We start from the raw sequence: 107,859 nt of genomic DNA on the forward strand, positions 1-107,859 counted from the left end.
TGGAGACAAGCGGTTTCTGCCCGACAGCAACGGAATGTATTGCCTTCGACCACTGCTGTCAACAGCAGCGGTCTATGCCAAGGTATGACTCGGTATTCCCCAAAGTCTGAATGTTCTATCTAGCCTCAGTCTGCGGCCTCATAGGCAACAGTGGCAGGAGAAATACTCTGATTCTGTATTCAAAATATTAATTGAGTAAAAGTCGTAAAAGCCGTCAAAATAATTGTAGTGGAGTGAAAAGTACAATATTTGCCTGTGAGATGTAGTGGCCCAGCAGAAGTACAAAAAGTAACAAGAAAATGGAAATATAGTAAAGAAAAAGTACTTGAACATTTTTGACTAAAGTACATTACTTGAGTAAATGTACTTAGTTATACTTTCCACCACTGACAGACGACAGTCAACACATCGTCCAGTAAAAAAATAAACAAAAGAAAAAACCCAGCCATAACTGGAATCCCACAGCAATCCAGAGGGATTATTCACCATAATCTCCATCCATATTTACAGTAAACTCCATTGCAAAGGGCTGCGGTAGCACCCACAACAACAACAAGCATTCCACTATGATATCATCTCAGGATTAATCAGCCAGCCCTGATCTAGTTGCCGTTCCTCGTCCTAGAGTACAGGTTACAACCATCAGCCATCAAACCATGCACCGCTGGCGTAAGCAGCTTTGGCTGCTAAGCATCCCCAGTACACGCAGTACGTAGCTTTGTTCACGTACTGTACATGAGTGGTTTCCAACCTATTTCACATCAAGGTCCATTATTCATTCGGCATTTGAGCCATGGACCATGATGAGATTTAGCCTCTCAGACCCAGCATTCTGGGTTACACACCCCAGCATTTTGAAGCACGCTATTCCGACGCACCGCCATTCTGGCATTGTGGCATCACTAGCCCTAAACCTAAACTTAACCGCACAAACTCTTCAGAACTTCAGAACTCTGTCCCCAGCATTTTCTTATCATTGGATAAGATTTTGTCCACAATTCCATGCTGTATTGATGTGGTATAGGAGAGATACTGTATAAACGATCAACAAAAACTATTCTTCTTCATTCTCTAATTGTGGCGACGTCTTGTAAATTAGATTATGTTTAACAATAATTTAACGCCAAGTAATTGATTTAATTGATTATTAAAACAAATAATCGTCAATTTAACAAAACAATCGATTAATAATAAATCCCTATTTTGGGTGTATCCAAATAATCAATAGTGGCAGCCCTAGATCATGGGTGACTTTAGCACGAAAATCTACTTTGTTAAAATTGTGAAATGCCAGTGATGGACACAGCCAGGGTTAATCTCCCCTGCAAACTACTAACTTAAGCAGACTTGAGCAAGAAGCACATGACTCTCTTTAAGGGCTGACTGACGCTTCGGGACCTTTAAAAGGGGGAACTGTCACTTTGGGACCTTTAAGAGGGGATGTGACCTTTAAAATTAATTCCCAATTAAATGTGAATCCCATCATGTCAGAGCTGAGTGTGTTGTTGTCAGTGTGTTGACATTGAGAAGCAGTGGCTCTCAATTTCAGTTTGCCAGAAGGTGGAAGAAGTATTCACATTTTAGTAAAAGTATCAATCGTTTGAAGTAAAAGTCTGGTAATCAAAATGTACTTGAGTTAAAGTATTGGCCTCAAAATAAATAATATGCTCACAGAGCTTGTAGATCGTCTATAGCCATATAATTGACTAATGCATGTTTTTGTAATAATAGTGACTAGTAATACTTTTTTTTTTTTAATTTTATCCCTCGATTTTGTAACCCATTTTTTCTACCGCTGTGCCAATTATCTAATGTGATCCTGGGCTCTCTACACACCCTCCGCCAACCTAGTCCCCATATATGGGGGACATGGGGAGAGCAACGGACTTGAACTCATGCTTCCTTCCTGCCTGAGTGTCCAGGTTGCTCCTTTACACGTGACAGGGGGGAGTTTCCCTGGTTGGACGTAGCGCGTGGAAGGAACACGTTATTCCAACCAGTTCCTTTCCCCTCCATCAGGCTCCCCGGCTGGCCAGGGGGAGGCCGTTTGTTTAGAGACCAGGATTACTGCATGTTTTTGTGAGGGTACCTACCCTAGGGGACACGGGGAGAACATGCAAACTACGCACAGAAAGGCCCTTTCGCCAACCCCGCTTCGGGTATGGGCACTGATGACGCAGAGGAGGAAGCACGCCGCCAGCACCCACAGCACCCTGAGCGGGAATCGAACCCAGGACCTTCTAGCTGTGAGGCGACAGCACTACCAACTGTGCCACCGTGCCCCCGTGACTAGTAATACTAATAATTGTAGTGGCATAAATGTATCATATTTGACTCTGAGATGTAGTGGAGTAAAAGTTAAAATATAAAGCTTTGGAAATACTAATAAGTAAGTAAAAGTACCTCAAAAGTGTACTTAAGTACAGTATATGTACAGTACTTAGTTACTTAAATTTCCACCACTGGCCAGAAGAAACAGAGACAAAGCAAACAGCGGTGAAGGAAGGAGGGCAACGTAGCAGCAAAGTCAAACTATTTTCCAAGAATGTCAGTGAATGAATGCCCTGATTAGCTTAGTCAAGTCATCCGGGATTTTATCTCAGTTTATCCCCCACTGTAGCCCAAGCTGCTGAGTGCGACATTGAGGCACTCCTTCAGCCCTACAGTATACTCTATGCAGTGGTTTTCAACCTTTAGGCCATGAACGCGCAAAATAAACATATTTAGAACTGCATGGGGACCTCTGATGAGCACTTTGAATTGAGTTTTCACTCGGTTCCATAGATACATATTGTGAAAATAGCAGATGTACAACGCCTCGCGTGAGCTACCGGTGCAATAACTTAATTCTAGACAACACAGATGGATTGTTCTAATTAGGCTTATACGCGATTACGCGGTATGTATATGCGGTTAGTCGGCTTAATATTTCGACAGGGTGGAGGTGGGGGAGCGTGGGCTTGCTCAGACTCTCGCTTTGGACAACGTGGCTTTGAAGGGAATACAGCTTTCTAGGAAAGCAGCCTTATACAAGATGGTCCATGGTGGAGGTGGGTTGGGGTGGGTGGAGGTGGCTGGGTGGAGGTGGGTTGGGGTGGGTGGAGGTGGCTGGGTGAAGCACATTGACATTGTCACCTTTTTCACCATGGGGCTGTTTGCATGCCTGTAGGATAGGCTCAGCGAGTTAAAATGCTTATTTGTCTTCTTTCTTTAAGTTCAGTCTTCTATGTTTCTATGGCTTATTGTGCATATTGCATATATTCTTTCCTGCTATTTAACTACTACTAATATCTATAAGGCTTAAATGGTTCATTCATAATGTTTTATGCAAGTCCATTGTTGGTAGCTATTGTACTAGACCACTTATTTGGAACTAAAGTCTAGGGCAAATTTGTAAAAAGAAAACAGATTGTATAGGCTCCTTTCATTTGAGGTCTAAATTTGGGCTAATTTGTATAGTCACACATACATCTCACAGAGAGAGAGAGAGAGAGAGAGAGAGAGGGAGAGAGAGATACAATACACTAATATCCATATAATTGATTCTCCACACTAAATGATCCATGTCGAGAAGTGACAATAAGGGGAGGGTAAAATGCACAGAAGTGTCTTCAAAGGCTACAAAGCCACAATTAGTGTGGGGTAGACAGAGCCATTCCACCCACAGTCAATCTGATCTCAAAGCAGTTGACACACGTCACGTGCATGACATGACACACTCTATAGCAGTGGTCTTCATCAGGGGGTCCAGGGCCCCTAAGGGGGTCCACTAAGGGGAGAGGCCTGCTAAATCTTTGATCACTGATGACAGTGCTGCCAAACAAGTCTATGAAGCAGTCTATCAAGGGTCCCCATGTCATCTCTCTCTCTCAGCTAAGGGGTCCTTGGCAAGAAAAACATTGAAGACCCCTGCTCTATAGCATGGGTCTTCATCAGTGATCTTCACAGAGTTACCAAAGAGGAGGCCTGCCAAATCTTTGAGTGATAGGAACCTTTATTTTCACCACTTGAACCCTAGTTCAAGTTCACGGCAGGGTAGCATCTGAGTGTCACAGACACACGCATGACACACACACGTGTGCACACACTAACATCTCGCTCTCCATCTGTCTTTCTCCAAACTAATACTACCTACTAATTCAATATTCGTCATTATGGGCCTTGCAAACAGGGAGTGAGGAACGCACACGTTGCCTGGATCAACAACAGATCTGCTACAGATCTGTTCAAGAGGGGCTCGACAACGCAAGCGTAAAAAAAAGCTAAACCGAACCCAGGTCTGGTGAGTCGCGGGTGTAGCCGAGTGGCTCAGAGCCTCTGCCTGATGGCTTCAAAAGTCTAATATCTCCCCTGGTCCAGAGGGATATCCCTTTGGTCTAGTGGTTAAGATGTTGGATTTTGGCCTGGGCCGTGGCTCAGTGGTCCAGGCACCTTGGCTGGTAATCCAGTCTGGCAGTGTTCCGCGGGTTCGACTCCCGATCCCGACGGCCTTTACTGCATGTCTTCCCCCCATCTCTCTCCCCATTTCCTGTCAGCCTACTGTCTGTCCCTCCATAAAAAATATAAAATAAAGGTGAAAGCCGCAAAAAAATAAACATATAAAAAATAAAAATAAAAGATGTTGGATTTTCACACGGGAGGCCCGAGTCCGAATCCTGGGCGTTACACGGGCATGTGCACGAAACGAGCACACGCGCAACAAATTCATGGGACCGCGCTCACGTAAATACGCTTGCGTTGTCGCACCGCGACTTCTCTGAGCAAAAACGCAGGTCTCATTGAAAATGAATTATCATCATCTGCATCGCAGTCTCGGAAGACCATGGATATCTTGTGCCTGGGAGTTAGGTCTTCACCCAGCTTCTGCTGTCGCTGAGAAGACAAGCACGTGTGAGGAAGACTCGGCAGCAGATGACATACATGTGGGCCGGTCCCGGAGTTGTTGATGGTGTGGCGGTGTCCAGTTGTTTTTGCTCGAGTCTCAAGTCTGAAGTCACCTTCAGGCGGCACACCTCCGACACGAAACCGAGCGCACGTTTTTCAATCTCACAGTTATTTATCTCACACTTTTTCACTTGTACTGTGACATAAATATGCACACAAACTTTACTTAAAAATATATTTTGTTATGCAATTGCAATCTATTCCTCTTTTAAGTAATAGTGTCTCTTGGTGCAATCAACCGCAATCAACCGCAATCAACCGCAATCAACCACACACACACACACACACACACACACACACACACACACACACACACACACACACACACACACACACACACACACACACACACACACACACACACACACACACACACACACACACACACACACACACACACACACACACACACAGTAATTTAATGCAGCTGTAGCCAACCATCACACAGTGCTCCCAATATGTGGGGGGAGATGCCTCTCTACTGCCAGCCTGACAATCAGTGTTTACAATGTTTACATACAACAGATGACTGTGTGCTTGGCCAACAGAGGCAGCCCAGGGGCTCCAGTGCGTCGTCTGTCTCTGTGGAACGCCGTCCTTCCTTCCCCTTAATGTACTCGGCCCTCGCAGCTCGTTAATTACTTAGGGAGCAGTCCAGGAAGTAGGCTAATGCACTTAGACAACATGGGCCTCTATCAGCATGGGATTCTATATCTGACCTTGAGCGCCAACTGTATCAATAATATATTCTGACGGGTCAAGGCGAGCCATCGAATGCTTACTGTACATATCGTTGGGGTCGGGCAGAAAACCTCTTATGTCTATATATTTTTTCCTTTGTATGTTCCCCCCCCCCTGTACATTTACGCCCTATACTTTACTTTTACAGTGTCACACGAAAGTAGCAAAAATCTGCCATATACATTCTACATTGCAGATTGCCCTTTTTGAATTTGAAACATGAAAAGTAACTATTTTTGGACATAGACGTTTCCACCTGACAGCAATGATATGCTATTGAATGTAAATGGAACTCGTCCTGGCTATTAACCACTTTCACCCGGGTGTTCCTATTTTGGGCAAATTAAAATACATCACACATATTGCAAATAGCCCATCAACACGATGTATGGGGCTATAAATGGTTTATAGGTTCTTCTAAAGGAAATGGAACATTAAAGTTGTTTTTTGTACATACAGGGTACATACAGAGCTCAATAGATCGAGATGTTTAGATGTTTGCGAGGTCATCTACAATTCTACAGTCTACTGTATCTATATACGGAACAGGCAAACATAAAGCTTTCCACTCAGGGTTCTTGCTATGTGTATAACACATGTACTTCTTCCCATAACAACACACGCAAACACTTCAAAAAGACATGCATTTTCAGCCCCCCTCCTCCTAAACACACTCATATCACCTGGATCCTGTCAGTCTCACCCCCAAACAGCCATTTTGAAAAGCCACTGCCTTAAACAAACATTGCTCTCCCTCCATTTCATAAATTCTTTAAACTCCGGGGGGTTTTCTCTCAATAATTCATGCTGCCGAGAGCATCCGGCGGACGCATTGCAGCATATTCTCTCTTAAAAAGATCGCAGCCTTAAAAATAACGGCGTCTTCGCTCCGATAGCAGGGAGAAGGAGACCGTTCTGCATCTGTCGTCCACTGCCGTACAACTGTTCTTTTTCGATCCCCCACCCCCCCCAAACAACACACACAGAACGCACCATGCAGTCTTTTATTTTATGGTGGCATTTCTTTCAACTCTACGAATGAAAGAAAAAAGGTCACACACTGGCCTTGATGAAATATTGAGGAGGGGGCCCTTCTCTGGGAATCAAATACATCTGAATGAGGAGGGCCTAGACCACTGTTAGCAGATTTTGTGAGAGAAAACAAATCCAAAATAAGTGACTATAGGCTACATGAGTGCTTTAAACCTACAGTAGGCCTATTATACATTAATCGACAAGTTCATGCAACCCGTTGTGAGCTTGGGGATCTGCTAATTTCCAAAAGAGAAAAAGCGAAATGTTTGGAATATATTTGAAAAACTATTTTCAGATGGGGTTTGCGAAGAAATACATTAATGTGGGTATACACTTTTAAAACAAGCCCACTATTTACGAGCAACTCTTACACAAAAACAAGCCCAAAGTCGCTTAAAATAAGCAGACAAGTCCAAGCAGACAAGTCCTGTCTATAACTCCTTTCCACTGGCTGACGCAATGTGGCATGAAGGAAGGGCGTCAGGGAAAACCCGTCCCGCACCCAAAGACAGTGATGAGTTGGACATTCTCATAATGGCTGGAGAGACCGCAGCAGTAGCAACTAAGGCCTTTATACCCACTTGATTCACGGGCATCCATCCCTACTCTGGGGGAAAGCCATGGACAGAATTAGCAGATCTACAATCTCACCATGTGTCGTTTTGTTGTGTGTATATATATATCTTTTTTTTTTAACGTTCTGTTTATAAATGTTTTAGTTTTTTACAAATGCAGAAATAAATCGAGAAATACAAACAGAGTAATATATAATCTATATCTATCTATCTATCTATAAATGCAAGTCTCTGTACGTACATACGTACGTGTGTAATCCACGTAACTCGGGAACCGTTCGCCCCACAGACTTCGACACACAGATTCGACACACGTTCAACACCACGACAGGGAGTGCAGTGCCCGGTGTCGAGTCGGTCGGACCCACTGTTGTCCAGAACCACCCCAAAAGGCCTCTGCCTGGGCTCTGGACAGAGCCCCTGCCCAGGGTCCATATATGGAGCTGGCCTGTTCTGACATCACAGGGTATGCAGTGCCCGGTGTCGAGTCGGTCGGACCCACGGTTGTCCAGAACCGCCAAAAAAGGCCTCTGCCCGGGCTCTGGACAGGGCCCCTGCCCAGCTGGCTTGTTCTGACATCACAACACTCCATATTACAGAACTCCATAATATATAGGAATAAAGGGACACAGAGAGTCAGATACAGAAATCTTCATATAGAGTATGGGCATAAAAGGGACACAGACAAACAGGTACTCTGACACGGGTACATCTATCTTATCTATAATGCACCAAGTCTCTGTGTGTACGTACGTCAGTAATCCACGTAACTCGAGAACCGTTCGCCCCACCAACTTCAAATTCGACACACGTGTTCCACACCACCGCAGGGTGTGCAGTGCCCGGTGTCGGGTCCGTCGGGTCCGTCGGATACGCCGTTGTCCAGAACCAGCACAAAAGCCTCTGCCCGGGCTCTGGACAGGGCCTAAATTACAGTATATCCATATATGGAGCTGGCCTGTTCTGACATCACAATGATGATCTGACATCTGCATAGACTCCATATTTGGGCATGCCTGACAATAATAATTAGGTGAGGCATGCATTTCCAACTTGCATCGTTCCAAGTAAGCCACGGGCACTGCTCTAGTATCTATAAATGCACCATGTCTCTGTACGTCTGTACGTACGTGTGTACGGTTGAAATCCACGTAATTTGAGAACCGTTCGCCCCACCAAATTCAAATTCGACACACGCGTTCCACACCCCCCCAGGCCCCTGCCCAGGGTCCATATATGGAGCTGGCCTGTTCTGACATCACAACACTCCATATTTGGGCATGCCTGACACAGAAATCCATATACCTGTATAAGAATAAAGGGACACAGAGAGACAGATACAGAAATCTCCATATATGGGCATAAAGGGGACACAGACAGATGGGTGGAGCGGCTCTGACACGGGTACAACGGGTATTGCATGGTCATGGATCTCCAACTTCCATTGTTACCGACTTGGTGCATAAAACATCCTTGAATGAATGAGACAACAACTCAATCTCAAGTGAACCAGGTTTGTCAAAACACAGCAAATTACCCATCCACTGTACGATGGAAATGCAAGAACATGTTCTAAGGCTATGTGACATTTGATCAAAATCAAATGCACCACCAACAGCAGCGTGCTCATCCAGTGCTGTTGTACATAAGTCATGCAGTATAAGCGCTCACTTCACGTTCACTGGAGCAGCGGAGGCTCCAACTGTGTTTACAATGATGACCAGAACGTGTCAGTTAGCATCAACTCAGTCAGCATCAACTCAGGACACCATTCATTATACTCTATTCCAGCGGTTCCTAGAGTGGGGTCCAGGGACCCACAGGGGTCCTTGAGGGGGTTAATGAATAATTAATTCAATAATTGGTCTCCACTCCTTGGGGTGTTTTTGAGGGGCAATTAATTGAGAATTTACGGCATATGTGTCTGAGCAAAACGGCCTTCGGTATGTCTGTCGGTACGTCAGTGGAAACCCTTGGCCAATAAGGGACCACCTTCATTATAATCATCATCATCATAACCTTTATTTCAATTCAGTTGTTGAGTTTCAGTGCAGTTGAGGGGCAGGCCCTCATTTTCAATGTAGCCCAGAATAGTTGCACGTACATGAACTTTGTCCTCTGCATTTACCCATCCTACAGTCTCGCGTAGCCAGACAACTATTCCACAATCTCCGAATGCTATATACAGTCTGGAACTACTACTCCCGAAAGCAGAGAAGGGAAGCTATCATCTGTTCGCCATTTCTGTTCACCAAAATATATTTTAAAACATATTACTATTTATTTTAGAATTCCCATTTCTGATAATCATAAGCAGCAAGCTATTTGCGCGACTGTATAAAGACGAAGCAGAAGCGCCACATCCACTTTATCGATTAATCATTTTCAGAGCCTCCGTTGCTCCAGACTGTATGACGGAAGCGTTCAGAAAATGTGGGAGGCAACAGTCTGGCTGGCCATTAGTATGACACTCGGGAGCAGTTAGGGGATAAGTGTCTTGCTCAGGGACACTTCCGACACATGGCTGGGGCCTGCTAGAATCGACCTAGGGACAGTTAGGAACCAAATGGACCATTCCAGGTGTGTCGTGTACTAATATGTGCACTCTGAGAGTTATGGGATGGCCAGATAAATTATTAGATAATCACTGCTCCGTACCAAAGCTGTTCTTTGCCCACACAAACCATCATATAACATTGTGAATCATTTTCAGGTCCCAGCAAACTGAACAGCGAACACAAGAATGGAATTTTTAATACCAGTGAAGAAGTTCTTGGCTCGCAGGTAGCTGACACTAAGGCGGAGGATGGACAGTTTATCCAGGCTGGAGGTCACCTCTTCAGGGAAGGGCAACAGACTGGCCAGTCTCTCCAGCTCTCCGTTTAGCCGGTCCCGGTGTCGCTTGGACGGGTTGGACTTGGTCACCTCGGCCGGTGGCTGCTTCACCCTGGGACAGGTTTGGGGGACAAAGGGTTCACTTTTCAAATATTTAGGAATGTATGAATGTGATGACCCCTTCACTACATTTTTGGAATACCAAATGCTAAATGGTGCATTTATATAGCACCTTTATCCAAGGCGCTTTACATAGATTGTGCATTACATTCACCCATTCACACACACACATTCATACACCGATGGCGGCAGAAACCATGCAAGGCACCAACCAGCACATCAGGAGCAATTAGGGGTTCAGTGTCTTGCTCAAAGACACTTCGACACTAACTCTGGGGGAGCCTGGGATCGAACTGGCAACCTTGCGGTTACCATCCAGTCACTCTACCCCTGAGCCACCACCGCCCCGACCAAACAACTCGCCCCTTTACCAACTTGCCTCGGGAGTATCCGGCGGAACTGCGCGGCCTAACCCTAAACGTATTTCTAACCTTATTCTCAGTAAAACAAAATAAAGAATACAAGAACCGCCGCAGCGAGCGGTCGGCATGAGGTCGGCGGAAAAAAGCGTGGGCGAGATGGAATAGGGGCGACCTGTTTTTTTTGTGGCTTTTCTGACTGACAGGAAAGAGGGAGAGAGAGAAGGGGAGAGACATGCAGCAAAGGTCGTCATGAACGGGACTCGAACACGTGACTCGCTGTCAGGCCAAAGCCTATATGTGGCATACGCCTGGACCACTTGGCCAGCAGGCGCCCCATGTAACCCATTTTTGTGGTCATCTGTTTGTTCCTTTTGGTTTGTATTTGGTCCTAATGATTTCTTCTTTTCTGCCCTGTGTGCAAGGAGAGGGCCAGCCTGCCAGGGCTGTGTGTGTCTATGGTATTGGTTCTCAAAGTGGGATCCGGGGACCCCTAGGGGTCCTTGACGTATAGTACCAGGGAGTCCCCAGCTAAATGATAGTTTAGGAACCAAATGGACCCTATTGTACAAATGTAACCCCCATTTTTGGTTCCCCATGCAGTTCCCCATTCAAAATTTAAATGGGTTCCCCGTTTAAATGCCATTAAATGGTGGTCCGTAGCCTAAATTCATGTCAAACTGGGGGTCCTTGAAATTAAAATGGTTGAGAATCACTGCTCATATATTTTTCAAATGGGGGTCTGGAGGCAAATAAATGTCGATTTGGGGGACCTTGACATGAAAAGGTTAGTTCGTTTTTTCCAAAAATGATGTTTTAGCAAATTCAACATAAAGAAGGCGGAACCAGGGCGGAACAAGGAAGAAAGAGCCTGCTGGTTAGTCCATCAGGGACCAATCAGAAGGCTGTGAATGATGTGGCTGGAAAGGCCGGTTTCTAAACTGCACACAGCCCTCCTCTGAGTCTGAGACACAGAGTGGTGCCATTCCATAATGAACATTACAGTCTTTGCAAATAGAGGGTATGGGCATGCATAAAGTAAGTGGCAAATCAAGTGACAAGGTGAGTTTAACGTTGTGTAATGCAATCAGATAGGACTTTTCTGTTTCGATGTATGGGCTGCAAGGCAAGAAAGTAGAGTATGAGTTTTGCCACTCAGTAGGCGTTCCCGCATAACTTCCAGGCATGATGATAATGTCACACGCATTAAGCTAGAAGGAAGCAATCCTATATATAGGCAAAAGTGTTTCACTGAGTTGGATATGCCACTGTATACTGTCCAATCAGATGAGGGCAGAGCACACAAAAGCCTTGGGAAGAGTTTCAATTTGCTGGCCAATCAGAGGGGAGAATAGAGAGTTATTGCACGATTTAAATGTTTTTAAATTATTTGCAGTGCAATAACAATAGTCTGCTTGCCTATAGGCAATCACACTAAAAAAGGAGAAAACATTTAAACAACTCCACACTGCACACACGACACTGTCTCATTTGTATAGGTTCATTCAAGCTGGTGGTTTCTAGTGGTTGGCACATTATTAGCTCTGGTCCATAGCCCTAATGCTTAATTCTGCCTTGCAAGGCAGAATCAAGCATTAGGGTTAGGCTATAGCACATTATTATGAAGTCTTCATATTGGCACAAAATATCAGGAAATGCCTTTTACAGTATACAGTATCTATCTGTGCAACGAACCATGTACAACCCAGATTCGGCACAAACAAGGGACTAAATTATTTTCGCTCCTATGCCACCAAAATGTGGAACGCCCTACCAACAGTCATTAAGACATGCAAATCCCTTGACTCCTTCAAAACCGCCCTCAAAGGGCACCTACGGACGGCTGCAATTCGAAACTGGCCCCCGTAAAAATCTGAATCCCCCCCACCCCCCCTTTTTTCCCCTCACTGTATATGTCTCTTTTCCCTTTTTACATCTATGATGAATTCCTGTTCTGTTCTTTGACTATATAGAAGTGTCTATTTGTACGTCTCTAAATGTTTTGATGAATTGAACATGGTGGACCCTCTTGTAAACAAGTGTAATGCTTAATTGGGTCGTCCACTCACAGTTAACAGTCTTTGTATTGAGTTTGTGCTTGAAATGTACTGTAATTCTGCAAACTGTTAATAAATATTTCAATCAATCAATCAATCAATCTAATACAGAAAATGCATTTCAAAATCGGATACCGACATGATGAACGAAAGATTGTAAATCCCTACAGAATAATTGAATGAGAGAGAGAGAGAGAGAGTGAGAGAGAGAGAGAGAGAGAGAGAGAGAGAGAGAGAGAAAGAGAGAGGGGGGGGGGGAGTAGGCTATTCAATTAAATGAACATGAACAACACAAAGGTATTCATTGTCTCAATTTGAGATTGAAAAAGAAAAGATAAGTATATCTGTGTGTGTGTGTGTGTGTGTGTGTGTGTGTGTGTGTGTGTGTGTGTGTGTGTGTGTGTGTGTGTGTGTGTGTGAGAGTGTGTGTGTGTGTGTGTGTGTGTGTGTGTGTGTGTGTGTGTGTGTGTGTGTGTGTATGTGTGTGTATGTGTGTGTGTAAAACATAAATAAATAAAATAAATCAATGAAGAAAATAAAGAAAACCCTGACCATAAACACGCCAATTATAAACTGCAGAATGTGTTGCAAAATACAGTCCTAATACTATAATGCAGAAAACGAATTAATGAATCAATTAATTAGTTAATTACTTAATCACCTTACTTAATCATGCATGGATTACCAAATAACATTCTCAGCATGAATTGACAAATATGACCCATTCTGCTTTTTATTGTATTCGTTTTTAGGCATTAAATTAATGACCATAAAGCAATTTTTAGGCCTGTGGATAATTATCTAATCATTGTCATTGGTTTATTGGTGGGGGTTAGGCTTACGCTTCCTAAATTATAACACATGAACACATTTATGTTATATGGAACATTGGGCACAAATGTAATGCAATGGTAAATGAATGCAAAGCTGCTATAGGCCTATGCATGCACAATGCACCTGTTCCCAGCAAACCACACGAGTTGAGGAAACAGAGCCTATACTTCGCATATTTGAAAATAGCAGATATATGCAAACTCACATGCAACAAGCATCACATGTGATGACACAACAAGCTTGTATAGATCTCCTATTTTGATTTTTTTTATCCACAAAAATTGTGGAAAATTATTTAATAAAGGCCTATAGATAAAACAAATATGATTTTACTAACCCATTAAAAATATATATTTATGCATTTGTTTATTTATATAAAACAAATTGCAGATCTATAAAAAATATGTGTGAGAACTACTCATTTAGAACGCATTAATATGTAGAATCGGCCTCAGGCTACAGCCATTTTCGAATGTTTAAATAATCTAGAAATATTGTGGAAAAGAAGAATTGTGCCAGCTATAGGGGTCCCTTTTTCAAATGCATTGTTCATGGTCAAATAGGTATATAGTATAGGCCTATAGGCTATATTAATAGCCTAAATGTGTGGGTCCTTTGAGGATGAGGACCCTGAATGGCTGCAGCAAAAAAAACAGCAGTCAGATGAGGTGAGATGATGAGATGAGGAAAGTGCCCGGCCGCTTGGAGCAAAAGCATCAAAGCTAAAGGGCGTGTTGACAGAAAATGGCGCACCGATGCAGCGATTTAAGGTCAAGCCCAACGAAAAGTTCCACAGTAATGTTCCATCAATTTAATTTGGATAAATTATTGAATCTATAAAAACGCATAGGATATAGCCTTTATATAGGCCTATAGCCTATAGTGGACAATAAATAATGTATAGCCTTATAGTTGTGATTTTGTATTCAAATTGAAATGCAAGCCTGATGCTGCAGAAGTGCAGGCCTATATAAACTAAAGATTTGACTATGCAGTTGGAGCAAAGTATAGGCCTAAAAATGCGTTCTATATATGTGTAATAAACTTAAGTTATATATTTATGGAGATAAAAAAAGTTTTGAACCAATTCAGAGGGGGGGAATGGCTATACAGGATGACGGTGCAATGTATCTGCGTCACTTTATACATGCTGCAGGCCCTTAAGTCCCATGCAGAATTAACTGATAGGCCTAATAGCCTTTACCCACCCACAATAATTGGACTTCAGTTCAATGCATGAATAAATACTGAGATAACAGGCCGGGCCTGCATCAAATGTGACCATTCTGGTGGAGGCCATTTGTCACGGGACAGAAAGACAAGTGATCAGAGTAAAATGATAAACATATATTCGCTGAATCTATAAAATGTACACTTACGCCCGCTGGACTGGTTTTCTCCTTTTCCGTCCTGCATACATGACTGCAATTCTCTCTTATATAAGACTCCAATGAATCCTTCAGCCAACGGTATTCTTGTAGGCTCAGCGGTCTCGTTCTCCGTTGCATAAAAAAAGCCCACACGAAAATGTTCTTATACTTAATCCTCTCTAGAGGAAGAACACAACTATAAGCAAGAGCAGAATAAATAAATAAAATAGCCTATATTAAAACATAAAACGGCTACAACTTGCTTTTTTTAGCTATAATAATACGCTTGTGCGTAAAAAATAGCCTATTGAATGTCTTCTTCCCAAGTGAAGGTGCAGGGTCACCGCTGCAATAAAGTCCCGAGACTTCAAATCAGTGCGGTGCCAGCCAGGCATCTAGGAGGGGAGAAATGAGACGATTTGCCGATTTCTGTCTTTAATCACAACAAAACAAAAACGACCACCAACTTCATAGTTGATGGTGAAATTAGAAGCCGCGGTTGTTATTAACTCCATCCAGCAGATCTTCGCATGCAGTGCGGGTGCACCGTCTCTGTGCGTCGGAGAAGCTGCAGCTTTTTGCACGGAAAAAACACGCACTCATCGCACGTTGAATTACTCCTGCATGGCTTTTTTTTAACGAATTCCGACGCTGATAACAGACGAAGCTATATATGCACTGACTTATGGGTTTTCGCCATATTTAAAACGGGATATTATTTCCAATTAATGCATCATCATCATCATCGTCATCATCATCATCAGGTCGTCCGGGGTAGTCGGCGAGAGCGCGCATGCCATTAGCGGGCACGCGCCAGCCAGGGTCCGGCGACCGACACAGATTTGGAAACGGGCGCGCGCAAAAGGCAAAAGAGGGCACGAGTCTGAATCCCATGGTCCGGAGGGACGGGCGTGTGCTGGGATTGGTTTAGCTGCGGTTTATAGCGCATGTGAGCTTGTAGATCTGCTATCATAAAAGTATTATTTTCCTAAAAAAGTGTGTGCATGTGTGCAAAAAGGTGTGTGCATGTGTGTGTGTGTGTGTGTGTCTGTCTGTGTGTTTTACAATTTACAATTTATATTTACCTACATGCAGATACAGAGTAGGCCTTATGTATTTTGTAACACTTTGAAGAATCTTTAGAAAATGTTTTGAATATAATAATTAAAAACAAAATGTAGAAAACCAAAAAAATGAAGGGGTATTGATCTACTCACGACCCATAAAAATTGGTCCGAGACCCACATATGGGTCCCCGACCCACTGTTTGGGAAACAGCGTATACTACGCCGTCAGCCTATCACTCGTCCAAGAGAGCGACGGGGTGTGCTTGCCCGACAAACACGACTAGCCAATCACAACGCGCCGGGGCAAACCCCATGTCAGTCTCCATGCAACGGAGCAGGCTGTGTGTGTGTGTGTGTGTGTGGGTGGGTGGGTGGGGGGGTGCTGGGAGGACGTGCGGGGGCATGTGAGAAAATGTCCTGGAAACACGGGCAGAGCGCGCCCACGCCCGCGCGCCCCCGCCGCCCTCCTTCTGACCAATCAGCGTCCAGATGAGGGGGGGAGCGATGGAGCGGTTTATGTTGAGCCTAAGTGGCCTTGCTCTCTATGTAGGTCAGAGGTTAGACTTTTAAATTATGGAACCTGTCCTGCTCAATTCATTTAGCACAGCGTCACGGGGGTGGGGGGGGGGTGGCTGGCATCTAAAGGACTCTAGATTTATTTGTAATTTTTTTTAGATCACATCCGATCGTTTCAAGCAGTTCCTGTAGTTGTCTTGCTGCACAATGACAGCACATTCAAAAGAGAGCACAGTACAAAACATTGGATTGAACACTGATGGCCTACTGTTCAATACCAGGCCTCTCGTCTGACTCATTCACCCACTCGTTTTCATACGAATAGTATAGGCCCTGTTGATAGAGAGAAAGAGAGAGAGAGACAGAGACAGAGACAGAGACAGACAGACAGACAGACAGACAGACAGACAGACAGACAGACGACACGTACCCAGTCGTCCTAGACTTTGAAAAGCGTGAGCGGTGATCAGTCAGCCTGTCGATGTGGACAAAGTACAAATGAGTGGCAGAACTCCCATGAATACAATGTGATGCGTCTGTCAGCTTGTAGATTGGCTACTTACAGCGAGCGACACTGGAGAGCATCTAAGGATAAATGGCCTTGGAGACTTGGACTATATCCATCTATACAATTGAGAAGTTGTACACGTTGCTCACGGCCTCACGCACAACTTTACAACCGCACACAGCTTTAGTTTCCCACAGCGGGGCCAGCTTTTGCAGTTTCCCTTTCCGTGATGTGATGGAGCGACTGCAGTGAGCACGGAAAAAACACGTGGCCGAACAGATAATTAGAAAAGACGAATAAAAGGGCACGGTACAACACATTTGTTGTTGTTTTTCTTCTTTCTAATTATTTGTTCGGCCAAAAAAAGTGTTTATTGTCATGATTTTCCAACTCGGCTGTTGGCTTTGTCCAAGCCTTTAAAGGTCTTTAAATAAATACTTTTTGAAACGTCTACGAAAATGAATGGGATTTTTTTCCCTGGTGCTCTATAGTAATGTGTGTGTGTGTGTGTGTGTGTGTGTGTGTGTGTGTGTGTGTGTGTGTGTGTGTGTGTGTGTGTGTGTGTGTGTGTTGTGTGTGTGACTGTGTGTGTGTGACTGTGTGTGTGTGTGTGTGTGTGTGTGTGTGTGTACGTGCACCAGGGTGTGTGTACGTGCACCAGGGTGTGTGGGGTATAAGAGAGGTTCTGTGTTTGTGTAGACACAGCGGGTCCCGGTGGGGATGGAGGCCATCGCAGCTGTGAATGTGTTTTTCATGCTCTCTGCTCCGCCAGGACAAAAAAGGAAGCAAAGCTGTGCTCTTTGCTGTCAAGGTTGTGAGTGACAGACTGTCCTACTGGGCCTGGGATGAATGGATGGGAGGAGAAACCAGTGCACTACCACTCAGTGATGGAAAAAACTAAGTACATTTACTCAAGTACAATTTAGATTTTTTTTAAAAAATATAACTTTACTGAGGTACTTCCAATTTTCTATATTCTTACTTCCACTCCATTACATATCAAAGACAAACACTTTTACTTCACTATCATTATTTGGAAACTTTATTTATTGACTATTGCGACCGCAAGTCTATAAAAAAAGTGCATTTCTCGTTGGTCCGTCACACCGCCATGCCTCGTGACATCACGTGTCATCATCAGGGATCTCCATATATGGGCATATTATGTAGTCGCCACGTAGACGACATCGCCATGGGGCCCTTCCCCATATATGGGAAAGTCAATATATTGCCATATAACGCCTCCATATATGGTCACGCCTTGTAACATCATGGCTCCATATATGGTGACACCACGTGTCGTTACATCATGGAGATCCTTAGATCTCATAGATGGTTGTCAGTCCAACACGCCTCGTGACATCACACGCTCCATATGTCATTCTGACATCATCAAACCCGAAAATTAAGGCCCGGCCCTACCTGGGCCCTCATCAAACCCTGTACACTCAAGACACTGCCCCCGCTGCCACCCTTAGATCTCCATATATGGAGCTGACCTGTTGTGACACTCCATATGTTGATCTGACCTCATCAGACCCTGTACACTCAAGACACGCTCCATATATGGCCAGTACATATTTCATTCCATATGTTGATCTGACCCCCATGCCAAAGCACTAGCGTTCGCCCAGCAGTCTGCCGTCACCCAGGCGGATGCGTGCACGCTTCTCGCCCTCAGGGCGTCTTACTGGTTATGGTTATAGGCTAACAAACCACTTAAGGCCTATTATGCTTTGGCAATTTGAAGATAGCAGATCTACAAGCTCACAGTTTGTCACTTTGCGTTGCGATGTGTGCTTGTAGATCTGCTATTTGAAAAAGACAGGGTAAGTCGGCGAGAGCATACATTTGAAAACTTGTGAAATGGGACCTGAGTACTTACTTTTGGTACTTCAAGTATATTTTGATGACAAAACGTTTTCTCACTTGAATTTGGAATAGCAAAATTGTACTTAACAGACTATTTCTACAATAGGGTTATTAGGGTATTGATTTTATTTAAGTAAAACACTCAAGTACTTCTTCCATCACTGCTACCACTCACACTGTTGTGACTGCCATATAGTGTGTGGGGAGGCAACCAGTGCACTCCCATTCACACTTGATGTCTCACCCAGTGCAGTGTCCTTCTAAAAGGGATATCCTCAACGGGACGGGTTGGGCAGTGTGGTGCTGGTGGCACTCAAATGAAAAGTTGACTTGAAATGACGGGCTACTAGCCTGCTACCACACAGTGAAAAGTGTGCAGCAGAGCTACAAGATCAAATCACTCCGCAAATGCGGCACGTTGTGAGCTTCTAAAGCTGCTATCCAACTATATCAGTGGTACTCAACTAGTGTCCAGGGACCACCAGTGTTACTTGAGGGGGTTCCAGCCTTCCAGGTGGTCCCCAGCTAAATGATAGAGGTTACAAACGGCCACACAGACAGTGCAGTAGCACGCACGCACGCACGCACGCACACACACTATATTTAACACGTGCACTCTTCAAATCCAGGTTGTGTTATTAGCACACATAGCTTAGCTCAAACAGCTTAAACATCAACTTCTCATGGTTGTTCACATGTGGGGTCTGCCGGGGACACCCAAGGGGTCCGCGAAGCATTCGCTGGAGGGCCCCGACGACCTGCCTCACAAAAAGGATATGGTTGAATGATTTATCAGTGAGAGTTTAGAGTTAGGTCATATCATGCGCTCAACATAAAGCTCCAACAGCGGCGCTCTTATCATCATACCTCACATTCCGTCATTCAGCTGAGCACATTCCGTGCTCACATACATACACACTTGTGCATACTGTAGGTGCTCAAATAGGTTGAAGTGTCAGGCTACCCAAATATGGCATATATGTCATGCTCACTGTGACGGCATGACCCATCATAGACCCAAACAAATTCGACCATGGAGTGTCTTTACACTTTGACTCAAGTAGCGGGGGCTGAGTAGACTTTGTCCACCACCGAGTGTGTTAAGTAAGAAAGGATAAGTAAAAAAAACTAAACATGGAAATCCAATCTCACAATCAGCTGTACATAATATCACGCTTACACGCAAGCTCTTTGTTTGCCAACCGTAGAGCAGCTTGTGTCTTTTCCAGTGGCTTTCTGTGAGTTGTGGTTTTGCAAGTGATCATTTAAACTGTGGCTTGGGTCCCAATTCAGTTTCAGGGAAGTAAAAAAAAAAGACTAAAGGATGTAATTTCATAACCGAGGTTGAAGAAAAATACAGTACTAATATCTTTAGCAAATGTCCCTTCTGCAGAAACAGCATTCCAAATATCTCAACTTACAAGAATATAATTATATGTATACTCCGCCGTGCATACATGTGCCTCTTAATCAAGGCTCCGAGCAGTTTTTATAATCTTCTGGCAAAGTAACATAAACTTCTTGCTGTTATGGGAAATCAGGTTAGAAAGGTTGACATGTTGCAGTCATAAATTAGCTCCAGAGAAATCAGACAAGCCAATACTATAGTTCTTACTGACACGTGGAAGTGGCATGCAGCGCACGCACAGAGAGACAGACACGCCCCGCGCGAACGCACGCACACACACACACACGAACACACGCACACACACACACACAACTCAGGAATCTATATAGGGTTGTTATATTGTTACCTGCTGAGATTTAAGACTTTGATTTGGTTATTCTCTGTGACAAATACAGTAGATAGGCTCTTCCTTGAATGATGATAACGCAATAAAGTTGAACAATATCTGGTTTCCAGGGGTGGAAGAAGGATCTAAACCTTCAAAGTAACTTGTTTTCAACTTTCAACAATATTGTATCTCTTGGGATGTAGTGGAGGAGTAGAAGTGTGTATTGAAAAATGGAAATACTCAAGTCAAGTATAAGTACCTCAAAAGTGTACTTACAGTAAGTAGCCTACAGTATTGAGTAGATGTACAGTAGGTAGTTTCCATTGTTTTCTCCTGCAGAACAGCAACAGGGGAATTAGCTGGGAAGCTAGGTGACCTAATGTAACATCTGGTTACCATGGTGACGGTGTATTAAAGATACACGGCCCCAGGTGGAGAGCAGTGCAGGCAGGTATAAGTGGGGGGCGGGGCCTCTGGAGTTGTAGATGCTTCCTTAATTTATTTTACATCACTGGTTCTCAAGGTAAACGAAACAAGAGTAGGCACCTAAACCCAGTGGTTCTAAATGATTGTGATGCTGTATTAACACATTTATCTGGAAACCACCTGGTACCTCCCTCAGGGACCCTTGGGGGTCCCCGGATCCCACTTTGAGAACCACTAACCTAAACGGCATGGCCACTTCAATGTTAAACTGCAAAGGAAAGAAAATTAAGGTTTGATGTTTTTTTTTTATATTTTTTATGGAAAGACAGACAGTAAGCTGACAGGAAATGGGGAGAGAGATGGGGGGGAAGACATGCAGTAAAGGCCGCCGGGATCGGGAGTCGAACCCGCGGCATACTGCCAGACTGGATTACCAGCCAAGGTGCCTGGACCGCTGAGCCACGGCCAAGGGCAAGCTTTGATGTATTAATTATTGTGTTAATTTTATCCTGAATTGAGCCTAAATGTCTGACGGTACCTTGTGCCGTTTACATTTCTGGCAAATAATAAAGTATTAAATCAAAAAAAGGATCTGGAAAATGGTTTGCAACGTATGTAAAGTAGGCCTATATGATTTGAACATGCTTGAACATTCCAGGCATATTATTTCTACAATTTGCTATAAGTTGATTTAAAAAAAAAGGTGTGGCTCTATAAATATAGATATGACAGTGGTTCTGAAAGTGGGGTCCTTGAGGGGGTTCCAAGGGGACCCTTTGCAGGAATATTATAGCACAATCAGTTTAACCAATTTAAACTTTTATTTTATTATTATGGGAGACACACAACATCTTATCAGATACGGGTCTGCAGCCATATACATATTTCTTTGGGCGCCCGGGGTTCTTGACATTAACATTTTTTGAGAACCACTGAATTATAAACATCCATCAATCAGTCAGTCGACACTGGCATGTTTGCCAACCTGCGCTTGCCTTGATGAGGCAAGCGCCTCATCAACCCAAAAACTCCAGGTGCCGCAACTGCAAAACGCACAGCTTTATCCTGTCATTAAACAATAACTATATCACTATATTATTCCACATGATTGAGGGATGTGTAGCTTTCAGAAGACGTTTTGACTCATGTGGATCCAAACGTGAGATTTATTGTTGGGAGGCTGCAGGCATGCGGTTGCAAAGAGATTATAAACTTCAGAACGAACCTGGCTGCAGTGCTGCCTGGAACCTGTAAAGTAACTGAATACATTTACTCAAGTACTCTTAGTACTGCATGTACTTAAATAAAAAAACATTTGAGGTGTTTTTACTTTACTGGAGTATTTCCAATTTGAGGTACATTTACTTCTACTCCACTATGTCTCAGAGGTATGCACTATGCAAGTATTTTCCTTCACTACAATTATTTAAAAACTTTAGTTAACAGTTACTTAACAGCAGATTTTGATGACAAAACATGGGCTAGTTTACCCACTTCAGCCCCATTGAAAATAGAGACAATCTACAAGCTCATAATGCATCGCATCACAACCCATTAGCCTATGATCTTATAGATCTGCTATTTCCGTTAAAAAAAAGTATATATATATCCCACGATTTTGTAACCTATTTTTCACCTCTGTGTCAATTATCTAATGTGATCCTGAGCTCTACACACCCTCTGCCAACCTGGGGAGAGCAACGGACTCGATCTCATGCTTCCTTCATGCATGAGTGTCCAAGTTGCTCCTTTACACCTGACAGGGGGGAGTTTCCCTGGTTGGACGTATCACGTGGAAGGAACACGTTATTCCAACCAGTTCCTTTCGCCTCCATCAGGCACCCCGGCTGGCCAGGGGGAGGCAGTTTAGAGACCAGGATTACTGCATGTTTTTTGTGAGGGTACCTACCTACCCTATAGGGGACACGGGGAGAACATGCAAACTCCACAAAGAAAGGCCCTTTCGCCAACCCCGCCTCGGGTATGGGCACTGATGACGCACCCACAGCATCCCCCAGCGGGAATCGAACCCAGGACCTTCTAGCTGTGAGGCACAGCACTACCAACTGTGCCACCGTGCCCCCTTGGCGCCCGATCTGCTATTTTCAAAAGATGTTTAATACATTTGAAAACTTGTGATATGGGACATTCTGCTATTGAGTAGGCCTAGGCTACTTTCTGCTTTTGGTACTTTAAATACATTTTGATATCTTTTGAGTATTTCTACATTGCAGTATTGATACTTTTACTTAAGTAAAAAATTTGTACTTTTTTCCACCACTGCCTGGAACTAAAGAAAAAAAAAGGGGAAAAAAAGAAATAGACGGCTCCGACTGTCTACTTCTACCACCACGACTTGGCATCCACCGTCGGATTCTTTTAAGTCTGAGATAAACCCTCCTATTAATTTGTCACAATAATGATGATGCTCGCTTTATATAAACATGACACATGCACTTATACGTGTTTAATCTGAATTGATGTCGGGGCTGTTACTTTACACATTCACTTCACTCCCCCCTCCCCTCCCTCCCTTCCCTTTTAGTGGTGCAGGATGTCGACTCACCACCTTCATTGGAGGATCAAACTTAAGGCTGTGTTTGCAGAACTTGCAGGAATCCACTTTGAATTGAAGTTGAACTCATGATTCATACACAGCCATGCTGCCGTCTCTGTGTCTCATAGGCCCAGGCTCTGTCTCTATGGTGGGGGGAGGGGGACATGAGCTGAGCTGTTCAACCTGTGTGCCCCCTTGTGGTCAAACATAGGCGTTTCAGAATGTTAGACTGAACTTAACATTCGGGTTTCCAGAGTGAGTGTGGACACTGGACAGTAACAAAGTAGCCTACATCTACTAGAGTATTTGTACTAGGCATACTTTACTTGAGTATATGTATTTTACATACATACATATTTTATTTGGATAGGTTATGACTTTCACTCACTACATTTCAAAGACAAATATTGTAAGACCTGTTTTTTACTTAACAGGTCTTTCTCAGAATGGAAAAATGTGCCTACTACAAACATTATGAATTAACCACTTAAGACCCATTTCAAATATAGCAAAAACAATAATTATTGATCTACTACAGCTATACGAGCTGGTAGGCTGGTTACCTTATAGCATACAGTAGATCTGCAATTTTCACTATTTTTGAGTGGTGCAAACCACTCCAACAACCAGCTTTGTCTGTATGTTTGTGTACCTGTGTACGTGTCCGTGCACCTGTGTACGTGTCCGTGCACAGGTGAGCATGGTTACCATGGTCACTGACATTACGTCAGACCACAGCTGATCAGGCTATATAAGACCTTGCACCACTCAGTTCACACGGGTGTGATTTCTTTTGTAACATATAGCATACATTTTATGATGGAAAGATCAAACTAACTTCAACTCTGAAACTATAAATGCAAATGAAATCCTTCCTCCATGTTGCCTCCCCTCAAGAGCCAAACGCCCCAGAGCCGAAGGAAGCGTCTTCCTTTTTATTGCGACCGTAGGTCACATTTACCATGAATTTCCGTGTGTCACGGTCACGCCTCCATATATGCCTTGTGACATCACACCTCCATATATGGTCACACCTCGTAACATCACGCCTCCATATATGGTCACACCTCATAACATCACGCCTCCATCTCCATATATGCAGCTGACCTGTTCCGACATTCCATATTATCCTACCACACCCGTCCTTCCTCTTCGATGTCTTTATTCAAACTCTAGACGGGCCCACCCCAAAGTTATTAGTGCAGCCGCGCACGGCAGCCGGCGAAAACTACCTCTCTAACAGGCCCGAAACTTAAGGCCCGGCCCATACGTGGGCCCTCATCAAACCCTGTACACTCAAGACACTGCCCCCGCTGCCACCCTTAGATCTCCATATATTGAGCTGACCTGTTCCGGCATTCCATATGTTGATCTGACCTCATCAAACCCTGTACACTCAAGACGCTCCATATATGGCCAGACCTCATCAAACCCTGTACACTCAAGACACTGCACCCGCTGCCCCCCTTAGATCTCCATATATAGACCTGACCTGTTCTGACATTCCTTGTGTTGATCAAACCCTGTACACTCAAGACACGCTCTATATAGGCCAGTACAGAATTCATTCCATATGTTGATCTGACCCTCCATGCCAAAGCGCCAGCACTCGCCCAGCAGTCTGCCGTCACACAGGCGGATACGTGCACGCGACCTAGGTCAGGGCGTCTTACTGGTGTCTATGTTCCACGTGCATCCAAGGTACGTCACGGAAGGGAACGTACCAATCAGAGGCTATGTAAATCTTTGTTTTCTCATGCCAATAAAGCTCCTCTGGATTGAATTAACCTCGCCTCACCAGGCTTTCCACCTCGGAGGAAAGCCTAGTCTCTGTTCCAAAAGTGCCGTGTGAACCGGTCTGGAACTATAGTCTCGCGTAGCCGGACAACTATTTCACAATCTCTGAATGCTATATAGAGTCTGGCAGTGCCGTCTCTACAGGGGGGCATTGCCCCCCCAGATTGGATTTTGTGCCCCTCCAGTCCAGATTGGCCAGTAGTATAGCCTATGCCTACGGCTACCCTACTGTAACAATATTGTAATGTTTTACAAATGTTAAATCTATATATAAATATGCATGCAGAAGACATTATAAAGCTCAACATATTTGTATTTCTTTGTTTGTTGTTGGTGCCGCTGCTGCTGCTGTATAATTGTAGCCTACTTGTAGCCTTTTCCAAGCATCACTTTATTAATAGGCGACTATTTGTTATACATAGGGGGGTTTGAAAAGATTAAGTGCCCCTTTTTGAAAAAAGTATGCCCCCCTGCCGATTTGTACCTGGAGACGGCACTGGAGTCTGGGACTATAGATCCCATGAGCTGAGTAACGGAAGCTGCCATTTCCGTTCACGAAAATACATTTTAAAATATCTTTACATTTACAGCAACAAGCTATAGCCTTAGATGATTTATATTTATATTAGAATACATTTGCGTGACTGTAAAGACGAAACGGAAGTGGAGAGGAGGTTCCACTTCCGCTTTATCGCATACTCATGAGACCTCTTCCGTTGGCCCAGACTGTATGATGAAGCGTTTGGAAATCGCGGCGGCAACAGTCTGGTAACGCGAGACTAGTCTGGAACGGATTATATCGTTACTTCATGTTGTAGTATTGTTTTGTAGTCATCAGGCAGGGACAATCAAACGGAACTTCCTATTCCCTCAAACCGGAAGAAAAACAATAAAAGCTCTCGTAGCCTGTAGCTACGAGAGCTTTGAGGGAAAAGGAAGTTCCGGAAGATTGTTGACTACAAAACAATACTACAACATGACGTAGCGATATCATCCGCTCCCGACTGGTTCATAAACCTAAAATGGAATGGTGCCCAGGCTAGGATTGAATTGAAGGAAGTCCCGGAAAATAAATTTTGAGCGATTGAAATAAGCAATTTAGCCTAAGACCCAGCTGCATGGTCGGAGCTGCACTGCACTCTGGATGTTATGTAATTTTTCACTTGTAACACTCCTTATTGGATAGACTTTTAACAGATTAAGTTAAGAGAACGGCTGATCCGGAATTCTCCTTTAATTTACAATTAAAGCAAAAGAAAATTACATGAAATGTGAGTCAAATCTAATACTAATGTAGGAATGGCTGGAAGAAAGAAAGAAAGTTGAAAGAACTACTGTTTCACAGCATTCACAGTTTACAATCTGAAACCACTTGAACCACCAACATGTATTCTTAATCATAGACTTAAACACATGCAATAAGACTATACTGAAAATATACCATGCATGAAAGCATTGCATTTTTACTAGTACCAAGATAATCTCTTCAAAGCTAAGCTTCAAAGACGTTCCCAAAAACTGTGCAACCCTCGACTCCCAGAAATTAATAAATTAAAATAACAGTGCCACTCCACTGGAGTGGAGTTTACATAGAACTGCAAGCATATTTGCCACTGGGCTACATATGTCTTTGGAGAAGGTGTATGTCTATAAAGAAACAAGCCATAGTCTTTCTTGAGTTTTGAATCCTCTTGCAAACCTTGTATTTAAATGTACTGTACTTTTCTTCTGCAAATGTTAATTATTAAAGTATTAAATCAATCAATCAGGCAAGTGTTACAAAACGAAGCGAGTCGCCACACTGCCCCTAGTGGTGGCAACACTAGGAAAGTTCCACTGTGTAGTGTCATTGAGAAAGCTTGGAATTAAACCAATGGATATAAATATGCATTGTCCATTCTTGCTCATATAGCAATATTCTTTTCACAAAAACAAATAACATCTTCAAAATCACAACAAAATAAAATACACAACATAAATGTGACCATACATTTTGTGTGCGTCACACAAGCAATGCAGTAACAGCATATTTGACAGGGATTTGTGTTTTCTGGTAAATATTAGAGAAAAGTAACATGAGCCCCCTGCTGAAGAGAACAGCCATAAGAATAGTTTTTATTGAGCAACTAAATACTGCCCTCTAGTGGCCAAGTCTTGCTTATTGCACGCTGTGAAGCAAAATGCCCCAAATGTAGGCATAAAAAATAAAAAAATAAATGAAGTGCCAGCATTTTCTTCAAATAAACAAAGAAGTGATGGGTTTTGGAGACTACAGGAAGAAATCTTGCTGTAGTCAGTCATGAACTCAGACCTGAATTATCGTCTACTTTTAACTCTGTCATATGGGCCAATAAATCTGCCATTTAACATTTAGGAAAACAGGCAAGTATGAGAAAAATTATATTATTTATTTGCTACTCAAAACAGTGACAAACCAACTGAATCCATTATCTATGCTAGGTTCATCCAAATGTTGTATTGTGTTGGTATAGAACTAAAATGTAATTTAGTTTACCAGCACAAAGCACATATAAAGTACTGTATGGTGCAAACTCATTTGCAGCTGGACTCCATTGTTTTCCCCCGAGGCCTGGCCTCATGTATGAGTAAAGTCTTCACCAACAGAGCCCCTGTTGCAGCCCCTATAGCTGTCCCCATGGCTGCCCACAGAGGGGCTCTGATGGAGCCAGCCATAGCCCCAAAGGCTGCTCCCACTACAGCCGCTCCGGTCCACATCCACGGCTCTTTCCACTCAAAAGACACTCGCTGAACACTCCTTATTCCTCGTCCAGTTTCTCTTTGTATCCCTTCGTCAACCTCTTCATGTGGCAGAAGTGCATCAGTCTGCAGCCATTCCGCTTGCTGATTTTGTGTCTCTGTGACACAGAGAAAGAAAGAGAGAGAGAGAGAGAGAGTTGGACAGATGGGGAACAAAAGAAAGCTGTTACTCGTTTTTTCTTAGTGAATCAAAGGAAGGGGTGAAACTGTCATTACCCATGGGTTTTATAAACAGATGAATGGTCTTACTGAGATCTGTGACAACCGCCTGGCCATTCAAAGGCACTCTGAGCGCCCACGTCTGCTTTCTGGCAAACTCGTCCTTCACAGAGATGACATTAAACCTCACTTCACTGTGGACGTTACCCTTGACCACATTTGTCTCGGGCTGGGTTGTTGTTCTCTCCTTTGTGTAGTCTTCTTTGCCACACTTAACTTCCTGGAGGTGCCTCTGCATTCCCTCTGCGGTGACTTTCAGCACCCTGTCTTTCTCTTCCTTTTCCCTCTCCAGTCGCTCTATTGTGTCTCCGAGTTCTTCAGTTTCTCGCTGGCGGGCCGTCTTCATGTGCTCCACTTCCTCTGCTTTCCTCTCGCATGTTTCCTTGAGGGCGTTGATTTCACATTCACGCTTGATCCTCTCCTCCTCAAGTTCTCTCTCTCTGGCCTCATGTCTCTGCTTCGTCTGATTCATCTGTTCATCTCTCTCTGCACATCTTCTATGTAGCTCTGTCACCATGATATCCTTCTCCAAATTGATGCGTTTTAGCTCGTTGATCTCCCTCTCAAACTGCAGTGATCGCGTGCCAATCTCTTGCTCATAGTCTCTGGTCCTCTCCTCCATTTGTCTCTCCACCACTGTTGCTCTCTGAATCAGAGCCTCCATTTCTGCATCTTTCTCTGCTGATGTCCTCCTCATGTCCTCCACTATCCTGTCCTTCTCTGTGAGTATTTGCATCAAGTGCTCATTCTCCATCTCAGCTTTCTGGATTCGATCTGTAATCTCTTTAGAGCTGCACACCAGCTTCTCATTGCATTCCTGGAGCTTCCAGAACACACTGAGAAAGTTTTCAGTGTCATTCCCAGCCGCTCTCTCCTCGATCTTGTCCAATAGTTCTGTAACTTGAGCGTCTCCACCGGCCGCCTTTGCGTTGTCCAAAACATGGTACCTGTTCCCACATTTATCAACCAATCCTCGAAGCGCGGGCCACGTCTCGATGTGCTGCTCGATGGCCGTGACTCCGAGCTTGTCGCCCCAGGTGAACAGCACAACGGCTCGAGTCCATGCCCAGTGTCCAAACAAACCCAAGAGTTTGTCCACTTCGAGGCTGTCGGTTTCGGTGAAGGTTTCGTCGCAGCGTACCACCACGAAGACGGCGTGTGCAAAGGGGGCACACAGAGATGCACCGTGCGCAATATGCTCTCGCACGTCCTGTGGTGTGTCGCCAGAGCAGTATCTCCCGTGCCAGCCGGGCGTGTCAACCACTGTGACATGTCTGCCGCCGACGTCGCCCTGTCTCTTTGCACACTGGGACGTGGGATGCCCGGAGCCAAAGAGCCGCTGGCCCAGGATGACGTCTCCAGCGGAGCTCTTCCCAACTTGCTTTGGTCCAACCAGCAGAATCCTCAGTGCAGAAATGCGATCTGACTTTCCTAAAAAATGAGATTGAAAAAAAAAAAACTTAACTTAACTGCATGACCCTTCTTGAATTTTCATGTCATCAAAAAGTGTAATTGTTACATGCACTTTTATGGCTGCTATTAGCTCTGCCGGGTGGAATGTGTGCATGTCCAAAACTGTGACATTTCAGGCTGTTAATTTCCAAAACAAACAAAAACACAAAAAGAAAAAATATGGAGATAATAGGTTTCTGCCCAAGAGCATCGAGATGGTTATTTGCAATAGGAGAACCATACCCATTAGAGACATCAATGTGTTCCTCGTCCGCTGCATCCTTGCCCGCCTCAACGCCGCCCTGTCGTCCACCACTGTCCTCTTCCTGACCATTGTCCTGTTCCACCCGCTGTTCGCCAGCATGTAACTGTCTCCACCTTCTTCCTCGGTGTTTCTCGCGACCATCGCATCGATTTTCCCCAACACCTCTGTAACCTGAGTGACGTCGTCTTCCCCCCAAGCACTGGTGTCCAGGACGTGGTACCTGTAACCGCACCTCTCCAAGACGGCCTTGAGAAACCCGTGTCCGGCGATGTAGCCCTCGATGGGCGACCCCCTCAGTCGCTCGTAACGGGTGAACACGACGAGGGTGTTCGTCCAGACACCGGCGGAGTCGAGCAGCTCCAGCAGACCCTCTACCTTCCACTCCCGGCCTTTGTGAGCACCCACAGGGATGACCATGAGGAAGGCGTGGGGGCCCGGTTGGCACATGGCCACACATTCTGCCATGTTGCGCTCAACCAGGCCGGGGTCTGCCACAGAGTAGCGGATCCACCTTTCAGGCGTGTTGACCACGGTGAGCCGGCGTCCTGTGTCCTGGTGGACGCCCTGTCTCCTCACGCACATGTCCACGTCCCGCTTGGTGTCGAACAGCTGTCTGCCCAGGATGGTGTTTCCTGTCAATAAACACAGGGTTAGAAAAAGAAGAAAAAGGCCGCACACTCATAGCCACGATGCTGGAAATGTATTAAAAAGAAGCCAACATTTCGACCTGTAAGGTATTTTTCCGATTGCGAGTGTGCTGCCTTTTTCTTCTTTTTCTATGTTTACCGCTTTAGGCCTTTAGCACCTCACCAATACTGGCGTGCCCCCTTCTCCTGTTTGTCTACCAGGGTTATCATCAACACAGGGTTATCATCACGACCACGACATTTTACTTGACGGTTCAATTGTCCAGACAAATGATCGCGATTAATGATTTAATCGTTTTTTGGGGGGTTTTGCCTTTGGAACATTTAAATCAAAGTTTCATTTCTGTTAGCATTTCATCATGCTTTATAAAAACAAATTGCGCAGATGTGACAAATTACTTAAATATCGTCTGTCGGGTGGAAACATTGAAACAAACAACTTTGTTTCAACGTCTATATACAGATGGTCTATATACAGACGTTTGAAAAACTGCAAATCAACGTCTAGGCTAAACTTAGACCGCTAAAAAAAACTCATTAGACCAATTATAACCCATTTTTAGACGGACAGACTATTGCTCAGTGGGTACTTTAAGATTCAAAATAGCAAAAGCAGCCGATCTACAAGCACAAAATGGGTCACTTTGCGCACGTTTCAAGCTTGTAGATCTGCTACTTTTGATGATTGTGTGACGCTGTAGTTAGTATGATCTAATAGGGCATACATTTATACAAATAAACAAAATTAAAATATGCATTGCGACGTGATGTGAGCTTGTAGATCTGCTATTTTCAAATAGCTGATGTAGGCTATATGTGGTCATGTTGCCTAGTCGTTTTCATACACCTGGTTGCTAACTTCTCACAAAATGCTGGTACCACTACACTGGTCCTACCTGTCAAACTCTTGTCCAGCCAGTCACGGCCCAGCAGAACAATCCTCTGGTCCTGAGGACCACCATGCTTGTTTCCTATGAAGGGTCAAAGTGCACCATAGTTCATGTTCTTATCAGGTCTGACGTTGTAAAAACACTTTAGTCTCTTTAGAACAGTGGTTTTTAACCTGTGTGACGGGACCCCTCAGGGTGGTCCGGGTCCCTACGTGATTTTGTGGGGGGTCCCCAGATGATTAGCGTAATGTGCAACAGTTTTCTCACTCGACAGTAAACAAACCGACATAGCCTACCCTACAGCATTAGTGTATACAGGCAGATTTGTGAGTTGAGAACATACTGTAGATTGGCTATTTTCACAATATTTATCTGAGGAACAAAGTCAAACAAAATGTAATGCTACAATGCCAAGTGCTTGTCAGGCTGGGGGGGTCCCATTTATTTATTTTAGGTTGTGGCCTGAAAAGGTTGAGAACCAAGACAAAGCTTAAATGATTAGTTTGAGAAACAAGCTCCTGAAAAATTGACAAAGCCATCTTGTGTTACAGACACCCAGGGTGGAAGGATCTTTAAGATCAACGCTAAATGATAAATGCATTCACAAACCATGTTGTTAGATAGATAGACCAAGAACATAGTGAGTGACAGACATACCTTTCATTGTATCTCCTCCTCTGCTGCACACCTGAACCTACGGTCTCCCAATGTTGTCTTCAAGTATTCATTGCAAACTGACTTTCCTTTTCCATTTAGCTCAATGATACCATACAGACTTAGTGAATCCACCTTTACACTCTCCAGTTATAACCTGTACTACTTTCTTTGTTTATCTGTATCTGCTTGTGACTGAGGGTCAAATTCCACCCCCCCCTCCGCCCCTCCCATGATGTAAAGCTTAGACTACAATGGATTACCTTAACGACCAACATTAATCATAGATTTAATCATCGATACTGTATCTTTAGCAGCTGTTCCATTGCAGCTGTTCCATTGCATTGCCAGTCTGTAAAAGAATCATGGGAGTTTGAGTTAACTGGGTTTGGTTGCCATAATGTAAAATATCATAGCGGTGTAAGAAACTATGTTGGGGGAAAATATGAGAATCATCACGGCCCACCAGTGGGCCCCAAGTGTGTTTAGTAATGGGGGTCTCTGGTCTCTGTGTCTTTCCGCCAGTTTTAAACGGAAAAGATATTTTCAGGTGGGTTGGAAATTTCATCAGCTCAGGAGAAGAGAGAACCAATTCATCAGCTTCTGTTTTATATACCGTCTGTAACTCCAATACAATACTCATTGTTTTGTTTCATCACTTTCATCACACACACACAGATTTCACCTGCATTCTATAAGAGTTCTCTCTCCAGATTGGATTAAACTGTTATCCCGACCTGAAAATGCTCCAAGGAGCTGGAGAATTGGGGAAACCCTGAACAAACACTATACAGCAATCTTTACCAGTCTATAGCGCTACTTAACACTTATTGTAACCACCCCCCACTTCCAAAAATAATTAAAATACAAATTAAATTAAATTACATAAAACACACATTTAAGGTGGTGTAGGGCCAGGGCAGTTGTTCTCAAACTGTGGGTTAATTTAAGGCATTACTGCATCAAAAGTAATCAAAAAAACAATACTATAAAAACTATATTGTCAAATAGCATGAGGCAAAAATTGTAATAGTAGATCTGCTATTTTCACAATATTTATCTGTGGAACCGAGTCAAACAACTCCTACAAGTGCTTGTCAGAGTCAAATATAGGGGGGGGGGGGGGTCACAGACTGAAAATGTTGAGCCAGGTAAAGACGAAGAAAAAAACAACTTCATTCACCTTCTTCGAAAAGCCTTTTTATTCAGATTCATATTCAGATTGAATGAAACAGCGGTTCCATTGCAAAGTCTGTAAAAGAATCATCCGAGTTTGAATTAACTCATTTTGGTGTCTGTACAACAATGCACAGCATGCAAAAAACAAGAAAAGGTCTACAGGTGTTAATTCCGTAAGAAAACCATGATCAATTACAAAGTCATTGTTGGACAAAAAAAATGCTTCATAAGCAGCACGGTTTATGACCAGAGTTCCCCCTTGCAGCAGCAGCAGCAGCGTGTTGACACGACAGCAGTTGCTGAAGATATTTACAGCTCAAATAAAGATAGTTACACAGATTCATTCTGCACCAGAAATAGCAGACCTACCAGCTCACAACGCTTGTAGGTAGGTCTGCCATCTTCAGTGTGCGACGCCGTCACGTGACGGAGCATTAACAGGCTCTGTACATAACTGCAGATCCCTTTTCCAGAAGAGCCATACCCGTTTCATATTCCACTTCATTTGATTGGCTCAGCAGCCAATTTGAAAATGCAGATTTTAAACTCCAGTTCAAATCTGCTGCCGAGTGAATCCAAGTGAAGCTACCATGGAAACCGGAAAAAAGTTTATTAGGCTTTATTGTTCCACTTTCTTTTGTAGAGAACAGTACTTTTGGAAAGCATACCAGGGTGGCCCGTTTACTTAAACTTCTGACATAGAGACTGTCACTAGAGGAACATAATGGAGTAATTTGGTACTAGCCTCAATGCATGGCCTGCCATGAGGGGGAAAATGCTATAGTAACGGAACAGCTAGGTACATTAGTGTAATTTCTAAAAGAACTTATGTGACATTTAATTTACATTATATACAATATTTTCAGTTTATACAGTCCTGCGGGGCCACTGGCACAAGAGCCAAAGGTTGTGTGTTGTGGGATCTATTGACATTAAAAGGGGCCCGGCGTTTGGGTGTAAATGGGGAATGACTTCATCTGTGCCTTTGCAGAGATGTAGATGAAGAATGATATGGGTGAAGAATGGCCGCTCCGATGGTCCTGTTCCAAGTGTGCAAGCAGCCAGAAACTAACTAGCAATCCAAATAAATTGAAATACCAAATCAGTCTGTGATCAAATCCTTTAATATTCTTAAGTTGTTTAATTGGAGAAAACAGTTACAAATAGACTTAGAAAAAAAGACAAATAAAAGCCGACTTGAGGCGATCAAATTGCAGTGTAAATTGTCTAATGTTGATTACAGTGAGACTTATATTCCTTCCATTAAAAAAAAAGAAAAGAAAAAAGGAAAAACCACCATGTAAAATGTTTTAACAAATAGTTGAATTTCTGCATGTCAAAATTTTGCTCCGGAATACACATCTTTTAACCAATGACTAGGCTAGTTGAAGGGAGCTGCACTATCCTGGGATCAAACAGCAGTACAGAAAGGTCAGAATAATCATCTAGGTAGTGTTAAGATAATCAAGCTTTTAACTTGTAGCGGACATTTGAAGTAATGTAGCTCCAAGTGTCGCCAAGTAAAGAATTATGGATTGATCAGGAGCAAAGGCTCTAAGCTCTACAACTATGAGAAGAATTTCTCATGCCTTTTAATCATTAACCACTTGAGACCTAACGGTGTTGCACAAAATAAAAATGTATTTTTTAAAAATATATATATTGAAGCCTTTTGCCTATAATGACAAGCTCAAAATAGGGATGCCAGGTTGAAAGTGGTTAAGGTCTTCAACCTTAACTGTTGAGTCAGGTAATGCCTATATCAAACGGGTTGCCAGGTTTGTTCAGTTGGAATGGTTAGGTAAATGCCATTACATGTTCCTTCCGACGTCTGAAAATGCCCAGTTCAGACAGCCTTCCAGAACTATAGTTCGGAGAGTCAGGACAACTGTGGGAGAGGTGCAAGGGTTATGAGAAAAAAAGTCAACGCCAATCAGAAGTTCTGAATGACGTCCATTTGTAGTTAGAGAACACCTCACCTTTCCCATGAACAGTACGGACGTCATAAAGGAGCATGTATTGTGCTTAAGTTTGCCGTTTGACTCCTCACAACATGGCGGGAGGGAGGGGTGCGTCTAAGCAGCACTCTGTCTATTAAGGCTTGCATGAAACTGTAGGGGTTGTGGGCAAAACTAGAGAATAAAGATGTACTAGCGACAAAATTTGCAACCAAACAGGGTGATATTGGATAGGAGGAACGATGACAATTGGTGTCACATAAACGGAAACTCAGTGGTTCACAAACATTTACATTTCAAGGACCCCAAAATGAGAGTGTACAATTGTACATGGATGATGTCCATTTGGTTCCATCTGTACACTCAAGAGTTCCAGACCTGTAAGGGTCCATTTGGAAACCCATTAAGGAACCCTGAGGGTCCCTGGACCCCACTTTGAGAACCACTGAACTACAGGATTAGTATTATGTGTGGCAGAGGAGGGGAGAGAGCATAATATGGGACAGGGCTTACGAGAGAGGGGTTTCTATGTCAACTTGTCAAGGAACCCCAACAACAGCCATAGTCTCTGGCTGCGGGTAATTTTGTATTAGCTGATCTATGCTTTGTAGATCCATTTTCCAAAAAAATTGAAAAAGCTGAGTTTTGACAATAATGACATGCCCAACACAGGTTAAACTGGCACAATGAATTTGTCATAGTGTTTTGCATTTTGGATTCAGGAAATGCTGCCACTTGGAAAAAAGTGCACTCGGGTAGCAGCTAGTGCATAAATGAGTCAATTGAAATTAACTCTAAAAACAGAAATCCACCCTCGCCAGTAAGTGCAAGTAACAGGCAAAACCTGAATTTATCATTTGTTGAACGACCAATATATTATATTACCTTTTCAAGTATTCCGCGTGTGACATAATCGGAGCAGAAATTAGGTTTAAGCATGGGTGTCAATGCACTGCTTTACAGCACTAAGCAAAGTAAGCATGAACTGAGATGGAGTGTATAGCCAGCCCTGCACGCTGGAAGCAGCTTCACTACACGAGAATGTGCGTCCACGAGGAGGCTGATATAAACAGCTTAACCACTTAAACCCTATATTTCATATCATAGACCGGGATCCATCCTTGGCCCTCTCCAGTTTTTTCTCAACAGCCGCAAGATTACATGAGAGCAGTGGGTGTAACATTTCTTCTGTAAAGGAAGCATGATTCAACAGGAGGCAGGAGAAACTTGACAACATGAAACGTGAACGTGAACTGCATTTCAACTGTAGTAAAGACAGGTGTAGTAGAGAAGGAATATAGCATGTTGGAAATCTTCCAGTGTATGGACCGATAGACACTGCCGGTCAAAATACGCTCACATTTAGGGATCAGAGATAGTTAAAGATGACTGGATGAAAACAAAAACAAGTTATGCATGTCTGTTTGCATGCCGACGGCGATGAGTGAAAGAAGTAAATAAACTGAAATTTGGTATTAATGACTTGAGGGTTGTAAGTAACTACCTGTATGGGATCGGCACTGGTAAACGTTGGTATCTACCAGTCCCTTCATTAATTCAAGTCCATTCATTAATTCAGAGCCCTTACTCGGTTTAAAACATACACCAGTCCCTCACTTTCAACCCTCTAAAAGCCATTTAGTGCTTGCCTCTGCTACTGAACACAGCTTGGTTTTCATACAAAACTTGGACATTGAGCTCTAGCGAGGTTGAGCCCTAGCCCAGTGGTTCTCAAGTTGGGGTCGTTGAGGGGGGATTCCAGGGGGTCCCACCCAGCAGAATTATTGATCGTTAGGAACCAAAATGGACCATTCTCGGTGTAACTCTGAGCGCGTACTCACATGGAACCGAATTGGACCTGGTTTCATTTGTAAACTATCCGAGTTATGGGGTGTCCACGGTCCAATGCATACCAAACTCATATATTCATATTCCCATTCGTTGTGTGCCATAACTTCATGTTCAGTTTCATACAACCTTTTCGCCGGGTATCAGAGGCTGTCGGCATGTGGCGTCGGTTTTGCTCATGGGTTGAGCAGTGTCCCCTGACTCTAAACTGTAGTGTACCCCCAGGGGTAACCAGTGTTTTGAAGGCAGTGGCCTGTTGTAGCCGGAGGGGAGAACCGTCCATCTTCTTCCACAGCCATTTTGCCACTGTGGACCGGGGCGTGCCGAGAGCGTGCACAGGAGAGACGGCAGGAGAGCCGTCGTAGGTCGTTGGCAGGCTGGTGACATGGCCGCAGAGAGAGTAGAGCAGGGCGTTGTCAGTCTGGAGCATGGCTTTTCCGGTCAGTCCGCCGTCTCCTGTGAGTGGCATCTCGCAGGGTTGTAGAAGGTTGCGTGGTGATTGCAGTAGAAAGAGGGTGACAGCCGGAGCGGGTCAGAGCATCGGCAGGCCTGACTCGGCTGCACGCTGACCTCATGGGGCAGGATTGAAACCCAGGCAGGGCCTAGTGGGGCTTCCCCTATAGGCACGTAGTGTTCAGACAAACGTTCACCAGGACAAGAGAGAGAGGAGAAGGATTGTCACAGTCTTTGCCCTGCTTTGGGGGCTCACAGCAGACCCCCCTCCTTAGGAAAAGGGCTGTCTTTTCCAGTCATAATGTTACACCCACTTTGAACTGCTGTCTCATGGACCTGATCAATTTAACCTCTTTATTAATTAAACTATCATGCAGAAAATTAATACATCTGACCATGGATCCAGAATCTGCATACACTTGGTTTTAGTGTGCTACCAAACATGACAGGTTGATGTCAACTAGAAAGTCAGTAAGGAAGCAATGTAATTAACAGGAGAAAAATCGCATTTAAACTGTCACAGTTAAGATATTGTTGCAGTACAGTGAACACCATGACAATGGAATATTCTCAGATCACAGAATATTATAGCATATGCAGTTTTCATCACATTCTTTGTTCTTCCATTGTGCTTGGTCAGAGCCAATACTGTGACGCGATGCGCATTCCACAGAGGGGAAATGAAATGTCCAGGGTTCCAGTGAGGTGTCTTATCTAGACTTCTGTCTCTTTTACGCTGATTGATAGTGTAATGAGTGAAGTTACTGAGACAAGGGTCTTGTCACTTTAAGAGGTTGTCTGTGTCTTGAGTGACGTGGACATGCCGTCCACGTCATGAAGGAAGTTTATGTGTTGCCCGAGCTTTTGGAGGGAAGCTAAATAAATACTACTACAACCGACATAAGAACTCACGGAGTCTGCTTGATATATTATATGTTCTGTGAGACACATCAACAGACATTACATGGTGTCAGAGGCTGGCGTGTCGTTGTAGGAAGAAAAAAGACGGAAGAAAATGCCTAAATTTAATCCACCGAGTGAATTCAAGTTTGACTGCCCAGAGGAATGGCCGGAGTGGAAACAGAGATTTTCTCGCTTCAGGTCGGCTACAAAGCTGAATAAGGATGACGGTGATGTTCAAGTGAGTTCCCTCATCTATGCGATGGGCAGCGAGGCTGAAAAGACATTCAGTACCTTTGCGTTTGCTCAGGAGGAGGACAAGACGAAGTATGATGAAGTGATGAAAAAATTTGAGGAATACTTCGTTCCCCGCCGCAATCTTATACATGAGAGAGCCTGTTTTTACCAACGTGACCAGCTACAGGGTGAAACGGCGGAGATGTACATCAGAAAATTGTACGAATTGGCTGAACACTGTGATTTCGAGAACAAACGGGACGAGCATATCAGAGATCGCCTTGTCATTGGCTTGCGGGACAAGGAGCTCTCCCGACGGTTTCAACTCACGACGGAGTTAACCCTGGCGAAAGTCATCGCGGAGGCGCGCCAGACGGAGGAGATAACGAGGCAGGTTAATCTCCAGGCCAACCAGCCAGAGACACCGCTGGCTAACGTTGATGCTGTGGGACGACGAGAGGGACAACAGAGAAAGAATGAATGGCAAAGAAGAGAAAACAGCAACTATGCAGCTGCAGCCCACAGGAGGGAGGAATGTGGGAGATGCGGAAAGCCCCAACACTCTGACGAGAGACAATGCCCTGCATTAAAAAGTAAGTGCAATAAATGTCACAAAAGGGGACATTGGGAACGTGCATGTCTTTCAAAGGGAGTGAGAGAGGTTGAAGAGGAGCAGCCCTACTTTCTAGGGGAAGTGGGCACCGAGACTAAGCAGGATGATTGGACTGTTAGCCTAACTATAAGCAGCATGCCTGTAACCTTCAAAATAGACACGGGGGCTGACGCTACAGTTATTGATCAAGGCACATTCAAGTTAATGAAGCCAAAAATAAAGCTGGGACCTCCAGACACACGCTTCATAAGCCCAGGGGGCAACCTCAACTGCATAGGCCGTTTTGTGGCCACCACCAGCTACAAGGAGAGACAATATACATTTCCGGTGTACGTGATAAGGGGGACATGCAACTGCCTGTTAGGCCGCCCTGAGGCTGTAGGGATGGGTCTGGTGAGGCGCGTGGACGAGGTCAGCAGCCTCTTCGGATCAGGTGGATTGCTGAAAACAGAGGCGGTGAAAATAGTCCTGCAAGACGATGCCCAGCCATACGCAGTGCATGCAGCCAGGCGGATACCTCTGCCACTGGTTCCACTGGTTGAAAGAGAACTGCAACGCATGGAACGCGAGGGCATAATTGAAAAGGTTACACAGCCGACAGAATGGTGCGCTGCTATGGTGCCAGTGCTCAAACCCAACAAGAGGGAGGTCCGCTGCTGTGCAGACCTCAGGAAGCTGAACCGTGCGGTGAAGCGGGAAAAGTATGTACTGCCGACTATGGAAGAAATAATGCCAAGACTCGCCGGGTCCAAACTGTTCACGTCACTGGACGCTGCAAGCGGGTTCTACCAGATTCCACTACATGAGGACAGCATAAGGCTCACGACATTCATCACTCCATTTGGGAGGTACGCCTTCCGCCGCCTCCCGTTTGGGATATCGAGTGCTCCAGAAATTTTCCAAAGGAAGATGGCAGAGACGTTGACGGGACTCCAAGGGGTGGAAATCTACATGGACGATCTACTGATCCACGGAGAGACAGAAAAAATACATGACCAGCGCCTGGCCGAGGCATTAAAGGTCATCGAAGCGGCAGGCCTCAAACTGAACAAAGCGAAGTGCAAGTTCAAACAGCGACAGGTCCGCTTCCTGGGTCACATCATCGATGAGACAGGCATCAGACCTGACCCGAGCAAAGTCACCGGGATAGAGAATTTTCCCCAACCACAAAATGTGACCGAACTAAAAAGATATTTAGGAATGGTCAATTACCTTGCAAAGTTTGTGCCGGAGCTATCCACCGTGGGCCAGCCGCTGTATGAGCTACTAAAGACAAAGTCAGAGTGGCTGTGGGGCCCCGCACAGGTCACAGCATTCAACATGTTGAAGACTGCACTGGCAACTGCTCCGGTACTCACCTTCTACGACGTCACCAAGCCTACCGTGGTGTCAGCAGACGCCAGCAGCTACGGGTTGGGTGCCGTCCTACTCCAGCAGCACGGAGAAGACTGGAAGCCCGTAGCCTACTGTTCCAGACGTCTGACCGACGCAGAGAAAAGGTACGCTCAAATTGAAAAGGAGTGTTTAGCCAGTGTGTGGGCCTGTGAACGGTTCGACAAATACCTGTTTGGGCTAGACAGCTTCAAGCTGATCACTGATCACAAACCCCTGGTACCTCTCATGAACAGTAAAGACTTGGATAATGTGCCCCTGAGGTGCCAGAGGTTACTGATGAGACTCATGCGTTTCAATGCCATAGCCGAGTATGCACCTGGCAAGACACTGGCCGTGGCCGACGCCCTTTCCAGAGGCCCAGAGCGATGCTACGGGGACGGAGTTTCGCATGAGGATGTGGCTGCACACATTGACACCGTGGTGAGTCAGATGCCAGCTACCCCCCAGAGAGTAAGGGAGATTAAACAGCACACAGAAAATGACCAGCAGCTCCAGATTGTGTTAGGTCTCATCAGGAGCGGGTGGCCTGAGTACGTGGAGAGTGTGCCATTATCAGTCAGGGCCTTTTACCAGGTGAGGGGGGAATTATCGGAGCTAGACGGCCTGGTCGTTAGGGGGAGTCGCATTGTTATTCCCACGGTGATGAGGGAGCTCATCTTAGAGAGAATCCATGATGGGCATCAAGGTCTGGCTAAGTGCAGGGACAGAGCTAGCCAATCCGTTTGGTGGCCCAAAATGTCTGGTGACATAATGACAAAAGTACAGCAGTGTGAGTTCTGTAGGGAAAATAGAAACACACAGAGAAAGGAGCCCTTAATGCCAAGTGAGCTTCCATCCAGGCCATGGGAGAAAATCGCCATAGACCTATGTGAGTTTAAAAAGCAGCACTACCTAGTGGTGTCCGATTACTACTCAAGATACTTAGAGATTCTGAATATGCCTACTACTACTAGCAGTCAGATTGTAGCTAAGCTGAAGGCTACATTTTCCCGTCACGGCGTGCCAGAATTTGTAGTGAGCGACAACGCAGCGAACCTAGTCTCAGCTGAGATGAGGAAGTTTAGCGAGGATTATGATTTTGTCCATGTGACATCTAGCCCACACTTTCCCCAGAGTAATGGTCACGCAGAGAGGGCGGTCCAGGTAGCAAAAGGGATACTGAAGCAGGAGGACCCCCTCCTGGCTCTGATGACATACAGGGCCACACCATGTTCTTCTACTGGAGCCAGTCCAGCAGAACTTTTGATGGGCAGGAAGCTCAGAACCACCTTGCCCACACTACAGGACAACCTGAAACCGAGCCGGCCCAATGAGGACGTCGTCAGGCAGGCTGATGCTGCAGCCAAGCAGAGGCAGGCCTATTACTACAACCGCAGAAACGGAGTGCGGTCTCTACCCCCACTGAACCCAGGGGACGCTGTGCTCGCAAAATTGGACGGACAAAAGCAATGGACAATGCCGGCTGTTGTTCACAGCACTTGCTCAGCTCCAAGGTCCTACATAGTGGAGACAGGCCAGGGGGATCAGTACAGGAGGAACAGGCGCCATCTGTTGGCCACACCCAACGCACACACGCGTGTTAGGGAGGGCCTCGACCAGGTTACTCCTGGGGAGGTCATGGACACTGAACTGCCCCATGATACGGACGCACCTGCCATTCCTACACAGGGGACTGATACTGTTACTAAAAAAAAAAAGAAAAAAAAGGGGAGATGTGTGTGAATAATGTGCACTGAACCGGTTTGTTGTCTTGTTTATTTTCCATTTCACATACTGAGAAGCCACTGACTTAAAGTAGTGAAACTAGGCTGTGAATTCATGTTGGTTACAGTAAAAGATACTGTGAAAAGATTTGGGAGTTAATCAGCTTGGAGGGGGAGATGTAATGAGTGAAGTTACTGAGACAAGGGTCTTGTCACTTTAAGAGGTTGTCTGTGTCTTGAGTGACGTGGACATGCCGTCCACGTCATGAAGGAAGTTTATGTGTTGCCCGAGCTTTTGGAGGGAAGCTAAATAAATACTACCGACATAAGAACTCACGGAGTCTGCTTGATATATTATATGTTCTGTGAGACACATCAACAGACATTACAGATAGGGGTCTTGCTTGGGCAAGGAGGGTCATTGTAAAGTCAGCTAGAAGGCAGGAAGGAGGTTCGCTGAAGTGTGGGCTTAGGAAGGAGGCCTGGTTAGCTAATTATGACCAATATCCATTGATATTTAAAAATTATACAAGATACAATTTTGGGCAACCATGTATTGACTGCAGCATGCCGGCTACAGTGTCTCTGAGTTCTTCAGTTTCTCGCTGGCGGGCCGTCTTCATGTGCTCCACTTCCTCGGCTTTCCTCTCACATGTTTCCTTGAGGGCGTTGATTTCACGTTCACGCTTGATCCTCTCCTCCTCAAGTTCTCTCTCTCTGGCCTCATGTCTCTGCTTCGTCTGATTCATCTGTTCATCTCTCTCTGCACATCTTCTATGTAGCTCTGTCACCATGATATCCTTCTCCAAATTGATGCGTTTTAGCTCGTTGATCTCCCTCTCAAACTGCAGTGATCGCGTGCCAATCTCTTGCTCATAGTCTCTGGTCCTCTCCTCCATTTGTCTCTCCACCACTGTTGCTCTCTGAATCAAAGCCTCCATTTCTGCATCTTTCTCTGCTGATGTCCTCCTCATGTCCTCCACTATCCTGTCCTTCTCTGTGAGTATTTGCATCAAGTGCTCATTCTCCATCTCAGCTTTCTGGATTCCATCTGTAATCTCTTTAGAGCTGCACAACAGCTTCTCATTGCATTCCTGGAGCTTCCAGAACACACTGAGAAAGTGTTCAGTGTCATTCCCAGCCGCAGTCTCCTCGATCTTGTCCAATAGTTCTGTAACTTGAGCGTCTCCACCGGCCGCCTTTGCGTTGTCCAAAACATGGTACCTGTTCCCACATTTATCAACCAATCCTCGAAGCGCGGGCCACGTCTCGATGTGCTGCTCGATGGCCGTGACTCCGAGCTTGTCGCCCCAGGTGAACAGCACGACGGCTCGAGTCCGTGCCCAGTGTCCAAACAAACCCAAGAGTTTGTCCACTTCGAGGCCGTCGGTTTCGGTGAAGGTTTCGTCGCAGCGTACCACCACGAGGACGGCGTGTGCAAAGGGGGCACACAGAGATGCACCGTGCGCAATATGCTCTTGCACGTCCTGTGGCGTGTTGCCAGAGCAGTATCTCCCGTGCCAGCCGGGCGTGTCAACCACTGTGACACGTCTGCCGCCGACGTCGCCCCGTCTCTTTGCACACTGGGACGTGGGATGCCCGGAGCCAAAGAGCCGCTGGCCCAGGATGACATCTCCAGCGGAGCTCTTCCCAGCTTGCTTTGGTCCAACCAGCAGAATCCTCAGTGCAGAAATGCGATCTGACTTTCCTAAAAAATGGGATAAAAAAACAGAATTGCATGACCCTTCTTGAATTTTCATGTCATCAAAAAGTGTAATTGTTACATGCACTTTTATGGCTGCTATTAGATCGTCTCTGCCGGGTGGAATGTGTGCATGTCCAAAACTGTGACATTTCAGGGCATTTCAGGGATTCACAGCATTTAGAGCTTGCAATTTGTTACTTTTGATGCTTTTGTGTGACACTGTAGTACTGTTTGATCAAGTATAGGCTGTTAATTTCCAAAACAAACAAAAACACAAAAAGAAAAAATATGGAGATAATAGGTTTCGGCCCAAGAGCATCGAGATGGTTATTTGCAATAGGAGAACCATACCCATTAGAGACGTCAATGTGTTCCTCGTCCGCTGCATCCTCGCCCGCCTCAACGCCGCCCTGTCGTCCACCGCTGTCCTGTTTGCCAGCACGTAACTGTCTCCACCTTCTTCCTCTGTGTTTCTCGCGACCATCGCATCGATTTTCCCCAAAACCTCTGTAACCTGAGCAACGTTGTCTTCCCCCCAAGCGCTGGTGTCCAGGACGTGGTACCTGTAACCGCACCTCTCCAAGACAGCCTTGAGAAACCCGTGTCCGGCGATGTAGCCCTCGATGGGCGACCCCCTCAGTCGCTCGTAACGGGTGAACACGACGAGGGTGTTCGTCCAGACACCGGCGGAGTCGAGCAGCTCCAGCAGACCCTCTACCCTCCACTCCCGGCCTTTGTGAGCACCCACGGGGATGACCATGAGGAAGGCGTGGGGGCCCGGTTGGCACATGGCCACACATTCTGCCATGTTGCGCTCAACCAGGCCGGGGTCTGCCACAGAGTAGCGGATCCACCTTTCAGGCGTGTTGACCACGGTGAGCCGGCGTCCCGTGTCCTGGTGGACGCCCTGTCTCCTCACGCACATGTCCACGTCCCGCTTGGTGTCGAACAGCTTTCTGCCCAGGATGGTGTTTCCTGTCAATAAACACAGGGTTAGAAAAAGAAGAAAAAGGCTGCACACTCATAGCCACGATGCTGGAAATGTATTAAAAGGAAGCCAACATTTCGACCTATAAGGTCTTCTTCCGTGTGCTGCCTTTTTCTTCTTTTTCTATGTTTACCGCTTTAGGCCTTTAGCACCTCACCAATACTGGCGAGCCCCCTTCTCCTGTTTGTCTACCAATAAACACAGGGTTATCATCACGACCACGAGATTTTACTTGACGTTTCAATTGTCCAGACAAATGATCGTGATTAATGATTTAATCGTTTTTGGGGTTTTTTGCCGTTGAACATTGGAACATTTAAATCAAAGTTTCATTTCCGTTAGCATTTCATGCTTTGTAAAAAATAAATTGCGCAGATGTGACAAATTACTTAAATATCGTCTGTCGGGTGGAAACATTGAAACAAACAACGTTGTTTCAACGTATATATACAGATGGTCTATATACAGACGTTTGAAAAACTGCGAATCAACGTCTAGGCTAAGCTTAGACTGCTAAAAAAAAACTTTAATTATTAGACCAATTATAACCCATTTTTAGACTGACAGACTATTGCTCAGTGGGTACTTTAAGATTCAAAATAGCAAAAGCAGCATAGATCAAGCACAAAATGGGTCACTTTGCGCACATTACAAGCTTGTAGATCTGCTACTTTTGATGCTTGTGTGACGCTGTAGTTAGTATGATCTAATAGGGCATACATTTATACAAATAAACAAAGTTAAAATATGCATTGCGACGTGATGTGAGCTTGTAGATCTGCTATTTTCAAATAGTAGGCTATATGTGGTCATGTTGCCTAGTCGTTTTCATAGACCTGGTTGCTAACTTCTCACAAAATGCTGATACCACTACAGTACACTGGTCCTACCTGTCAAACTCTTGTCCAGCCAGTCACGGCCCAGCAGAACAACCCTCTGGTCCTGATGACCACCATGCTTGTTTCCTATGAAGGGTCAAAGTGCACCATGGTTCACGTTCTTATCAGGTTTGACGTTGTAAAAAATAAGTGCATCATCATCATCAGGTTAGTTAATAGCAAAAACTATTATACGTTAGTCTCTTTAGAACAGTGTTTTTTAACCTGTGTGACAGGACCCCTCAGGGTGGTCCAGGTCCCTAAGTGAATTTGTGGGGGGTCCCCAGATGATTAGCGTAATGTGCAACATTGTTTTCTCACTCGACAGTAAACAAACCGACATAGCCTACCCTACAGCATTAGTGTATACAGGCAGATTTGTGAGTTGAGAACATATACTGTAGATTGGCTATTTTCACAATATTTATCTGTGGAACAAAGTCAAACAAAATGTAATGCTACAATGCCAAGTGCTTGTCAGGCTGGGGGGGGGGGGTCCCATTTATTTATTTTAGGTTGTGGCCTGAAAAGGTTGAGAACCAAGACAAAGCTTAAATGATTAGTTTGAGAAACAAGCTCCTGAAAAATGGACAAAGCCATCTTGTGTTAAAGAGACACAAATAGACAAGCTCCCAGGGTGGAAGGATCTTTAAGATCAAAGCTAAATGATAAATGCATTCACAAACCATGTTGTTAGATACAGATAGAACAAGAACATAGTGAGTGAGACATACCTTTCATTGTAGCCTATCTCCTCCTCTGCTGCACACCTGAACCTACGGTCTCCCAATGTTGTCTTCAAGTATTCATTGCAAACTGACTTTCCTTTTCCATTTAGCTCAATACCATACAGACGTAGTGAATCCACCTTTACACTCTCCAGTTATAACCTGTTGTTTTCTCGTAAAATATAGTCCATAGCCAATATATGCAATATTCTGTCAATAATTAGACTCATGGTTCATGAGAGTGGAGCCACATTGTCTGGTCAAAAGTGCTTAGTCTGGGGGCCTTCCTTCATCAGAAGTTCTCAGGGAAGTACCTGTGGCTAGGCTTTGTTCTAAACTCTTTGAGGCTCGGGTGAGGTGTTGGAGACACTTAAGCATTCTTTTGTCTCAAGAAACCTTCAAGGATGTTTTTGGGACAGCCATTTGCTGTCTCTCGGCCATCTGCTAACCAAATGCCATTTGTTGATCTGTATGTAAATCTTAACTCCACCCTTCCTGTATTCAACTGTTTTGTGAAGTGTATATTTGGTCTCATGTTGTCAATGTAAAGTCATCAGTATTGTGCTGGCCGCTGAGGTGGTCAGTACTATGGAGGCCCTGGGCTCCATGTTCAGGGTCTGAAGCTCTGTCCTGGACTCTGTTGTATTTGTACTTCTGCAATAAATACTACTCTGGGATCTCAGTTCACCTTTCTCTGCCTGCGTTTCTCCGATGCGATCTGATGCTTTGACGAGGTTTTTCACTACTCTACAGTTTGCTTTAGATAGAGTTCAGTCTTCTCTACTTTAGTGAGTTTTAGTGGTTAGTTGGGTGTGAAAATACACCACATAAAAACCACCTACTATAACCCAATGGAAACAGAGACTGAAGCAGGTTTATATAATGGAGGAAATGACGCCAAGGTTACAATTAAAAATGGAAAGTTTCATACTTAAATGGACTTCTGTAATATTGTACTTGGGTGTTTCGGTGTATGTGTAGAGGTCTAAGAGTGCTGAGTAGGGGTTGTTGAGTCTATAAAAATGCTTCGAATGTTGGATATCTGCTGTATATTGTATTGTATTGTGAGTCATGTCTCCTGCTGTTCCCTGCCTTGTCCTGTACTGTCTGAAGAATGCTGTATTTTTGAAGTTTGTCAAGCTGTTTTTCTGTTTTTCTTTGATTTCTTTTATTGTCTCTGTTTGTTATGTATTTTTGTTTTCTTGTATTCACATTTATGTTTGATTTCTGTTTCATTGTTCGTGTTTCATTTTTTGAAATAAAAACAAAGTTAAAAAAAAAAAAATACACCACATAAGTGGTGCGACGAAACCGGTGTCTTTGGCGTTCCGGCGCCAGGCAGAAGAGAACCGGCGGGGTCTTTTGGACAATTTCAGTCTGATTTCGGCAAGCGGTGGTTTGTTTGGTTTTTCGGCGGAACGGCGTTCGTCTACAGCGGGAAGAAGTGGTCTTCTCTTCGGCGGGAATGGAGGACAACGGCGCAAACGGTGCGCTCCGGAGCTCTGATGGACAGCGGCCTGGACTCGGCGACGGACAGGAGGGAGAGGCCCTCTACAGCGCGTCGACGGGGACCATGCTTCTCTTCACGTCTCGGCGGGGGGCGGCGAGTCTCCGAGGCGATCGATCTACACGGCCTTCACCAAGCAGCGGACAGAGAGGGTTCATCAGCGGGCCATGCACCGGGAGGAGAGAGCGCGATCAGCGCATGGCTCAATTCATCGGCGGGGGTGGCCACGAACGGTGATCACTGTTCATTTCGTTCTTCAGGAACGGCGGATCTGCAAGCTCGTTTTGCGGCGTATCTTTGTTTCGATCAGGCCTGTAGCTACACGAGCGTTCATATTTTTCTTTCCAGTTCATATAATGTCTGGAAGGGGGGAGGATGTGTGCTGTGTTGGATAGGACAATGGAAGCAGAGCGACGTGCGGTGCGCGAGTTCAACAGCAACTTTCATGCAGCTTCTGTTTGACCACGCATGGCTAAAACACATGAGGTGAGAGACAATGAGAAGTGCGACATTATAAGAAGTTTATTAATAACGGATGGAGAGATTCAACAGTCTTTATCTGTATTCAAAAAGTGTGTCTAAATGTGAGTCTATTCAGCGTATATGTAGGCATATGTTGATGTTTGTGTTTTGTCGAATTTAAATTAGTTAAGAAGTTGATTCAAGAAATAGAGTCTATGGGGTAATTTGGAGAATGTTTAAATAATTTTAGCTTTATTGAAATTAATTGATGTGGCTGTGTCAGGCGGACGAGATGACCCTCTCACTACGCGTCAGATTGTAAATCGTCTTAGAGTTAGTAGAGCTGATTATTCTTTTCTCGTGTGAAATTTAGTTTGATTATAGTCAACTAAAGGCAGTTAGGGTGCCACGACGTGCAAAGATTCTTTTGTTATTATTGAGAAAACTTTGGCCTTTAAACGTGAGGGAGTTAGCGTTCATCAAGTAGTTACTTGAAAAGTTAGGGTCAGGATAAGTAACGTAACCCGATAGTACCCTGGTTAAGTTGAACTGTGAGGTAAGTCAGGGACTTGAAGCAGGAGGTGGCCTCTGGCTAGGATCGTATTGGCATCGGACTTATTTTGCCCCACTCCCCCCTTCCCCGCATCGCGCTTACCAAGCCTTTGAAGGAGAGTAGTTTCAAAATATAAATGAATTTATCAAACATGTCCGAAAAACTTATTTGAAAATGAATGTTATGGCTATTATGATTACTTGTCAGGATAGTGATTAAATTACAGGGCAATTGGCAGCCGTTTAGTGCCGACAGTGGGGTTTAATTTGAAAACCATGAGAGAATTCTCCACTGATACGAAATTGTATTTGTAACTTACTGTAATGGAAATCATTTATGACGAGTTGTGTTTTACTCTTAATATCATATTAAACTGGGTGTTTAGTTATTAAGATTGAAGGCCAATAATTATTCCAAACAAAAGTGGGTGTTTCAAAGTGAAACAAAGGGGTTAAGACGGAATTGTTGTGATTTTAATGTCAGTATATGTTTAAAGTTTCATTTCTATCATTGATCGATAAGGTTATGTGAAATTCGTTTAAAAAGTGATTTGAAGTTACAGACAGCGGTATTGTGTTTTAATGTGTTGAAAAGTGATGCAAGTTGTACATTGATGAAATTGTAAGGATGTAGAAGAAGAATCATTTAGAAGAACGTAAACATGTAATTTGAACCAGTTGTAATCATTTTGGGAACTTTGTGTAATGTTGTCATTTGTTGTTTTTCCTAATGTGTGTTATAGGCTATGTGGAGTCAAAGGGGGGTGTACTACAGTTGTATATGGACTATATGTATTTTTTTGTATGCCAATCTTGTGATTGTCATAAGGGGGGAATGTGGTCTCGTAAAATATAGTCCATAGCCAATATGCAATATTCTGTCAATAGTTCAGTCTTCTCTACTTTAGTGAGTTTTAGTGGTTAGTTGGGTGTGAAAATACACCACACTGTACTACTTTCTTTGTTTATCTGCATCTGCTTGTGACTGAGGGTCAAATTCCACCCCCCCACCGCCCCTCCCATGATGTAAAGTTTAGACTACAATGGATTACCTTAACGACCAACATTAATCATAGATTTAATCATAGATACTGTATCTTTAGCAGCTGTTCCATTGCAGCTGTTCCATTGCATTGCCAGTCTGTAAAATAATCATGGGAGTTTGAGTTAACTGGGTTTGGTTGCCATAATGTAAAATATCATAGCGATATGAGAATCATCACGGCCCACCAGTGGGCCCCAAGTGTGTTTAGAAATGGGGGTCTCTGGTCTGTGTCTATCCGTCAGTTTTAAACGGAAAAGATATTTTCAGGTGGGTTGGAAATTTCATCAGCTCAGGAGAAGAGAACCAATTAATCAGCTTCTGTTTTGTACCGTCTGTAACTCCAATACAATGCTCATTGTTTTGTTTCATCACTTTCATCACACACACAGATTTCACCTGCATTCTATAAGAGTTCTCTCTCCAGATTGGATTAAACTGTTATCCCGACCTGAAAATGCTCCAAGGAGCTGGAGAATTGGGGAAACCCTGAACAAACACTATACAGCAATCTTTACCAGTCTATAGAGCTACTTAACACTTATTGTAACCACCCCCCCTTCCAAAAATAATTAAAATACAAATTAAATTAAATTAAATGACATAAAACACACCTTTAAGGTGGTGTAGGCCAGGGCAGTTGTTCTCAAACTGTGGGTTAATTTAAGGCATTACTGCATCAAAAGTAATAAAAAAATACTATAAAAACTATATTGTCAAATAGCATGAGGCAAAAATTTTAATAGTAGATCTGCTATTTTCACAATATTTATCTGTGGAACAGAGTCAAACAACTCCTACAAGTGCTTGTCAGAGTCAAATATAGGGGGGGGGGGGGGTCACAGACTGAAAATGTTGAGCCAGGTAAAGACGAAGAAAAAAAACAACTTCATTCACCTTCTTCGAAAAGCCTTTTTATTCAGATTCATATTCAGATTGAATGAAACAGCGGTTCCATTGCAAAGTCTGTAAAAGAATCATCCGAGTTTGAATTAACTCATTTTGGTGTCTGTACAACAATGCACAGCATGCAAAAAACAAGAAAAGGTCTACAGGTGTTAATTCCGTAAGAAAACCATGATCAATTACAAAGTCATTGTTGGACAAAAAAAATGCTTCATAAGCAGCACGGTTTATGACCAGAGTTCCCCCTTGCAGCAGCAGCAGCGTGTTGACACGCAGCAGTTTCTGAAGATATTTACAGCTCAAATAAAGACAGTTACACGGATTCATTCTGCACCAGAAATAGCAGACCTACCAGCTCACAGCGCTTGTAGGTAGGTCTGCCATCTTCAGCGTGCGACGCCGTCACGTGACGGAGCATTAACAGGCTCTGTACATAACTGCAGATCCCTTTTCCAGAAGAGGCATACCCGTTTCATATTCCACTTCATTTGATTGGCTCAGCAGCCAATTTGAAACTGCAGATTTTGAACTACAGGTCAAATCTGCTGCAGAGTGAATCCAAGTGAAGCTACCATGGAAACCGGAAAAAAGAGAACCAGTCTATTAGGCTTTATTGTTCCACTATATCTTTTGTAGATACAGTACTTTTGGAAAGCATACCAGGGTGGCCCGTTTACTTAAACTTCTGACATAGAGACCGTCACTAGAGGAACATAATGGAGTAATTTGGTACTAGCCTCAATGCATGGCCTGCCATGAGGGGGAAAATGCTATAGTAACGGAACAGCTAGGTACATTTGTGTTATTTCTAAAAGAACTTATGTGACATTTACATTATATACAATATTTTCAGTTTATACAGTCTTGCGGGGCCACTGGCACAAGAGCCAAAGGTTGTGTGTTGTGGGATCTATTGACATTAAAAGGGGCCCGGCGTTTGGGTGTAAATGGGGAATGACTTCATCTGTGCCTTTGCAGAGATGTAGATGAATAATGATATGGGTGAAGAATGGCTGCTAAAGCTCCTCCGATGGTCCTGTTCCAAGTGTGCAAGCAGCCAGAAACTAACTAGCAATCCAAATAAATTGAAATACCAAATCAGTCTGTGATCAAATCCTTTAATATTCTGAAGTTGTTCAATTGGAGAAAACAGTTACAAATAGACTTAGAAAAAAAAGACAAATAAAAGCCGACTTGAGGCGATCAAATTGCAGTGTAAATTTTCTAATGTTGATTACAGTGACTTATATTCCTTCCATTAAAAAAAAAGAAAAGAAAAAGGAAAAACCACCATGTAAAATGTTTTAACAAATAGTTGAATTTCTGCATGTCCAAATTTTGATCAGGAATACACATCTTTTAACCAATGACTAGGCTAGTTGAAGGGAGCTGCACTATCCTGGGGTCAAACAGCAGTACAGAAAGGTCAGAATAATCATCTAGGTAGTGTTAAGATAATCAAGCTTTTAACTTGTAGCGGACATTTGAAGTAATGCAGCTCCAAGTGTCGCCAAGTAAAGAATTATGGATTGATCAGGAGCAAAGGCTCTAAGCTCTACAACTATGAGAAGAATTTCTCATGCCTTTTAATCATTAACCACTTGAGACCTAACGGTGTTGCACAAAATAAAAATGTATTTTTTAAAATATATTGAAGCCTTTTGCCTATAATGACAAGCTCAAAATAGGGATGCCAGGTTGAAAGTGGTTAAGGTCTTCAACCTTAACTGTTGAGTCAGGTAATGCCTATATCAAACGGGTTGCCAGGTTTGTTCAGTTGGAATGGTTAGGTAAATGCCATTACATGTTCCTTCCGACGTCTGAAAAAAGAAAAATGACCAGTTCAGACAGCCTTCCAGAACTATAGTTCGGAGAGTCAGGACAACTGTGGGAGAGGTGCAAGGGTTATGAGAAAAAAAGTCAACGCCTATCAGAAGTTCTGAATGACGTCCATTTGTAGTTAGAGAACACCTCACCTTTCCCATGAACAGTACGGACGTCATAAAGGAGCATGTATTGCGCTTAAGTTTGCCGTTTGACTCCTCACAACATGGCGGGAGGGAGGGGTGCGTCTAAGCAGCACTCTGTCTATTAAGGCTTGCATGAAACTGTAGGGGTTGTGGGCAAAACTAGAGAATAAAGATGTACTAGCGACAAAATTTGCAACCAAACAGGGTGATATTGGATAGGAGGAACGATGACAATTGGCGTCACATAAACGGAAACTCAGTGGTTCACAAACATTTACATTTCAAGGACCCCAAAATGAGAGTGTACAATTGTACATGGATGATGTCCATTTGGTTCCATCTGTACACTCAAGAGTTCCAGACCTGTAAGGGTCCATTTGGAAACCCATTAAGGAACCCTGAGGGTCCCTGGACCCCACTTTGAGAACCACTGAACTACAGGATTAGTATTGTGTGTGGCAGAGGAGGGGAGAGAGCATAATATGGGACAGGGCTTACGAGAGAGGGGTTTCTATGTCAACTTGTCAAGGAACCCCAACAACAGCCATAGTCTCTGGCTGCGGGTAATTTTGTATTAGCTGATCTATGCTTTGTAGATCCATTTTCCAAAAAATGTGAAAAAGCTGAGTTTTGACAATAATGACATGCCCAACACAGGGATCGATGCCAGGTTAAACTGGCACAATGAATTTGTCATAGTGTTTTGCATTTTGGATTCAGGAAATGCTGCCACTTGGAAAAAAGTGCACTCGGGTAGCAGCTAGTGCATAAATGAGTCAATTGAAATTAACTCTAAAAACAGAAATCCACCCTCGCCAGTAAGTGCAAGTAACAGGCAAAACCTGAATTTATCATTTGTTGAACGACCAATATATTATATTACCTTTTCAAGTATTCCGCGTGTGACATAATCGGAGCAGAAATTAGGTTTAAGCATGGGTGTCAATGCACTGCTTTACAGCACTAAGCAAAGTAAGCATGAACTGAGATGGAGTGTATAGCCAGCCCTGCACGCTGGAAGCAGCTTCACTACACGAGAATGTGCGTCCACGAGGAGGCTGATATAAACAGCTTAACCACTTAAACCCTATATTTCATATCATAGACCGGGATCCATCCTTGGCCCTCTCCTTCAGTTTTTTCTCAACAGCCGCAAGATTACATGAGAGCAGTGGGTGTAACATTTCTTCTGTAAAGGAAGCATGATTCAACAGGAGGCAGGAGAAACTTGACAACATGAAACGTGAACGTGAACTGTGTACTGCATTTCAACTGTAGTAAAGACAGGTGTAGTAGAGAAGGAATATAGCATGTTGGAAATCTTCCAGTGTATGGACCGATCGACACTGCCGGTCAAAATACGCTCACATTTAGGGATCAGAGATAGTTAAAGATGAAAACAAAAACAAGTTATGCATGTCTGTTTGCATGCCGACGGCGATGAGTGAAAGAAGTAAATAAACTGAAATTTGGTATTAATGACTTGAGGGTTGTAAGTAACTACCTGTATGGGATCGGCACTGGTAAACGTTGGTATCTACCAGTCCCTTCATTAATTCAAGTCCATTCATTAATTCAGAGCCCTTACTCGGTTTAAAACATACACCAGTCCCTCACTTTCAACCCTCTAAAAGCCATTTAGCTTGCCTCTGCTACTGAACACAGCTTGGTTTTCATACAAAACTTGGACATTGAGCTCTAGCGAGGTTGAGCCCTAGCCCAGTGGTTCTCAAGTTGGGGTCGTTGAGGGGGGATTCCAGGGGGTCCCACCCAGCAGAATTATTGATCGCTAGGAACCAAAATGGACCCTTCTCGGTGTAACTCTGAGCGCGTACTCACATGGAACCGAATTGGACCTGGTTTCATTTGTAAACTATCCGAGTTATGGGGTGTCCACGGTCCAATGCATACCAAACTCTTTGAAAAGTAAAACATTATGAGAACCACTGCTCTTGTCCAATCAGAATTGCTTGCACGCTGTGGCATCACACCACGTTGAGCTTGCAGCAGTAGAACCCAATAACCCACCACAGGCCCCACCCAGACAGCCATTGACCCACCCTCCAGATAAAAGGAAACAGAGACCAGTTAAGCTGCTGAGTGGCTTGGGTTCCAAGGGCAATGGGATGAGCGCTTCATCTCTTGGCCCTGGTTGGACAATGACAATTGGCATTCACTGAAGTGGAGGTGGTGTGGCCCAGAACAGGAAATGAGCTAATTATCGCTGATTGGCTAGTGTCCGTGTAACCTCGGGGTCAGGGGCCGTTTCAAGGGGGACTTTACATGGACTTAAGAGGGGGGTGGAGGAGGGGGATATGATGCATGGGGCATGCAGCAGTGCACACCTGCCCTTCTCACAGTCTTATGTCCCTGTGTTACTCCAGAGCAATAGGTCCACAGACGGTTTACATTCACACTCTCTCTTTCATATTTGTGGTCATCTCTCTCTGTCTACTGTGGTTAATAATATCTCTAACTCACATCTCTAATGTTTAATGGGGGTTTGGCCCCCGGATCCCCTTCCTTGTCCCGCTGGCTGGCTGACTCTGCAGTGGGTGGAGAAATGGAGTGAATGGAGAGGTAGGGGGGCAGCGGGGTGCGACCACACTGGGACCAGTATAGAGAACACCACGCATTGGGGGTGGGTGGTGGGGGCTGGGTGCTTCTAGTTTTGTTTCTTGGGCTCCGGGACACCGTAGCTGGAGCCGGTTTTATTCACCTCTGTGACGCCGATCAGGCGGCGGATAGCAATGGAGGCTACAGAAGACACAATGACACAAAAACAGACAGATTATTAGGATAGCAATGGAGGCTACACAAGACGCAAAAGCAAGGGATTATTAGGGAATAAATAACACCACCAACATCTCAAGAGGTCTTTGGCTTTTACGGCAGGACAGGGACTACTTGAAGTGAAACCTGCTGCCGTCAGCCGTCAGGGCCAACTCCCTGAAGCAATTTAGCTGCACCATTTGCTCTCCGTCTCTCAGCAGTCAGCGTAAAAGTTGGTAGATTGTCCTTACTTACCATGAGAAAGAGGCAGATTGTCCTTACCTACGATGAGGAAGAGGGTGAAGCCGATGATGAGGAGGGGAGAGCCGCTGACGGCCACACCACACGCAAAGTTGATGAGGGGCGACAGCAGCACGGTGGCCCAGAACATGAAGTTGAGTAAAGTCCATGGCCGGCGGGGTGGGATAATGGTGGGTCCAGGGTAGCAGCCCTCCTTCTCATAGTGTTCTTGTAGTGCATCCTGGAATAGTGGGATGAGACGACTCTTTATTTAATCGCAGGACAGGAGGGATCATTGTGTGTGTGTGTGTGTGTGTGTGTGTCAGTCTGTCCTTGGAGTCTCTCGGGAACCCACTCGACCGATCAGTGCCATATTTCTTGTGTGTTCTGCCGACAGGCCAAGGAAATAGCTCCCTGGATTTTTCTTTAATGGCAGTCAAAGGCTGTCAGATCAGGCTGAACTTGTGCCCAAATATTTGGAGTTAAAGTCATAGATGACTGCCCTCACAGGTGGCCCAGATGGAAACCAAGCTGTTATTAGATGAACAACCATGTCGTAGCAGATCCACAAGCTCTACTTTTGTGTGACGCTCTAGTATGATCACATGGGGCAGTGGTTCCCAAACCTCTCAGGTCGAGACCCAAAAGAGAGATTAGACGATTTTTATTTTCAAGATTAAAATTCCAAAGCATCAAAAGTAGCAGATCTACAAGCTCAAAATGTGTGATGTACAGTAGCATGATCAAGCAAAAAAAACAAAACACACACACACACACACCAAAAAGGCACACCTGGGGTGGCGAACCACTGATCTAGAGTGCAGGTTTCCATATTCTTACTTTTTCCTGGTAGAGTTTATGGAGCCAGTTGGCGCACTCCTTCTCATCGTCTGGGATCTCCTCCACAGGGAACCGCCTGAAATGGGAGGAAGAGAAGATCCATCACAACACAGCGCCAGGAAGATGAGGCTGCTATTGCATTGCCTGACCACCAGGGGGCTACCCTACACACAGGATAGGATACGCATTCTGCACCAAAGACCAGCTACTATACTGGCCATTTGCAAGCCAGTGATTCTGACCTCTACCCTCCATTGTACAAGTTATGCATCACTGCACACACGACTTAATGTGCGTATTATTAACCACCCTGGTAAACTGGGCATGAACTTTGCCTTTGCCCCCCCCCCCCCCCTTTACACCAAATCTCTAAAAATAGCATTGGCTATTTTTAGCAAATGTGCCCCCCTCCTCTACAAAACAATGTACTCTCCTCCTGTTACACTTAATTTGACTAAAAGCTAGAATGAGTAATTACATAATTGTAGGACAAGGGACATGCTTTTCCTAGCCTGACTTGGCAAGAATCCAACAGCTTTTAGGGCTGTTCAACGATAGAGCACAGAAATCAACCTCAGGAAGACGGCAGGAGGTTAACGGGTCCTGACAGCCTAATGCATCATCATTATAATAAACCATTGATGACTAAATAAGTCTGGGGATGGTTGGCTTAGCTACCCATGAGCACTGGAAGAAGTACTCCCATGTGTTCTTTGAAATCAGGACTTTTACTTACAGATCAAGTTCAGTTCAAAAGTATTAGTACTATAAGTATACTAAAAGTACTAGCGAAACAAAATAGTAACCACAGTTTTACACGTTTCCATACAACATTTTCCATGTTTGCAGTGTTGAAAAATGGACATACGGTAGTACGGTACTTGGGCAAATTGTCTGTCAGGTGAAAACATCATGTCCAAAACTGTTACTATTCAGGATTCCGTGGGTCTACTACTTTTGATGCTTTTGCGTGACGCTGTAGTATAATCAAGTAGGACATCAATTTAAAAGACACAAAAAGTAAGAAGATGGAGATGGGAGGCAACAACTTCTTAGTTACTGTACTTAGTTGTGGACCCCAGGAAGAGTAGCTGCTACTAAGGTAGTAGCTAATGTGGATCCAAATAAACAATAAACTTGCAGTCGCCAGCACCGCCGCCACCCACCTTACGCTCAGGTCGGCTTTGTATTTCTTTCCGTTGACGATGCCCAGCAGAGTGGGGGTTTGCTTGTCTTTGAAGTTGAGCGTCACATCGTAGACGGCCTTCACTGCGAACGAGGAAAAGGGACAAAAGCAGTGGTGTATAAAAAACTAAAAATCTAAACAAAAAACAGAACGAACAAAGAATCCTAGGGTTTTGTGAAGATGGTGGGAGTCGGAGACTGTCACTAAGAAGTGTGTGTGTGTGTGTGTGTGTTGTGGTCAGTCACCTGTGCCCTTGAGACACTTTAGTGTGGTGGTGAAGCCTTTGGTGCGGGGTAGGAGGTGGTACTTGAGCTTGGGCAGACCTTTACTCTCAGCCACCTGCATGCTGATCTCGTGCTTCTTCTCTGTGAAGCGAGTGCCTTCACAGTACAGCAGGAACTATGGGAAGAGACAAGAGCCATTTACACACATTCACGTTTGAATTACGTGAGCTCATAAAAAATACATGTTTAAAAATAAATCTTAGGGTGGCAATTTTATAACGGCAATCTTTACCGTTACCACTTTTGAGTGCCATTTTTAATCCCATTCCCAACCTTTGTGCTACGAGGCATGGCGAGCTGCTATGTGTGGTGCCTGACACCAGTGTGCAGCTACAGGAAGAATACATTTGGGATAACAATAACCCCAAACATAACCTCCAAATGCCTAATCCTAAACTGAATCTTTATAGTTGTAAGCCTAAAAACAAAAATAAATAAAACATTTGAACTATAAAGTGCTATTCTTCTTGCAAGGACCTGGGAAAATTCCCTCACAATGTCCATTTCTCAAATTCTACGAGATACAAGTACAAAACCTACATACAAGTACCATCAACATACAAGTACAAAACCAACCACAAACACAGTCACACACACACAGGTTGATTCTGAAGGAATCCTCATAATTAGGTGACCTGCTTTCTCTTCATCCCATGCGCTATCCCAGTTTTTCTAAGTTGAATTACAGATCAAGTGCACATTCACTGTAACACTAGGCTAAAATTAAGTCTTTGTTAGATGTGGGCGTGGGCCCATCCCTGCCACGACTCCTAAATCTACATTACATTGTTTATGTGAACACACCACGTCTTGTCATTAGCCGTGTTCTGATGTGCGATGTACAGGGTTAATTAGATCAACTAACCGATTTGCCTAATCTTGCAGGCTCGACAAGCGGGTTAGGAAACGTTGGTCTTCTTGATGAAACAGCAGAAAAGAAAAAGAGCCGGAGTCACACTGCCCTACATGTGGAACAAGTGGTGCATCGAAAAGCCAAGCCAATGAAGTCTTCACAGATAACTGGTTTAGATGGATTACTCATGTTTCTACCATAAGACCTGATTTTGTATAGTTTCAGTTAAACCTGTTTAACCTGTATATGCACCTGTTTGAGGTACTTACGTATTATGAATGATCATCAATAGAGAAGAGAGGCAGACATCTCCCCTTGTGTGTATTGTACGTATATTGTCTTGTTTTGTTTTCGGTTGTATGTATTGTCAATTGTCAGTCGTTTCGTTTTCATGTATGTTTGATTAAAATTCAATAAAACGTAAATTGAAAAAAAAAAGAAAAGCCAAGCCAAGATGCTGGGAAAATAAACCCCTAATTTCAATAAGAGATATTATCATGGAGTCATGGAATAAAGCTAAATAAAATATTTTGACTGAAAATGTCATTATCATGTTTAGGTATTATTGTTCTAAACCTATTTTGCTGCTGTTCTACATAAAGCCAACCATCAGGAAGAAACCACAGGCTTTAACCTTTGCTTGCTGTTTTTTATAATTGTGAGACCATTCATGTTTATGGAAGATGCTTCTGAACATGTATTCTACTGCCATGTTTGATGACTGCAAACGCACTTTAATCTCAAAATAACGATTTTGCATCTCATGCTTTCACAGAAGACATATTGGCCTCTTAATTCAAATGACTGAAATCAGTCGTGGCGACTGATAACTTTTATGCACACAAAGATTGTGTGCACATCTCTTGCCTGCAAGGTGCTGGATGTCAAGGCATTTTTAGCAAAAGGCTGATGCACACCTCAAGGCTATCGACAGGTGCGTAGGGCAATAAAGCATACTGAAAATCAGGACAGACAATGTCTGTCCTGATAGAATAGAATAGACCGAAACGTTTAAATAAAGAGCAACATTTTTGGCAAGTTTTCTGACAGTGTGCGGGACCCTTCTTTGTTTTTCAAAGGCATCAAGGCAAACATCAGAGGAGGAAGAAACACCTGCACACTTGTTTCTGGAGCTCCACAAGAGACTTACTTTATTTAATGGCAAAAATACAACGTTTCGACCCTTTAGGTCTTCTTCTGTGACTTTGCCTGATGAAGACCTAAAGGGTCGAATCGTTGCATTGCCGCCAATAAATAAAGTAAGTCTCTTGTGGAGCTCCAGAAACAAGTGTGCAGGTGTTTCTTCCTCCTCTTTGACTGATAACTTTAATCCATGCATTATGCATTCCAGAAGTCTTTAAAATATTACAAAGCCAGTGTGCAACACTTCCAAAGGCCAGTTCCTCCTGAGGCCTCATCGAAACAACAAACTGTCGTCCACCACATGCAGGGATGTTTTAAAATACAGCTGGTGAACTTTGGCACAGTTCTGACCAGTGTTGCCAGATTTTGCTGGTGAACTTTGGCACAGTTCTGACCAGTGTTGCCAGATTTTGCGAGAGACCAACGCAACTAGTTCAGGTCTATGAAAACGAGCCCAAAAGAAGCGACTAACACATGAGCACTTTAATCCTAATTATGAATGCATCGGAAATGAAAATAATAATGCAAACCGCAACTAACAAATATTTAATTTAAATGACTTTACAAGAAACAAGCCCAAAGAAGTCACTTATAATAAGCAGACATGGCAACACTGGTTCTGGCCTCATTACTGTGGAGACAGGACACACTCACTCCCAAGTCAGCAGTGGTGGAAAGTAACTAAGTACAATTACTCAAGTATTGTACAGTCATTATGCCTATTCTCACACCACCACCACCACCACCACGAATACCCTTTGTACAGACAAGCCTTCAGACAAGATTAAGAAAGACAATTGTGTAATCACAGCAGGTTGACAAAACCCTCAGCATTTTTTAAACACTTTGGCCTATATACATTACTTATATATGTTGCAATGTGACACTGCTTGCGCAAAATGTGCTTGTACAGGTATGTCTGCTATTTACACTGTTTGAGCTTGTAGGTCTATTTGCACTACTACAATAAAACACACAAACATTGATACATTTTGAAAATCTGGCCAAAATAGGAATGCCAGCTGTTCGTGATATCGTCTACATTTCCCAAAAGGAAATTTAAAACCGGGAAAGCATCAGAGTCATTTTAGATTTTTGCATTTTGTATTAATAAATAGGCGGCGCGTCACAAACGAGCTTGTGCATGTGCCATTTTTCGGGTTTGTAGAATCATGCATTTCAGTCTGACCACAAGCAGAGAGATAAAACATCATATCATCACCAGCGATAAAAAAACGAAATGGCTGGTGGGGGTGGTCTACAGATACCTACCCACATAAACTCGGGGTAGTCTTTGAGCTGGTTCAGGCCTTTGAAGACAGTCTCTCTGTCTTCCTCCCACTTCCTCCTGCAGAAGACGATCTCTAGGAAATACCAGGTCCAGCCAATCAGAGGCACCTTCAGTAGCTCATGTTTGGCCAACACCTTTGAACTCTGGGGGAGGGGCACATGAAATCAGATGCTGTAATTCATGACCTTGGAATCAATCCCAGACAGGTCAAATAAGAGCAAAGCAAAAGCCTTAATTCAATTCCTGCTGATCACGATAAATGGATTTGTGTGCACACAGCAATCTAAATGTGCTGGGGTAGTACTGTAGCTCTTATTGTTGAATTTGATGATGGAAGCCACTGAACTGCATTTATTTGTCTCCTAGGCAATGTATTCTATACTAGTACCACCACAAATTGTCACAGAATGCAACTTTGTTGTTTAGAGTGCACAGTAGACTGCCAGTGGGAAGGGATGAATGCAGATGCAAACACGTTTAAGCATTTCTTTTCCACTAGTTGAGAAACAGTGAACTGAATGACCTGGAGACCTATGATGACCATCCATACTGACAAGTTGGGAGGTCAAGAAATTCAACAGAAAAGGGAGTTAGAATTAGGCATGTCTTTTTGGATCTTATGCAAACATTGATGAATCATGCTCATGCATTTATATTTTGTGTGGGTGCTGCTACTACTGATACTGACCCCCAGGATCCCATATCTCTCACACATGGTCCAGCCGCAGAGGAAGTCGATCTCAAAGTTGTGATTGAGGATGACGATGACATGCTCCTTGCCAAATTTGTCCACCGTGGCTTGGTCGGTATAGAGCGTGCAGTCTGTGTCTGACCACCACTCCAGCAGCATCACCAGCTCTGCGTGGGCACACACACACAAACACACGTTTTAAGTATTTCTGTCCACATAAGACAGTGAATCTCAAACATTTTTGGTGCTAAGGACCCCCACAATAATGCATTTGGCCACAGACCCCCATCTGAATTTTTGTTCCAAAATAGCAGATGTACAAGCTCGCAGCATGGCACGAAATGACGCGCTGTGAGCTTGTAAATCTGTCATTTTTGAATAGCCAACATATAAAACATGGTTAAACACAGGACCACAATGGAAACAAGCCCGATAGTGCTTTTTGTGATATCTTTTTAAGAATCATTGTAATATCGTACCACTGTAGTATTTGCAACTCCGAATAAAGTATTCAATCAAAATAAAATTATTAAAATGATTGTGATGCTGTATTAACAAATATTGCTGGGGAGCCCCTGGAACTGACATAAATGATACAATACAAGGACACAAACTTTTACAACGTGCTGTCAAAATCTACAGTCAGCTAATTATGGACAATAATACAAACACCCCTCACATGTTACTCATGTACAAGTAACAACGTCTTTGCCCATATTTGGCTACCAATGATAGAACAAATTAGACAGAATTTTGCAAGCCGTGTACGTCCATGTCCAAGGCTGCCAAAGATAAACATAAGTAGATTGCACATATAAATATAGCTCTGTGATGGTATGCAAGTGTGGCTGGTATTTAATGACTTTAATGACACACACACACACGATTTAGTATGGACTCAAACATGTACTTCAGACGGCAGTTATTATTACAGTTGCTGTTGGGCAGCATCTCCACATTTCAAAAGGACAAGAAGTAGTGAAAATAGAACAGACATTAGAGAAAATAGCATAACTACAAGCTCGAAATGCTTGAGGTTGTAGGTCTGCTATTTTTAGCATGTTCTTCCGTAGTAGGACAGGGTATACAGTAAATTTAAACATTAAGGACACGCTGGTACTCAACCTGCCAAGCAATGCCTATTCAAAGTGGGGCTGGGCAATAGCCCAGTACATTATCAAACTACATTTTAATGAATGATATGAATATTTATATTATATAGAGATATTGAGAATAATATAATGTATTGCCTTCAGCAGTGTAATGGGGAAATGATTCAAAATAATCTGTCTTTCTTCGCAGTGCTAAAAAAAAAAAACTATTAAATATCAGCAGATACAGGCGCACGATCAAAACTCATTTCTAACTTTACGACACAGGATTTGATCAGACGACAGATAGAAATCGATTTGTCTCCTTTAAAAAGATTTAGTGTCCTTTTATTTGGGGGAGGACATGATTAAATGGTTAGTCCTCTCTCAGAGGCTGAGCACTGTATTATTCGCCAATAACAGTGTTCTGCTCAGCAAAATCTAACCAACGGGGGATCGGATAAAGCGCCCACATGGAAAATAGTCTGACTATGCAAAGTCTATCTAGCATTTAGCCATTCTACTGGTGCGAGGTGAATTCACATTAAAAAAAAAGTGTTCACAATTCCGTGACGGAATAGTGGTAGAATAATTCCTCTACATGTACTTAAGTAAAAATAGCAATACCACAACGTAGACATAGTCCGTTACAAGGAAAAGTCCTGTATTCAAAAGGATACTTGAGTAAAACAAAAAATATCTAAATTAAAAGCAATCATCATGCTGAATGCAAAATCTTTTGAAAATAGACGATATACAAGCTCATGACGTGTTGCGAGCTTGTACATTGGCTATTTTCAAATAGTCCAAGTATAAAATAGGACTCAGTTGAGTACAGCATTTGTCGTGGTCAATGTTATCCTTGGACTCCACTAATGGAGGAAAAGCTCACATTCATATTGACTGCAAGCCACAAAGAGCTAGATCTTTGCTACCAGCCATAGTAGGTATGGGACACCGACAGTATACAGTAGACACCTTAACAGACAACGTCACACTGATAAGCACCAGCATGCGCGCGCAGGACGGCACCACATGAACCCTGCCTCCGAGTCTCATAAGATGCACTGGAAAAGTTCTAACTGCACTCGCATGTAAAAATGCACCATCACACTTTTAGATGCCGTTTTTTTTAGATGCCGTTTTTTTTCAGCAGAGCCTGTTTATGAACGCGCAGCTGCAGCCTATCAAGCCTAATTTATGCTCCGTCCCGCGAGGTGTTGCGAGCACAGAGAACGGCCAAGACTAGCAGACCTCTAAAGCTCACAACAGTCACATCCGCAACGCGATGGGAGCTTGTATATCAGCTGTTCTCTGCTGTTCTGGAACCTGGAAAAGGCACTACATACATTGTATGCATTATAATTACTACTACTTACGGCTCCAGAGAGAGTAGGAGAGCCGGCAGTTGATCCTGCGGTAGAGCTGCCTGTTGATGGGCCAGAGGACGCAGGTGCACAGCTGGATGAAGTTGATGATGAGGCCGCTCACCACGAACACAAAGCCCAACAACAGCTGCAGGAGGAACAGGCTCTTCAGGTAGGCTAACAGCGCCATGGCTGAGGAGCCTGGACTCCACGCACACTACGACCAACCTGAGAAATTCAACATTTTACAATACTTTCGATTAAAACAATCATTAATTAATTAATAGAAGATGTACAAGCTCGCAGCATGGCATGACATGATGTGAGATTGTAGATCTGCTGTTTTTGAATAGCCAACGTATAAAATATGGATAATATGGTTAAAATAATTAGGATGCTGTGTTAACAAAAGAATCACTAAGAAAAGAATGGATAGTTTCAGCCCTAGACAGTGAGAGCGAGAGTGGTGGAGACAAAGAGAGAGTGAGCTGTGGGGGTGAGGCAACAGAGAAGGAATGAAGGATGAGAGAGGGAGTGCCTGTCAAGGCATCGGAGAATAAAAGGAAGGCAGATGGAGAATGGTTACTAAATAAAATACTTAATAATGCAGCTGGTAATTAATTGATTTAATCAATTCTTGTTTTTTTATCTGCGGGGGTCCACTATAACTGCCTCTGTGTCAGTTTCAGCGCAGTAGTTTAGGTAGGAACCAAAATTCTCTAAGGCGGAACTATTGTGTTCTGAGTCGTTAGTTTCCGCCCGGACATATTTGCGGTGCGCACATACGTCAGCCAATGAGAAAAAACAGCTGGACTAGATTGCACATCGATTATATAGATTCAGCTTGCTATTGCATAGCAGCTGGTAAAAAAGAGATACAGAAAAATAAATTAACTAGAAAAACTAGGTCAGGTCAGGTTATTGTGGCGCTATAATAGGCCAATGTGAAAAGGGTGCCATTTCATGATGGCAATTGGATGATTTGAGGCATTTTGTTCCAAAAATGTGTTTTGCAAAAATCCCCCACATCAGCCAATGTGAAAACTGAAAAGGGTGGGATTTATTCTTCAGTCTAGCAGGAAAGTTGGGGAAAGTTCGTGAAATATTTCACGTAAATTGCGTTCATGATTTTTGTTCAAAACGGGCCAATCCTGCAAACTTTGGAAGCCAATGTTAGCCAATTAGGATGGAATATGAAATATCCGTCTTGAGCACATGACTATAGAGATGTGCGGGATTTTTGGACAGAATCTGGAGTTTTTCAAAAGTCGGCCTGGTCCTGGCGGCGCTATAAAATGCAGGTCAAAGGTTTTTCCTTCGTCTTTAGGGAGTGTACATGCAACGTTTCACACAGATCACTGCAGTTAAAATGTGAAAATCTGCTTCATGGTGGCGCTATAACAGGCCGTTCAGGTTAAACAAGAGCACATTCTCTGTTATTGCCCAGAGGCATTGGTTCTCAACCTTTTCAGGAAGCAACCCCCGCAAAATAACCACATTTGAACTGGGGACCAAGTTCAAACCCCCCAAAAAAAAGCATGTGGGGGTCCCAAGCCATGGCTTGAGGTTTAGGTCAGGAGGACTGTGAGTAAATAACATGTTTTCTTACCACGGTGGGATCCTTTTACAAGCCTCGCTTGCACGGCCCTTCAGACAATATTACGGACCTGAGAGAGGGAGAACAAGACAGGTCAACATCAAAGTAAAACGTGTCATTACATGGTGCCCATAGGGTGTATTCCACCCAATGGCATGTTCACAGAGAAATACACAGAAGATATAGAGCATTATTTACTATACAATTATTACCTTCTCACATGAAGACACTCAAGACAGTATACGTCTTCACTGTCATCACAATGGAAATTTGGCCACAGATTGGTTTAAGTTAAGCCACGGAAGAGAGCATGTGGTGCACGTATGCGATTGAGACTAAAGTCCAGACGCACTCCTTCCTTGGACCACAGAGGGTGTGTGTGTTTAGACTTGAGGGATTAGGTAATACACATGATTGACTGCCTTCAGGCCTATTCATAGTCCAGTTTTCGTTGACGGTACAACATGACGTCACACCATGGTGGTCACAGCTCACACAACATCTCTTTTTTTTTGTTTTTTACTAACCACCATTTCAGTGGTCACCTCTTCAACGAACACTGGACTATGAATATGCCTTTCGTCTACTCTACCAAACTCACTGGCAGGAGTCATTTTGTCCTGTTAAAGAAAGAACTGACATCTGCCATGTAAAGCTGTGTGTTTCTGTGTGTCTGTCTCTCTCTCTCTCTCTGTCTGGCTGCAATGACAGACAGCACATGTCCACATATGTACCGTTTGTGTACCACAGAACAAAATAATCATAGCACTTTGTCAATACAAAGTGGGTGTTCTAAACCTAACCTCACATAAATGATGCCCAACACCAAAACTCTAATCTTTTTTTTTTTTTTACGTTTTATTGAATTTGAATCAAACATAAAACGAAACGACTGACAATACATACAACCGAAAACAAAACAAGACAATATACGTACAATACACACAAGGGGAGATGTCTGCCTCTCTTCTCTATTGATGATCATTCATAATACATAAGTACCTCAAACAGGTGCATATACAGGTTAAACAGGTTTAACAGAAACTATACAAAATCAGGTCTTATGGTAGAAACATGAGCAATCCATCTAAACCAGTTATCTGTGAAGACTTCAACTTGACCTCTGAAGCTGAATGTAATTCTCTCCATAATAAATATACTATATTAAATCAATCCATTCATTCATAGTTGGTATAACATTTGTAAGCCACTTTTTTGTTAAGGCTTTTTTGGATGCCACCAGCAGTACCCTCAGTAGATACTGATCCTGCTTTGCAAATTGAAGTCCTTCCAGATCTGCAAGATACATGGTTTTAAAATCAAAAGTAATGTCGACACCAAAAACTGCTTCCAGGACACTGTGGACACTACTCCAAAATGGAACCACAGAAGGGCAACTCCAGAACACATGAAAATGATTCGCCAATGTTTCCCCACAGAGTCTCCAACAGTCCGACTGATACGTGTAATGTCTTTTCTGGGCTGGAGTGCAAAAGAAACGACTCACATTTTTTCAGCTGAATTCTCTCCATGTGGGGGAACTACTCATTTTCCACTGATGTTTACATATTCTTTCCCATTCTTCTGCTGATATAGTAAGGTTGCCCTCTGTTTCCCATCTTGCTTTAATATTCAAAGTATTATCTCCTTTCATGTTTTGAAGCACTTCATATAAATTTGAAACTATCTTTTGATAAGTAGAGTCTGCATACGCATTTTGGAAAATCTTAATGATCTCTACTCCTGTTGCATCTTCTCTTCTTAATAGCTTTCTATTTATAAAGTCTCTGATTTGTAGGTACCTAAAAAGGTCCTGATTCTGTAAATTAAATTTGTCTTTCAGGTCCTGGAAGCTCATCACATTACCCTGTTTTAAAAGAGTACAATATGCAGAGAGGCCATTCCCAATACAAACTCTGAACCTCATGTCATGTGTACTAGGTCTGAAGTCTGGATCATATGCAAACCATTTCAGAATTCCAATTTTGTCCTTCAGTTTATATCTCCTAATTATTTCACACCACACCTTCAATGAACCTGTTATCATCACATTCTGAGGATCCGACAAGTGTTTCAAAACTCTAATCTTAACTACACAAAAACTATTCCTAAACCTAACCTCAAATCCCCGTCCACCCGGGCGAAACACAGGGAATAGAGACAGAGCCCGGCCCTAGGAGGCTGTGGATGGACTCGTTATCCTGCAGGCATCAGTAACGGTTGATGTGAATACCTTATCATCAGAATAGACTTGCTTTTATTGCCATTTTATTGTACCCTTTTCAAAGCGGTTGAGTCGAGAACTTAACCCTTGATAGGAAAGTTAAACAGAGAAGTCCACAGACGGACACTGCTGCAATGAATCTACTTTGTATGGCAGACTTTATTATTGTGACATTTAATTTATTTAGGCAATTACCAGTGATGCTCCTTCACAGTGAATCATGCTGCTAGTTCACCATACGATCTGCACCCTGGCTGAGACCAAACCCTGCAGTAGAGCCAGACCCATATTGTTGCTGTCGGGCAGAAACCTCTCATCTGTCCATAGCCCATTATAAATAATTATTCTAACTTTGTGTGTTTCGTACTTACTTACCCTACTACTTGATCATACTAAAAAGCATCAAAAGCAGAAGATCCGCAAGCTCAAAAAAAAAAAAAAAAAAAAAGTTTGAAAAAGAAAACGTCTCAATCACATAAAATGTTCAATGTACTTTTTTCTTTACGGTAAGTTCTTGTTTAAAGGACCACTTCACCACTTTTCAACTTATCTTCATATAATATGTCCTTGCCGTTGGCAAAAAAAAATTGCCTACCAGCGGATTACGGTCTGGCGAGGCTCAGTAGCACGCCTCTTTCCTACAACCGAGAACAGGTCGGACCAATCGGGACACGGTATGCAATATGGGCGGGCTTTGGTACAGTGACGTTCAATGCTTGAGACTTTTGACTGACAGTAGCTCTGACCAATTGCGTCAAAGAGAAAATGTTTGAACCCGCCCCCCGGGAAATGAAATCCAAGTGGAGCCAGCCCAGACTAATATACCGCGACAGTGTTGTGTGATATTAGTCTGGCTTATTAGCCAGGCTATCATAGGAGGGCTGTGGGCAGTTCCGAAACCGTCCTCCAGTGATATCATCGGTGGGGAATACAAGCCAATAGAAACTGCAGGCTTTCTAGTCCTGAAAAGTTGCAATGCGAAAATGGAAGCCATCGTTCTCACGATAATGAAAATCTAAACATTTTTGTAAAAAATCTGCCTGATGATGTCACTGGAGGACGGTTTCTAAACTGCCCACAGCCCTCCTATGAGACACAGACTGAGTAGAAAAGAATCGTGCCATTTTATCATGATTATTAGTGAGGACCTATTATATGAAGATATGTTGAAAACTGGTGAAGTGGTCCTTTAAGAGATAGGGCCACAGGCTTCATTTGTGTTATCCTTATATTAGGGCCCTATCTTGCGCGCCACTGTACCCCTAAAATTCTTTGCCATTCTTTACTACTTTGAAAAACATTTTAACACTTACAGTATGACGCTAGACGTGTCCACACATCCTATTAAATAAAACCCTCAGGGTGCCTGGAACGTTTGGACACGTCTTAAGGTAATTTATATCAATATATAAAAACGGGATCGCTGAAATCCATTTTTTGACAGAGGCTGTTGCTAGGCAACGCCTTGGTCAGCGACCCCGTAGTCGTTTTGCTGCGCAATGTGCGCATGCAGCCACATTCACTTCCTTGTTTACGGGCCAACAAATGTCCTTATTTACTTTACTTACTGATCATAACGGCAATGTTCTGTCCTCATTTCTGACTTCACGAGATGCATGCATCTTGTTTAGAATATTAACGCTTCTATGTCTAGTGTCCTGTCTGTGCATCTCCTCTCATCTCTCTGTCTAGTGTCCTGTCTGTGCATCTCCTCTCATATCTCTGTCTAGTGTCCTGTCTGTGCATCTCCTCTCATATCTCTGTCTAGTGTCCTGTCTGTGCATCTCCACTCATCTCTGTCTAGTGTCCTGTCTGTGCATCTCCTCTCATCTCTCTGTCTAGTGTCCTGTCTGTGCATCTCCTCTCATCTCTCTGTCTAGTGTCGTGTGCATCTCCTCTCATCTCTGTCTAGCGTCTTGTCTGTGCATCTCCTCTCATCTCTCTGTCTAGTGTCATGTCTGTGCATCTGCACTCATCTCTCTGTCTAGTGTCGTCACTGTCGTGTGCATCTCCTCTCCTCTCTTTAGTGTTGTGTGCATCTCCACTCATCTCTCTGTCTAGTGTCCTGTCTGTGCATCTCCTCTCATCTCTCTGTCTAGTGTCGTGTGCATCTCCTCTCATCTCTCTGTCTAGTGTCGTCACTGTCGTGTGCATCTCCTCTCATCTCTCAGTCTAGTGTCCTGTCTGTGCATCTCCTCTCATCTCTCAGTCTAGTGTCGTGTCTGTGCATCTCCTCTCATCTCTCTGTCTAGTGTCGTCACTGTCGTGTGCATCTCCTCTCCTCTCTCTGTCTAGTGTCCTGCGCACGTCCACTCATCTCTCGGTCTAGTGTGGTGTCTGTGCATCTCCTCTCATCTCTGTCTAGTGTCGTGTGCATCTCCACTCATCTCTCTGTCTAGTGTCGTGTGCATCTCCACTCATCTCTCGGTCTAGTGTCGTGCACATCTCCTCTCATCTCATCTCCCTGTCTAGTGTCGTGTGCATCTCCACTCATCTCTCTGTCTAGTGTCGTGTGCATCTCCACTCATCTCTCTGTCTAGTGTCGTGTACATCTCCTCTCATCTCTCCGTCTGCCGTTCTGTGGACTGTCAGCAACCATACAGTGTAACTGCGTCTGCAACTGTAACAGACAGCCAGTGTTGCCAGATTCTACAAGAAATAAGCAACCAGCAAGAAATAAGCAACAACAATCCCCAAGAGAACGCATGAGCACCGTTATTGTATATGCATTTGCTATTTTACAATCTACAACCTCACAGCGAATCGTGAGTCGTGTAGATTATAAAAAAGATATATAATATCTGAAATATTTTTGAACCATTTTGACACCACAAATCTGGTCCGGGGGTCCCTGTGGCACAAAATGTTTTCAGATGGGATACGCAGACAATTACATTAATTTGGGGGTCCTTGAACATGAAAATGTTTGAGAACCACTGGTTTAAACATTTAGGAAGCAAGCCCACATAAGCAACTACACTTTAGAAACTAGCACAAAAAAACGCAACCACCAATACTTTTTTACAAGTTACAAGTAACTAGCCCAAAGTCGCCGACTCGCCTATAATAAGCAGAACTGTCAACACTGCTGGCAGCTTCACTATGCTCCCATCTTCACATGCACTGAATAATTTGCATTGACGAATGAAGGAGGGACGGCAAAACAATGTGTAACAAGGACAAGACAGATGAACACCCAGAAACATTGTGTGCAGCAGTGCACGTCACACACAATAGTCCCAGATACCACACACCAAGCTAGTTAACAAACAGTGTCAATCATCACACTCTGTCTCTCAGTCTGTATGTCTGTCTGTCTCTCTCCCTCATCACTGTTAATCCCACCATTAGTATTCATATTCAGGGGACAGACATTTGGCAAAAAAAGCTGATCTAGACAAATGTACTTGTAGATCGGCTATTTCTGGCGAAGGGATTTGGTGTAGAGTGGGAAACTCTAGTCCGTTCAGAATCCAGATTTATAATAGTCAATCATTTCAATGTTGAAAATTTCATATATTTTCAAACATTTTCAAAACAAATGTGGAAATCGATCTACAAGCTCAAAAACGTGTCAAGGTCGTAGATCGGCCATCTCCACTATTCATCCTTTTTTGAAAGTATAGTTATTAAATATGCAAGTTATAATTTGTCATATTTGCCAAGTGCAACTTTTGTTTATGAAGCCTAAAAGGACAAACAGAAATATAATTTATTGATAAAATTCAGTTCACACAAGAGAAACAATTAACCGTCAAATCAAATTTCATACCTTAAAGGAGCATTCAGTGATTTGGGTGATTTGGAAAACCCCTCGGTCCGCCCCGGTAACAAGATGTGCACATGCACACACTACAGTGGGGGGGACACGCGACAGGCCAACAGCACACACACCAAGACCCAACCCCGCTCGATCATGATTGGCGGAAGGCCTCTCTCTGTCCTGATTGGATGCCACCTAGCCAAAAACAAAACCTAAGGTTTTTTGACCCCCAGGGGTTAACTGGGGACTGGAGGAACTGAATTAAGTGAAATTACTGAATATACCTTTAACAACCACTGCAGCACAATACACAGACACACACAACATCTGGCCTCTGTGTGCGTCTGTCTGTCTTCATCATTATTATCCGATTGAAACAAAAGAACGTGCTCACACACGCATAACCTCATTTCAACCTCCTACTCCGATGAATAGAGGCCATTTCTCAAACTTCAGAGCGGAGACATAGTGAAGTGTTGAAATACTATCAGGGAGGCCAGTATGTGTAGGAGAAGGAGATAGGCAATGTGCCACCAGCAGCTGGGTCCCACGATAAGACTTGAGCATCCTGACGGTGCATGCATAGCGTGCATTCTGTTACAGGCATGGCCCGTGCCATGACCCCCTACAGAGGAGAACCAGCACGTAGAGAGGTCCTGTTACGGCACACTCACTCATGTGGCTCAGACAATGCTATCCTACAGTATCAAAGAACTATGGCTGAGGGAATGCTAATAGTACAGTATCAAAGGACTATGGCCGAGACAGTAGCAGATCCACAAGCTCGAACCGCAATCTGCTACTTTTGCTATGAATTTGAATCCTGAATAGTAACAGTTTTGGACATCACCGACAGACAATATCAGACTGTTAATAACCGATAATCTAACTAATTTGACCATGGCATCCTCATTTAGTTTACATTTGTATCCCGCAATTTTGTAACCCATTCTTTCATCTGGTGCCAACTGCCTAAGGCCCAAAGTACCACACCAATGATTCGCCATGCAACTTCTTGAGTCATATTATCCTTTGGAAGTATTAAGTTGTTTTTTTCAGCATATGCAGTCCATACATTCCATAGGGCTAGAGTAAGACCATATGACAACATCAACTTGCGACAGGCGCAGTTCCTATTGAGTGAAAGCTTTTTATTTATGAAAGAAAATGTATTAAGGTATTTTTTTTGTAGAGGGCAAGTATAATGTTTTACGGCATATTTGTCTCATTAGCCAGCCCAGGGATCCTTTTAAAACTGTTTTGTTGCAAGGAGTTGCGAGTAGTTGGTTTGGGCCTAAACTGTAATCGCGGGCGCTACTCTCCCTCTGCCAACCTCGGGAGCTCCGAACTGAGCTTAAATGCTTCATTCAATGCGCGATGAGTGAGCAGGCGGCTTCTTTAGTATCAAGGAAGATGCCCGACCAATGCCCGACCAATGGATTCCTAAAAAGTTGCCAACATGACCTCATCTGCAACAAAACCATAACCCCTTCAAAATGTGAAAAGGTTGCCAGTATAGTGCTCCCATAATTCACATAAAATAATTAAGAACTGAAGTGAACAAAAAGGGACTTCATAACGATGCATCCGATGCAGGACAGACACTACCATTGCGTGCACAGATGTGCATCATTTGTTCATTGATGTTACTTTTTTTTACTTGACAGCGAACGGACAGAATACCTCAGGATCTAAGTGCAAGTAGGGTCAGAGAGTGGCTTACTGTATCAGCCGAGAACGCGGACTCTCTATCCACATTTCAATGCGCCAAACCCAAGGGAGAGGGATTATTGAGGTGGAGTACACCACACCTAGCATAAGCTCCAAGTACTTAACACACAACTGGAAAAAAAGCATTTTTTCATATGCTGAGTTGCAAAAGTCATATGCTGAGTTGGCGGTGCCTGGGATCGAACCCATGACCTTGTGGTCCAAAGGAGAGTGCTCGACTGGACAGACACATTTGATCTTTTGCTTAGTTTGATGATTACCAAATAATTTAGCTTATGCTCCACTGACCTTCGGAGAGCTTGAGTGTGGTACAAATCATGTGCCAATTCATAAAGAAAATTGTCTCCCTAAGTCAACAACTGTGTAACAAGAGACAAAGGGATAAGAGCTATACATGGGCTGGTATGGTTATTAAAAAGGATCACTTCACCCATTTTCATATAATTGGTCTTCCTAATGCTCTTTATAATATGGTATAATTTTGTTCAGAAACATGCCTAACTCTACAGACTCTAAACATGCCATAATACATCGAGGACGAGCAGTGCTCAAAGTAGGTGGCAGCGGTGGCCGAACGGATTGCGGAGCGGTCTTGATACCGGAAGGTCGCCAGTTCGAATCAGCGGTCCGACACGTTAAAATTACCACCGCTGAAGTGCCCTTGAACAAGGCATTGAACCACTACGATGAAATGTTCTATGAGCAGGGCCTGGCTGGAAACAAGTTCTTGAGCTTAGCCCAGATACCCTGGGTAAATATAGTAATCATTTCATTTCATTTCATTTCATTTCAGGTGTGATGTGCGAGTGAAATCAAACACCAATTAAGTCAATCATCTGAAATTGTGAAAGACATGAACCATTTGACATATACGAGCACATGACTAATCTGCCTGTGTCCATGGTGCATACATTCCCCATGTAGCTACAAGAAGTTAAAGGTTTCATGACATTCATTTATTTTAGGTTTTATGACATCAATTACACCCAAGAAACCTGAACATTGAACATTCAGTGGATTGTCTGGTCTGGAGTTTTCTCTGGGGTTTGGAAGCCTTTTGTGCTGCAATGAAAACAGGCAAAACAGTGAAAACAGCGACATCTGCTGGCAAAACACATTGACATATATGGGATTTGCAGGCTGTGACATCACAAATGGCAGGAAAATCAGAGCACTTGTTTGAGCCAGAAAACCCCAGACCACAGACAATCTACTGAATGTTAAAAGTTCAGGTTTTTTGGGTGCAATTGAGCTCAGAAAACTTAAGAATTAAGGAAAATTACAAAGACTTTTTTTTAATGTCACAATCCCTTTAGGAAACAAACTATTTTGCAAAAGAGACCCTATAATGAAAACGTAAGGTTAGGTACCGTATACGTGATAGGCATTTTACTGTATAAGCTTTCAGCCCTATTCATTTATTGATATGTTGTTGTTTATCATGTGATTATGGATACGGATACTGGTAATGATCAAAATAAACAAACTAGGTGCGCATTGGCACTGCCCTCACAATTCAATTTGATTACGATTCGGTGATGCATCTCGATGCATCACACTTTCTAATACTTCACAACATGGCAAATTCAGTCAATACAAGTAGTCAGATATACTGAACTTTTATATAGAAACTGCTGGGAAATCACTCTGTCTCCTTGACATAAATGTCTTAACATTAAATAAAATGTATAAATTGTACAGGGCTAGGCTATAATCGATTATGTCTGCTTGCTGCATCGGTGCAGAATCGTGCACGTCCGAATCGCGCTGCAAAAGCTTAATCGAGTATCTTAGTTTTGACACCACTAAAGAAAATCTATCTGGTGGACATATCTCCACTGTGCAATTCACATGCATCAACGGAAAAGGACACAGTTTTTTCCACATTTTGGTTTTGCAGATGCAATAATTGTCAAAGCACTGTACAGATATGCCATTTCCAGCGAAGGTTCAACCATTTTCATAGAACGTTTGCCTATAATGCCATGCCCATTATAGAGACGCTAGGGTTTATGGGGATAAAATACACTTCCTTATTGCCAGACTAATGTCACTTCATGTATTCGCCGTTGTGATTCTGTGAAAAGGCCTTTAAGACATAAATAGACCTATATGTAGGGGTACACACAGGTACACATTAAGCTAGGTACCGTAGCTATATTATAAACAAGCCTTCCGTGAACAAATGTGTGTGGCATTCAGCAGGCCAATTTGTTCACTGTTGCTATGGCTGAGGGGGACAAAGCTAACTGTCAAAGGAGGCCCTTTAACCAGTTTATGGAGCTGTATGCACATCCAGATGGATAGCAGGGTGAAGAATGGCTTGAGGGGGCTGCCCCGGGGTCATGGGCTACTATATAGTGGAGAGCTGTGTGCATGTGATGATGGCTTTGTTGTTGTGGTCTGGAGAGGCAGGGAGGCCAATAGCCGATCTACAAGCTCACAACGTGCCGTGCTTATCAAGTTTGTGACACATTGTGAGCTTGAAGATCTGCCATTTTTAGTGAATGTTCACCTATATTTTCTGAGAAAATATTACATCTTGCCATCTTCTTGTCATGGTTGTCCAGCAGGTATGAACATCAAAGATCTATTATTTTCAGGCAGCAAACGTTTCCCCTCAGACTACAGATGCTGGGGTTCTTAATAGCCTCATGCAACATTCCATTAAACTTCACAGAGGACCGGATCCAGAGGGAGCCAACAAGCATGTGGAACACCGGCCCAGGCGGTGGCGTAACCGTCTGGGCACCCGACTGGTAATCCAGTCGCAGTGTGCCGCAGGTTCGACTCCCGAGCCCGACACGGCCTTTACTGCATGTCTTCCCCCATCTCTCTCCCGTTTCCTGTCAGCCTACTGTCTGTCCCTTCAAAAACCAATAAAAGGCGTAAGCCGCAAAAGAATATCTTAAAAAAAAAAAAAAAAAGCATGTGGAACACCCAGGGCCAAGGTGCATGGGTCCACCGGTTATCGAACGCCAGGCTGGAGGGAAGATTAGACCTGCTGACTGGGTTAAAGCTGCTTACAGAAGAGGACAGCTGCTTCTGCTCTACCTCACCTGGACACAGCTTCTCCAAAAACACACCCAAATGACCAGAAAGATGCTAGCAGCCTCATAATACAGTAGGTAGTCAAGATTGAAATGAGAATGCCCATGAGTAAACAGACCAGCTTCTAAAGAGTAGTCGGGTCAATTAATTTCTAACACAAACGTCTTGTATAATGCTGCTACTGGAGACACACGGACGATAGGAAACCATGGAGAAATGCAGAAAAATAAAGTCAATGTTTTTTGGTCCATTCAACCTAATAACCCTAGCTCACCCTTGATGAAGGCAAGCAATCATTTGTTAAAATATGGCATGACTGATTTTGTGGAGACTTCTTAGTTGTTATAATCCAAGTTCTAAAAGGCTAATGGCTGTTCATTGCACCATCCACTGAACTCACCCAACATTTGACAATACAACACAAACCTCCATGATACAACAATGTTGTCAACTGACCAGAGGCCCACTTACCAGTAGACGTAGTAGCCCATGGCCATGACCACCAACGCCCCACAGATCCCAGTGAAAATCATCACAGCACTCTGGTTCAACATTTTGGCTTTTGGTATTATTCCACCAAAACAAAACCAGAATCAAAATTAAATCCCAAATTAAAAAAAGAAAGGAGCAGCAGACGGCCTGTAGAAAGCAGTTATGGTCATGATAATCCCACAGAAACAGATAGGGGAGATTATGATGATCACAGCAAGAACGCAGCCAGATCCCGCTGCTGGAACTGCTCAATCAGCATAAGGGTGGATTGGGCCCCTGCGAGTCCCTGGCACTTCAAAAAGTGCCAAAAATAAGAGTTCCTGATGGAGAAAGCAACAAAAAGGGAGCCTGTACAAAATGAATCCCAAGCCCACAGTAGTTTCTCAAGCATACGCTATTGAATAAGAGTCAGATTGGAAGATGGCCGACTTGTGGAAGACACATGCAAACCGTACGCGCATCCACCCCTTCTAATCCAATGGATCAGATTAGGGCTGATTAGCAAACTACAGCTACCCTGGATACGTCTCATCTAATTAGCATCAACAAAAGGGAGGATGGGCGCTCCTGGAGCAAGGATGAGGTAGACACTTTCAACCTGGTGTCCCTCCCTATTTCGGGCATGTGCATTGTAGGTACATTTATAAACTTGTCTCAACTTTATTTATTTATTTATTAAGATATGTTTTTGTGGCTTTCGCCTTTATTTTTATAGAGAGATAGGTATACAGTAGGCTGACAGGAAATGGGGAGAGAGATGGGGGGGGGGGGGGGGGTGACATAGCCTGGTTAATAAACCAGACCGAATCAGCCGTTGGCAAAAAAAAGGTGCCTACCAGCGGATTACGGTCTGGCGAGGCTCAGTAGCACGCCTCTTTCCTACAGCAGAGAACAGGTCGGACCAATCGGGACACGGTATGCAATATAGGCGGGCTTTGGTACAGTGACGTTCAATGCTTGAGACCTTTGACTGACAGTAGCTCTGACCAATTGCGTCGAAGAGAAAATGTTCCCCGGGAAATGAAATCCAAGTGGAGCCAGCCCAGACTGATATACCGCGACAGTGTTGTGTGATATTAGTCTGGCTTATTAGCCAGGCTAGGGGTGACACACAGTAAAGGCCGTCGGGATCGGGAGTCGAACCCGCGGCACACTGCCAGACTGGATTACCAGCCAAGGTGCCCAGACGGCTACGCCAGCCACCCAGGCCTCAATTTGTTTATTTTCAAAACCTTTAAAAAATAAATAGCAAAAATCTTGGCTATGCATTGTGAGCTTTAACTGTAGATCAGCTATTTTTGCTGTGCAATACCATTGTACAACCATTAAATAAAACAGGGCTTCAGTGGTGAACACATTCACAATGCCACCTGCTATGCTAAAAAGACTAATAGGTGTATTATCTGGCCTTGGTGGTGATAAAAGAAAATAAATCACACCTGTGTGAAGTGAGGTGCACTCTTATCATACATCATCTTATTCTGGCCAATCACAATTTGCGTACTCACTTTTATTTTCAATGTTTGTGTTTACACACTTGTCTTCAATGTTTGTGTTTACTGTTTACACACATTTGTCTTCAATCTTTGTGTTTTCACAGACCCTCAAAGCTGGACATAGAGGTGGCTAGCGCTAGGGATGTCGGGGGGTAACCGGCTAGCCGGTTAGCCGACCGTTAAGAAATATCCGAGTATGCTTATCAGCTTTACGGTTAATTTGCATAATAATAAATGGGTGTTCTGATCTTAAATCCCTTTATTTTAGATTGTTTTAGTAATAGTACAACATAAACATTACAGAGACTGTAGTTGTCACTGTACAGTACAATACTTTGTACAATACAGTTGTCATGTTGCACACATGCCTAAAATTGCTGTTATTTGCGCCGGCCAGCTTGTCACACTCCAGGCTGCATGAACAGCGCTCGGGCGCTGTTTTCTGCCCCCGCAATGTCCCAAAGTTCTCTGTTGTACTTCAATGGCTATAGTTGGCTACAACGGTAGCTTTGCGGTAGTCAAAACTTAAGCGAGTGACAGCGAGACGAGATTAACACAACATGTCGAGCGTATCAATGCAGAGACCTACTTGGCATTATTAAATCCATTATTAGAACGTTTACAGCTGCCGCCGCTTCCTCCTCCCCACACTGGCACGGCTTACGGCTATCAAGTTAGCCATGTGCTATCGATGTTTGAGGGTTTTCTCGTCCGCGAAAAGTCAACAAACAGAACACGGTGACATGCATGCTGATCTTCCTTAATAATAAAAAAGGCTTAGCTTAGCTTAACCGTTAGACATCCCTAGCTAGCGCCGCTCAAAAAGAGCACTAGACAGTGGAGCAAGATACAGTGTACGCACTGTGCGGACGGTCGGACACTACTTTCATTTTTTGTCATTCCTGGCCTTACCATTGGCCACTTGTGGGATGCAACTCAGAGCAGTGACCTCTGTGTACAGGTCAAAGACTTTACCTGCATACTGTATGGGGGAGAAGTGGTTTGCCAGCTTTCGTGTCTCTACCAACCAAGTCTGTTGAGGGCTAAATAAACCCAAAGCATGGTGAGCTCAATGATGAGCGGTTTCCTCCCACCTACATACAAAGACAAACCACGCCCAACAAACTGTGTTAACGGCCATCAAACTGTGTTTTGCCCATCAAAACAGCCACAGGACAAGTATGACTGTGTGGGCCAGGCTAACACAAGTCAAAAGCCTTGGGGTTGGTGACGGGGTTAGTGTCAGACATGGTTCATACTGTGTAGTGTGTACAAGCAGGCTGAGGGACAGAAATAAACTCTCATGCCAACATTGAAGAAAACCGAATCAAGCATTCTGTGCCCGAGTACAAGCCTTGGGCTCCACCACTGGGCCTAAAAGTGGATTATAATTATAAATGGAGATGAAAATACATTGTGATAAGCTGGACAAAGAAGGGCATTCAGATTCCAAAGCACAGTATAGCACTAATGTACATGGATGGACTACATGCACACTAGCTGGTTTCCCCGTTTCTTTTCAATAAATGCCTTTTCTGTGTATGCATCTCAGAAGCAAGACATATACATTTAACCACTTTTTAAGGAGTTGCCCCCGTTTTGGGCAACATTCTAAAATAGCAAAAAGTGTAGCTCTACAAGCTCACAATGCAAATGTGATGCATCATAAGCTTGTAGGTCAGCTATTTACTATACCCCCGCACATTAACCTAAGTGGTTAATGAGCCTAGAAAAAAGGGCTTTTGAAGAATGCCTCAAATGCTATGTAGCATTTCCAGTTCTCCTAGCCGCCTCCATCATCACCACTCCATATGGGCTCCTAGTGCTACACTAGTCCTACACCTACACTAAGGCAGAGAGGAGAGTAGGGCTGTCACTATAGAGTTGCTCCGATCGATCGGCCACAGATTTAAATCGACTGATTTTCACTCCAAATGACTCGACCTGTGATCGGCAATTTACCCAATCTGGAGAAACAGATCTTTTATACCATTCAGTGGTATAAAAGTGAATCAGATATAGTACAATATCACTTTGCATCCACAGGAACAGTTTTGACATAAAGTGTAATAACAATTTTGGAAATATTCAAATTTTCCCCTTACGCACACGATCGTGAGAAAGCTGAGGCCATACCAGTACCTTGCAGGTTACGTAACTGATGTCTATAATGTACAACATACATTGCCATGTATGTTTTTTATGAAGCAGAATCACGCGCTGCAAGAAAAGCATGGAATGCTTTTGGAATTATCCTTTTCTGGTCAATTACATATAGCTTTATCTCTGTAGCAGTCTGTCAGTGCTACAGAAAGGTTTATGATTTAACTATGGCTGCAACAGTACATCGAAATAATCTATTTAATCGCCTACAAAATAATCAATAATTTTATAAAATGATCACATTTTGGGCAAAAGGTTTTAGTTGACAAGCTCACAATGCATCCCAATGCATTGTGAGCTTGTCGATTTGGCATTTTCATTATGTTAGAATTACACCATGAAATAACTAGGGATGTGCAAAGTTGATTATTCTACTGCTGTTAATAACAGATATTCGATTATTCGACCACGATGATACATTTTTATCCTCAAAAACTATTATTCAAATATTTGATTATTCTGACCCATCCCTAGAAATAATGCTTAAGTCAGGGGTTCCAAGAACATAATAGATAGTTGCAGTTTAATACATGCAGCATAGCTTTGTTTGTAGCAGTCAATTTCAAAAGAGACGTAAGAGTTTCTAATTTCATGTGATTGGACAAGCAATGGATTCCTTCATGGAATAAATTATGCAAATCTTTCATTCCATGTGGCTCATTTATGACCGCCGCACCAGAGACGATTAAGGTGGAAGGCCAGACTTGTCCTTTACCAAAAGTCAAGAAATGGAAATGTATTCTAAACAGTATTCTGTTCATGGTCTGCTAATGGTTCGTAGCGAACACATCAATCAAAAAAGAAAAAAACTGCAATGGAGAATGACATTTGTACAGCCGACACGAGATCAGAGAATAGAGATATGTCCCAGCATTCTAATCTAATCTCTCCCAAGGGCAGCATGGTCCCCCCCCCCCCCCCCCCCAACCCACACACAATCAATGAGGCCCAATGCATATAAAGTAGGTTTAAAGTGCTCATCTGTAAGTTGCTTCTTTTAGGCTAGTGTTCGTAGACACGGTTGCTTAGTTCTCTCGCAAAATCTGGCAACACTGTTGGATCTCCTTGCCATGTCAGTCCACACATTACAATTCTATCTGCATAATGGTCCAACATGTCCTCCTTTAATGCACTGCTGCATGCATACATAGACACCACAACAACAAAAAACATGCAATACAATAATGAAGTGACTCTAATGCATTCCTTTAGCATTTTGTTCTACCCTGCAGTTTTGTGTACAGCTAGCCAGGAGCCAATTTGGAAGAGACTGGGCAACATTCCAAAGACAGTATGTACCAGGGACTAGACGGCTATGTGAAATGGAACACTGAAGTCAAGTTTAAAGAAAATAATGTATTCGTTTTTTTCATGCACATAAAAAGGCGTAGGGCTCTATAGCTGCACAATATCTTATTTATATAACCTTTACTTTTTGCCAGGTTGTCATAGAACAGCGATCTCCTTTGTCAAGTGAGACCAAATGGCAACTGATAAAACACACAAAAAACATGACTAAAAAGCTAATATTTAGGCGTGAGGGGGCTGCTGAGAAAGGAATAAGGCATGTCAAGAATATCAAGGCATTTATATATATATATATATATATATATATATATATATATATAGCTACACAAGGTAAGGTCTGAAGAAGTTATCCTTGACTTGAACTCACTGAACTCCAGTAACCCGGTGTGTGAGTGTGTGGTGGTCATATAGGTGGTACGACACCGTTACAGCACAGCACCACGTCACACTCCCAGCGACACAAAGCGCACATGATGTGACATGCAATGTTGCAGGCACACACACCTACCTTCCTAGAATAAAAAAGTCTAGTCTGACAAGTGCAATAAATAGTGATCACCACCGTCACCATTGCACCACAACCAATGACACATAATCAGGTTTAGGAAAGTCAATGTCTGCCACTGCCCACCACCACACATAACTGATTGACTTTAGCCGGCCAACGTTTTTAGGAAGGCTAATAATACAACAACACCCCGGTTACCGCATAATAACATGTAATACAATGGACAGACCTGTCAAAGTATCAGAGCCGCCATAGCATCAACGTTATGACGGTTCAGACTGGGGCTCGGACAATGCTTTCGACAAGTGTCAACTCTTCTTACGACAATAATATGTGGTTTAATTTAAGTCGAGTGACATGGTTGAGCGACGAAGTATACGGCTAAACACTTTATGCTAACTTCGGGCAGTTATAGAACATTGTGTTTTGCAAAACACGTTCAGTTTGTTTGTCACAGACAAGCTTTCTGTAACAGTTACCTCATATTGCACACGCGAGTGACTGAACGTTGAATTAACGTGCAACCCGGCCCGTACGTGTCGCTTTGCTAACATTATGCTAGTTAGCAATACGCGACCCAGAAATTGGTGTCCCGTCGAATGTTGTGGCGCAAGACGTCGCATGTGACAAATTATACAATTTAAAGCTAGAATTAAAATGACACTATATTTCCCTCATAAATGCTCTAAAGGACAAATAAACTAACCGCTCAAATCATTATCTAGACTATAGACACCAGCTAAACGAACCCGACAACCCCCGGAGTAGCGCCGTTCAACGGGTCACCAGTGTCGGCGTAACAGCAGTCAGCTAACCGGTCGCCTCGCTGTTTTGCTGCTGACAGCACTGACTCAGTAAGCGGCATACATATACACACACAGACATACTGCGTGTGCTGCTCTTGCACCTTACCTGAAAGATTCCACGCCAAAGCTGGATGTTTCTGCAGGTTCTGCAGATAACGTAGTCATGTGTTTCACTGATCCCTTCTTTTAAACATAGAACTGTACCATATAAAGCCGAAGCACAGTGACTTTAGGATGTGCGGAGCAGACCCAGAGTGCTATTGTTTGACGGTTAATGCCCCCCGGCCGTCTCTCTCTCCCCCTTATAGCAAATCAGAGATTTCCTACATCCGGTCCGGCCCCTCATTCTTTATTCACAAACTATAATAACTTTTTTTCTTTTTTTAGATGACATTCTCACAGAGAGCATTATAGGAGTCATTCCACGAAACCGATACGATTTACGGTCCCTCTGACCTTTTCAGGTGTATTTTATTTTTCGATTGAGTCGCCAAAATCTATTTTTAAAAGCTCTATTTCATCAATTGAAATGTCCCCTTTAATATTGTGTACAAAACAACCCTGTTACATGGAAATCAATAAAGATAGAAAACAATTATTTGTGAAAATTATGTTTGTTAGTCAGATTTTGACAAACAAACATTATGGACAAATATATGGAGCCGGCCAGAGTTGCTGGCCGGCTCCATATAGCCTACAGTATGCAGATCTAGTATGTCAAACCATGTATGGCTATCCAGGTTTTGATGAGGTCGCAATTATTCTAGATCTAAGGGTAGGGCGAGGTTGCGTGCACGCATCCGCCTAGGTGACAGCAGACTGCTGGGCGAGCGCTGGTGCTTTGGCATGGGGGGGTCAGATCAACATATGGAATGAATTCTGTATAATGGCCATATATGGAGCGTGTCTGGTTTGATGTGGTCAGATCAACATATGGAATGTCAGAACAGGTCAGCTCCATATTACGGGTGGCAGCATGGACAGTGTCTTGAGTGTACAGGGTTTGATGAGGGCCCAGTTAGGGCTGGGCCTTCATTTTCAGGCCTGATGAGAACTCTAGTGTGGCAGCGGAGGCATTGTCTTGAGTGTACAGGGTTTGATGAGGGCCCTGCAGGTAGGGCTGGGCCTTCATTTTCGGGCCTGTTGAGAACTCTAGTTTTCGCCGGCTGCCGGGCGTGCCTGCACTAATAACTTTGGGCCAGGCCCGTCTAGAGTTTAAATGAACAGGAGACAAAAGGGAGACATCAAAGAGGAAGGATGGATGGGGAAGGATCAACATGGAATGTCAGAACAGGTCAGCTCCATATATGGTGATGTCACGTGATGTTACGAGGCATGACCATATGGAAGTCAATCAATTCTCTTCAATCAATCAATCAATTAAAAAGGAAAGGAAACTTTATCAACTATCTAAAAGGCTAATCAACTTCCAGAGGCAAGTGTGCATGTGGGACCCAGGCAAACATTTCTTTTTTTAATAGGCTATTGAATGTAGACTTAACAAGGACAAGTGTCCATAAATGAATTGAGAGGATGTAACAGTAATAATATACACAACACAAATCTCCGGTCACTCTAATTGCCAAATGCCCATTATCTTCAAACATTCTACAAACCACTTTAGACATCTGCTGGTGAGTTTGTCAAACTGCATTCAGATTGAAGGCATGGTAGTTCAAAGGGCATTTCAACTTCAATGGTGAAATAAATAAAAATTAATTCAGCATTGTATTTTGACCTGCAGTGCGACCATTGAGTTACAAATAAGATGCATGTACAGCCAATTCTGCTTTGTTTCCATATATAAAGAAATAGGGTTGTAGGCATATTCTCTTAGTGATCTTTTTTAATCAAGAGAAATGCAGTTCTTATATATTAAAAAATATATACCGATTAATATTGATATATTTCTATAATATTATAATTCTGTGCACAAGCATTGATCAACATGCAAGTTTCTTCTTTTTTATTGAAGGTTTTAATTTATGATACACCCTAAATAGCGATCAATATTTTTTTATTAAATAATTGATTATAGATAAAAAATAACTGTTGCACACCTAATCAAAAACAATTTGAACACCTCACAGGTAAGGCTGTCTTGCACCATACAAGCATGACTCATTCTCTGGGTGGGTTAATGCAGGCTATCCTTATTGTGGATTAGTGAACACATCGCAGGGGCCGGGAATCGAACCTAGGACCTTCTGCTTCCCAGGCGGGCTCTCTTTAAGGCTGCCCTAGAGAAAGATTCAGCTCCTCTGTCCTGGGGAGCACTGCAGACACTGTCAGCTGTAATACTTGTGCACAGAAATGAGACCGTTTAATGAAAAGATTAATCTTTAATTATTACTCTTCTTCAAACATTAATCTATCAGAACAGCAGCTTCAGGTATGGCACTTCTCTCCAACGGTTTGTGAGGATAGAATGTTGCAGTCCCGCTCCCGAAGAGTGGCCCGGAAGAGCATTTCCAATTCATTTTTCCCATAGATTTTTCAGAAAATATTTATGTAAAGACATTTAAAGTCTCGGACAAAGCCAACTCGGATGGTGACAAATCATGACAATAAACACATTGTCATGATTTGTCACCATCCGAGTTGACTTTGTCCGGGGTTTAAAAGGTCTTTAAATAAATACTTCATCTATGCGAAATTCTCTTCCGGGCCGCTTGTCGTCATGAAAGGGGGCAGGACTGCGACACTCTATTGACATTGGTAATTAAAAAAAAAAGACATTCACTTGCACTGTTCATCTTACAAAACCCTGTTAAGGCCATTTGACAGCAAGGTTTCCTACACTGACACCTGACAGTTTCTCAAAACTTTTTATGCCAAACCCCCCACCCCCCCCCAAATGAATGTGTAGCATAGGCTATTTGTCCGTGGACCCCCATCTGAAAATATTTTGTTCCAGGGAACCCCATACAAGATATGTTAAAATGTTTCAATGTGTCAAATTGTCAAATCAGACAGATCTAAGATTATTTTTTAAATAGCCTATAAACGCCTTGCAATGCGAAATCTGATTATTTTGGCCTGAAAAGTTTGGTAACCCTTGACCGTCCTAGGGGATTGAGAAATGATCCTGATGGAAAGTGAAATGAGGACATTAGCATTAGTAACTATAATTATGTGATCATCTGTGCAAATAGCCACATCTCAATTTGAGATGTTTAGACATTGATCTAACACGCATACATTGTTAAGGTCATTGCATAATTTAAAAGGAGAGACAGAAATCAACTCATAAAAAAAGATTGTAAAACAATTAAATGTTATGTAAAAGAACTAATTACATTTCTTGTCTGAGACAAAGTGAAATTTAACTGAATTAGGGTACAGATTAGAATTAGGTAATAAGAATGGTAGCTCACAGAGAGGCCTCGACTCATTTTCCTCCCATTTGTGAAAGGTGGCAAAACCGTACTTGAAGTGCATTATTTGTGAGGCATCATAAGTGCAATATAGGCATACAATAATGCTTACATGCACAATCATTGAATTTACATCAGATAATTAAAACGCATTATAACACAACATTATGAATCTTATACAACTGATATGATGCAGTTATTAGAGAGAGTTCTCCCGGAAGGTTTTCAAACTTCCGTAGTTGTTGCACACTGTGCAAATTCTAAAACTAATAAATTATATCATGCTTTTTGCACCCATGTTGTGCGTAATGTACAGACTACAGTGGTGACTAAGAATCGAGACAATTAACCGGTAGCAGCCTAGTCATGTGGTCATCACATTTCTATTCCCCGCTCTGGGAATTCTAATCTTATATTGTTTAGTACAGTGGTAATCAAACTTGTTCATTTCAAGGACCTCCATAACGCTGAGTGTACAAATATGTGTAAATTGTATACTGTTGTTCTGTATTGACGGTGTTTCTTATTGTTCATTTGGAACCCCCCTTCTTCATCATTTGCTGTCATTGTGTGGAAGAAGATTCACGCACACATAGACCGCTAAACTACCTTTATGCCTAAACATACTACATATGCCCATTAATATTACTAAGGGCAAACGTCGACCCAGGTTATACCACAGACACGGAGCTGGCAGTGATTGGAGCAAGTGTGTGTGTGTGTGTGTGTGTGGGGGGGGGGGGGGGGGGGGTGGTGTAAGATGACTGGGCACTAAGGACAAGTGGGCACCTTGATCTAAAATTGGCTATTTTTTTGTTTAGTTTTCTTTTTACATTTTGGGAAAAAAAGCCAATTTTACATGGAGGTGCCCAATCTTCCTTGGTGTCCAGACTGCCCATCTTCCTGTTACCCTGTGGGATATAAGTATGGTAAAACCTACTGACCTCTTATGAAAATGTGGTACCGCTCCCTAAAAGTGTCTATAAGGCAGAGAGACACGCAGCAGTCCATGACGTAATTATAAAAATAAAACCAACATGTCTGTGTCAGTCCCATCGTCGGCCGTCTGAGCCGTTTCACACACGGATGTGACGTGAATTTGCATTATTATTATTACAAGATTATTGTCATCATCGTCCTCTGTGTCAAAAAAACAAACAAACAGGTTTCTTATAAAACTGTAGCTTCCAAGACGACAGTAGGATTCTCAATGTCGGCTTTGCTCTGGACCATCCTCAATTCCAGTTGAGCGGGGCTGGGTCTCTTCGTGGGACCAGCCATCTCTGAGAGAGAGAGAGAGAGAGAGAGAGAGAGAGCGAGAGCGAGAGCGAGAGAGAGAGAGAGAGAGAGAGAGAGAGAGGCAAACATTGTGGAAAGAGCTGACATACAAGCTCCAAATGCATCACAAGTTCACAACGCCTCGCACTGCAAGGAGTTGTGTGTGTGTGTGTGTGTGCGTGCGTGCGTGCGTGCGTGCGTGCGTGCGTGCGTGCGTGCGTGCGTGAGTGCGTGAGTGCGTGCGTGCGTGCGTGCTTGCGTGCGTGCGTGCGTGCGTGCGTGCGTGCGTACGTGCGTGCGTGCGTGCGTGCGTGCGTGCGTGCATCTCTTATGTGCAGAATCTGCAGATGTATGTTTGTATACACACATCTCTTGAATGCATTACTGGTATTTCTTTTAAAATATACTTTTTAATATATTTGATTCTACAAAAACAGGGTTCTCTGTAAGCATCTAGGCATCTCTAGGCTTGCACAGAACAATGGTTAATATATGGCTATTTTCACAATAATATCTGTGGAACCGAGTCAAACTAAATGTAATTCCTACAATTCCAAGTGCTTGTAAGGATTATGATTATTAATGGGGGTTGCAACCTGAAAGGTTTGGGAACCCTTGCTCTATCATCAACAAATGTCATAATTACATGAAAAGGTTTGAGAACCACAGTTAGTAACACACTAGTATAATACCGTGTGCATAGGTCATGGTCCTCTTGATGACATGATGCATGGCAGACAACGTCTTTTCACAGGCAGCCTAAGAAAGAGAGGGAGAAATAAACAGTTAACAAATCTCTGTTTAACGCTCTACATACCACAGCGTCACACAAAAGCACCAAAAGAAACAAGCTTGTAGATTTTTCCCATAGCAAACATAAGGACACATTATGGATAGTTTAAGCAGAAGGGAGTTCCACCGCGGCTCAAGCCTGTGGTAGTACTAGGCTAATCTGGTGCATCTCAGAGGCAGGACAGGTTGCAAGAGGCACTGGAGCCTGGAGGCACTGGAGCAACTCAGACAGTTTAAGTCCTTTTTAATTCACAGGGTGCACACTGAATTAAAAAGGGCTTAAACTGTCTGAGTTGCTCCAGTGCCTTCTTTCCTCTCACATTATGGATTGTGTTGTGTTGCGTTGTGTTGTGCAACTATTGAGCATTTTCTTTGTATTCGATGAGGACAAATACAAGCAGAAAATAAATTTAATCAACAAATGGATTAACCCTAAACATATAGTTAAAATAGCACATCTACAAGCTATTACTAACTTGTAAAACCAGTAAGACGCCTGAGGGCTACATGACGTAGCAATATCATCCGCTCCCGACCGGTTCATAAACCCGAAATGGAATGGTGCCCAGGCTATGCCAGGGGTGACCAACCAACCAAACAACACACTGACGGGAAATGCACAATTCCATAGTTAATAACTATGGAATGGTTAATAACAATTCACTATGGAATTGTGACTCAAATTATAACTCCTTTGGTCGCAATTATCAATTATGAATTATTTCTTACAAACGATTTGTTTTGTTAACTGTTACATTAACCCATATATACACCTTATGTTATGTTGTGTTGTGTTATACGTCATGCCACATGTACTGTAATCTCTCAAGCACCACGGCCCTAAACTTGTAGTGTTAGTAGGATTAAAACACAGAAGCACCCCGGAGGAAGTACACTTAATTCTGCATTCACATGGGATCAGGCAAGCGGTAGACGGCAAACCGGAAGTCATTTTAGTTGACGGCAGCCAGAACCGGCGACGGTAACAGCAGACGGCATCAATGTGAAAATATTTAATCTTTTTACTGTTCCGTGCCGTCCAGCAGGTTTTGCCGTCTACCGCTTGCCTGATTCCATGTGAATGCAGCATAAGGAAGGGGAGGAGTCAAACAGTTTATGTTTCTACACAAAAAAGGAGGTGCTGGCCCCAGGGGAAAAAAAAAACAAACATTTTTACAGAATGGGCTCCCAGATTGCATGTATTGTACTGTTCACCTTCAGGTCATTGGGATGGTGGTGAGTCCAGGCCAGCAGCAGGGCAGCAAAGAGGTCTCCCGTCCCCACAAACACAGCATCTACTTTGGGCATCTCCATCCGTATCCTCTGCCTGCCGTTGGTCCCGTCTGCTCTCACTGTGCAGGGCAGGGAGCAAACATCACAGTGTGAGGTCAAAGTCAACAATACTATTATTATATTGTTGCTGTTGGGCAGAAACCGCTTATCTCCATAATTTAATTTGTGTTTTCGTCATAAATGAACACCCTACTTGACGCCCTAGTTAGTTTGGCCAAACCTTTGTTATGTTCAAGTGGCGCGATTATACAAAGTCAAGGCAAAGATGCAACGTGGCGCGACCGGGCGCAATATTTCGGGGGCGGTGCGGACGAAGTGACCCATCACCTCAGTATCTTCACTCCAACTGGAATAATCCAAATCTACTAGCCCCTCCCTAACATTTAAGTCTACTTTTGTTGCTTTTGTGTGACGCTGTAGTATGATCAAGCAGGACATTCATTTACAGAAAATGTGGAGTTAGAATGTGGAGGTAAGAGGTTTCTCCAAGTAAAACGGTAAGGCGGATCTGTTTTTGTGTGCAGTTTGTTTACATCTAACTAATAGCACAGTAAAGAACAGTACTCGGAGTACAGTACACACTACACACTACAGAACACCGTACAGTACAGTACAGAATACAGTGCAGTAACTACCACAATACAAGTATAGTTGCACCGCTCAGTTCACACGGGTGTGATTATACCTATCCTTTGGCTCCCGAGGGCCACCAGAAACTGGTCCCCACTTTTAGAGGGCAGGTCTGTGCTTGTAAGTACCACCGTCTCTGGTCCCATCGCGTGCAGCAAGTCCATCACCTGGGAAACAACAGGACAGAATTACAACTAGACTTTTTTTTACAGCCACGATGACAGATAGTTTCTCATCCGATGGATCTTGGCCCATAAAAGAGTGGCGAGATATTCTGGCTGGGGGGGGTCCATGTCTCTCATGGACACTCTCATGGACACTGGGCTCACTTGGTCTCAGTAAAACAGCCCTCCCCCTATCCACAAGGAGGAGCAGTGCACCAAAGCATTATGGGAATTGTAGTCCAGAAAGGAAGTTAGCCCAGTGTGAATGACATCAGAGACACTGGGCTGCTAAAATCTAAAATATCTAAAACCACATATTGCACACATAAAGACTCCCTGGAAAGTGTTCTAAATCTTCTAAACGTCATTAACATATATTATTTTGTCCCTTTAATCCAGAGCGATTTACAGTAAGCAAGGTAAACACAAGGTAATACATCAAATGCATAGATATAGTAATCTAGCATCATAGGTAAACCAAGAACCTATCATTAAACTAAACAGTATAATATCAAAATAATAATAATCTGTACATTGAAACTATAGGATGCCAGGTCAACAATTGAACCTGGCATGTCTAAATAACATGCTATTGTATAACTGTGCATCTCCTTTCCCTAACTGTTAATCAAGTATTCAATCAATCAATTAATCAATCAATCAAAGTTAGGAATAAAAATGGCTTCCATTTGTATACCGAAGGTCCTAAAATGTCTGAGAACCAGTGATCTATGACACCCACCTCAATAGCATCTTTCTCCGTACTGATTTTCCTCCCAGTTAACAGTCTACAAGAGACAATTAGAGAGGTTACACATGAAGTTGACACAAAATGACACAGAAGAACCTTTTCTGTCACAACCATTATGATTCATGCATGTGTCATTCTACAAAGAACCCATTCCAGTGATGAGGTGGTCATGTAGGGCTGGGCAATATCCATATCGTCAGGCAGAAACCTTTCATCTCCATATTCTAACTTTTTGTGTTTTCGCGTAAATTAACGTCCTATATTTGATCACAGTACAGCATCACACGAAAGCATCAAAAGTAGCAGAAGCAGATGCAGCAGATCTGCTACTTTTTTCTATTTTGCAATTTGAATCCTGAGAAGTAACCATTTTGGACGTATGAGGTTTCTAAAGCAAGACATGGCCCTTGATGTAGAGGGGGAAAAAAGTACAGACTCCCGGTGGTCCCCTCGCCGGTCTGCAAACATTTTATGAACTATCAGCTGGTACATGGTAATAGAAAGGTTGGGAACACCTGCTCCATGGGGTAAGTAATCAATAAAAAGTAATTTTGGGGGTGAACTACTCTACTCCTTTAATATGGCTGCAGCCTGGCTGCCGCAGCACTCACTCACTCTGCCTCAAACTGGTTTGGGGTGAGGATGTCCGCCGTCGGCACCACTTTGTCCCTGTACACCGGGAGCAGGTCCTCTGGCACGTACTGGAACAACAAATGGAGCGGTTTGAAATTATGACAATTATTAACCATCCAGTACAGTACAGTACAGTACAGTACACATGCTAATTTTGTCAACTAAAACTATGACGAAAAATGTTCGTGGACTACCTTTTTTCACTGACTAAATAAAAACTAAACTATGACGACTAAAACTAAGACTAAATATTTTGACAATTTCGTAAACAAATAAAAGATAGACTAAAATGTTGGGGAGGGACTAGTGGAGAAGAGACCCAGTAGAACTAATAGACAAGTAATATTATGTTTGGTTGCGCTCGAGTGTTGCGCTCTGAAAATAGAAGATCTGTACACTCACAACATGTAGATTGGCTATTTTCAGCATGCCACCAAATGTATCACAACGCCATAAAGGCGAAATTAAAATTTCAAGTCAAAATATGCAGTAAAAGTTAACACTGTACAACACACACACACACACACACACACACACACACACACACACACACACACACACACACACACACACACACACACACACACACACACACACACACACACACACACACACACACACACACACACACACACACACACACACACACACACACAGTATTGTATAGCCTAGCCGCACACTCGTAGTTGCCAATGTTATGCCACACTTTATTGAGGACAAACCAATGTTTCAGACTTCGGACTTTTTGCATAAACCCTTACATTCCCCCGAACTGTGGAACGCACTCCCCCCCCACCCACCTGAGAGCACCACAGTTGGTTGACTCATTTCACACAAAAGCATCAAGAGAGGACTAAAGACTTTAATTTTAAACAAAGCATTTTTATAGCTATGCCCTAATGTTTTAAATGTTGTTTTCCCGTTTCTTAGATGTTTTTAATGGTGTGATGTTTCTTTTGTTTTTATTTTATGCATTTGCTCATTGTATCACTTTGAGATTCTAACGAATGTATAGTGTGTTATAAATAATATCCATTATTATTAAACACTTTGATCTTACAAGCACGCTTATTGTTAGTCAAACAAAAATGAAAGTTTCATCATCACAATGCTAATTGAATCACACGCTAAAAAAAAGAAACGATCAAACAGAAGGTTTACCAGCTTAGCGTGAAATTACAGCTCACGCTCAAACCTCATTAATAATAAATCGGCCCCACTGTCTCTATGCATATTTCCCCAGGCAGATTAAGTCTAGCCCCTCTCAATTGTGGGAGGACTTCACGGCCGAAATGGTGACGAGCCAACCAGATTAGTCTGGAACCAGGCTATAACCAACCAGGGCCCACTATGCAAATATGGGGCGGAAGCGGAACATTGCGGAAAAACATCCAACACTGAGAGGGACGATACTAATATCCACGCAGTGTATTATTATCGCTACGTGAGGCTAGGACGACCCTGCAGCAGTACATCTTTTTTTGACAAACACTGTAATGTCACAGAGGTACCAGTAGATGTCACCAAAAAATAGATGAAGTGCCTGTCGGGGTACAGGTCTCCACCAGGCCAGGTCAGGTTGTGGCCTCCTGGTGGCGCTATAATAGGCCAATGTGAAAGGGTGCCATTTCTTCTTACGCCTTGGATGGCAATTGGATGATTTGAGGCATTCCAAAAATGTGTTTTGCAAAAATCCACCTGTTGGTGGCGCTATAACAGGCCAATGTGAAAAGGGTGGGATATATTCCCACCCCCTAGTAGGAAAGTCTGTGAAAGATGTAATGTAAATTGCACGCTGCGTTCATGATTTGAGGCTTTTTGTTCCAAACGGGCCAATCCTGCAAACTTTGATAGCCAATGTTAGCCAATTAGGATGGAATATGAAATATCGGACAGATCAGTCTTGAACACATGACTATAGAGCTAATGTGTAACGATTTGCGGGATTTTTGGACAGAATCTGGAGGAGTAACAGAAAATAATGCGTTTTTTCAAAAGTCAGCCCCCTGGTGGCGCTATAACAGGCCGTTCTGGAAAATTAGGGGCAGAGGTTTATCGTTGGCATCCAGGTAGTGTGCGTGCAAAATTTGGCGTCGACCGGGTTAACGGTGCCGGAGATTAGCTGGTAACAGACGGACGGACGGACACACACACGGACGGAGTGCAAAACATACTCTCTCCCCATGCCTTCGGCCTGGTGGAGACAATAAGACTACTGAAATGAATGTTACAGAGTATATGGCTTTAATCATGCTTTGTTATGGATTTGATTAAATAGATTTTGTTTGATTAATTGTTTAACCCCTAAACAGATAAATTCCAGTAGAACACTCACCATGGCACCGTGATCTCCCATAACAGGATCACAAACTGAGGAGAAGACATGACAAGAGAGAGGAGATCTGTATGTAAACTGTATTCACAGGTTTATTTGGACACTTTCAGATTAAAAGGGATATTTCACTTTCAAACATGTTTGTAGTTATTTTAACACAAAGCTTGCTAACGATTACCCTCAGCCTTGGAACCTCTGATGCTAATGCTGATAGCATTGGATAGCCGAGTTCACCCAGGGATGGTGTTGTTGCTGTGCCCCTCCAGTTCCACACCAGCGCGTATTTGCATTGTTTCATCTGACATCTGATCATCATCAAAAAATAACCGTCCACGGTCCCTCGCCGAGTTCGCAGAGGGACGCTACAATCCGTGATTGTGATTCGTTTGTTAGTTTTCTTGTTTGTTCGTAGTATGCAGAAGGAAAGGAGACATGAATCTGACCGACTTTAGATCTGTTATGATGGTGCTGCAGGTATGTTAGATTCATCAAAAATACCCATATCTGATGACTGATATTGTCCTTCTTTCTGTTTTCTTCTTTTTAAAATCAATATCAATATCTAAATACAGATATCAAATATCTAAATACAGACCCAAGCAACTTAAAAACTGTCCGGGGTTCTCACAAAAGCCTAGAGTAGACGTTAAAATGACCCCAAACATGTTTGAAAGTGAAATATCCCTTTAAATGAACACTTGATTGTACAGTGTTGTTGTACATCTGGACTGAGTGATGGTTTTAACACTCACCATACACTAAGCTGGGGTTGGCCTTCTTCAGCTCCTGAACTATGTCCACCACCTTCTCCAAGAAGGACACATCTCTGCTGTATCCTTTGGGGAGAAGACAGTTTTAACACATTATGTGCCCTTTTAATCTTTCAAAATGGCGAGCCAGGGTGCCCACTTTTTAGACCCACTTTTTGACATTTTTTTTACCATGACGTCCACAGACGTCCTGGGCACTACATGCGGTAATTCATAGGACGTCTGTGGACGTCTTGGGCACAGTCTACAAATGCTATCCTCAGTGGTGCTCACACCTTTTCATGTCAAGGACCCCCAAAATTATGTATTTGGGGACGAATCCCCATCTCAAAATATGATGTGCCAGGGAGGGACCCCAGAAGCAAAGATTTGATATATATAGTCAAAGATTTGTACAAACTTTCAAGATGTTTGGAAAAAGAGTGACGATCTAAAATGACACAGATGCGTTCCTGGATTGGTTATTAAAAGATGGAAGTTAGAAGTTAGAAATAAGTCCTTTGCATTTCGGTACACGCTTCAACTTAAACCACATGAACCACCAGCATGCATATGCTTCTGGGCATGTCACAATTGCTGAACATTCAATGAAAATAGCAGATCTATATAAAGCTTGTAGTAGATTGGTTATAAGAGGTTATAAGAGATTTGTGGGGCCAATGGAAAAACGGAGGGGGTCTACAAAACCGGTCTCAGGTTATAGGCTTATGGCCTTATAATGACACTTTAATATGACATTTTGCTCAGTTTAACTACAGAGGCAATTCAAAGGTTAAAGCGCAACAACAGAACATATGCCTCAGGGTTAACTGACTTGGGAGGAAAAAGAAAGCTTTCTATCTCATCTCAACCCACACAGCAAATAAGCAGATGCTGTGTTGTTCAGTTTTCCTTGCAGGCATTTTCAATGCAACGGTGGCTTTAGTATGAAGGTGCCGCTTTTGTAACTCATGGCTGTGGCGGGACTGTAAAAATATTATTGCTAAAGTTCAGATGTGCGGTGCAGGCACTGAAACGGAGCACACACACAGCAGACAAATATGAATGAGAGAGAGAGAGAGAGAGAGAGAGAGAGAGAGAGAGAGAGAGAGAGAGAGAGAGAGAGAGAGATTGAACAAGCTTTCTTGCACCTCTGAAAATAATTTATAAATGTATTCATGAGGTCCGATTATCAAATGTTGCATCAATTCACTTTATTCCATGAAGGTCACTGGCTTTATCTTGACACTATAGTTGGTAAAATATTAGCCTTCTATTCCTAAGTCTCAGGCTCACCCACTGCCTAAGGCAACCATGTTACAAAACAAAAATGTGGTACTGGAAGCAGCTTGTGTTGCAGATCTCAAGGGCACTCGAATGATGATGATGATGATGATGTATGTACAGTAACTGAACCAAAAGAAAAGTGAACTCAACAGAGAAATCCGCCTGGGACCCAACATTTGTGAAAATAACCGATCTAAAAGCCTGTTTGTACATGCGTGCATGTGACAATAAAGCCTCTTGAACATTGAACCTCAATTTTCCACTGCCATGCCCTTGAGCACAGCATTTAACGACAAATGTCCAACAGCAGGTGCAGTTTAAAGCCCTAACAACACCAAAGGGTCACCATGCAACTCCTTGGGTCCAAACGGTTGCAAGGAGTTAACGCTAAAACCGGTGGTTTGGGTCATTGAATTCCATGTGTTGCATCACTAGGGTCAACGTGCAACATATATCATATATCACACCGCAGGGACAACGCTAAAACCGTCTTGACCCTTTGGTGTGGTTAGGGCTTAAGTCAGGGGTATTCAACTAGATTAGGCCGGGGGCCACAACTGTAGAATGATTGTGTGTGGGGGACCGCACAGTGTGCGCGCAACGCAGAACATTTGTGGGTCTCAAAATGCATCTTGTGCTAAAACACGAAGATTTATGTAAATATAATTATGATATATGCAGGATAATATGTCCACACACACACACACACACACACACACACACACACACACACACACACACACACACACACACACACACACACACACACACACACACACACACACACACCTGTAATTATGGTAATGTAACACTTCATATCGCACACACCATACCTGTAACTTTTATTAGCCCTCAAAAACATTCTTCCAGGGGCCAAAAACATTCTTCCAGGGGCCACAAGGGGGCGATCCGCGGGCCGCATTTGGCTCGGCCAGTTGAATACCCCTGGTCTAAGTCTTTGACCAAGACTTTTTTAAAGTTGTACTGGGTGCACATTTCCTACACCTGAACTACTCCTTTAAGTGGATATATAGTTCAACTCTCACCTGTCAGGACATAGTCATAGTGGTTGACGTTATTGAGTTTTATGCCCTCGTACAACACGTTCAGCTCCTCCGCCGTCAGCACTTGACCCTTCCAGTGGGCATAACCTAAATAAAACACAGAAGAGAAGATTCAAAGTGAGAAGGACAAATCACATTTTAGGCCATGAAACATACTGACACGTTTTGGTGCCGTTGTTCCATCCAAGTAAAGTAAACGACAGAATTAACATCACTGGCCTGTAGTAGGGCCTTTTTACGTCTGTGCAACAATCTCAGGCAAGCTTATTACCATTCACTAAACGGCACATGTTTCATGTAGAGCTACACCATGACAAAGAAAGACTGGTCTCAATATAATTTTGAGTAAGTTCAAGTCTGTGTGATTATGTGTTTGCATTGATTTGCATGAACAAAAGTCACCAGCATAGGCTGTCTCTTACTAGATGAACCTCTTCAGACATACTGTGTACTGTACAGTACTGCTGCATATATGGGAGTGGGATTACAACTATTGTGGGGTGTGTGCCTGGTGGCTTCAGCCATCAGTTGAAGCATACACCAGACAATTATGCTCCTCCAGGGTGGTAGTAGAGTGAGTAGAGGCCACCTGGGAATCAGAAGGTCACCCCACGCGCCCAGTCTATGTGTGTCGAAGTGTCCCTGAGCAACACACGTTGAGCCCTATTAAGCAAGACGAAAAACCCATGCGGTAATACAGATTTCGCCCTCGCTCTGCGCCTTTTCGTATTATGGAAGCCGTGGTGAGCGCTCACTCATATGGAATACCACGTTCCTGCATAATTTAGCATTGGGGGAGTGTCCATATGTTAATTATTTTCGCTTTGCGCTAATTTGCTATTAAGCCCCTTGACCTAAAAACACTCAGCGCATACCGATTCCGCCTGGGTCTGACCACGTCTTAAAAGCAAAAAGCACTGTTTCATTTTACACTTGAGCGGCTCTGGAGTGCTGCTGGAGTGTTGCCATGTCTGTTTATTATAAGCGGCTTCTTTTTCTGCAAAGATGCTTGTAAATATTGGTAGTTGTGGTTGCTTTTCTTGTTTCTAAAGTGCTTATTTGGGCTTTTCTCCTAATGTTGTTTAAACCAGTGATCCTCACACAGCGACATTCCCATGTCAAGGACCCCCAGATTAATGCATTTGCCCAACTAAGCCAGTGACCCCCATGACAGATTTGTGTTTTTAAATGTTTCAATAACATTTTTCAAAAATATTCCACAATTGTCACTTTTTTCAAAGATTACTTTTGAAAATAGCAGATCTACCAGCTCACAATGCATCACATTCATTCATTAAAACAATGAACTCTGACTGCAGGGGGATATATATTTATAATGATCATTCTAACAATGTGCAAGAAAATATGTAAAAAGAAGGAAGAACTTTATATTTGTGGACAATCAAAATATGCTGGAAATTTTAATGTGGTGTCATTAAAAGGAATCTTGATATGGCAGACTCACTATCTAGAAAATAAAAACATGGCACTTCATTTAAAATAGGTTGTAGACCCCTGTTATATGCGATTCTTTTGGGAGTATGTTTATAGACCTATTTACTTGTTTCTATGACACATGGCAACAGCGAGTTTTCTGGCTTTCTCGTTGAGATTATAAAGGGTCATATATCGCTCATTTCTCAACCTTTTTTAGAAATTAAAACATCTCCATACTCATTGGGAGGTTTGCTTTCATACGCTGTATCACACCCGACTCAATTCTTCTTCAATAATATGCTACGAGCGAAGACCATAACATTGGGGCCGCAGCAATACGCATGGCGCACGTATGGCATTTCAACTCATTCCTTCGTCGTGACTCGAATGAAATAAAATAAAATAAACGTTATTTTACTGGTGTTTTTCAATAGAAACAAATAAAGAGCGTGTGTGCAACAGTCAGTCAGTGCATATACGTGCATGCACTATAGGCTATATTTCCTCCTTGTCGGGATGGTGAGCTGAGCTCTTCACAGCCCGTTTGTCTTTCATATTATTCTTATAATATTTGATATTATAAACACTCATGGTTCTCTCATTTCTCAACCGTTTTTTAAAATGTAAAAATCCCCATATTCCTTAGGAATCTTGCTTTCATTCGCTGTATGGTACATGGTTCTATTTTTATCGAATTAAACAATATCAAACGAACTTGTATGTTCGGGGGTTAGACGATTCTGGGAACATTACGCATGGATTGCCAATTTGCCAGCCAATGCTGCGTATCTACTCGCAGTTCCATTCCGATCTGAAAGGTATAGGTAGGTGCCATTTCAAAGTCTTATAGTTATTCATTTATGAATCAAATGAACTAGAATAAAGGTTTTTACAGCTGTTTTTCATGCTTAGAACAGAAACAAATTAAGTGACGATGTGCGTATATCTCCCTCCCTTAGCATATGGCTGCGCCGCTGTAATGACTTTCCAATGAAAACTGCAAGTTACTTAACAAAATAGAGACATAGGCCTACAAGCTATGCACATCATGGCTGTGACAGCTTGTGGATCTGTTCTTTGGAGGCATAAAGGTGACAGCATGCAGTGCAATATGAATAATTAACCCAAATGTGACAAAGTCATGTCATGTCTATGGTGCCAGTCTGCAGAAATGTAATACCACTTGCCGAAAAGGGCGCATCATCAGCTGGTGTCGTAAAGAGAATAGTACGGACATGTTCATTGGGTAAGCCTCAAAACTCCCTTAAACACTCCCATGACTAATTCAAGGCCGTTTTGCTCACACCACGGGGTGTCGAAAGCGCTTCTTACCTGGCCCATAATTGTAATATGACATTGCACCCGCCCCCACGTCTTAAAAACTGTAAAATTATATGTAATTAGATTCCACTTGCTTAATAGGGCCCTTAGCCTCTAACTGGTGCCCCCCATGTTCTCAACATGGCCATCTGAGCAGTGCACTGAGCAGCCATCAGCTGGGTGAAGCTGAAACTGAATTCTCCGCCTGCTAAAAGTCTGTCTATCCGACCGTCATCAAACCCGACCCCATGTGTCCACATGGGGTCAGGTTTGATGGGGATCGGATTCTGTCAGTGTCTATCCTCGGTTTCCGGTCTCTCTAGTCTACACTCTACATCTTCAACAAAAGCAGAAAGTGCCAAAAAGTAAACTAATCTGTGTGATATAATCCCCCAAATAGCCCAAATCATCAGTCTCAACAGCATGGTTTCATCAGAAATGTGTGACTATACTTCACCCTCTTTCTGCTCCAGTAACAACATCACCCGCTCTACGTTCCCACCAGTGTTCTGTTCAGACTTCACTACGGGAGGCCTTCTCATACTGACACAGGGTCACATTCTGGGTTCAGCGAGAACTCTGTGCACCGGTATGGACCACAAATTCAATCGTACGTGTGTGTGTGTGTGTGTGTGTGTGTGTGTGTGTGTGTGTGTGTGCGTGTGTGTGTGTGTGTGTGCATCTCCCGCCGGTATCCAGTCTTCTGTGTCAGTCAATAAAAGCCAGGAGGGTTTACTTCAGGTTAAGTGGGGGACAGCAAAGAAACGAGAAAGAAGCAAGGAGAGAATTTACAACCCAGGCAGGCCCAGTCACCAGTTTCTTGGGAGGGAGGAGGGAGCGAGAGAGGCCTCTTTGGCCTGGTGCCCAAGAGCAGAGAGACAAGTGGGGTTCAGGCAGGGTCTGCAAGAGAGAGCAGCTAATGAGAAAGTCCAGAATAAGATAAAAACAAAAAAAACAAAAGAAACATTAGGTAAGCATCAGTAAACCCCTCTATTTAACTTTGCTTTTGTTTAGAAGGAGCCCAGCGTGTGTACAACCTTAGTGGTTCTCAACCTTTTCAAGCCACGACCCCCCAAAATGATCACATTTGAAGCATTTGGAATTGGAGGAGTTGAGGCATTACATTTAGTTTGACTCAGTTCCCACAGATAAATACTGTGAAAAAATCTGAAAATAGAAGCGTGTAGACTGGCTATTTTCACAATGTCTGCCTCTTATATTATTTGACAATAAGTCTCCTCCAGTTGGAATAATACAGAATTCCACGATACATGTCAACCTTGGGGGAGGCCTGGAAATGGAAACAGGTTGACACGCAAATTCGTGAAGCGTTCCGATTTTTTTTAAGAAGCTCAGTGCCTTATTTTAAAGTGATGTATGGGGATTTGATGTCTATTTCTGCACATCTAAATATTGAGTGGACTGAAATGTCAAGTAAATGTATTTATGGTAAAATATGTGATGACCTGTATGGTGGCATTTTCCCCTACAAGAATCTTGATGATAATCAAAAGCGGGTACCGTATGTATAAAGAATTTGAGTAGTAAAAACATCTCTGAAAAAAAGAGGGATGTGATGTGGCTGGTCTCTGTGAGGAGACTAGCAGTAAGGGCGGTGGTTAAATGGAGCTGCTTTGTTAAAACTGTTAAATGCCCGATCCAAAATTGTAATGCAGATGAGACTATAGAGCACCTGCTAGTAGACTGCCAGAGGTGTGGGGGGAAATGTCACAAATTGGTTTTAATATTAATGTCACGTATAATGCAGTCATGTATGGAGTTTTTATTGAAAAAATGTCTGCCATGGAGCACGGAGTTTACTGGACTATTGTTTGCACTGTAGTTAACAAAATATGGAACACCAGAAGTGCCATGGTGATTCACCAGGAGCCAGAGGCCATCTCAGGAGAGGTGGTATTTAAACAAATACAAACTGAACTGAAAAGACAAAGAACTCTTGACCCAAAAAATATAAACTGACACCATGGCACTTATTAACATTGTAAAAAAAAAAAAAAAAAAACGTATTGAAATGCCATGACATATTTTTGTACTTCAATGTAATATATGTATACATTGTCAAACCCTGAATAATTCTCAATAAAGTATATAGAAAAACTTAAAAAGCGAAAACAGGTTGAGAATCAGTCATCTGCAGTACTTTAGGCTACACTACTAGAACACCCACCAGTCTGTCTGTGTCTCATTGAACTTGTGCTGTTAATTAACTAGTTAAGGCACAAAGTGCATGCATGGCCTTGTGGATCTATTTATAGACTATATAGAGTAAAATAAAGCATGAATCTAATATTGTTGCTGTCGGGCAGAAACCTTATATCTCCATGTTTTATGTTTGTTTTTGCTTTAAAAGCTCACTATGTGTTGTGAACTTGCGATGTGACTCATTGAGCTTGCAGATCTTGCAGAATGTTTTCACTACTTTTGAAAAATGATGAAAGTGAAAGTGTTTAAGTGTTTTATACAGTAAATATTGAACCAATGACAAGTTAATAGCTTGTGTGACAAAATAATACCTACATTGGATCCACAAGTTCTCTTTTTTCCCATTTTGGTTTTGGACATGCAAGGGTGGAAAAAGTACTGGTATCGAAATGCAATTAAAGTATCAAAGGTCAAACATACTAATTATGCAGAAAAATGTATACACATTTTTTTGATGCAATAGATGTGCATTGTGAGTTTGTAGATCTGCTATTTTCAAGTGATTAATGCATGTTTTGTAATAACAATCAAAATCTACAATGTAACTAGTAGTAACTACAGTTTTCAAAAGAATTGTAAAGTCCACACTCCCCTACACTACTGTGTGTGACATCATGCACTGTTATGTTACATACATAACCATGTAACCATGTTACGAGGAGGGTCATCTGATCCTTGCATGTGTGGCAGGCAGGAAGAATTTGTCATTTAAGCCAGGGCAGAACCAGAATAGGGCAGCACAAAGAGGGGATTCTTCTCCGGGAGAAAGTGGGGCACATGCGGGAAGAGATTCGCCATGGACGGAGGGAGGGAGGGAGGGGAGGCACCCCCAGTTTGAAGATGAGCTATGCAAGAGGTTGTGAGGTGGAAAGGTATGTATGTATGTGTGTTGCACAACAAGACCACGCGCTGCACTAATTGTGATTATGTCAAATTTGGATAAAATTCGCTGTATTGCAATGATCCACACCCATTAAGATCAAAGGCTGATTCTACGAAATAATGTCTTCTAAATGCTAACAAAACATATTATTATTACATGCTCTGATGAAGGCTGCATAGCCGAAACGTGTAAGCGTTCCTTTTTGGTGTGTGCCAATATAGAAATTGAAATGTGAGTACTTTGTCCGCCGTTTTTTGGATGTGCTACCTTTTTGGAATTTTTTTAATTCCTATTTTTTTTATGTATATTGGATTTGGGTTTGGCACTCCACTGAAAACCATTGCTGATGCGCAACCTCTTTTTCTCATTTATATTATTTTGTGCTTTGTCTATATCAGTGGTGCTCAAACTTATACATTGGCCGTGGACCCCCATCTCAAAATATTTTGTTCCAGTAACAAAAAGCTCTGAGATCTGAGTAACAATTGTTCAAAAATAGCAGACCTACAAGCTCATTGTTGAAATATAGTAAGTATAAAATATGGTTACAGTGGTTAAAAGATTGTGATGCAAAATTATGTAAAATGACACAGGTGCTTCTTTTCCTGATTGAATGGCTTATGGTATTAGCCACCACTGTAATAACAACACATGAAAGTAGCTCATCGAGTAGGCAGTAAAACGATAGGGTCGAGTGGTTCGGGATGGGTGAGAGATTAAACACCACCACCAATTCCACTTGGACAGCCTAATAAAAACCACTGAAGTGCTTCACAGTGGGTCATTTAAATTTTAAAAGACACTGTTCCTCAACTCTGAGGATGTACAAATGGACCCGTAATGGTCCATTTGTACGCTGTGTACGCAGTGTATAATATCTGTACAATATCTGCATGTACGTATGTATGTAATATGTATGTTTATTTGTTCCATTTTACCCATTCAATCCAGAAATCAGTGTCATTTTAGATTTCAGCTAGCACATTGGTTTTTAAGTGGGGTCCGGGGACCCCCAGCAAAAGTCGTAGTATAGCGTCACAATCATTTTACACAGTACAGTTGATTTTGTCGACAAATATTTATTTTGACAGGCCTTGATGGCGTTGTAATGCATGATTTTACACTTGGTTGCATGCTGAAAATAGCCGATCTACAAGCTCACAACGTGTCGTGGACGGTTGTAGATCTGCTATTTTCAGAGCGTAACACCCGAGCACAGAAAATTACTTTAGACTTGTCTTTTAGTTCTACAGGATCTCTTCTCCACTAGTCTTCTTCTTAGACTTTTAGTCTGGTTTTTATTTGTTGGCAAAATTGTCAACATATTTATTCTTAGTTTTGGTCATCATAGCTTACTTTTTGTTTAGTTTGTCAGTGAAAAACATTTAGTCTCCGAACATTTTTCGTCAGCAAACCTGTGTGATTGGAGAACTGCACCGAGTTGATGGAGTCCACTTCAAAGCCCAGCACCTGCACAGGAACACCAGGGGGTCAACAAATAATAGACAACAGTGGTGGAAAAGGTACACAATTGTTTTTACTTAACCCATTTAGACCTGAGGCCGATTCTTTAAAAAATGTCTTTTAAATCCAAACAGTTTTCTGAAAAAACTGTTTCTATGTCAGTGGCGCTCAAACTTTTTCATGTCAAGGACCCCCAGAATTATCTGTATTTGGCCCACATCTGAAAATATGTTGTTCCATTGTAATGAGCTTGTAGATCTGCTATTTTTCAATCGCTAAAGTATAACATAATACACCAACAGGGGTTCCCGTCCTGAATGGGTTTAGTAAAAGTATCAATACTGCAATGTAGAAATACTCCGTTACAATTAAAAGTCCGGAATTCTAAATGTACTTGAGTAAAAGTACAAAAGTACTGGCATCAACATATGTAGTTAAAGTACCAAAAGTATTCATTGTGTGGAATATCTCATTTCAAGTTTGAAAATAGATGGGGCTGAAGTGGTTTAATGTAGGCTATGCTTTGTAATAATAATCAAAATCTACAAAGTAACTAGTAACTAAAGTTTTAAAATAAATGCAGTGGAGTATTTGGAGCTGACATGTATAGTGGAGTAGAAGTAAAAGTATTGGAAATTGGAAATACTCAGGTAAAGTACAAATACCTCAAAATTGTACACTTGTAAATGTACTTAGTTACTTCCCACCACTGCAGACAGGTGTTAAAACAAGACACTGCTGCACTCATCAATGCAATCTATTTGTCTAGTGTTGTTTACATGTTTGTCACATTTTGTTTGAGTAAATAAATGATGGCAGGTGGCCTCTGCTATTCTCTGCTGTCTGTGGGAATCACATGAACCAGCTATTGTGACAGTAGTTGTTGTAGATGTCATAAACCAGTTCTGCAAAAGCTTTCTTTCGCTCCCAGAAGGTAGCCTATTCTTATTCAGGGAGATTGTCAATTTGTTCCTATTATGAATTAATTAGGCCAAATTCATTCACTTTCAAGTTTGCTGAATCAATGAGAACGTATATGCATGTATTTATTTATTGCAGAACACTGGTAAAACGGTTACAAACGTGTCTCAATCAATGTGTCATTTGGGGAAGCGAGTTCAAGCCACTTTACCATCATCTGTCATCTGGGCTAGTCATCTACATGATTAGCCATGGTTCACATGACAGTCATGTTTCAGGGCTACTACATGATGAGTCTTGAAATAAGCTCTATTCACTCTCATGTCATTTATTCAGATGCAGTGGTTCTCAAACTTTGTTTTCTTCCAGTGACCCCATAACAGTCGAATTACATACAATATTGCAGACTTACAGAGTAGTACAACATCCTCGGACCTCATGTTGAGAACCACAGCCATTCATTATTTTTTCCTCTCACTCTGACCTCTTCTTACCTGCAGTGGGAATGTTGCAGACTTGTTCCCCACGTATCCCCTGACAACATGACTCTGAATGGACAACACACGGCACTCCTCCATATCGACCAATATAAAAGCAGGACTCACTGGTCACACAGATTTTGTTGTCACGGCTTAAATACGTTTAAAATGGCAATCACGCAATAAGAACAAAGCGACAGTAACACGGCGCTGGCAGCAGGTACGCTGGAACTTGTTATTATAGGACGGACGGAGGAGGAGAAGTCGAGAGAGAGAAGCAGCCGCACTGACATTTCCACAAAGCAACTGAAGTCTACATCCCATAGCCCAGGGGGGCACCCACGGTGTGATTGGTTGGTTGGTTGGTTGCCGAGCAACCGGCTTAAAGGCTAAATGACCTACAAGCAGTTTAATAAAGTAACCGAACTTTACTGTACTTAGTTGTTTTTTTAATTCATATTATTATTACAGCACTTATACTTTTACAATTTTCAGTACTTTTACTAGTTACTAGGCTAGTCACCTTGTAGATTTTGCTTATTTTATTACAATTATTTGTGTGTTGGGATCTTTTTTTTTCCTTTTTTTTTTTTTACATGAACCT

The 107,859-nt window shown here is 43.0% G+C and overlaps 3 protein-coding genes across 4 annotated transcripts in view; all 3 read right to left on the bottom strand.

The window, feature by feature from the left end:
- The window catches only part of ahr1b (aryl hydrocarbon receptor 1b), a gene marked incomplete at its 5' end in the record, with an annotated part of 44,227 nt that extends 33,269 nt beyond the window's left edge, over positions 1–10,958 (bottom strand). Inside the window, 2 exons of the mRNA XM_079517752.1 lie at positions 10,055–10,242; positions 10,927–10,958. Coding sequence (XP_079373878.1) covers positions 10,055–10,242; positions 10,927–10,958 — 220 coding nt within the window. The remainder of the gene's footprint in view (positions 1–10,054; positions 10,243–10,926) is intronic.
- Positions 10,959–52,410: 41,452 nt separating this feature from the next.
- LOC306934709 (1-acyl-sn-glycerol-3-phosphate acyltransferase gamma-like) lies at positions 52,411–84,471 on the bottom strand. The gene is made up of 10 exons (XM_079517401.1): positions 84,282–84,471; positions 66,646–66,703; positions 65,049–65,264; positions 62,576–62,745; positions 61,869–62,030; positions 58,562–58,715; positions 58,297–58,399; positions 57,131–57,206; positions 56,333–56,531; positions 52,411–56,035 (listed from the first exon to the last, which is right to left on the bottom strand). The coding sequence occupies exons 3-10, from the start codon at positions 65,224–65,226 to the stop codon at positions 55,944–55,946; spliced, it is 1,134 nt and encodes a 377-aa protein (XP_079373527.1). The 5' UTR covers positions 65,227–65,264; positions 66,646–66,703; positions 84,282–84,471; the 3' UTR covers positions 52,411–55,943.
- A 2,288-nt stretch (positions 84,472–86,759) lies between these two features.
- Positions 86,760–107,561, bottom strand: LOC306935413 (pyridoxal kinase-like). 2 transcript variants are annotated; one of them, XM_079518456.1, is made up of 11 exons: positions 107,271–107,561; positions 105,807–105,861; positions 98,511–98,615; positions 96,181–96,264; positions 95,429–95,463; positions 93,076–93,161; positions 92,452–92,497; positions 91,601–91,712; positions 90,838–90,974; positions 89,523–89,589; positions 86,760–88,835 (listed from the first exon to the last, which is right to left on the bottom strand). In XM_079518456.1, exons 1-11 carry the CDS (start codon positions 107,352–107,354, stop codon positions 88,723–88,725), a joined length of 924 nt encoding a protein of 307 aa, XP_079374582.1. In that variant the 5' UTR covers positions 107,355–107,561; the 3' UTR covers positions 86,760–88,722. The 2 variants fall into 2 exon arrangements, with proteins under 2 accessions (XP_079374582.1, XP_079374583.1); XM_079518457.1 differs by lacking the exon at positions 107,271–107,561 and adding an exon at positions 107,189–107,254.
- Between the last annotated feature and the right edge of the window lie 298 nt (positions 107,562–107,859).

The sequence above is a fragment of the Electrona antarctica genome, assembly GCF_951216825.1.
Source record: "Electrona antarctica genome assembly, chromosome: 13".
In the NCBI taxonomy this organism is placed as follows: Eukaryota; Metazoa; Chordata; class Actinopteri; order Myctophiformes; family Myctophidae; genus Electrona; species Electrona antarctica.

Coding starts and splice junctions, on each gene's coding strand:
- LOC306934709 (XM_079517401.1), bottom strand. CDS start 65,226: ATGGCGCTGTTAGCCTACCTGAAGAGCCTGTTCCTCCTGCAGCTGTTG. Junction 58,716..61,868: donor ACTACCCCGAGTTTATGTGG/GTAGGTATCTGT, acceptor CTCTTCCCATAG/TTCCTGCTGTACTGTGAAGG. Junction 56,532..57,130: donor ATAAACTCTACCAGGAAAAA/GTAAGAATATGG, acceptor CCACTATTCCAG/GATGCACTACAAGAACACTA.
- LOC306935413 (XM_079518456.1), bottom strand. CDS start 107,354: ATGGAGGAGTGCCGTGTGTTGTCCATTCAGAGTCATGTTGTCAGGGGA. Junction 95,464..96,180: donor CAACCCCAGCTTAGTGTATG/GTGAGTGTTAAA, acceptor TCTTCTCCTCAG/TTTGTGATCCTGTTATGGGA. Junction 90,975..91,600: donor CCTCGGGAGCCAAAGGATAG/GTATAATCACAC, acceptor TGCCCTGCACAG/TGAGAGCAGACGGGACCAAC.